Genomic DNA, 120,200 nt, shown 5'->3' on the forward strand with positions numbered 1-120,200 from the left:
AGGAGAATTGCTTGAACCTGGGAGGCAGTGGTTGCAGTGAGCTAAGATGGTGCCACTACATTCCAGCCTGGGTGATAGAGTAAGACTCCATCACACACACAAAAAAGAAAAGAATAGAAAAGTCATTGTTCTTCATCCCCCAATGCAATAATGGATTCAGTAAGGATGACTGCAAGATCCCTGGATGAGAATCTATGGGGCAATAAGATAGTTACGTGATCTCAAACTACCACCCACAGATTGCTTATTAATTACAAAAGTGGAAATGCATCTTCACAATGGAGGGACCTAGTGAACGTCAGCTAAACCAAGTGGTCAAATTTTGGGACCACTGACATGAGCCTCCCAGTCAGATGCAATGGGAAATGTATAACATCTTTGTAGATCTCTTGATAAAAATGCTTACCCTGACACTAATCATGAAGAAACAACCAGACAAACCCAGGATGTGAAATATGCTATGAGACAACTGGATTCTTCAAGGAAAGGGCAGGGGGGATTGTTTGAGATCAGGAGTTGGCAAACTATGGCCAGCTCACCATCTGCTATAATCAAGTTTGATTGGAAACCCATCATTCATTTCATCCCTGGTGGTTTTCACACTATAACAGCAGAGTTGAATTGTTGCAAAACAGACCATATGACACTCAAAGCATAATATTTACTAATTGGCCCTCAATATGGTTTAGCTGTTTCCCTACCCAAATCTCAAACTTGTAGCTCCTCTAATTCGAACGTGTTGTGGAAGGGACCTGGTGGGAGATGACTGAATCATGGGGGCAGGTCTTTCCCGTGCTGTTCTCATGATAGTGAATGGGTCTCATGAGATCTGATAGTTTTAAAAACGGGAGTTTCTCTGCACAAGCTCTTTTCTGCCTGCCGCTACCCATGTAAGATGTGACTTGCTCCTCCTTGCCTTCTGCCATGATTGTGAGGCTTCCCTAGCCACGTGGAACTGTAAGTCCAATTAAACCTCTTTCTTTTGTAAATTGCCCAGTCTCAGATATGTCTTTATCAGCAGCATGAAAACAGACTAATACAGCCCTTTAAGAAAAAGTCTATGGAACTCTGTTTTAGGTTAAAACTACTAAAGAGATATAACTGAATACAGTGTGTGGCCTTGGTTGATCACAGAGCAACAAAATAACCATATTAAAAGTCATCTTTGGGGCAATTGGATTTCATATTAAATATCATTCAAGTTAATTTTCTTGGTTGTGATAATGGTATGGTCATGCAAGCCGTTGTCCTTATAAGATGTCTATTTAAGTTTTTATGACAATATTTGCAATGTGTTTTAAAATGTCTCCTTCACCCCACCCCTTGCCAAAAAAAAAAAAAAAAAAGTGTGTTTGCCATGTGAAGGGCAGGGAGAGGGCAAGGGAGAGAAAGCAAATACAGCAAAATGTCTACAGTGAAACCAGGTGAAAAGTATATGAGCATTCACTGTATTATGTTTTCAGCTTTTCTATGATTCCCAAGACATTTCTAAAATAAAAATTTGAGAGGAGAAGTAACCAGTGTTAGTAAGGGTATATACGTTAACAATGGATGTGTAAGTTGCTTTTACAATTCGCTTAAAGGACAATTGGCAGATTTTCTCAAGAGTTTTGAAATACTGCCTATAGTCTGATAATATTCAAATCCTAAGAGTTTATTCAAAGGAAATAATAAGGCCGGGTGTGGTGACTCACACCTGTAATCCCAGCACTTTGGGAGGCTGAGGCAGGCAGATCACAAGGCCAAGAGATCGAGACTATCCTGGCCAACATGGTAAAACCCCATCTCCACTAAAAATACAAAAATTAGCTGGGCATGGTGGCATGCACCTGTAGTCCCAGCTACTCGGGAGGCTGAGGCACGAGAATCACTTGAACCCAGGAGGCGGAGGTTGCAGTGAACCAAGATTGTACCACTGCACTCCAGCCTGGCAACAGAGAAAGACTCTGTCTTAAAAAAAAAAAAAAAAAAAAAAAAAAGGAAATAATAATATATTAATGGACATGCAAAGTCTTTTCTACATAAGGATGTTCATTGTGACATTTATTTATAGAAACCAGAAACTGGAAGCAACTATCCAGCAGTAAGGAACTCAGGAATATAAACTACCCTGTACAACACAAAACTCCATGGTAACCTAAATATGTCATGGAGAATATTTAATGGCATGAAAAAATGCTCCTGATGGAGTCTTAAGTAAAAGGTAAGTATATGTACAGTATAAACATATACAGGAGTGGAGAAACACTGGGAAGGTAGACAGCAAAACGTTAATATTGCAAGCCCTGGGCAGTGGGATTATGGGTGACGTAATTTTTAAATGTTTATCTCTATTTTATCTACAGTGAAGGTGTATTGCTTTTGTCATCAGGAAAACATGTACATTAACTTTTTTTTCCAAGGCCAGTGTTACTACTGTGTGTATAATCCTGTAGAGTTTCTGTTGAATGCACTATTGAGCGAGAGGTGGCTCCAGTAGGCTGAATACTGAGCTCAGAATGCCCTCGTGATGGTCCCAGTGACTAGGGAGGGCAGTGGGGAGACACTGACCTGGCTCTGTGGTGGGAGGACCACTTCATCATAGGGCCCCACGATGGAGCTGGCAAACTTGCTGAAGATGATGGGCTCCTTGGGCACGGGCACGTTCTGTTCTTTGCAGTGGTCCACATAATTCATGCCCACACACACCACCTTATCTGGCCGTGTGACTGGAGCCAGGAAGGTTACCTCCGACCGTGGTAGGACTGGCAACTGGGCAGCCAAGGCTCTGTAGAGACCAGCGCAGGTGAGAGGGTCTGGCTGGGAACAGGTCGGCAATCCCGGGCAGGCTGGGCAGATGCTGCAGCAGCTACAGGTTTTGCTTTTTGAAATCTATTTCCTAGCTCTATCAACCATCAGAGTCAGTGTGAAAATCAGGCCCAGCTATTGTCCTTTGCTATCAGAGCAGGGCTTTTATATATCCAGTGTTGATTTCCTCTCCCCCTTAGGTAACGCATGTCCATGTAAAAGATACAAACTGGAACACATGGAAAGGTCTCCCTTTCCCCTTCTGGTTACCCCGTTCCCCTGGCTCTTCGCAGCTACTCTATGGATATTCTTCTCCCACCCTTTTGTATGCAAATGATAGCACACTAGTTACACCTTTTAAAAAGACAATTGATTTCGGAGATCTCTCCTTAGCAATATGTAACAATACATAGAGAGTGTCCTCTTTATTTCTTGTGGCTGCATATTACTGCTCTATAGAGATATACCCAAGTCCCTAATGAGGGGCATGGAGGTTTCCAATCTTTGCAGAATATGGCAATATGGGAACATACTGTTAATACTGTGAGCTGTGAAACATTTGTATTTTTTTCCCATTTTAATAGATGAAAATGACATCTTAAAGTATTTTTAATTTATTGTTCATCAGCTCCTTAGACCAGATTCTATAGGGGTCCAGGCTTCAGGGACACTCTCACCTAATCTAGTCCAAACCCAGGAAGCAACAGTCTTATAGAAAACCTCCTTGCAGTCCTCTCACCCTGCAGGAGCTGGGAGTCTATATCACTCCCCCACCTGCATAAGATGCCTTTTAGGACCCCCGGGCCCAGACCCGTCAGTCAGTCCAGAATTTCATTCCCAGAGGAGGCAGTGTGATGAAGTATAGAGTCCTGGTTCCAGCACCAAATGTATGGCCTTGAAATTGTTAATCACCTCCCCTAGGTCTCAGTTTTCTCCTCTGAAAACTGAAGATGTTATTATATAAGATTTCTAAGGATCTTTTAAGAGAATGGGAGAAGAGGAAAGGTGGGGTTACTCTGCTCCCTTGCAAAAGAGCTACCTGCTGGTGCTGTTTCCCAGAGCGGGGAGGGTGCGGGGGGACCAGGGCAGCTGCGTCAGGGCGATGCTGCCCACTTACTTACCTTCTTGCCACTGAGAGGGTGGCCTCTCCCTGCTCTAGGAACTGTGTCATCATCTTCGGGAGTGTGGGGTCAAAGGCATTGAGGTTGATAACCCCTCCACCATTCCCTGTCTCCAGGCCCAAGTGAGGCCCCAGCAGGTGAGGTGCCTGGAACTGCACTAGTCTCATGTCTCTGGAGGGTTGAAAGGGCCACTTCTGAGCCTGCAGCAGAGCTGTGAGCAACCTTCTTCTACAAGACACCAGCATCAGAGCCTGCAGAGAAAAACGCAGGATCCAGGAGACAGAGGATCCCAGAGCCATCATCAGGATCCCTGAAATTCCTAGGGCTACAGCCCAAGGCCCTTTGCCCCATCAACCGTTCCCTGCGTACCACATGGGAAGTGGTCCAGGCTTGTATTTTACCCTGCTATACTTCATAAGGTGAAACTTTTCTAGAGGAGCAACTACTACATGCTACGCAGTAAGTCCCAGGGATTCCAGGGTTCCTTCAACCAGTGCTTTCTGAAAGTTCCCACTGTGCTTGGCTCTGCTGTAGGTATTGGGGAAACAATGTAGGTCAAACTCAGCCCTGCCATTCTCCCTGCACAGGTCACAGATGTTAACAAGTGACGTAAGATTCAGCTATCAGGACTAGTGCTGTGAAGATGGTTAGGGGCCCTACCCTTGTCTAGTTTCTTGAGGAAGTGATGTGAGCTGAGCTGGGCTAAATGAGCAGGACCAGGAATTAGCTGGGTGGCAGCCCAGCATGGGCAAGTGACGCTGGTGAAACTGGCTTCACAGCGGCCATAAGCAATTTTTTAAATGCTATTTTGTTCCTGTTAACCTCCTATTTAAAATGGTTTCCACTGCTCACATGATCAAGCTAGAACCTCTACCAGGCTGTCCCTGTCTTCTAGGAGCAGCGCCCCCACCTGCCTCTCCAGATAATAATAATTTCATTTCTCCTGATAGAGAACAAGTTGCCTGAGGGAAGAGGCTGCAGACAAACAGCAAGGTCTGGGCCTGACAGCCATCACTTGGTCATCTCCTCCCTGGATCCAGGGCACATGTCTGTCTCTTTCACTGCCCAGCACTGTGCCTGGTGCACAGAAGGCTCTCAGTGATTTTCTGCTGAATGAACAAATAAGTGACAGAAGCAGGGGCTTGACATTTCACTACTTGGGAAAGCTTAGTGCTTGTTAACTTCAGAAGACATGGCTGTGCCTTTCCTCCTCAAATCACCTAGAAAGTATCCACAAGGGCCAGGCGCAGTGGCTCACACCTGAAATCCCTAGCACTTTGGGGGGTCGAGGTGGGTGGATCACTTGAGGTCAGGAGTTCAAGACCAGCCTGGCCAACATGGTGAAACCCTGTCTCACATAAAAATGCAAAAAAAATTAGCCAGGACTAGTGGCGGGTGCCTGTAATCCCAGCTACTAGGGAAGCTGAGACACGAGAATCACTTGAACACAGGAGGTGGAGGTTGCAGTGAGCCAAGAACATGCCACGGCACTCCAGCCCAGGCAACAGAAAAAAAAAAAAAAAAAAAGAAATTATCTACAGAGCTCAGGTCCTGTTTTGAGTCCAAGCCTCCACTTAAAGACAAACACTATTCTTTTGTTTTGTTCTTAATCCAAGTCTGGCCTCTATTCCTTACCACATGGTGCCTTCCCTGAATGGTTCCTTGCTCTTACGGCAAAGGCTGTTTGTATTGTACAGCCTTCTATGCTTAAAAATGTGGAGGCAGCTGATCCCCAGACTCTTGGTCCTCACCTGGAGATTCAATCTGCCTTGTTCAGTGAAAGACTCATTAGACTTAGGTCACCACTGTTGTGGCCCGCCAGTTTGACTAGAAAACCGAGGGTTTTGACTTCTCTGCCCTGCTATCTTACACAAGCACCAACTGTGCCACTGTCAAAAGGCTGTTCGAGCCAAAGTGCACACACTCAGACACTCCACATGCTAACATAACAGTAACTGCTGCCACTGAATGCCAACTATTAAGTGCTCTACCGACAATGTCTGATTTAATTCTTTTTTTTTTTTTTTTTTTTTTTTTTGAGATGGAGTCTTGCTCTGTTACCCAGGCTGGAGTGCAGTGGCGCGATTTGGCTCACTGCAAGCTCTGCCTCTCGGGTTCACGCCATTCTCCTGCCTCAGCCTCCCCAGCAGCTGGGACCACAGGCGCACGCCGCCATGCCCGGCTAATTTTTGTATTTTAGTAGAGACGGTGTTTCACTGTGTTAGCCAGGATGGTCTCAATCTCCTGACCTTGTTATCCGCCCGCCTCCGCCTCCCAAAGTGTTGGTATTACAAGCGTGAGCCACCGCGCCCGGCCTGATTTAATTGTTGACACTTGTGGAAGGTAGGTACTGTTAGTCCCATTTTACAGATGAAACAGTTAAGGCTTAAAGCAGTTAAGGGATTTGCCCAAGGTTACACAGTCCTAGAGCTAGGAGGGGAAGGAGCTGGGATGTGAATCCAAGTCCAGGTAACATTGAAGTCCTTGGTTCAGAAGCTTGTAATGCAAGCAAGAAAATCTAGCTTCAGCCCCATCTTCCTACCAAGGACATTTTAACCCAGAATGTTGTGGTAAGAAGTGGGGAACCTTCCATAGGAAATCCTCTAAAGGCCCTAAAGATTATAGTGAGAAGTAGGGACCTCCCACAGGAGATCCTCCAGAGGCCGTAACTGCTAACAGCCATGCGTGGGGAAACTAAAGGCGCCCTCTGGCTGTTGCCTCAGGGAGGAGGCTGGTTACCAGCTCTCCAAGAGAACCCCAGGCCCCACTGACTGTTCCCTTCCCACATGACACACATGCAGGTTCATTCCAACCTTACAGCAATCCCCTCAGGTAGAGCGCCCTCACCTTACAGAAGACACTGAGACTCAAAGGGATGACGTCAGGTGCCCAAGGTACTAGTCAGAAAGTGGCCCTGGGGCTTCTGCAACAACCACTGTCACACAGCCCGAGCTCAATCCAGCTCTGCAAGAGTCCATAATCAAAGGGGCGGCGACATGAGGTGGAAACAGTAGCCTGAAACGTGGGTGTGCACGTCGGATCCCATCCCACCGTCCACTCGCCTGGAAACCCCCAGTTTCCCCATATGCCCAGCTTCGTCCCCTGCAATTAGTGAGGGCTTAGATGGGTCTGCCCCATCCGTGTGGTCGGAAACGGCCGGGGACCTTGTTCTAGTTCTGCCCTCCGCGGGAGACCTGCGCCAGGGACACCCTTCTGGCCTAACCCAGCCAGGCTTGGTCTACCTGCAGCGGCGGCGGCGGCGGCAGCCGGTCCTCCTGCGCTGAGTTAGGGCTGGCGGGGCGGGAGGTCAAGGGCAGCGGGCGCCTGAGCACTGGCACCAGTGACCGGAGCCAGCCGGGGAAATGCAGCAGCGGCGAACCCACGGCCGCTCGGTGAGCACTCCAGCGAGAAGCGGGCGCGTCCGGTGACGTCACAGGCAACCGCCCCTAGCAGGCCACCAATCCCAGAGGGGCGGGCCCATCGCGGGGCGGGCGGCTCCGGCGACTCTTCAGGCTCAGGGCTCAGCCAGGCGCCGGCCGCGTTCTCTGGAGACGCTCGCTCTCGGAGGGACCCTGCAATTGCCCGAGCCCGAGAGTGGGCGCTGCCTGAAAGTTTGTCCCTGGGCGCTTCGCTGGCCTCATCCGGTCTCGGCCCTGTTCTGGGCCTGGCGCCGTTCCCATTGCTGGGGAAAGTGGTGGAGGAGACCAAGGCAGCGTGCGGGGTGGCAGAGAATGATTTGTGGCTTCTGATTCTGACATATGTCGTTGAGGAGGGGAGGGATGACTGCCCCTGTTTTACTTATGGAGAACCTGGGGCCAGAGCTGTTTTTCTAGGGTGGCACAGGCGGTGAGTAGTGGAGCTGGCATTCCTGACCCCAAAGCGCAGCGTTTCCCAGCCACTCTCAGCAGCCAGGCCTTCACCTGCACTGCTGGGCGCAGGTGGGGAAGTGGGGAAACGGGGCTCCATCCCCTGCAGAGGGCAGGTTTGCAGGGAGCGGCGGCTGAACTCCACAGACAGCTACTGCTCAGCTCTTCAGCTACCGGCTTTGAAGAGTGTGAGGGTCTCTGGGCAAGAAGCCCCCACATTACCCAAGGACCAGATCATCAAGAGCTTTACTTGTCCCACGAAGGAGTCTGGACCTTGTTTACGTGCACAGGAGACCGCTGGAAGGTCCTCACTGGCGTGCCGTGGCCAGACTTCTATTTGAGAAGTTTCTGTCTGGCCACCCGTCTAAGGAAAGGTGTCTGAGTGGGTGGTGCGGGTGAGAACAATGGTGGTGCGGTACGTGGCGGAGAAGATGAGTGTCCATAGATGTTCAGGAGGAAGAACTGACAGCTCTGGATGACAGGAGGTGGAAGTGAGAAGGAGGGAGGTACCAGGCCAACTCCTGGGTCTCTAGCTCGGTAGGTGCAGGGCCGTTCATGGAGACAGGGCTTCTGGAGGAGCAGCGGGTCTGGGGAGAGGATGGTGAACTCCGATTTGCATGGGACATCCAAAGGGCATTGAACGGTGGGCAGTTGGAGACATGGGTCCGGAGCTTGGGACTTCAGCCTAGCTTGCAGAAGGTTACCACAGATACAGAAATGGAACCTATGGGGGTGGCTGTGATCAGGGGGGTGCGCTGAGGAGAACCTGGCACAAGCGTTTCACTAAGCCATAGCTCCCAAAGACATTCTGAAAAGCTAAGTTACAGCCTGGAAGAAACTGTCTGCAAAGGCTATATTTGATAAAAAGACTTGTATCCAGAATATAGAAAGAATGCTTAAAAGTCAATAGATAAAATCAAATAATTCAATTTTTTAAATGGACAAAATAGTTGAACAGACACTTCACCAAATAAGATATACAAATAGAAAACTGGGACATGAAGGCCGGGCGCAGTAGCTCACGCCTGCAATCCCAGCATTTTGGGAGGCCGAGGCAGGCGGATCACAAGGTCAGGAGATCGAGACCATCCTGGCTAACACGGTGAAACCCTATCTCTACTAAAAATACAAAAAATTAGCCGAGCGTGGTGGTGGGCACCTGTAGTCCTAGCTACTCGGGAGGCTGAGGCAGGAGGATGGCAGGAACCCAGGAGGTGGAGCTTGCAGTGAGCCGAGATCGTGCCACTGCACTCCAGCCTGGGCAACAGAGCAAGACTCTGTCTCAAAAAAAAAAAAAGAAAAGAAAAAATTAGGACATGAAAAGATGCTCAACATCATTAATCATTAAGGATATGCAAATTACAAGCACAATGTGACACCATCTCACACCTACTAGAATGGACAAAGAAGACTGATTATACCAAGTATTGGCAAGAATGTGGAGGACCTGGGATTCTTGTACACTGCTGATGGGATTATAAAATAGTACCACCATGATCGAAAACCATTTGGCAGTGTATGAAGAGAATTAAACATACACCTACCATATGATCTAGCCATTTCAATCCTGACTATTGACAGTATTGAATTTTACCTTAGCCCTTTGCTTCTAGAAATAGTGAAGGTTAAGGAATCCCTCCACTCTTTTGTTCCAGAAAACACCCTACTGGAAAGAACCAGTGACTTTCCATATAACCTGGATAAGACTCCCAGATGCTCCCTTGTTTATCTGTGACCAGGCCAGACACAGACCCTCTAAATTCCCATTCTTGGCCTCATAAATGATTAGCTGGACTGCTTGTCCCCACGGATCAATAAGAACAAAAGCCTGTAACCAAACCTTGGTTCAGATTCTCTCCTTTTCCAGGCCCTTGAGCTTTGGCCCACCCGCAGCTTGTGCCAACCCACAGCCCTCCTGAGGGTCCCTCCTGAGAACAGGCTGTCTTCAGGGTAAGACCTGCTCGATCGTGACACTCTTGCTCAGCCCACTTTCCTATGACAGTTCTTTCTAGCCACGTTTATGCCTCCCTATACAAGATCAGCCCCTTGCCTAACCTCTGAGACACTTGCAGATCATATGGGAAGCCTGCGAGTGGCCACACTGCAACGTTTCCCCATTGCAATGGTCACCCTCACACCCCCACAACAATCCTTTAGAATAAATTATCTCCTTATATAATCCAGATTTTTTTTTGTTTTATAGTAATTACCTGAGAAATAAAAAAAAATATGCTTATGCAATGACTTATACAGAAATGTTCACAGCAGCCTTTTTACAAAATCCCCAAACTGGAAACAACTCAATTTTTCATTAACAGGTGAATGTGTAAACACTCTGTGTTTAGCCACACTAGGGAATACTACCCAGCAATGAAAAGGGACAAATTGTTGATGCAACATGGATATGTATCAATATAATTATTCAGAGTGAAAAAGATAGATTAAAAATGAGTACATATGGAATTATTTAGAGTATCCCAGGGGGGTACTTTCCAAGACCCCTAGAGGATGCCTGAAACTGCAGATAGTACCAAACCCTACATCTGCCACGTCTTTTACTATACATACATGCCAGTGATCAAATTTAATCCAGATGAAGTTAATCTGGTGCTACACCATTGCTGTCAATCAGAATATGTTTCTGTTCACGTCTTCCACCCACAAATCTAATGCCTTTTCCATCCTAACTAAGCATTTCTCACATACTGTAGCCATAACTTTTGCAGATTGAGGTGTGACAGCAAAACTGGCACAAATTTCTTTTTCCTTCTTCACAATTTCATAGATAGAAGATTCGTTCTTTCTGTAGATCTTAGCAACCTCATTATGTGATTTTTGTTTTATTTCCTTAAGTCAGGAGCGTTCCCATAAAGGAAGGCTTCTCTTTGGCATATCGGAACTGCCGGCACCACTCCCCTTTTGCTCTGGGGCCATTATGAAGTCAGATGATGGTGCCTTGCACAGAAGCACTGCGGTACCACGACAGTGGATCTAATCATGGAGTCAGCTCGTTGGTGACTAAGGGGCAAGGAGGGCAGATGTCATGGAAAAGCTGAACAGAGGAATGATTCCTGTCCCAGGTAGGATGGAGCAGGACAGTGCAGGATTTCATCACACGACACAGAGCAGCACATAATTTAAAACTTATGAATTGCTTATTGCTGCAATTCTCCAGTTAATATTTTTGGGCCATGGATGACCTTGAGTAACTGAAATTTCAGAAAGCAAAACCATGGATAAGAAGGGACTACAGGCTGGGCGCGGTGGCTTACACCTGTAATCCCAGCACTTTGGGAGGCCGAGGCGGGCAGATCACGAGGTCAAGAGATGGAGACCATCCTGGCTAACATGGTGAAACCCCGTCTCTACTAAATATACAAAAAGTTAGTCGAGCGTGGTGGCAAGCACCTGTGGTCCCAGCTACTCGGGAGGCTGAGGCAGGAGAATGGTATGAACCCAGGAGGCGGAGCTTGCAGTGGGCCGAGATTGCGCCACTGCACTCCAGCCTGGGCAACAGAGCGAGACTCCATCTCAAAAAAAAAAAAAAAAAAAAGGGACTACAGTACACTAGAAATGCAAATAAATGTGTAGTGACAGGAAACAGGCCAGTGGTTGTTTGGGTGTAGACACCTCCTTGGAGAAACTGCTTGTGCCTAGGACAAGAGATGGTGGAGAGCTGGACAAATCCAGGGTGGTAAAACAGAGATCATAAGACTGATGGAATGGAGTCTTTGTGGCTTATAAATTATTAAATTAGAAATAAGACTAAGGCCATGCCAGGCAAAAGTCACATACCCCTACACTAAAATAATAAATGTTCTAACTCACCAACTGCCAGATGCTAACTGATGCCCTCAGACTCCAGACTCCATTCCACAAAGCATAACTACAGGTTTGATTGAACAAGAGACTGACTTCAGTAATTTTCTCCTGATAAGACACCACTGATGGTGGGCTGGTTCTGGCCAGTTTATAGAGGCTGCGCACTGAGTACCTTTGTGTTCTTTTTTTTTAAGGCAGGTCTGGCTCTGTTGCCCAGGCTGGAGTACAGTGGCATGATGCTGGCTTACTGCTACCTCTGCCTCCTGGGCTCAAGCCATCCTCCCACCTCAGCCTCCCAAGTAGCTGGGACCACAGGCACACACCACTGCACCTGGCTAATGTTCTTTTACCTTTTGACTTACAGAGCCTAATTTTAGGCATTTAATGTTATGTTTCCACCCCAAAGTGAACATGGGTTGTATGCAACACACAGGATTATTCAGTTGCATGTGTTAGGATCCCCTCATAAACATTCATAAGGCTCTCATATAACTTACTGAATATGTATGTATAGTTCCTGTCTTTGGGCATACACCTCCGCCTCTCCGCTTTTTCCTCTGAAGTGCCTGCTTTTGGTTTCTGCTAAAGGCCACGTTTCCCCACCTGTGGGATGTCCAGCCTGCAGGTGGCAACCCTTTCTAAGAGATAAAGCTCTCCTGGCTAAATTTCTACATTTTGTGACTTTTTCCATTGAAAATGTGGCTGAATAATCAGAGGGAAAATAAAAGCTTTTGACCCCTGCTTTCTCCCTGGCCACCCTTATGATGTGGGTTGGTTTTGCCATGAATTCTTTGTCACTGCCTCAGTGCACGCCCAGCCCCACAGGCGGTTTGCTCCTCTCTCTGCCTCTCCCTCACTCTGGTTGGTAACTCGCAAGTTTAACAGAGAAAACAGAAGCCCTCACTTGGGGGGAATGCCCTCCATTTCCTACTCCCATGCCCTCAGACCCTCCACACCTGCACCTGACATGTGCTAGCCCCAGTGATGAGGAGCGTCCCCCTTCCCAGGCCTCAAGTCCTGTGCAGGAGCCCCTGTACCTTGGTTGCCTTACACTGAGAATTACCCCGTATTCCTCTTGAGCAGGGCTCTGCCTCTTCAGCACATCCTTCCCCCATGCTCAGATCTCTCTATCTTAAACAAAACCAAGCAAAACTCTTCTTTGGCCCCACTTCCCTCCAGCTGCCCCTCCCACATCGCTCACCAACCTTCCTTGGAAAGTCTCCCACAGGAGGTTAATTCCCATAAGAATCTTCACTTTGATTTCCTTGTCTCCCATTCATTCCTCATTCATTCTGATCTGACCTTTGTCCCCATCCTTCCACTGAAACAAGTCTTACTTAAGTCCCCAGTGATTTCCATGGTGCTAAGACCAAAAGACACTTTTTTTGTTGTTGTTGTTGTTGGATGGAATCTCGCTCTGTCATCCAGGCTGGAGTGCAGTGGCGCGATCTCAGCTCACTGCAACCTCCACCTCCGGGTTCAAGCGATTCTCCTGCCTCAGCCTCCTAAGTAGCTGGGATTACAGGGGCACCTGCCACCATGCCCGGCTCAAAAGACACTTTCTATCATTACCTCTAAGTATTCTTGGCCTCTCTGGGCCATTTCCCTGTGCTTTAAATACTGCCTTCCCGTGGCTTCCCAGCAAAGGTGACTGGTTGGCCTCCAGTATTCTTTCTTTCCCTCTTCCTCAGCAGTAAAACCCCATTTATTTACTAGATACATGGCTGCCTAGAATAGAGAGATTCATTTCTCAGTCATGCTTTGAGGCCACATGAGACCATGAGAGTTAGTCTGGTTGGCAAGATCTAAATAGAAAAGTTTGGGAGTTAAAGGAATTATTTAAAAAGAATCATCAGGCCCTTACTCTTCACCCTTCTTTCTTTCTGCTGGCTGAAATGTGAATGTGATGGCTGCAGCATGAAGGGCCATCTCTGGCCTTGTGGTGACAGGTTACCAGAGCTAGGAGCTGGATCCCTGAGGATTGTTGAGCTGCCAAACCAATGCCAAACAATGCTCTGTTGGCCTTTTATGCAAGAGAGAAAAAATATCTATGGTTTTAAAAGCTACCATTATTCTGGATCCCTGTTACTTGTAGCCAAACATAGTCTCCATTGATAGGTCTTCCGTCATATCACATTGTCTTGAATTTTCCTCCTCTATCTCTGTTATTTTTCAGACTCACTCTCCTCCATCCAAGCTATAAATGTTGCTGCCTCTCAAAGCACGGTACTTATGTCTCTTCTCACTCAGTAGGATCCCTCAGGCCACATTTTCACAACATCAACCACAGGCTTGATGGTTTAGTTGCCACCTATAGAAAGAAGACTCACATGTGTACATCTCCATAAACTCAACGGATTATTGGACACTTTCATTTCGATGTCTCAAAGGCACCACAAGCTCAACATGAACTCATGATTTTTCCACATCAAACGTGGTCCTCTTCTGTATCTCAGAGGATGTCATGGCATCCTCTGACCATCCACCTGGGCAGCCCCCAAGCCAGAATTCAGTCTTTGCCCTTTCCCCACGTCCTTCCCATTTGCATCTTCACATCCTGGCAGCTTTACCTCCTCACGTAGTCTGAACCAATAGACTTCCCACTATCCAGGCCAAGATGCTATTTGACCCTGCTGGCTGCACTCCCACTATGGCCTGTGTGATGATTTAAAAACATGTCCTCAAATTATTTGACATGTCTTCCATGTCCTTTGCCTTTATTGTGGGCAGAACCTAGCAATTCACTTCTGACAAGTAGAGTATGGGGGAAGGACCCTGCATTCCTTCCACAGCTAGCCTATCAGCCTGCTTGGCTGCTGCAAAAAGTACCGTAGCCTGGGGGGCTTAAACAGCAGCAATTTGTCACCTCAGTTCTGGAGGCCAGGAGTCTGAGATCATAGTGTCGGTGGGCTGGGTTCTTCTGAGGCCTCTCTCCTTGGTTTTCAGGTGGCTGTCTCCTGGCTGCCTCTGCACATGGTTGTCCCTCTGTGCACACATGGCACTTGTGTCTCTTTATGTGTCCTAATTTCCTCTCCTTATAAGGATGCCAGTCAGGTTGGATTAGTGCCCACCCTAGAGCCCTCATTTTAATTGCATTACCTCTTTAAAGGCCCTATCACCAAATCCAGTCACATTCTGAGGTACTGGGATTAGGACTTCAACATGTGGATGAGGAGGGGGCACAATGCAGTCCATCACAACTAGGTTCTAATCAGTGACCCAGCTGCCTCCTGGCTCTCAGGACAGTGCATCAGTCTAGGTCTGATCAGAAGAGAGAAATCACACAGGGATTGGAACAGACTGAGTTTAATAAAAGGAAGTAGCAACTATGACAAGTGATTGGAGCCATGAGAGATAGGCTGGTAAGAAGTAAAGAGAACTCTAAGGACTAAGGAAGGACTAGATATAAGGAGCAGCCAAGTTGGGCATGGTGTTTTATGCCTGTAATACCAGCCCTTTGCAGGCCAAGGCAGGAGGATCTCGTGGGCCCAGGAGTTTGAAACCAGCCAGGGCGACATAGTGAGACCCTGTCTCTACAATAAAAAATAAAAAAATTAGCCAGCCATGGCGGTGTGCATCTGTGGTCCCAGCTACTCAGAAGGCTGAGCTGGGAGGATTACTTGAGGCAGGAAGGTTGAAGCTGCAGTGAGCCATGATCACGCCATTGCACTCCTGCCTGGGGGACAGAGGGAGACCCTGTCTCAAAAAAAAAAAAGCAGCCAAACTCCTAGGATACAAGGAAGCACCCAAGGAAGAAGCTCCCACCCCACAGACCATGAGAGCCAGATCTTTCTGGAGACGGCAGAGAGGATGCTGTAGTTTTACACTGGTGAAACTCGCTGGAATCTTGTGTCTATTGTAGCAACCATATTCCCCTTGGAACCAAATTTTCCCCTTGGTCATCAGGACCCATCGCTGCAGCCACTGGATCAACCCTCTTGTTTTGCCTGTTGATTCAGTGGCATAAGGAACCCAACATGACCAGGAAGCAGTCTTAACTTCTCTGTCTCCTGCGGGAGGCACTCTCCCTTTGAGTACCAATATCTCCAAGCCAGCAGAGCTCAAAGTGGCCAGGACAAGAAACAAAACTGCTGTAAGTGAGTTATTAGATATACTCGTGAGAGAAGCACTCCCGCTTCTTATAGTCCATAGACGATGCTGGGCAGGGAAGTTGAAACCCTCTAGAATATGTGTCCTGTCGGGGAAAACCTCTGCCTCTTCCACGATGGAGGAAGTCCAGTGTAATCAACCTGACTTCACAACCAGGTGGCTGGCCAGTTTCCATGGGGAATGATGCCATAGCAGGGACTTGACATTGGTCTCTGTTGTTGGCTGACTGAGTCTGAGCAGTGGCGTCAGCCAGCTCCACCTTGAGAAGGGGAAATCCACGTCGTTGAGACCACGCATAGACCCCATTCCTGCCACCATACTTTCCGCCATCTCTTACTCCAGACAGCCAAATATATGGCTCAAAGTTCTATCTACTGGGAGGACTTCCTTCACCACTGCCCTTCAGAGTCATCCCTGAGTGGGGCTGCTATGTGCAGCTTGTCACTTTTGGGTGGCATAAGCCAATTGTGCAGATCCATTCATAAGTCTTGCTTGAGTTTCTTCTTCCTCAGTAAACTGATCCTAAAGAACATGCAGAAAGCCATAGGCAGGGCTGGAGGGAGAGGAAGCAATGCAACTGGACTTGCTGTCAAAAGAACCTGAGCCACCTGCTCCTGCAGCTTAGCTATCCCCTCCCCACTGCCTGAGCTCCAGCTCTTATCTGCCACTACCACTTGATGGCACGTCCAGCTTATGACTAGGTGGGTCAGACAATACAGATTGTTTTAGGACGCTCAGGCCATGTGGGTCGCCTGACAGCCCATGGTTAGGTTTTCAGTCTTTACCAAAACCCAACAGCAAAGCAAGAGGCTGTTTTTCAAAAGGAGAGTGGTTGTCTCCAGGAGACGGTTTAGACTGGCTCCACAATCCTAGCAGTCCAGCTGTGATGGTTCTATTAGTGCCTTCCAGAGGCTCCACAGCTCATGCCTATTGGCCATGAACACTCCAACTACCAACTGACTTCTGCCTCAGCCGCTGTCTAATTGCAATCGGCATGAGAGACCGTGCCAAGAATCACCTAGCGGGCCCAGTCAAGCCCAGGCCTTGTGACGTGATAAAGCTCAGTGGCTGTGTGGCAATAGCTAAACAGAATAGCCTCCTCTCTGGTTTCTCTGCATCCACTCAGGTCCTCTCCAATCTGGTGTCCATGTTTCAGTCAGAGTGGCCTTTTAAAACACCAATTTAATACTCCTCAGTAGCTCCATGCTGCTCTTGGGCTGAGGCCAACACCTTCGGGGTGGCTCTGCCCTGTGGGCCTCTCCCATTTCCCCAGCATTTGCACCTGGGATCTGGCCACAGCCCCTGGCAGTGCTGTCTCCCTTCCACCCCTCACCCCTTTCCCCAGCCCCTTCCTCATCCTGCAGGCTGGGCTCAAAGGCTGCTCCCTTGTGGAGCCCCCAGGTCATGGCGCCTGGCCGAAAGCTCTCATCAAACCATGGGCCTCATCTTCCTGATCATGACATCGGGTGTAAATTTATACTTTTCATAGGATTTAATTTATTAATGTCTTGTCTCTGAAAAAGTATATGCTCCACCAGGGAAGGCTTTGCAGGTATTCTGCTATTTTATCCCATTCCCTGGCACAGTGCTGGGTGCACAACTTATTTTTTGTTGGTTTTTGTTTCAATGAATGAAGCAATGGGCAGACGGGGGATCGGGTGGGATAGATGGGAGAGATGGTTGTCCCTGCCAACCAGTGTCTTGTCAATTTTTCCACATCTGCAGGGGCAGTGGGAACGAGGCCCTGGAGTGGGCAGGGAATGGGGTGGGGGCGCGGTGGGGGAGAAAGGAGGAGACCAGTGATTCCTCCCCTCTGGGGCCCATTTGCTCTGCCCAGAACACACTTCTACCTACTTGAGAAGTTTTCTGCTGGGAAAGTTTGTCAACAAAGCAAGAAACTTGCAGATTTCTAAATCCTGGTTGGCTGTCAGGAAATAACGGATGCCTGGCTCCTTGGGGCCTTATTTTTAGTTTCTGGATGTTTTACTGTATTTGGTGATTTTTCAAAACTGGGAAAAATGCTACCTGGCTTCACGTGCTGTGTTCCTGGGTTGGGACACAGCCAGGAGAGCTCAGGAGAGGAAAGTACATGGAGGAGGGGCTGGGCTGGGGTGGGTGCCCAGGCTGAGGCCCTCCAGTCCAGGCAGCCTGCCGGCAGAGCTATCTCTAAGAGCCTTCGACCCTGGTGTAACCCCACAGCTGGCCTCACGACCCCAGAGGCTCAGGGCCCTGTGCCTGGCCCCTCCCTGGGAGCCCTGCCAGGGCCTCCTGAGCAGTGTGCCAGGGCCTCCCTCCCTGTGACCTTCACTTCAGCAGCACTGGCTGAGTCTTGCCTCCCCACTGGCTCGCATAAGTGAATAGTCCAGCGATTGGAAGGAGGTGGCTTCAGGTGCAGTTGCAGGGCTGATGCCCTCCCAGGTTTTGTTTCCTCTCTCGGTCAGGACTTCCCCTGCTGGCTTTCTTCCATGGCTCCTCACAGTGACAAAATGGCAGCAACAGTTCCAAGACTCACACCTTTGCAACTTCAGAGATGGGGGAGGAGGGAGCATCTTTCCCAACCTTCCCAGCAAAGGTCTCCCTGGGCCTTAATGACAATAATCAGGTCATGCGCCCACCCCTCCACCAATCACTATGACCCGAGGGGGGCAATGCACCCAGTGGCTTAGGCCTGGCCTTCCTCTTTTCCCTTGGAGGTGAGGGCTGACTCCAAGGCTTCATGGATGGAGAGTGGGGGAGGGGTCCCCCAGTGAGACTGGGGGCTACTGGCAGTAGAAGAGGGAGGAGGCTGGGGAGGCAGAAGACTGGTGCTCGGTCAGGAGACCTTCCCCCTTGCCCTCATGGTGCCCAAGGCCACAAGCAAGAGAGAAGTTCCTGGGGGCCTTTTATCTCAGGCAGAGGGATGGGGTAGACATAGATCCTTTATCGGCGGAGGGTTTGATTATGTTCAAAGCTGGTCAAGAGCTGAACAGAGGGAGCTCTGTGCATGGGTCAAAGAGCAGGAGCAAAGGCAGGTACGGCTGGGCCTGGTGAGCTCCAGAGAAGCCGGGTTTCCTGCTTGAGGAACAGAGAGAACAGAAAGGTGTGCAGGGCTGGCAGGGAGCCCAGTGCTAAGACTGATGGCCCTCGGTGGCCGGGCAGCAGTTGAGTGGGTGCAGGCAGGGGAGGCGATGGTGGTCCACTGAGTGCTGCCACCACCACTTAAAGATGGCTGCGCTCTGGCACTGTGCAGGAGGAGCCTGACTCCCTTCCAGGGCCACACAGGGCCTTCCTGACAGGTCCCCGCCCAGTACACAGCCCCTTCGCCAGGACCTCTCAGCTCTGGCCAAAGGCGAACAAGACCCGTATGTTCCCCTTCTATCTAGATCCGTGAGATATTTGAGTGGCGGGGGTGTGGGCAGGGTGGGGAGAGTTTCTTCCTGGTACCATCTTGGCCTCACTCAGGCATGAGGTTACTCCTGGCCATGCTGGCTCTGTCACCGGCCCTCAGGTCCGCTTCCCTGTGAAGCAGGGCCCCACCTCTCCCCCACCCCCAACTGTCTTTCCCAATCTCTGACGCCTGTGAAGCTCACCTTGCAGGGAGCTCTGCACATTCCCTTGACAATCAGGTGGCTGGGACAAAGTCCCACACATGGGCCACAGCTGGCCCACACATGACCAGTGATTTCCTCTCCAGGAATGGCCGGCCTTTGGTAGGCCCCTAACCCAAGGGGCTGGGGCCCAGGTGAGAGGACCAGAGGGCTGGGGGAGGGCCCAGTACCTGCTTTGGGCTGGCAGCAGTGCCTCTGGACTTGGGGGCTTGTCTGGGACACAGAAGGTTGATGAGGGCAATGAACAGATCAAAGAACCACCTTTGGAGAAGGGCAGAACTGGGTCAGAGAGGTCCTCCACAGTAGGTGTCAAAGCCTTACTCACTCTAGACAACTCTGCCTGGAATGTGTCCGCCAGGGAAGCCAGGGCAGGTGATGGGGATCAAAGGCTCCACAGTGATCTGACACATGGCAGACATGTCCCACACCAAGGAAGGTTCTGCTCACTCCTGTTCTGTTCACAGTTCTAGGGGATGTATGAGCCCTCCATCGCATCCCCACAAGTGCAGTCTCCAGCCTGTGCCCCGAGGTCACTTCCCGCATCGCCCCATCATCATCAGGGCCTCTTCTCACTGCCTTCTGCTGTCCCCACAAGACTTGAATTTCCTGACAGCAGGAACTGCGGCCTCTTCCCTGTGGACTCAAGATGCAGCTGTGCCCGCTGTGTGGAAGGTGTTTAATAAATGGAGAATGGCACTTACCTTGCCTAGACCTGGGAACACAGCGCTTGGAAAGCATGGGGAGTGAAGGTTAAAGCCCTGCCCAAAGCAGAGACGCAATGATTAGGGCTCAGGGAGAGCAAAGCACTTTGCAGCCTCGGGAGCCTGGGAGGTGGCTGTGAACTTGAAGGACAGTGTTGGTGCTCCTGAGGGTTCGGGGCCACGGGGCGCAGGTTAGAGACCGCAGAGTCCCTAGAGAATGCAGAAACGTCTCTACCTCCCTGGGGCAGGCTGTGGTCCTGTCAAAGTCCAGGTCTGTGGGCCTCAGTTAACTGCAAAGGTCTCCTTCCGTGGGCTCCTGGAAGGCCGCTGTCTCCCGCCTTCCGGACCCGACAGGGGCCTGTGAAGGATGTGAGTGGGGTTCCCAAGCTGTCTTCGGTCCAGTCCGGAAAGCCTAGCGGGTCACGTGCAGGCTTCTTAGGAGCGCCCCGGGGAATTAGGCCGGGAACACGCATCGTGCCTGTCCCCAGCACCCAACTTGGTGCACTCGGTGCGCTCGTTACTTGATACATTCAGTTTTGGGGGCAAACCATGTGGAGAGTGAGGCAGAAATAGGAACGTGTCTTTGCGGCTGTGAAGGAAATGACAAGCTCCTTCCAAGGAGCTTCCTCGGGCCGAAGGACTGAAGGAGCTGGAGGCCGCGGTGGGCCCCAGTCGCCCCCTGGCGGTCAGTGGGGGACACAGCACTCGAACGCCTCGCTCCGGTCTCCTGCGAAATCTCTCCTGCAGCCGGAGAAGCCTGGGACCTTCTAAACCCCAGTGGCCAATTCTCTGGAAAGCTGTGCTACAGGGCACAACGGGGAGGGTGTGGGCACGCTGGCCACCGTCTCTGGACCCGCCTTTCCCACCCTACGCTGTCGAGAGGGCCCTTGTTGGGGTGAAAGAGACAGGCCAGGCCCACGGGTGCCAGCGCCGGCTCTGGGCCCTCTTCCCTCCCTGTTTCCGCGCAGTGAGAGTGGCCTGCTGTGGCCCGATGGCCCGGACTACCCCTCCTCAGCCTGCTGGTCCTCACACCGGCCTTGGGGTTACCAGGAAAACTGGCGACCAGCACGGATTTGTTTCCAAGACCTGGAAACTCCTGAAATGTCTGTCCGCTCTCTGATGGCTTATGGGTGTGAGTCACCATTTCGTAAAAAGGGACAGATGCAGGCACACGTCAGTGGCTAGGAAGGAGGGACGCCCGTGTTTATTAAGAGACGAGTAGATGTGCATGCGGAATCATCACACCAGCCCTAGTAGAGGAGTTTTGTGTTATCGTTGCTTATTTTACAGATAAGGGAAACCGAGGCTCAGCAAGGTAAACTGACATGCTCAAGACAACACAGAAAGTTCCAGAATGGAAGCATTGCCCTGCGCCCTAGATGCTACAAGGCTATAGAGACGTGGCATGTGTCAAGCAGTCACCTGGGATGTGCACTGGGGACACAGCTCTTCTCTGTCCTCAGGGCAGGGTGAAGGGAGCAAGAGGACTCCCCTGCCTTTGCCCCTTTCCCACCCAGACTTCTGCACTGATGTCTGGGTGGGAGCTGCACAGTGCTGGCTCCCAGAGCGGATTGGACCAGCCCCGACCCTGTCCCAGGGGCAGCCAATCCATGGGCCATTGAGAGGCTTGGCAGGGGAAAGCCACACCCAGCAGAAAGGGCCATCTTCAGTCCAGTCAACTCCTCTGGGGGCGGTGGGAGTGCGCCCTAACGGAGAGAAGACGCTGCACATGACAGAGAATGGAGGCAGAGGGCAGCCGCGTTTCGCAGAAGCAGTGCTGGGGCAGGGAATGATCTGCTCCCAAAAGCCAGGCCATGAGATGGTCCAACCCATTGCTGGAGCTGGATGTGGTATCTGAACATCCTGTGCTCATCTAAGCCTGATTCTGTAATGCAGACTCTCTCCTTGTGCTTGTTTTACAGATGAGAAAACCAAGGCACAGAGAGATTGTGTGACTTGCCCAAGGTCACACAGCTGGTGAACGGTGAACTGGGGTTTGTGTTGTGGCAGATGGGTGACTATGTCACAAGGGTGTGTGGGGAGCTTCTGTCTGTCCTGTGTGCTTGAGGCTGATGCAAGAAGCATGAAGGGCCTAGAGAGCAGTAAATATTGAGGGAATCTAAAGAAATGCAATGTTACTTGCAAAAATAGTAAAAAAAAAAAAAAAAAAAGTATAATTTCCAAAAGTAGCTAATGCAATATTTCTAGCGCCATTGCTCTCCCAGACTTTATCACTTCCTCATCAAGAGATGGAGACTAGTTCTCCTACGCTCAAAACTCAGTAGGACTTCATGTGATGACTAGAACGTGGAAGAAGTGATGCAGCTTGACTTCTGAGGGTAGGTCATCAAAGGTAATACGGCTGGTGCCTGGTTCTCTCTTAGGACACTTGCCCTTGGGAACCTAGCTGCCACATTGTAGGGAAGCCCAGGCCACATGGAGAGCCCATATATGTTTCCTGCCAACAGCCCCAACTGATGTTCAGGCTTACTGCCAGCAGCACCAGCTATCATGCATGTGAGTGAGTGAGCCTCACTTCTGCCATGTTCTATTCATCAAGACAGTCACATGAAGTCCTACTGAGTTTTGAGGACAGGAAAACTAGTCTCCATCTCTTGATGAGGAAGCAATAAGGTCTGGGAGAGCAGTGAGGCTAGAAATATTGCATTAGCTATTTTTGGAAATTATGCTGATTTTTTTTTTTTTTACTATTTTTGTAAGTAACATTGCATTTCTTTAGATTCCCTCAATATTTACTGCTCTCTACACCCTTCATGCTTCTTGCACCTTGGACCTTTTAGCTGGGAGATCGCCTTGCTTCCACATGAAGTAAAGCCCTTTTCTCTATTATCTATTGGTGGCAAAGTCTCTTAAGTTATTTATTTATTTATTTTTTGAGACTATTTATTTTTTGAGTCTATTCCACCCCAGGCTGGAGTGCAGTGGCACCATCTCGGCTCACTGCAACCTCCGCCTCCCAGGTTCAAGCAATTGTCCTGCTTCAGCCTCCCTAGTAGCTGGGATTACAGGCACTCGCCACCATGCCCAGCTAATTTTTTGTATTTTTAGTAGAGATGGGGTTTCACCATGTTGGCCAGGCTGGTCTTGAACTCCCGTCCTCAGGTGATCCACCCACCTCGGCCTCCCAAAGTGCTGGGATTACAGGTGTGAGCCACCATGCCACATTGAAAATGTTTTATTTGCCTGGTGTAAAATTCCAGGTTGGTAGTTTTCTCTCGGCAAACTGGACATGCCATTCCCGTCATTCCGCATCACTGTCACTGAGGAGAGCTGGCAGGCAGTCTGTCTCTGGCTGTCTTTGCCGTCTCTGTCTTTGGTGTTCTGCAATTCACCGTAACATGTTTAGGTGAGTTCCCTTTTATCTCACTTGCTTAGGACGTGTTTGGATTTCTTCAATCTGAACTGGTGAGCTGGGGAACCCTCCTCCTCCCTCCCCCCAGGCTCTCATTCTTGTCCCTTCCCCGGCATTGTCCTCACAGGGCTTATACTTTTGAAAATAAACACCAGGAGATGTGTTCAGGCAAATATTGCTTTCTTCTGCCCCATGACCCTCACTTTTCAGCCAAGGGGACATCCAGAATGACTTCCTGGAACTGGGAAAGAAAAATTATCTGGGGGTGAAATACACATGGTGCCTCAAGAAGTCCTCCTGCCCTGTGGGGTCTGTGTGGAGGCTCCAGGGCTGGCGCTTCCCATGAAGGCCCTGAAGGCCCACTGTGTGCATCTTAGCCTCAGTGAGGTCACACTGCGAGCCTGAGAATTTGAGTGGCATTCTCTGCCCCCAGAGCTAGCTGTCAAACATTTCCCAGCACAGCACCGGGCAGGATCCACGGCTAATGGCAGCAGGGGTGGGAAATGCTGAGCTGAAGTTCAGAGCCAGGATAAAGCCAACAGGAATCCCTCTCCTTTGTCAAGTTTATTTTATTAAAATATACAGGACTGAATATTAGTGGATGCTGAGAACAGGAACCACCCTCCCAGGCCGTGGCCAAGGGAGACGCTTCTGCCATGCAGACATGCGGCCAGTCTGTGTCCCAGCGTGGGAGGCAGACCCCTCCTGGCTGGGCTGTGCAGCCAGTCTGGCCCCCAGGCCAAGGCCGGCAGGGGTGTGGTGGTGATGCTCTCCTGAGGCCTTGGCCTTAGAAGCAGAGTGACACCAGCTGGGAGGTCTGGGCAGGGGGTGAGGGGAGGGAGGAGATCCCTGAGCCAGGGAAAGCTGATGCCCTTCTGGAGGCAGAGGCCCCCAGTCAGCCTGGAGCCTGGAGCCGGGTGTCCATGCAGCTCCGTGGGGGAGGCCAGGCTGTGCGTGAATGCCGAAGGGCCCCCACGGCCTCCGCCATACCGCCTTTCCTCTGAGGGCCCTGCTCACCCTGGGGCTAGCCTCCTGGGGCACTCGGGGACTCCCCGGGCCAGCCCTGAGTGGAGCTGGGCTGGCTGTGATGGAATGTATCATGTGGGAATGTTCCTGGAGGAGCCATGCGGCCTGACACCGGGTTCCTTCTGGGTGAGGCCCTGAGCAGGCGGGAGCAGCATCTCTCTCCTCCTGGGGGTTTCTGCTGACCACCCAGCCACAGCCCCCTCAGCCCTCACCATTCATCCCCAGATGGAGGGGACAGCCAAGCAGAGTCCCCAGGGTTTGTGCTTTTGAATGTTGGTCAGCCGGGCTGGGCTTTGGGGCCCCACTGATCGCAGGCACAGAGCAGACCCCCAAGGCCTCTTCCCCAGGGCCACCGTATTGGGGCTACTGGGCCCAAGCCTCAGACAGCAGGAGGGCCTGGCCTCTGAGAAGCAGTGTGCTGGGCTCCCACCGGGGCTGCGCCTGAGCTGCTAAGGAATGCTTGTGCTTTTTGTGCAAGGCAGAGGGACGGCGACACTGCTTCAGGAGGGGGCTCAGCCAAGTTGCTAGGCCATGGGAGGAGCACTGCAGGAAGAGGAGGGACACGCCCCTTCCCAGGCCCCTCTGAGCTCTGCCCCGGGCTCCCTGGCTTCCAGTCCCTGAACCACGTGCCTCCTCCCGGGACCTAAGAGGACTTTGGAGGGAACAGTCTGTGCTGGAGGGTGTGTACAGCCCTACCCACCGCATTCCCACTGAACCAGGACTGGGGCAAGGAGAGGCTTATCCCACCCTGTGGAGCTGGCAGAGAGTGCCCTCAGATTCTCCACCACAACCCAATCCCCAAGCTTGAAATCCCCTGCCTTCCTGCCATGGAGGGAGAATGGGGCCCAGTGGCCCCTCACCACCCATGCTTGCCCCAGAGTGGGTGGCCTGGTACCCAGCTCTTTCAGGTCAGTGGAGTGGCAGGGGGTCCTCGGACCCCCAGGGAAGCATTTCCAGAAAGCTGCAGGCTCGGCCTCCATCACCCCCTCTCCCCCTGCCCCCCAGCTGGTCCCTCTGGGGTCCCAAGGTGAGGGGCTTTCTAGAAGCGTAGGTAGTGGGCAGACAGTGGCTGTGGGGAGGAGACCAGGGGAGCCCGGAGCCGACCCACTGTGTGGCAAGAAAGCGGAATGGAGAACGGGAGGGGGGGTTAACACCAGAGATTGGACCTTCCCCTGCAGGGGCACTCGAGCCCCTTCTTGGTGACATCCAGCGGCTGGTGGCCTGCAGACCTGCTCTGTCAGCCACTCACCCAGAGGCAGCTTCGCCTCACTGGCCTGGGAGGGGCTGACTGGGGCTCCTGGATTCCTCAGCCCCTCCCTGACCTCTGTCCCTTCTGCCAGCCCAGATGAATGGCTGTGTGTGTGTGTGTGTGTGTGTGTGTGTGTGTGTAGCAATCTGTTCACTTTTTGCAAATCTAGTTTTTAAAAGTTTCTTGGAGGCTACTCCTGGCAGGATGGAGGTTTCTTGGGGGTGGAGGCGGCCATGGCCATGCACTCCTTCGGACGTATCCTAGATGACATTCTCAAACAGCTGCATGGAGCTCATGATGTTCTCGTCCTGCGTGGAGAGAGGAAGGGAGGCCGGTCAGGTGCTGGGTGGGCTCCAGATCTGACCCCCTTGAGCAGATTCCCGCCAGGAACTTGGAGCCTGTGGCGACTGCCTGTCTGTCTGTCTTATCGGGTGCAGGGGAGCTGGGGGACAGGGAGGTGAAGTAGCTGGTCCGAGGTCCCCGGCTGGTGAGGCACAGCCTGTCTTCAACCCCACTCCTGACTGCAAGCCCATCTGGGATGAGCTGATGAAGGGGATCCTGGCTGGCCTCCAGCGGAGGTGGGGGCTAACCAGGACTGCTCTGGGAGTGGGGCAGTAGAGGCGCTGGAGGCCCAGCATCCTGCCCCCCTGAGGTGCTCTCTGGAAGGGCCAGCAGCAACACTGCGGAGGCTCTGGTGCCTCCCCACAGTGACCCTCTCCCTCTGGCTGGCCCCATGTCTGCCCCTAACTTGAGGTTCTCCAGGGGCGGGGCTGAGGGAGGGTGTAGGGGTAGTGGGAGGATGCTGTGGGCTGCAGGGGTGGGTGGGGAGGAGGAGACTCAGACAACAGGGCAAGTGGAGCTTGGGGCTGTCCAGGAGGTGGCAAGGGGCCAAGGATAGCTGCCATGTCCTGGGCTGGCAGGGGTGGGACTGGGGTGAGGGAACGAGCGGATGCTGCCAACCACCCACCTCCGTGCAGAGCCTGCAGAGAACTGTGGCCCGGCCTCCCGTGCCGCCTACCTTCTGACAGGTCTCCAGGAACTCTTCAATGGTCACCACCCCATCCTGGTTCCGGTCCATTTTCTGCAACCCAAGCCATGCCCAAGGTGAGTCTGTGCCCCAGCAGAGACAGCCCTGACCCTGGCCTGAGGATGCAGAAGTCACCGGTGGGTGGATGGGCGGGTGGGCTCCCTCCACTCCGACTTGTCCCCTGTGACTACTCTGGATCCAGGCCACATAATCCACCCTTCATAGCCACCTCCCAACCAACTGCTGAGGCTCCAAGCATCTCCCCACTGCTCCCCTAGGCCACTTCCCTGAGACTTCCTGGGCTTGGGTTTCCCAGAATTTGTTCCCATGCTCACCTGAGGCAGCCAGGGCAGAGGGAGCAACTGAGTCACAGGATGGCCCATGTCTAGTGGCCCCAGCAAGCAGGAGGCAAAGCCTGCAGCCCCTGCAGCCCCCATGCATACAGGTGAAGGCCCCCAACCCGCTCCTCTCCCAGAGCATCTTCCTGGAGGAGCCACACAGCTCTCAGGAGGCATGGAGCTCCGGCCCAGGGTCAGCTGCCTCAGGATCCCCAGCCCTGGCCCCCACATGAGGTCCACAGGGCAGAGCAGTGGTGTAGTTCACTACTCAGGGGTTCTGACAACCAGCCAGATTGGAGGGGCAAGTTTAACCTCCTCATGGGGAGTGGGGAGGCTCAGAGGGGCAAGCCACTTGCCCGAGGTGGCCCCAAAAGCGAGAGCCCCTTCCTCTGCCGGGCTCCCCTCTCTAGGCAGGGCTGGCGCTCACTCACCTGGAAGAACCTCTCCACGTGCTCCGCCGGTGCGTCCTCCCGCAGGATGGGGTAGGTGTGGCGGCCCATCATGTCATAGATGGACTTCATGATGGCCAGCATCTCCTGGAGGGGGAGGCTGGCATGAGCCTGCTGCAAGGCTGGGGTGGCTGTGAGGGCCCAAAGGGAGCAGGCGGCATCCAAGGGTGCAGGGCACCTCCAAGGCAGTGAGTGCGAGGGGCCGGACGAGCTGGAGAGAGGAGCCTGTCCACTTCCAGGGCACCCAGAGCGAGCTTCTGACTCTAGGGGAAGCTCATCTCCCAGAGAAGTGGGAGATGGATTGCTATGTGCTTATCTCCAAAATGTGACGCTGTAGAAGAAAAAGTGCTTGGACCAAACAAAACCTGTCTGTGGGCCCATGTGGGAGGGCTCCCCTCTCCACCCATGCCTTAAGGGACCGCACTGCCCCCTTCACTTGATGGGGGCCAAGGCCAAGACCTCTGGCTTCTCCACTTAAGTCTCCCCAAGGCCTTTTGTGTAAGACAGTATGACTGAGAACACTTGCTGAGCTGGACCGAGATGTGTGCTACAGGGTACCTGAGCCCACACTCCATACCTGGGTGTCCAGGACCGAGCCCAGGAGAGGAGAGCCCGCTGGCTGCTGTCCCCAGGGCCAGTCTCTGGATGGAGAGCGGGAGAAGACAGGTGGGCAGCAGGAGCAGGGAGAGGAAGAGCGGCGGGGGATGGCGCAGCAGGTGAGGAGGAGGGGACAATCCCTATCCCCAGCCCCCCACTACCTCTTTGGTGATATAGCCATCCTTGTTAATGTCGTAGAGATTAAAGGCCCACTTGAGCTTCTCGTGGACTGTGCCCCGCAGTAGGATGGAGAGGCCAACCACAAAGTCCTATGGGGAAAAGAGAGTGTGGGGCGTGACAATCCAATCAATGCCCAGGTTCTAGTTCCAGTTGCTGTGTGGCTTCCACTGAAATTCACGCCTCCAATAGGCACAGAGCCTCCCTAAGAGACTGACGGCATCCATTCAGGTCAGCACAGGGTGAGTGTGTGCCCGTGTGTGAGCGCCTGCACGGGTGTGCACCTGTGTGTGTGAACTTGTGCGAGGGTGTGCACCTGTGTGAGGGTGTGCATCTGTATGTGTGAACCTGTGTGAGTGTGTGTACCTGTGTGAGTGTGTGAACCAGTGAGTGTGTGTACCTGTGTGAGTGTGTGTACCTGTGTGAGTGTGTGAACCAGTGTGTGTACCTGTGTGAGTGTGTGTACCTGTGTGAGTGTGTGAACCTGTGTGAGTGCACGCACATGTGTCTGCATGTGTGGCAGGAGTGGCATGGTAGCTGATACTGATGCCAGATAAAGATATTCAAATATATATGGTGTCCTAGACCCATTTAATGCAGTGCTGCCGCTGGAGACGCCTGGGGGTGCTCTTTTAATAAAGGAGGTGCTCTATGTTTAGTCTGCCAAGCAAACGTGCTTGAAAACTTCCAGATTAAAAAGCTAGAGGAATGATGCTCAGCTTTTTGTTTGTTGTTTTTAGAGACAGAGTCTCAGACTGTCACCAGGCTGGAATGCTGTGGCGCCATCACGGCTCACTGCAGTCTCAAACTCCCAGGCTCAAGCGATCCTCCACCTCAGCCTCCTGAGTAGCTGGGACCACTCGGAGTAATCCATGCCTGGCTAGTTTATTTTATACTTATAGAGATGGGGTCTCGCTATGCTGTCCAGGCTGGTCTCCAACTCCTGGCCACAAGTAATTCTCCTACCTTGGCCTTCAAAAATGCTGAGATTACAGGTATAATCCCAGGGCCACCTTGCCCAACCCTGGTGCTCAACTCTTCAGTCACGTGTGTGGCCATCGCCTTTGGCATGGGACACTTTATTACTAATATGACAGAATATGGCTGTTTAAATGGTTTCCATGTGACAACTTCAACTGTTTTGTTACAGCAGTTGGTAGAAAGCAGGTTTTCCCCCTACCTCTTGGAAAGTTTAAAGGTGAAACCGTCCCTGCGCCCTGGGGTCCTCCCAGGCTACTCTGAAAGAAAGGGGTGAGAAAAGGGCTGTACCAGCGAAGTGGGATGGAGGACGGTCAGAGTGCAACGGACAGGGCCACGCACCAAGGCCCTGAGGCCCCTCAAGTGTTAGATTTTTGGGATTGGAGGAAGTCTGTACCATGAGAGAGAGAGAGAGAGACAGAGAGAAAGAGAGAGAGAGAGACAGAGGAAAGCGATCTGGAAGAAGAAAAATTATCCCAGGAGAAAAAAATTTGACAACTATTAGGTTCAGAGATTAGAAATCTTCCATCACTAAAATAAGAATAGGATGTCACAAAAAAGGGGTAAATGGAAAAAAGAAAGAGCTCTCGGAAATTAAAAATAAGAAAGCAAAATGACAGACTTAAAAAGAAAGGTTGGGAGAGCAAATGGAATCTTCCATGAAGTGGAATGAGAAGGCAAACAGCTGGAATATAGGGGAGAAAAGAGGATAATGAGAGGTGCACTCCAGAGGGGCCAATGCTGGGACACAGGCAGTTTGGGAAGAACGGGAGAAAACGGAGGAAAGTGGGTAGGAGCAATCAGGAAAGACGATTTCCCAGAATGGAAGCAGAGATTTCCGGTGTCCACCAAGGCTTGGCACAATGCATGAAAACAGCCTGCAGTTTAGCTGCACGCATAGATCATGGTGAAATTTCAGCAAATTGGGTGCAAACAGAGGATCCTATAAACTTTCAGAGAGGAAAGCAACGCCAAACAGAAAAAGCAAAATCGGGTCCCATCACAGGTCAGTGTCAGCAGGGGCACCTGCTCTGCAGCAGCGCCTGAGGCAGGAGGCCCAGGGAACAATGCCACCCCCAATTTTGAAGGAGAAAAATTGTCTCCTTCACCCCTGGGGGTGCTGGTCCCTATGACGGATTAAGCAAGAGTAAGAACAGAATAAAGACACTCCCAGGTGCTCAAAGGCTCCAAAGTTACAGCTCACGTCCTCTTTTATAGGAATCGGCTGGGCGGTGAGCCCCTGAACACACAGAGAGTAAAGCAAGAGAAAGAAAGATCAGGATCCAGAACCAGAAGGCCCAGCCCAGCAGAGAGGGGAGGAAGCCCCAGAGGGCACCAGGCCCCAGTGAGGATGGAGCCATGGGAGGCTGGGTTGGGGGCCTCCTCTGGCAGATGCCAGGCAACAGGTTCAGATGACTGGAGAAGGGCCTGGGCTTGAATGAATAATGAGGCCACAGAACACCAGACAAACCAATCATCAGGACCAGTGTTAACCGTAGGCAAAGGAAAGGAAAAGATCATTGCAATGGACAACAAGCCTCAGCGAGGGGTCCAGTTCACAAATCAGAGTAAACCAAGGCCTTATCCAACCTGAAGCCTAGAGTCTGTTGGAAAGCTGGACTCACTGCAGTCCCCAACTCCTGGGCTCAAGCGATCCTCTCTCCCCAGCCTCCTGGGGGATGGGTGGGGGGCTGGGGGGACGGGAAAGTTGTGTGTCTGAGGGAGTCCCAAATTCTCACTCGTGGCAGGGGGTGGAAAAGTGGAAGCAAGCTGCTGGGGGACATGGAAACAAGCACAGGCGACTGGCTACAGCAGACAAGGTGGTGGTCACCTGCTGGTTTTCCAACGTGCACCCTGCGAATGTGTTGGACTCCAGTCATGTGTGTGTATAACTGAAGACAATGACTCTATATCTATATCTATATCTATATCTATATCTATATCTATATCTATATCATCTATATCTATATCTATATATAGAGAGAGATTGAGTCCCACTCTGTCACCCAGGCTGGAGTACAGTGGTGCAATCTCGGCTCACTGCAACCTCTGACTCCTGGGTTCAAGCGATTCTCTTGCCTCAGCCTCCCGAGCAGCTGGGATTACAGGCACCTGCCACCATGCCAGCTAATTTCTTTTGTATTTTTAGCAGAGACGGGGTTTCGCTATGTTGGCCAGGCTTGTCTCAAACTCCTGACCTCAGGTGATCCGCCCGCCTTGGCCTCTCAAAGTGCTGGGATTGCAGGTGTGAGCCACCGAGCCCGGCCAACGAAAATATTTTAAAGAAGAAACACCCAGGTGTGGTGGCTCACACCTGCAATTCCAGCACTTTGGGAGGCTGAGACAGGAGAATTGCTTGAGGCCAGGATTTCAAGACTAGCTTGGGCAACATAGTGAGACCTTGCGTCTACAACAATTAAAATAAAAAAATTAGCCGGGCATGGTGGCATGTGCCTGCAGTCCCAGCTACTGGGTGGGAGGATCACTTGAGGCCAGGAGGTCGAGGCTGCAATGAGCTATGGTGGTGCCACTGCACTCCAGCCTGTTTAAAAATAAAACAAAAAAATTAAAAATTAAAAAACAAAGGAGAAACACTGTTATATTTCTACTATGTCCAAGTTTAGGAAATAATAATCACTGAAGCTTGGGCATGGTTTACACAGTAGTGAAGATTCTAAGTTATCCCTGAAGCCCTGGGTCAGACAGGCCTTCCTAGTGGGCAGCAAGGGCGTGGAGCACACCGTTCTCCTGTGGACCCCACCGTTCTCCTGTGGACCCCGGGCAGGCACCGCTGTCCTTCACCTTGTCTTCAGCTGACATAGGCCCCTCAGGTGGTCTGTCTGCTGTGGAGAAGCCCTGATATTCAGCTGCTAGCAGCAGGCTCTGCGGCTGAACAGGTGTAGGAACCCTGTCACATCCACAGCCTCTGCTCTACGGCTGTCCCCATGGCAGGGGCTAGGCAGGGTGAGGGCTCCGGCGATACAGCACACTTCCAGATAAAGGTGCACGAGAGTGCATAGGAGGGTCGCCTGGCAGAGCCCAGAGCAGGTGCTTAGCGAGGGGTAGGAGTCGCATGTGGTTCCTGGGCTTGCAGGCCTGCCCTCACACGGCCCTGGATGCTGCTTGGCCACTGGCACATGGAGCAGTTTACTGTCGGGGGAGGTTAACAGAGAAGCGGCCGCACCTCCAGATGCCCGCCTGGCTGCCACTTCCAAGCTGGGCCTGACTTGATCCTGGGCACTGAAGAGGCCCCAACAGTCTACGGAATCGTTTTGGAAGCTTTGCACGTCCTGGCAAGCCAGATGAGTTGCACGAGAAAGGCCCTGGTGGCCAGAGCATTCAGCAAATCTGTGTGTGGCGCTGCTCACCTGGGGCTCCCTGCTGCTGGCAAATCCCAGAAGGTCCTTGGGGATGGGAGCAGGAGCCACTCCGAGGTGGGGTGTGCGGAGGCATCGCCTGCTCGGCTCTGTTGAGGTCTGTGTGTTTTCCGAGTTGGTCTTTTTGGTTATTCTTTTTGGTGAGCGGAGGGAGGGTATTATCTTTTACCATATCAGTAAACTGTAACTAATATGCATCTTGTCTCTAAGAATATACAGAAAAGGACAGGATCACTGCAGACAGTGTCACGCAGGCTTGCCTTGCATTACAGGCACACGTAGGAGGCTCTGAGGCCTGGCAGTGAGGACGGCCCAGTGTTCTCCAGACTAGATTTGGTGCCTCTGTCCCTGGCAGGATCCTTTGTGACCACTGGGATCCCAGCCTGTGGGGCTCCCAGGATGGAGCCATGGGGGCTTGCGCCCTCCTCCTTCCCAGAGCAGAACACTTTGAAATCGAGAAGTTCCTCAAGGTAAATGTACCTGCGTAAAGCCAGAGGACTTCGTTTCATGTGCAGAGAAGCTGCAGAAGGCCCGGGAAGAAGCCAGGGATGAGTGATCTTCTGAGAAGGTGCCCAGCAGAGGCGCCACAGCACAGCCACTGACAGACCCAGCCCAGAGGGCTGCCGCCTGCTTCCTTAAAGGGCCACAAGGCTGTCCCTCAGGACAGTGAGGGTGATGGCCACAGGAGGTGAGGGGCGACTGTGACCCTCCTGAGCGCTGCCATGCGCAGGGGCTCTGCTGAGCCTCTCAGTCATCTCATTCCTGAACAAGAAAAACCACTCACACCCCGCCTGTCCCTTACACCGTTTCCTAAAGACACTTTACTGCCTGAAGTCTCAGGTGCCTCTTAAAGGGCACCCCAGGAGGGAGGGGCAGGGAAGGGACCTTGAGTCCTCCTGAGGCTCCTCTGTGCTAACCGGGTGTTTTCTGTGTGCTGTGGGGTTGGTATTTCAAATCTGAAAACAAGATTTGAAAACACAGTCTGCTTCTATGTGCAGAGCCCTCAGAGTGTGGCTCAGAGTGGAGGGGTCCTGTGGTCACAGGGCAGGCAGGGAGTGTCCGTGTGCCTGGCGGGCTTGCAGCATAAAAATAACCCGCGCAGCTTATTGACAAGTTATTATTACCCCATGTGGCCGGGGCCTTCCGGCCCCATGTGCTTCTCTGTGCTTTCCTGTTAGCTGCCCTTAGCCTGGAAGCCAAGCTGTCGGGGTATCGATCAAGCCAGCTCTCAGCAAGGTTTTCCTCCCCAAAGCGGTTTCAGCTTTTCGCCTGCAGCTATTTTTAGAGGCTTGGGCTCCGCAGATGGGGCCTCTCTCCAATGGTCCTGTGTGGCAGGGCTGGGGAGGAGCCCAGGCCAGGCCCTCACAGGGAAGCTGTCTGGGTGGGGGACAGGCTTCTCCTTCCGCCAGTGGGTAACACCAGGCTTCACTCTCAGTGCCCAGCTGGGATGAGCCCTGGAGGCTGCTCCGGCTGCGATGTTTTCTAGACATTTCTGGCCTATTTCCTGGGTAACGCGTAAATTCTGAAAATGGAGGTCTCGCATCCCACCATCAGCAAACCGGGCCTCTGAGTTAAGCCCTGATCCCTTTGAAAATGCAAATTCCCGCTGGGTCACTACCACCCGTGGGTGCCTCGGGGGCTCCCTTGACTGGGCAGAGGTGGATGCAAACTCTCAAATGGAAGAAAAGGCTGAGAACGTGGTGCCAGCCCAGCAAAGTCAAACACCCCAGAGCTCACTGGCCCAGGGCCAGCCACATCCACTCGTTCCCAGGGTGACTCACAAGATCCTTCCCACCCAGGACCATGGCTCTCTCGACAGCCCTGAGAGTGACGCCAGGGCAAGGATTCACCCCTGCAGCCACAGGGGCAGGACATGTGGGAGGAAGCCGCGAGGACCTACCTCAAAGTGGATGGCCCCGTTCCCGTCGGCATCAAAGGCGTTGAAGAGGAAGTGTGCATAGGTGGTGGCATCTGGGGAGGGCAAGGAAGAGGCTGGGGTGTGTCGGGGCTGCCTGGTGACTCATCCCCCACCCCAGGCAACCCCAGCTGAGGGTGCTAACTGCGTCCTGGCTTGGAGTCCCTGTTTCCCACAGGACAGGGGCAGCACCAAGCCTCCAGGATGCAAAGGGCAGCAGGAGGGTCCCCTCCCTCCACACTGGGACATAGCAGGGCTGCCCTGCCTCGGACTCACCTCCCTGAGGGAAGAACTGCGCGTAAATGAGTTTGAAGGTGTCTTCGTCCACCAGGCCCGTGGGACACTCCTGCAGCAGGAAGGCACCCCCTCAGCCCTCGGCCACCCTCAGCTCCAAGCCCGACTCCGCATGGTGCCTGGCTGGCCTCTCTCCACCCCCTTGGGGGCTGCCTGCTGCCCGTGGCACTGCTGGGGCCCCCTGGCCTGGGTTGTGAAGAGCCTGGGCAGGGGTGGGGTGAGAGGGAGCAGGGGTGAATAGGAAGGGGGTGACTGCTCCCCCATACCCTCCTTCCTCCTCTGTACCAGCAGCAAAGACACGGAGGGAGGAGCGTGGCGGCCTCAGCGATGCCCATTCCGGAGCCTGCCCCCGCCACACAGCTTTCCCATAACACATAAGCCCGTTAAAGGCCCCTGGGATATTTACTGTGGCATGGAGAAGTTTCCAGGTCTGCCTGGGCCAGGGTCTCCAAGGCCTCTCCCGGGGGAATGGGGAACACTCACATTCTTAAAGCCCCTGTAGAGAGACTGCAGCTCCTTCTTGGTGAACTTGGTCTGGGCCTGCAGCTGGTCTAGCCCCTCCGGCTGGTGGCGCACCGTGGACAGCTCCAGCTCACTGTCGCTGCTATCTGGAGTGGGACACAGACCACAGAGGGTAAGGCCTGTAGCCTTGCTCCTCCATCTTGCTCCGGTGTGGCCAGGGCATGGGCCAAAATAGCGGGTGGAGGAACTCTCCTTGCATGACTACCACGGACAGCCACACAGGCTGTGCACTGCACAAACAGAGGGGGTGTGGCTGAGTGGCCCACGCAAGAGCTGTGCCTCTGCTTTCCTGCCCTCCACAGGGCAGGCCTCCCCATCGCAGCCCCTGCAGTGTGCCCCCGTCAGCTGCACGGTGGAACAAGGTGGGAGCTGCTCTTGTCCTAAAGAGGCACTGAACAAGGGGATACAGGAGGGGGAAAGACAGCAAGACAGGCATGAGGGACCCTTGAACTTCAAGATCCAATTCCCAGACCACTTATTCCACGTGGCCCTCCCTGACTTTCCCCAACCCTTGGCCCTCGAGGCCTAAGGCGATGCTGTTCAGCTACAGTTGGCAGAGGGGCGTTATTCACATCTGGTTAGGAGGCTAAACCTCCAGGGCTGTGGGGGCAGGGATCAGACCTGTCCTTTAAAAACAATACACAACTTGGCTGGGCGCGGTGGCTCACGCCTGTAATCCCAGCACTTTGGGAGGCCGAGGCGGGTGGATCACGAGGTCAGGAGATCGAGACCATCCTGGCTAACACAGTGAAACCCCGTCTCTACTAAAAATACAAAAAATTAGCCAGGCATGGTGGCGGGCGCCTGTAGTCCCAGCTACTCGGGAGGCTGAGGCAGGAGAATGGCATGAACCGGGGAGGCGGAGCTTGCAGTGAGCCGAGATCGCGCCACTGCACTCCAGCCTGGGTGACAGAGCAAGACTGCATCTCAAAAAAAAAAAAAAAACAAAAAGAAAAAAACCACCACAAACTTGTTAACTAACCATGGCTACATTTGGGCGGGAGGTGCGATTTCAGGTGATTTTTACTTTTTTATTTATGATTTTAAAAAACATTTTCCTAATTTCTTTTGGTGTGACAGGCATCACTTTTACAATGCAAAATAAAGCCAGGGCTGAAACAGCACTGAGTGCCCACACCTTGCTGAGCAGCATCCTCGCATAATTACAGAGCGCCACCTTCCCACAGACCCAGGACGCACGGGCCCCGCTGCACCGCTGCCCTGTCTCCCCTGGGCCACACAGAATGGTGGTGATCCATAATCACCCGCATGGCTGGTGCTGGCTGCTGCCTCTCCCACTGCACAGCGAGCTCTTCAGGGGCAGCTGTCCTGCACAGCTCATCCTGTGCCCGTGGTGCCTGGCACTGGTCCTGTGCTGAGCTTGCTCCATACCCAGGCCTCTCCCGAGAGCATGGCGGGAAAGACAGCCTGCACCGCCCACTCTCACTAACCACAAGAGCACCCTGAAAGCTGCTCAGCAATCGGGCTGTTTCTTTGGTCCACACATGCTCCCAATCTCCAAGATAACTATGTCATACCATCCTTCCCCTTAAGTTTCCAGTATCTCCTCTCCCATACTTACCCTCAGGTTGCTTCCCACTTCACTGAGAAGATACAAGCCATGGAGGAAAATTTCCCAAGCCCTCACCCCACACCTACCCACCTGCCTGCACCTGCCCCAGACGTCTGCACCCCTGCCTGCTCTGTGCCTGAACTGTGCCCACTCCCAGGGAAGGCAAACCTGCCACTTGTGCAGTGGGTCCCGGCCCCTCTTGCCTACTCAGGCAAGTGGTGCCAGCAAGTCTCCCACTCTTTCCTCATCACCTTTTCCTCTCTTCTGGATCATTCCCATCACCACGTAGACATACTGTAGAATCTCGAATCCTTAGTCATATTAAGTATAGGCAAACCCTGTAAACCAGCATCCCACGCCAGACAAGCATCCCACATAGACTCCTCCCCTGCCCAGGGGCCTGCACAAGGATGCTCACAGCAACAGCATTTTTGGCGGGAGAGTTGGAGGCAACTCAGGGGTTTATGGCAGGCAGGATGGGTAGGTGAAATATGGAGGCTGCACAGTGGGGAGAACTGTGCCGTGGAGCAGATGTACACACAGCAGCATGGATGGATGGATGGACGGTAAGAATCCTTTGATTAAAAGGCAGACTTTTCAGACTGGAAAAGCAAGATCCAATTATATCCTGTTTACAGGAGGGATACTCCTAATACAAAGATAGATTAAGGCCGGGTGCTGTGACTCACACCTGTAACCCCAACACTTTGGGAGGCTGAGGTGGGTGAATCACCTGAGGTCAGGCATTCAAGACCAGCCTGGCCAACATGGTGAAACCCCATCTCTACTAAAAATACAAAAATGAGCCGGGTGTGGTGGCAGGCACCTGTAATCCCAGCTACTCGGGAGGCTGAGGCAGGAGAATTGCTTCAACCCAGGAGGCGAAGGTTGCAGTGAGCCAAGATCACGCCATTACACTCCAGCCTGGGTGACAGAGTGAGACTCCATCTCAAAAAAAAAAAAAAAAAAAAGAAAGAAAAAAAAAGATTTAAAATAAAAGAACGGAAAAACATTAAGAAAGCTGGGGATGTTTTATAATGATGCAAGGATTAATTCATCAAGAAGCAGAATAATCTAAAATAGACATCACCTAGTAACAGAGCTTTAAAATACCTAAAACAAAAAATTCAGAACTAAAGAGAGAAACAAATAAGTCACAATCATAATTGGAAGATTTTAGCATCTTTTCCAGTAAATGGTATGACAAGTGATGACATAAAAGGTTTGAAAAACACCATCAACCAATTTGACCTAATTAATATTTATAGAACACTGTATAATTGTAGATACACATTCTTTTCAAGAGCATATCCTGTGGTTACCAATATATATCAGATGCTGCAACACAGACTCTTACCACAATGGTATTAAGTTAAAATTCAGGACAAGATATTTAGAAAATCTCAAGTATTTGGAAATAAACAATACATTTCTAATTAGCTCATAGGTCAGAGAATAAACTGCAAGGTGATCACATTTTGAGATATTTTGCGTTGAATGATTAAAAAAACAGAGCATATCAAAATTTGCATGCAGGTAAAGCTGGGCTGGCAGGGAAATTTATTGCTTTCAATTCCTTTATTAGAAAAGAAGATAGGTGTAAAAGCAATGACATAAGCTTCTAGATCTAAGAGTCAGAATCTAAAAAATGCAGAGCAAATTAAATTCAAAGTAAATAGAAGAAAGAACATAATAAAAACAAGAGTAGAAATCAATGACAGGCTGGGTGCAGTGGCTCATGCCTGTAATCCCAGCACTTTGGGAGGCTGAGGCAGGTGGATCACTTGAGGTCAGGAGTTCAAGACCAGCCTGGCCAACATGGCGAAACCCTGTCTCTACTAAAAATACAAAAAAAAAAAAAAGTTAGCCAGATGTGGTGGTCCACGCCTGTAATCTCAGCTACTCAGGAGGCTGGGGCATGAGAATCGCTTGAGCCCAGGAGGTTGGAGATTGCAGTGAGCTGAGATCGCACCACTGCACTCCAGCTTGTTGACAGAGCAAAACTTCATCTCAAAAAAAAAAAAAAAATCAATGACAAATATAAGCATAGCTGCAAATCTTACAATAAAGTCATTAAGAAACTCAAGTGATAGACTGGAAAAACATATCTCCAGTATATGTACCTGACAAAGGACTCATTTCCAGAGTACATAATAAACTTCTACAAATCAACATAAGACTAATAACTCGATTTTTTAAACAGGCAAAAGACAAGGACATGTCACAAAAAAAGATATACAACTGGCCAATAAGCAGAGGAAAAGGTACTTGAAAGGACATATGAGAATTCATGCAGTGATGGGAAAACTGGAGTACTGGCTCAGCCAGAGTGGAGATACCTCCCTAAGCAACTCAGGTGTTGGCTGAAACCCCAGAAAAGCTATGCTTTAGGACTGTGAACCACGTCCTTGAGTAAGCGCATGCTCTAGACCCAATGACAAAGTCAAAACAAACCTACTCTGACAAAGCCTAAAATAAAGTCTGTGAAGATCATGTGAGTTGGCCAATAATTTAACTACATGCCACACTAAAATTTGTTAGCATTTATATTAAAACAATATAACCCATTGCCTACACTATCCCTTTCACAATGTCCAACATACAATAAAAAATAAAAAGACATGAGAAGAAGCAAGAAAATGTGACCATAATAAAGAGATGAAGGATAAGCAGAATTATTAGACTTTTATTGTTAGAATTATTAGAAAAGAACTTTAAAACAACTATTATCAACACTTTGAAAGAAATAAAGAAAAGAAAGCATAATAGATGAGAATCTTAGTAGAAAAATTAAAAACTATAATAAAAGAACAAAATGGAACTTCTACGCTTGAACAAAACAATACCTAAAATTAAAAGTTCACTTGATGGACTGAGTGCAGTGGTTCACACCTGTAATCCCAGCACTTTCAGATGCTGAGGCAGGTGGATTGATTGAGCCCAGGAGTTCGAGACCAGCCTGGGCAACAGAGCGAGACCCTGTCTCTACAAAAAAATTACCCAGGCATGGTTGTGTGCACCTGTAGTCCCAGCTGCTTGGGAAGCTAAGGTGGGAGGAGCACTTGAGCCTGGGAGATTGACGCTGCAGTGAGCCATGGTCATACCACTGCACTTCAGCCTGGGCAGCAGGGCAAGACCCCATCTCAAAAAAAATAAATTGAAAAAATTTAAAAAAAAAAGAGAGAAAAGACAAGCTACCAATATCAGGAAGGAAACAAGGGAAATAAGTACTAACTCTCCAGACATTAAAAGGATAAAAAGGAGATATTATGAACAAGTCTTCACACACAAATTCAACAACTTTTATAAAATGGACCAATTCCTGCAAAATTACAGACTACCCAAATTCATCCCAGGTGAAAAAGATAACCTGAATAGTCCCAACCAATATTCTTCATGAACACAGGTGTGAAATTTCTCAACAAAATATTAGCAAATTGAATCCTTTGATGAATAAAAAGAATAATACACCACACCAAGAGGGGTTTTCCAGGAACATGAGGCTGATTCAATATTTAAAAATAAATCAAGGTAATCCACCATATTAATAGTCTAAAAAAGAAAAAAGCACATAATCATATCAATTGATGCAGAAAAAGCATTTGACAAAATTCAACATCCATTCATTAAAAATAACTGGGAATGAAAGAGAAACTTCCCCACATTATTAAAGAGCATCTACACAAAATCTATAGTTAACGTCATTCTTAATGGTAAAAAACAGAATGTTTTCCCCCCAAGAAAAAAGGTCAATATACAAAAATCAATCACATTTCTATAGATAAGTAATGAACAATTAGAAATCAAAATTTAGGCAAAGGTGTCTCCTGAATTTCAGTGGCAGTAAGATCCAAGAGCCTTGCTCTGGTCTCTCTTATCTGTTTTGGAGCTAAACAGGGAGAGGGAAGGATGGTGGGGGCTTTTTGTGCTACCTGGAAGCTGAGGGACAGTCAGAACTCTGATGACTACATGAAGGGTCATCAAAGGTGCAGGCTTTGCCACTGGGCAGGTGGAAATGTGACCAAACCAACAGTGTTTATCAGTCAGGAAGGAGACAAAGTGGCGATCAGGACTCAAAGCATATTCAATCACACAGAGAAACCACTGCTGATGACAGACACTGTACACTGTTAGAGTACGTCTGTTGTTAGTCTGGATGGAGACAAACGTGTTCACGTACAGAAATGGGATGGCAAAGACACAAATTTTGTAAGAGAAATTAAGGATGGCAAAATGGTTATGACTCCCACTTATTTATTAATTTTTTTATTTCCATAGGTTTTTAGGGAACAGGTGGTGTTTGGTTACATGAGTAAGTCCTTTAGTGGTGATTTGTGAGATTGTGGTTCACCCATCACCCCGGCTGCATATGCTGAACCCAATTTACAGCCTTTTATCCCTCACCCCCTCCCACCCTTTCCCCAGAGTCCCCAAAGTCCATTGTGTCATTCTTATGCTGTTGGATCCTCACTTTTGGTGACATAGTTGCTGTTTGCTACTATGAGAAGGCATAGAAAACTACCTGGCTGGGAACTGGAGAAGATCTTCAGTTTTTCTGTTTACTCAAGTCTTAGGGTTATTCTGCTATTACAGTACAGCTGATCACTAATTAGAAGGTTATCCTTAGCATGGAGGTAGAAAATGGTGACTTAAAAACTTGTTACTCCAAGCAGCTAGCCTAGTTTGTCCTGCAACTTTATCATGTTTTATAATTTGTATTAAAATGTTAAGTCACAGGCCGGGCGTGGTGGCTCATGCCTGTAATCCCAGCACTTTGGGAGGCCAAGGCGGGTGGATCACCTGAGGTCAGGAGTTCGAGACCAGCCTGGCCAACATGGCAAAACCCTGTCTCTACTAAAAATACAAAAATTAGCCGGGTGTGGTGGCAGGTGCCTGTAATCCCAGCTACTTGGGAGGCTGAGGTAGGAGAATCGCTTGAACCTGGGAGGCGGAGGTTGCAGTGAGCCGAGATCGTGCCATTGCACCCCAGCCTGGGCAACAAGAGTAAGACTCCATCTCAAAAAAAAAAAAAAAAAAAAAGTTAGGTCACTTTTTTATATAAAGAAGTGAATGGATTTTGTAATTTCCTTTGGAATGCAAATTAGAATGAAAATCTTACACACAAACACAAAAACAAAACTTAAAAAACAATACCATTTACAATTGCTCATCTCACAAATGAAATACTTAGGTATATACCTTGCAAAACATCTATATAATCCATATGCCAAAAACTACAAAATGCTGATGAAAGAAATCACGGAGGATTCAAATGACATAACTATGAAGAAACATAACTATGTTCATGGATTGAAAGACTCAGTGCTATAAAGATGCCAGTTATCTCCAAAATGATCTACAGATTTCATACAATTCCTACCAAAATCCCAGCAAGAGTTTTTTTGTACATACAGACAACATACTCTAAAATTTATCTAGAAAGACAGAGGAACTAGAATAGCTAAAATAATTTTGTGAAAAGAAGAATAAAGACATTGTTTTTTTATTTTTATGTTATTTTACTATTTTTTTTTAAGACAGAGTTTGGCTCTGCCCCCCAGGCTGGAGTGCAGTGGCATGATCTCAGCTCACTGCAACCTCTGCCTACCGAGTTCAAGTGATTCTCATGCCTCAGTCTCCCAAGTAACTGGGACTACAGGCATGCACCACCACACCTGGCTAGTTTTTGTATTTTTAGTAGAGACAGGATTTCACTATGTGGGCCAGGCTGGTCTCGAACTCCTGGCCTCAGGAGTTCCTGAGTGATCCGGCCACCTCAGCCTCCAAAAGTGCTGGGATTACAAAGATATTGCTAAACAAAAAGGTAAGCACAGACTGGGAGAAAATATTATCTTTGCAAACTGCATATCTGACAAAGGATATACAGAATATATAAAGAAGCCTCAAAACTCTGCAGTAAGAAATCAAAGAACTCAAATTAGTAAATGTCAAAAAATCTAATCAAACACTTCACTATAGAGGATACAAGGCTGGTAAATAAGCACAAGAAAGAGGATTAGCATCATTTTCCATTAAGGAAATACAAATTGAAACCTCAATGAAATACTGCTATATACCTATGAGAATTGCTTACATAACAAATACTGACAATGTCGGGCGTTTGCGGTGGGGGATGCAGAGCGACGGGAAGCACTATATGTTGCTGGCAGGAGAGAGAAGTGGTACTGCCACGTTGGAAATCATCTTGGCACTTTCTTATAAAGAGGCTCTTCCCATAAGACCCAGCAATCCCATTTCTGGTTATTTACCCAAATGAAATGAAAGCTACTATATTCAACTTTAGGCAAATGTTTAGAGCAATTTTATTCAAAATTGCCCCAAACTGTATATAACCCAAATGCCCTCCAACCGGTGAGTGGATAAGCTGTGGTACATCACACAAGGAAAGAGACTCAGCAACAATACGGAACAAACTCCTGACACACGCAAAACATGAATGAATCGCACATGCAATGACGTGAAAGAGTCCAGACTCCAGAGGCGATCATGTCTGATAACATTCATGGGATAGTCTGGAAAAGATAAAATGACAGAAAATTACAGGGAAAGAGAACAGATCAGTGGCTGCCTGGGGGCTGACTACCAAAGAGGCAGCATAAGGCAATTTTTTGTGGTGACGTCATTGTTCTATATTGCCAGGTGCCCGGTGTGGTGGTGCGCGCCTGTAGTCCTACCACTCAGGAGGCTGAGGGGGGAGGACTGCTTGAGCCCTGGAGTCCAAGGCTGCCGTGAGCTAGGATCACACTACTGCACTCCAGCCTGGGCGACAGAGACCCCACCTCCAAAAAGTAAGTAAATAAAAATAAAAATTAAATTAAGTTGTTCTAAATCTTGATTGTGGTAATGGTTACATGACTATGCATGTATCGAGATTCATAGAACTAGACAGCCAAAAAGGTAAATTTTACATTAATTTAAATTAGAAAAAATTAGAATACTTAGCTATGGGGAGGAGGGAAATGGGGGAGTAAAAGAGGAAAAACAAATGAGAGGCTATAAATGGGTCAAGGCTGATGATACCCCATGAACTACAGAGTAGGATTAACTTAATCCTCTTTCCCGAGGGCCAGGAAACAAAATAAAACAGAAACTCCAAACCTGCTGCTATTTCTTCCATTAAAAACAAGAAAACTCCTTGACCGTATTTACCCCTAAGCCTTTTTCTCACCTCCTGTAACTCCCTGCCTTCACTTCCTCTCCTCCTGTTCTCCCTCGAACTTACTCCACTCCAAGAAAGCTGCTCTTACAAGGATCGTGGATGATCTCCATGTGGTCAATATTGTAATTTCGATTAAAAAATGACATAAGGGGCCAGGTGCGGTGGCTCATGCTTGTAATCCCAGCATTTTGGGAGGCCGAGGCGGGTGGATGACCTGAGGCCAGGAGTTCAAGACCAGCCTGGCCAACATGGCGAAACCCTGTCTCTACTAAAAGTACAAAAATTATCTGGGCACAGTGGTGCACGCCTGTAATCCCAGCTACTTGGGAAGCTGAGGCAGGAGAATTGCTTGAACCCTGGAGGTGGAGGTTGCAGTGAGCTGAGATCATGTCACCGTAATCCAGCTTGGGCAAGAGAGAGAGACTCCGTCTCAAAAAAAAAAAAAAAAAAAAAAGACATAAGGGCAAGGTGTTAATCCATTCTTGCATTGCTAGAAAGGAATACCTGAGACTAGGTAAATTTTTTTTTTGAGACAGGGTCTCACTCTCTTGTCCAGGCTGGAGTGCAGTGGTGCAATCACAGCTCACTGCAGCCTTCCAGGCTCAGGTGTTCCTCCCACCTCAGCCTCCCAAGTAGCTGAGACTACAGGAACACACCACTATAGCCAGCTAATTTTTTGTATTTATAATAGAGACAGGGTTTTGTCATGTTGCCAAGGCTGGTCTCAAACTCCTGGGCTCAAGTGATCCTCAAGACTGCATTATTTATAAAGAAAAGAGGTTTATTTCACTTGTGGTTCTGCAGGATGTACACAAAGCACAGTGCTGGCATCTGCTTCTGTTGAGGGCCTCAGGAAGCTTCCAATCATGGTGGAGGGTGAAGAGGGAGCAAGCAGGTCACGTGGCAATAGTGGAAGCAAGAGACACAAGGGAGGAGGTGCCAGGCTCTTTAATGTATTATGTAAATTGTATAAAAGTCAGATTTCACATGAACTCAGAGAGAACTCACTCATTACCATGAGCATGGTGCTAGGCCATTCAGGAGGGATCTGCGCCCGTGATCCAATACTTCCCACTAGTCCCCACCTCCAACATTGGGGATTCATTTCAACATGAGATGTGGGGGGGACAAACATCCAAACCATATCAGAAAATGCAAGAGTGAGAGTGAACAATGTATGCCTAATGCCACTTTTGAACACAGATGCAAAACCCTAAACCAAATGTTAGCTAAACGAAGCCAATGGCATTTTTTTAAGTACATCATGATCAAGAAGATTTTATCTGGAAGAACACAAAGAGGAAAAATCACATGAAAATCTTAATGCAGAAAGGGCATTTGATAAGCTTTCATGTCTATTTATAATTAAAATAAACGACAACCAAAAAAAACTCTCAGCAAACCAAGAGTCAAAGGGAAGTTCTTTAACGTGATTTGCTTATATTTGCAAATCACATCTTTACAAAAAAAACTACAGAAAATATTGGATTTAATGGCAAAAGCTTAGACACATTCTCTTTAATATTTGGGACAAGTTTGGCCACAGTCCCCACTAATCAAGGTCCTGCCAATGCTCTTAGGAAATTTAGAAAAGAAATAAATAGTGTATGAATTGGGAAGTAAAGGATAAAATTAACAGTATTTAGATGATATGGTCCCTAGAGGGACTAAAACAATCAACAGACAGGAGAGTTCAGTAAGGTTGCCAGATACAAGATTAATCAATACAAAAATCAATGGCAGTTCTCTACACCAGTAATAACCATCTAGAAAATATAATTAAAAATACCAAAATAAACGCTCACAATAGCAATAAAACTAAAGAGTATCTCTAAGTAGTAATAAAAACTCAAAGGACCTCTACATGGAAAGATATTCTGAATACATGAGGCATTCCATCTTATGGCCACATATTAATGTCATTTCTCCCCAAAGTAATCTGTAAGTAAATTCAATGCAATTCCAATAAAAAATCCAGTTGGATTTTTTTTGGAAAGCTTGATAAACATACGCTGAAATGTATATGGAGAAATAAACAATTCATAAAAACCTAAAAAGAAAGAATAACAAGGGAGGAGTTTCTCTCAGACACTAGTACATGTTGTATAGTCATTGTAATAAAAATTGTATGGTTGGTACAAGAACAGACAAACGTACCAACAAACAGACCAGAGAGCTAAAAAAAGAGACTGAGGTGTAGGAGGGATTTCATGAAAGCTACGGGAAAAAAGGTCAGAGTGTTTAGTAGATGGTGTTAGGAAAACTGGATCACCATATAAAGAAAACAAATCTAGATTCCTTCCATATCCCACATGCAAATGTAGGTTCCAGGTGCATTAGAGACCCCAGTGTGAACGGTAAATGATAGAGCTATAATAAAATGTAAAAGAGCCTCCTGTTAACCTAAGATTGTGGACAGATTTCTTAAAACCCCAAAAGCTCAAACCACAAGGAAAAAAAAGGATGAATCTGATTACATCAAAATTAAAGATTTCTGTTCAACAAAGGTCAGAGTGAGACACTCAATGGAATAAAGAAGATAGCGTAGAGTGTTCACAAATGATGAAAGAGGAATTTCTAGAGCAGGTATCAGCAGAAAGGGAAACCAGAAAGATGGATACAAACCCAAAAGATGGCTCAATTTCAGCAATAAACAGGAACATGTAAATTAGCATGAGAATGCAGTACCTCCTAGATTGCTAAGAAATAATCATAATGAAAAAATAAGTTTTTTGGCAAATATGTAGATCAATGGTAATTCTGAAACACTCTAGTGCAGGGGTCCTCAACTCCCTGGGCAGAGGACCAGTACTAGTCAGTGGTCTGTTAGGAATTGGGCTGCACAGCAGGAGGTGGGCGGCAGGTGAGCAAGTGAAGCTTCATCTGTATCTACAGCTGGTCCCCACTGCTCGCATTCCTGCCTGAGCTTCACCTCCTGTCAGATGAGCAGCGGCATTAAATTCTCATAGGAGCGCAAACCCTACTGTGAACTGTGCATGCAAGAGGTCTAGGTTGCACACGCCCCTTATGAGAATTTAACTAATGCCTGATGCCCATTAACATCCCCTCCCCCAGCATCATCCGTGGAAAAACTGTCTTCCACAAAACCAGTCCCTGTTGCCTAAAAGGCTGGGGACCACAGCTCTAGTGAATGTGGGAACTGGTACAAACACTGTGGAAATCTATTTGCAATTTTCATAGTAATTATGTATTATATAAATTGTATAAAATTAACACTTTGTATAAAATCAACACTGGGCCTAGGGCCCAGGAATCATCTCCTAGTATACATGCTAAATCCAAGTGCCCAGGAGACATGTACAAGAATAGCCATTGGCACACTCTTTACAATAATGGCTTGAATCAACCAAACGTCCACTCACAACAGAGCAGACAAATATACTGTGGTCTAGGCCAGGCTAGGTGGCTCACACCTGTAATACCAGCACTTTGGGAGGCCGAAGCAGGAGGATTGCTTGAGCCCAGGAGTTTGAGACCAGCCTGAGCAACATGGCAAAACCCTATCTCTATTAAAAATACAAAAATTAGCTGGGTGTGGTGGTATGTGTCTGTGGTCCCAGCTACTCAGGTGGCTGAGGTGGGAGGATTGCTTGAGCTGTGGAGGCAAAAGGCGGCAGTGAGCCAATGGTCACACGACTGCACTCCAGCCTGGGTGACACAGTGAGACACTGTCTCAAAAAATAAATAAATAAAAATGAAAAAATAAAAAATATATATTATGGTGTATGCACCTGATGAAATATTACACAGCAGTGAAAAAATGAGTGAACTATATTAACACACAGCAAGTTACATATTGCTGAATGAAAAACCAGTCCTAGGAAACCAGTAGAAGTCCATTTTTCATAAAATTCAAAGCCAAGAACAACTGAATCCTATATATGTAGGTAAGATAAGAGATAAAATCATAAGAACAAAAATCAAGGAAAGACACACACAGATCTGGCTATGGGAACCTACGCGGGGGTTCACTGGTGTTCAGTATGTTATTCTTTATAAGTCACATATCAAATATATGTTTATTAGCAGTTAATTGAATTGGTTACAATTTCATTTTCCCAGAGCAAGAGAAAATGAGAGCGCGCGGGGTGAAGTGGATGCGTGAACAGACACCTCTGGTCTGGATTAAACCCTGGATGCTTGGACCAAAAAAAAAGCAGACAGCAATCCCAGGAGAAAGGGTCAGAGAATGTGAAAAGGCAACTGACAGAGGGGGAAGCTGGGAAGGCCAGCAGGCACACACAGAGGTATTCAAAATCATTAGTATGGAAAATGCACGAGAACAATGAGAAAAAAATGTTACTCATTTAACTTTCCAAACCTGAAAGTTACTTGAAGTTTAGCCTTGGTCAAGCATGTGGGCAGCTTCTCCCCTGAGTTCTGGGCTCACCTGCGTCCTTGCCATCTGCATTGGATGTCGGGGAGGTTTCTAAGGGAACATGTCCCAAGTGAGCTCCTGAGCTTCCCCCTAAACCTGCTCCACCCACAGCCTTCCCCCTCAGTTGATGCAACTCTATCCTGCCAGAGCTCCGCAGGGGCACACATTCAACCCATGTGCAAATCCTGCCAGCTCTACTTTCCACATAGGTTCTGCCTCTGATCCCTACTCTCACCTCCCCTCCCTCCACCCAGGCCCAAGGCTTCTACCCTGGACCCTGTTAGTCTATTCTTCAAATAGTGCCAGAGGAAGCTGTTGTAAACATATCTCATACGCCTCTGCTCAACAACCTCCCTCAAGCTCTCAGTATAAAATTCAAAGTCCTTAGCTGGCTGATAAGTGTCCCCAGTCCCCCAGCTCTGACCTCATCTCCCATGTCTCTCTCTTCACTGCCTCCACCTTAACCATGTGGGTGCCCCTCAAACCTACCAGGCACGCTCTCCCTGTAGGGCCCCCCATTGCTGGCTTCTGCTCAAATGTCACCTCCTCCTCAGAGGGACACTTCTATTTCTCTCTATCCTCATCTGTTTCTCTCTTCATTTGGCTATCGCTCCCTGGCATATGCAGATTTCTGTTTACTATTGCTATGGATTGATCTGTGTCCCCTCAAATTCATCATTGAAGTCTTAACCCCCAGTGTGACTGTGACTGCATTTGGAGATAGGGTCCTTAGGAGGTAACCAAGGTTACGTGGGGTCACAAGGTTGGGCCCTTATCCCATAAGATTGGTAGCCTTATATGAAGAGTAAGAGGGGTCAGGTGTGGTCGCTCATGCCTGTAATCCCAGCACTTTGGCAGGCCGAGGTGGGTGGATCACCTGAGGTCGGGAGTTCGAGACCAGCCTGACCAACATGGAGAAACCCCGTCTCTACTAAAAATACAAAATTAGCCGGGCATGGTGGTGCATGCCTGTAATCCCAGCTACTCGGGAGGCTGAGGCAGGAGAATCGCTTGAACCCAGGAGGCGGAGCTTGTAGTGAGCTGAGATCACACCACTGCGCTCCAGCCTGGGCGACAGAGCAAGACTCCATCTCAAAAAAAAAAAAAAAAAAGAAAAAAAAAAGAGTAAGAGAGACAGTTATGTCTGCCTCCACGTGCATGGAGCAAAAGGCCACATGAAGACAGAGCAAGAAGGCAGCCGTCAGCACACCATGAAGAGAGCCCTCACCAGAAACTGACCTGCTGGCACCCTCTTCTCAGACTTTCTTTCCAGAGCTGGGAGAAAATACATTTCTGTTGTTTAAGTCCTTCGTCTGTATTATTTTGTTATGGCAGCTGGAGAAGACTAAGACACCTGGTATACTGTTGGGTCTCTCCCTCTACAGGGTGACCGCAGCAGGGATTCAGGTCTCCTTGCTGCCGTACCCAGCCCTGGAACAGTGCCTGTGCATGGGAGGTGCTCTGGAACACACGCTGGGTAGGATCCTCCCAGCTATGTTTCCTTGGGTGAGTTTACGGAGTACTGGCGTGGGCTTTAATTTTAATGTCTCTAGGCAGAGCCTGCCTCCTGCAGATTGTCCCAGGCCCCAGCATTCCCTGATGTTTACACCTGTTGGGCACAGAGTGGGCAGGAGAATCAGAGAAAAAGAGATAATATTCCAAGACTCAGGTCCAGTGACAGCAGGTGAACTGGGGCATGGAGTCTAAGGTGAGCTGAGGCACATGTGGGCACGAGAGCCATCGAAGGGCCCAAAGCAGAGAAAGGGTTGTCTGACTTCCACTCCAGAATGGTCACTCTGGCCACAGGGTGTCACAGTGACGTGAAGAGAATAGAGTGAAGGGAACTGGTGGGAGGTGTCAGGAATGAAGAAGCCAGAGTTTCTAGCTGCTGACTTGACCAGGGTGGGGCAGGCAGAGTCCAGAATGACCCTGCGTTTCTAACCTGGGAAACAGGGTGACTGCTGGTGTCATCCACCAAGACATGGAAGTTAAAATTACCCGGAAATGGAAGATAAGGCAAGAAGATGGCTGCATGGCTTTTCAACGTAACATTAGAGCACTGTCTATAGGAAACCTGGGCTTTTTACTATTGATCAGGGCTCCAGCTCTGTGTGTTTAGATGGTAACTTGTAGAAGACTGCTCAGGGCAAAATTATAATGCCAACGAACTCAGCCATTTCCCTTTCTACCTCTCCCCCAGCGTGGCTCTCCTCCTCCTTCTCCAGGGGCTAGTCCTGGGCCACCTCCTCCCCATCAAAGTCTCCATTTGCTGTGGTTTGAATGTTTGTCCCCTCCAAAACTCATGTTGAAATTTAGTCACCACTGAGACAGTATTAAGAGGTGGAACCTGTAAGAAGTGTTTAGGCCATGAGGGCCCCACCCTCACGAATGGACTAACACCATTATCACAGTAGCGGCTTTGCCCCCTATTTCTCTCTCTCTCTCTCTCTCTCTCTCTCTCTCTCTGTGTCTGTTCTTCACCATGGAATGATGACTCAGTAAGAAGGCCATCCCCAGATGCCGAGCCCTCAGCCTTGGACTTCCCAGCCTCCAGAACTGTGAGCCAATACATATCTGTTCATTATAAATTACCCTGTTTGTGGTATTCTGCACAAAACAGCCTAAGACAGAAAACTGGTACTGAGAGTGGGTGTTGTTATAACAAATACTTAAAAATGTGAAAGTGGCTTTGGAACTGGGTAGTGAGTAGAGGCTGGAAGAGTCTGGATGAGCAGACTAGAAAAAAGCCTGTCACCATGAACAGAACATTAAGGGCTCAGAAGACGAGAAGAGCTGTAGGAAAAGTCTGAAACTTCCTGGAGATTAAAGTGGCTGTCATCAGAATGTTGGCAGAAATATGGATGGTGATGAGGTCTCAGAGGGAATTGAGGAATAAGGTATTGGAAACTGGCGGAAAGCCCATCCTTATAGTGACAAAGAACTTGGCTGAATTGTGTCCACACCCAGTGGCTTTATGTTTATGGAAGGCATAATTTTTTTTTTTTTTTTTGAGATGGAGTCTCACACTGTCGACCAGGCTGGAGTATGGAAGGCAGAATTTAAGAGTGATGAACCGGGATACTCAGCAGAAGAAATTTCTAAGCAAAATATTGAAGGTGCTGTGTGGTTTCTTTTAATATCATGTAGTAAAATGAAAGAAGAAAGAAATGACTTAAAGACAGAACTTATCATGAAGGCATTTCAGGATATTCCAGGCTGCCCCTCTCATCACAGGCCCAGAGCTCTAGGAAGGGAGAATGGTTTTAGGGGATGGGCCAAGGGCCCCCTCCAAGGACCTGCTGCCCTGGACTGCCTTTGGGACTCTGCTCCTAACATTCCACCACAGTGCTCCTAGGCTGCCCCAGCTGTGGCTCAAGTGGGCCTGGGTGTGGCTCAGGCCATGGCTCCAGAGGGCAAGCAGTAAGCCTTGGCAGCATCCATGTGGTACTAATTCTGCAGGCACAGAGTTCAAGAGCAGTGGAGGCGTGGCTGCCTCTGCCTGGATTTCAAAGGCTGGATCAGCCTGAGGGTCCAGGCAGAGACCTGCTGCAGAGGGAGAGCCACTCCAGAGAGTCCTTGCTAGGACAATGCCCTGTGGAGCCACAGGGGCTGGGCTGCCTTTGAGACTGCAGAGCTACCAACCTGACCGGTTAGCAACATCAACCTGGGAGAGCTGCTGTGGCTGTCGAGCCCACCAAAGCCATGGGGGTGGGGCTGCCCAGGGCCCCAGTGTGTCCAGGAGGTGGGATGTGGAGTCAAGGAACATTATTCCCGAGTCTCAAGATTTAATGTTGCTCTTCATGGTTGGTTTTGGACGTACTTGGGACCAGTTACCCCCTTTTTTCTTGCTGGTTTCTCCCTGAATGGAAATGTCTATCCCACAACTGTCTCACCATTGTATTCTGGAAGCATGTAACTTGTTTAATTTCACAGGCTCACAGCTGGAGAGGAATTTGCCTCAGGATGAATCATGCCTTGAGTCTCACCCATATCTGATTTAGATGAGACTCTGGGCTTGTGAGTTGCTGCTAGAATGAGCTAAGACCTTTGGGGGCTATCGGGATGGAATGAATATATTTTGTATGTGAGAAGGACATGAATTTTGCGGGGGTGGGCTGGGCAGAATGCTACAGTTTGAATGTTTGTCCCCTCCAAAACTCATGTTGAAATTTAGTTGTCACTTCAACAGTATTAAGAGATGGGACCTTTTTTAAAAAAAAAAAAATTTGTTTGGTTTTTGAGAGGGGGGTCTGACTGTGTTGCCCAGGCAGGTCTCCAACTCCTAAGCTCAAGTGATCCTCCTACCTCAGCCTTCCACGTAGCTAGGACTACAGGTGCACACCATCATGCTTGGCAAGAGGTGGGACCTTTAAGAAATGTTTAGTTTACGAGGGCTCTGCCCTCATGAATGAACTAATGCCCTTACTGCAGAAGTGGGTTTGTTACCATGAGAGTAGGTTTGCCCCTCTTACTCTCTCTTGCTCCCTGTGCCCTTCAGCCATGTGATGACTTCCACCATGTTATGACACAGCAAGAAGGCCCTTGCCAGATGCCAGCCCCTCGATCTTATACTTCCCAGCTTCCAGAACTGTAAACCAATACATTTCTGTACAATTACCCACTCTGTGGTATTCTGTTATAGCAGCAGAAAACAGGCTAATACACCGTTGATAGCCAGAGGGGCTGCAATCAAGTTTGAATTCCTCTATCCAACAAGCATTTTGCCAAAGGAGTAAAAGCATGAGGGCTTTTTGATGTTTAAAAGTTGTACAGCAGCCTGACAGACTACAAGCCAGGCTTTCTTCCCAGTGTGTAAAAGTCTCAGTTCAGGTCCTGTCCTATACCCCATGTAGTCCTCTCTGTGCAAAAGCTCAGCAAAGTGGCTCCAAATCTTTAATTCACTAAGCTGAAATGCATCAGGTACTGGGCAAGAGGCAATTTTGGCCACCCCATGGGTGAAGCCTGTGAAACCTCTCTGAGCTGCACCAGTACCTCTGCAAAGCCCCTCACAGGCCTCCTGCAGCTTGCCACATAGGAGAGAAGCAGAAGCAATGGAAGATTCTCTAAAAACCTCTCGAGCCTATGTCCTCTGCCAGCTGTCACCCATCCTGTTCCCCTTTGTGACAAAACTCCGAAGAGGCGCCATGCTCCCCAGCTCCTATCCCTCCTGAACACACTCCATTCAGATGCTCCCCCCACCAGTACTCCCCAAAGTACTGGTCAAGGTCCCCTTGGTGCACTGCAGCACATTCATGTCCCTATGTGATACTGTGCCCAGCCTGTGCCTGACACACACAGAAGACAGGGGTGGACACAGCTGGCTCAGACAACAGCCAGCCAGTTCCAGCTCCAGCCACAGCAAGGTGAGGCCAGCAAGGCAGGGCACCAGGCTGGGGTGTGACTGGATCTGATATTTCCAAAAATACACATGTGGTCACCAAGGGGAACACTCATGGCCTTCCTGACATAGACACTGCATTTCAATACTAATTTAATTTAATGATGGGAAGCCCCAGAATTCCTGCAGTCCTGGGTCCACTGAGAGCCTTGGTGTGGCCCTGCACTCATGACTTCACATCATACCCTCCTTAGTGACTGTGCACTGGGCAGGAAGGCTGCCTAATCCCCATAAGGCCTGTGGGGACCAGGGAAGAAAGCAGTCCTAACCACCGCCCCAGGGGTCCGGCCTCTAGAGGACCGGAGCTCAGCTCCTCAGAGGCGCAGTTAGCCCTGGAATTGCTCATTGGTGCCTCTGGCTGACAGTCCATGAGGGCTTGGGGAAGAGGGAGGCAGGGCATCCAGCACACCATGAAATGGGGCTCCCTGCCCCTGTCCCGGGCCGGGGATCTCAGCCTTCACTTAGTCTCTGCTGCTCAGGTCACTCCTAAATCATAGGGTCCCACAGAAGGTCCAGGAACTGTCATGGGGTGAAGGGAGGCCTTTGGGGCAAGAATCCCTTTGAATCTGAGCTGAGCTGTCCCTTTTATCCATCAAGGGGCACTGGACTTGTAAGACTTATTGGAAAGTCTGTGGTGAGACTGCTGTGATGCTACCACCTGTGTCTAGGTATGTGACAGTAGAGCCGCTGACCTGGGGAGGGAGGGGCCTTGCCCAGGTTCCCAGCCTAGAGCAACATCAAGCATCCGGCTCCAGCCCACACTGTCTCCTGCAGAGGCCACCCACGCCAGCGAGCCCAGCCCAGCAGTCCCCAGGCCAGCAGCCTCTGGGCTCCTGACCCTACAGGGCACGGGATGAAGAAAGCCCAACACTACCAAATGTGGGCCACGTGCATCTTCCCTTCCCACTAACTCCTAGGACACAGGTAGTGATGTGTAGCTGTGGGGGAATGTTGCCTGGGTCATTTTGGACAAGAAGTAAGGCGAATGTACACTCCGAAAGTGCCTCCTCCTAGGCATCATGCTACCTGACTTCAAACTGTACTACAAGGCTACAGTAACCAAAACAGCATGGTACTGGTACCAAAACAGATATATAGACCAATGGAACAGAACAGAGGCCTCAGAAATAACACCACACATCTACAACCATCTGGTCTTTGACAAACCTGACAAAAACAAGAAATGGGGAAAGGATTCCCTATTTAATAAATGGTGCTGGGAAAACTGGCTAGCCGTATGTAGAAAGGTGAAACTGAATCTCTTCCTTACACCTTATACAAAAATTAATTCAAGATGGATTAGAGACTTAAATGTTAGACCGAAAACCATAAAAACCCTAGAAGAAAACCTAGGCAATACCATTCAGGACACAGGCATGGGCGAGGACTTCATGACTAAAACACCAAAAGCAATAGCAACAAAAGTCAAAATAGACAAATGGGATCGAAGTAAACTAAAGAGCTTCTGCATGACAAAATAAACTACCATCAGAGTGAACAGGCAACCTACAGAATGGGAGAAAATTTTTGCAATCTACCCATCTGACAAAGGGCTGATATCCAGAATCTACAAAGAACTTAAACAAATTTACAAGAAAAAAAAAAACAACCCCTTCAAAAAGTGGGCAAAGGATATGAACAGACACTTCTCAAAAGAAGACATTTATGCAGCCAACAGACACATGAAAAAATGCTCATCATCACTGGCCATCAGAGAAATGCAAATCAATACCACAATGAGATACCATCTCACACCAGTTAGAATGGCGATCATTAAAAAGTCAGGAAACAACAGGTGCTGGAGAGGATGTGGAGAAATAGGAACACCTTTACACTGTTGGTAGGAGTGTAAATCAGTTCAACCATTGTGGAAGACAGTGTGGCGATTCCTCAGGGATCTAGAACTAGAATTACCATTTGACCCAGCAATCCCATTACTGGGTATATACCCAAAGGATTATAAATCATGCTGCTATAAAGACACATGCACACGTATGTTTATTGCTGCACTATTCACAACAGCAAAGACTTGGAACCAACCCAAATGTCCATCAATGATAGACTGGATTAAGAAAATGTGGCACATATACACCATGGAATACTACTCAGCCATAAAAAGGACGAGTTCATGTCCTTTGCAGGGACATGGATGAAGCTGGAAACCATCGTTCTCAGCAAACTATCACAAGGACAGAAAACCAAACACTGCATGTTCTCACTCACAGGTGGGAACTGAACAATGAGATCACTTGGATACAGGGTGGGGAACATTACACATCAGGGCCTGTTGGAGGCTGGGAGGCTGGGGGAGGGATGGCATTAGGAGAAATACCTAATGTAAACGATGAGTTGATGAGTGCAGCAAACCAACATGACACATGTATACCTATTTATCAAACCCGCACGTTGTGCACATGTACCCTAGAGCTTAAAGTATAATAATAATAATAATTAAAAAAGAAAGAAAGCGCCTCCTCCATGCCTGACACTGCCTTACAAGCTCTGTGCACACTCACACATGCAGTCTCCCAACAGCTCAGGGCAGTGGGTCCTCTCACTGTGGACTTGGACCAGGGCAGCTGCCTCCACTTTGGGCTCCTGACACCTGTCCTGTAAGAGGCTGGGACACACACGACCATCTCCAGTGGTCCCCAAGGCCCTGCAGTTGTAGATGCATTCAGGGCAGGTGTGCCGGTGTTCAGAAAGGTCCTGGCTCAGCCGGTCCCCGGCCCTCAGTTTCCTCGTCGATGAAACGAGCCTGCTGATGAGGACAAGATTGGGATATGCATAAAGTGCCCCCAAAGACAGAGCACTCTCTAGAGGTTGGTTCCTATCACTGTCAACAGCATCCCAGATCTGGAAAGCCTGCTCAAGGAGCTGCACGAGACCTGAGGGACTGGCAGTTTACAAAGGGCAGCAGGCCCAGCCAGGGAACAGGGCACCCAGCACACCCACGGCATCACCACTGCTGGCCCCAGCAAAGGTGGGAGAGGGTGTTGGGGGGAAGGAGAGCAAGAGAATCAGCAGGAAGGATCACAATGGCCCCTTGGGCCTGCTCCAAGCCAAGAGGTAGCTGCAGACCCAACAGGCCCCAAGGTGACCTTTGTAAGACCAGGCCCCTGGTGGTCCCCTTGGCCCCGCAGTTAGAGACGCTTTCTGGGCAGGTGCGCAGAAGGAATGTGCAGAGTGTTTGGGTTCACCTCCCAGAAGGGAGGAGCAAGGGCAGTGGGCCAGACCCTGCACATCCTGGTTCTAGGCATTCTCCTCTTCCCCATCACACCTCACACCTCTGCTGTCCCCAGGCCCATAACCCAGTCTCCCTGCCTCCGCCCCAGCCAGAGGGACCCTCCCAGCAGAGGGCACCGTCCCAGAGCTACTGTAAAGGTAGGGCCAAGACTCCATGTTACCTGTGCTGCCTGGCATAAAACGCGTGTCCAATAAGTGCGTGCTATGGTGGCATATAACTTACATTTACTAAACAGCTGCTGCTTGCCAGGCAGTGTTGGGCATACTGTGAGGCCCTAAGTGTAGAGAGACACACCCCTGCTGCTCTGAGAGAGCCCACGGCAGGGCGGGACAGGAACACAGAAAATCTGAGGGCAGTGTTATCTAACACAACCTGAGGGGGCAGGGAGAGGGCAGGGTCCGGGAGAGTTCCCAGGGGAGACGGTACCTCTGCTCCCCAGCCCTCACTTATAGGTGAGGAAACCACTCAGAGAGAAGTGACTTGTCCACGTGAAGTGGCACTCCCAGCCCTCGGCCAGCACTCCTCCTAGAACAGCGTCCTCCACTTCTGTGCTACTGATACGGGGTCAGATACCTCTCTGTGCTGGGGCCGTCCTGTGCACTGCAAGATGGTGAGCAGCACCCCTGGCCTGTAACCCCCAGATTCCAGTAGCACCTCCCCAGCTGTGACAGGCAAAAATGTCTCTCGACGTTGCCAAATGTCCCTGCGGGGTAAAACTGCCCGCCCTTGGTTGAGAGCCGCATGGAAATCTGAGCCGAGCTAAGAGAAGCAGTGGCCAAAGCCGAGCCTCATGCCCGGCTTTGTGACCAGATGTGGTCACAAAGCTCTGGGTCGGGGCTGCATCAGCCTCGCAACAGCGCCCAGGCTCGCCCGCCTGCATCCACTTCTGTTTGCCCTCCCCTTCTGAATTTCTGAGATCCGAGTTCCTCTTTCAACTTTTCCGAAGTGTTTTTGGCTCAGCACCCCCTCTGGCTAAAGTGGATACTGGGAGGTATTATTATCCCCATTCTACAGATGAGGAAGGTGAAGCTCAAGGAGGTTAAACGTAGAGAAGTCACCTGGTAAGCAGGTGGCCAAACCAGGCTGGAACGGAGGGAAACCCAGTGTGCTAGACCAGGCAGGGCCTGTGGGTCAGGATGCCCGGCTCCAGCCCAATGCTGGCTGCCTCCCACCCTGGCCTCTGAATCCGATCTGATCCCAGAAGGCCCTTCAAGGGGGAGCTGAACTGGACCACAGGGCCGCATCCGGTGAGGGCCTGGTGTCAGCTGCTCTTCCTCTGGGATCAGTTCTGTGTGGAGTGCTGGGGGAGGCCCCCACTCAGGTTCTCTGCATGGAAAGCATCTCTTTCTCTTCCCAGGGCCTTGCCTCCTGTACAGTCTTGGCAACTCAGTCACTTTGTGCATAGGGCTCAATCCTCCCACTAGGAGACGAATCCAATCCTGCCCAGCTGGGAGGCCCTTACAGCCCCCACCCCAACAGACACTCTCAGTGTTTGCTCACTAACCCATACAGCTAATGGTGGGACTATAGGCATTGGGACAGAGTGCCAGGTTTAGGGGGCAGATGCCTGGGAACCCCCAAATCACTGAAGCAACAACCTGACAGGCTGCACACCCTCTTCAGCCATGGACCGGAGGCCTCCTGCAGGGCGACCAGGCTGTTATCAACTCCACAAGGAAAGCATCTGGCCTTCCTGTCTCCCTCCTGGACATGTCTGGTCGCCAGTTGTGATGACCAGGGGAGGTCTGGCATTGCCAGTGGGTCAGGGCCCTGGCTGGCCCCCTGGCCAGCCCCTAAGTGGCAACAGGATGTCCCTGAACTGGAAGGCAGGGGAGGGAGGGCTGGGGGGAAAGGCAAGGGAGGGAGGACGAGGGGAAAAGGTAGGGGAGGGAGGGCAGGGGAAGTTTACAGGCCACTGGCAAATGTGGGGACATGGCACTGTGAGACTCCTTCGAGAGCTAGGGAGGGACAGAGGGCTGGAGAGGGAGGGCTAGGGGGGAAGGCTGGTCGGGAAGCATGGAGATTCCAGGATGGGCTGCTAAGTCTGGTGCTGGGTCTTGTCCTCAGGAGACCTGGAGCCTGGATATTCAGGGTCCACAACCAGCTTGTCAGCAGCCTCTGACCCCGGGGCCACTCCCTCCCTCCCCTGGCTACTCCTCCTCCCCTGTCCTCCAGGACACAGCTCTCCAGTGTTCCTGACCCTGCTGTTTCTCCCTGACCTGCTAACAAATGCTGGAGGGCCCCAGGATTGGGCCCTTGAATCTGGTCCCCTTTCTGTCCTACCCACTTCTTGTTTGTTTTGAGAGAGTCTTGCTCTGTTGCCCAGGCTGGAGTGCAGTGGCGTGATCTTGGCAAACTGCATTCCGGGTTCAAGTGATTCTCTTGCCTCAGCCTCCCAAGTAGCTGAAATTACAGGCGCCCACCACTATGCCCAGCTAATTTTTGTATTTTTAGTACAGACGGTGTTTCACCATGTTGGCCAGGCTGGTCTTGAACTCCTGACCTCAAGTGATCTGCCCACCTTGGCCTCCCAAAGTGCTGGGATTTTAGGCCTGATCCACCGCACCTGGCCTGTCCTACCCACTTCTCTGGTGATTCCCCCAGTCTCACAGTGCTATATCCCTACATTTGCCAGTGGCCTGTAAACTTTCTCAGCCAGACTACTCCCATAAATTCCTGACATGTACATCCCAACACCTCCTTCATGGCTCCAGTTGGATCTTTTTTTATTTTTATTTTTTGTAGAGACAGGGTCTTGCTATGTTGATGAGGTTGGTCTGGAACTCCTGGCCTCCCGTGATCCTCCCACGTCAGCCTCTCAAAGTGCTGGGATTACAGGCATGAGCCAGGGCGGTCCCTGCAGACCTCTGAGCCACAGAGCTATACGATAGTAAATTTGTTTTGGTTTCAGGCATGACATCTGTGGGAATCTGTCACAGCAGTGATAGAAAATTAATACATCCCAAACTTACCAGGTCCAAATGGAGCTGCTGAGCTTCCCACAAACCTGCACCCCGCCCCAGGCTTCCCCATCTCAATAGATGGCCGCTGTACCTTCTAGGTGCTCAGGCCAATCTTCCAGACTCCTCCCTTCCTCTCATGCCCCACTGCAAACCAACAGCTCTCCCCGGGAAATGCATCTGGAACTGGTGACTTCCCCCAACCCCAATGCTGTCTCCCTCCTGGATGGCTGCAAATGCCTCTCGTAGGATCTGCTTCCCCTGGTGCCTTGCACCCCAAGTCTGCTCTCGACACAGCAGCCAGCGGGACCCTGCGGAAATGCAAAGCCACTTCACTCCTCTTCTCAGAACCTTCTGATGGCTCCGGGTTTCTCCCACAGTAAAAGCCAATGTCCTTGTGGAGGTCCATCCCTGGCCAGGGCAGTAGTCTTCAGGCTTGAGTATGTCCCCAGCACCCGGAGCTGGGGAAGAGAGAAGCTGCTGGGCCCAAGCCCAGACTTTCTGAGTCCGCAGGTTTGGGGTAGGGGCCTGAAGATGCATTTCTACCAAGCTCCTGGGCTGCTGCTGCTGCTGTTGACCCAGAGCACACGTTGAGAGCCCCTGTCCTCGAAGGCCTTGCGCCTGAACTCCCAACTCTGGCTTCAGAGTTCGCTCACCCCTGATGACACTGAACATTGCTCAGGAGAAGTGGCTGCAGTGACTCCCCCATGAAGTCACCCAGAGAAACGGACTGATGGGGGACCCAGGAAAGAGAGTCCCCCAAGAAACTCCTAAAAATCCCAGTGCCTGGGATCCACCCAGAGATTTAGAGTTCAATGCCCCAGGGTGGGCACGGTGGGTATTTTTTAAAGTTCCCAGGTGATTACGATGATAATGTACAGCTCAGTGAAGAGCCCACTGGTCCCCCCCTCCACTGCCACGGCTCCTCACTCACTCAGCTCCACCCACCTACCCTGATGACACCGAGCACAGCCCACCTCCAGCTTCTGTGCTCTCTGCAGCAGCCCCCACCCCTGCTGCTCCGGGCCCCCTGCTCGGTGCCCATCCAGGCAGTAGCTCTCACAGGACCTGGCCTCAGGCTCACCAGCAGGGGCTGGAGCAGAGAGGATAGGAGAAGGCTCCAGTTCTCCCTCTTGGTCAGCAGGTTCCCTCATGAATTTAACAAATCCTCCCCGAGCTGCTGCCTGGTGCCAGGCACTGTTATAGGCACAGGGTGCTAACATGACCAGGACAAAGTCCCTGCCCTCAGCTGGGGGAGACAGACCACGAACTAATGACCATGAACTAATGATAAAGAAGCTGAGATACCAGTATCTTAAAGGGAGTGACAAGGCTGTGGAGAAAAATCAAGTGTGTAAGGGAGTCTCTGCTCCTACAAGGAATGTGCTAGGAGCCCAGAGCCACAGAGGGACGAGGAGGACCTTTATGTCACCAGCACATCAGGAATGCTGCCCGCCGGGGCCCACCAATACCCTCCACCAGCAAGGCTCCACGGAGAGCCACAGGGGCGAGACTTCGAACACTTTGGGAACGCAGATCCCCTTGAGAACCGTATTTCAGCACTCCAGGAAGAAGCACCAAACACACAATCCTGCCCATAATTTCAGGAGCTTTATGGACCTTCTGGGCTGGGACCCCACTGTGTTAAACATGGAGTATCAGGCACCATAGCCCTTCAGATGCAGACCCCACCCCCAGCCCAGCCCCACAGGGTCCAGGTCCCAAAGCCAAGAAGAGATCCCCCTGATGGCCTTCGGGGCCGTCCCAGCAGCTCCAAGCTCTCACACTCTTGCCGAGGCGAGGCTCCTGGATGGCAGGCAGCTTCTTCATCTCTGATATCCTGTAGGTCACCAGGGAAGGAGGAATCCTAATTAAGCAGACAGGATGAGGACTGCCTTTCTGCCACCCAGAGTCTGTCACACTGAGGCTAGCCTGGCCTCTGGCCAGGCCCATGCCCTGCTGCCCATTGATTTGCCCTGGTGGTCAGGACAGCCATGCTACCACCCCGGGCTTAGCCCCCTTGTCCATGGATCAAGGGGCGAGCTTCCTGCTCCATTACTGCTCAGGAAAAGTGACTGAGGTGACTCTTCCATGAAGTCATCCAGGGAAAGGGACTGATGGGGGACCCAGGGCAGAGAGGAAGGCTTTTTGACTGCTGCATGTATTTCTAGAAGGCTGCATCCCCAGAACCCAGATCCATTAGTTCCTAACAATCCCCAGGGCACCATAACTCTGATCTATTACAGATGAGAACCACGGAGGCTCAGAGAGGACAAGAGACCACTCTGACTGCACACGCGCAGGCTTGGAGCGGAGCTAGGGCAACAGTCCCCTTCCGGCCTCCAGCGGCACTGAGGATAGCTCACATCCAGGCTGGTGGGACAGCCTGGGCTCCTCACAGCTCATCTGACAGTTCCTTAGACACTGCCTGGCCAATGGGAGCTTCCAGGCCCTCGGCTGGCTAACACCATTCCCCACCAACAGAGCATCTGGAACTCACGACGCCCTCCCACTGACGGGGGTGGGGGTGTCTGAGTGAGAGAATGGCTGCAACCATGAATCAGTGCTGTTATTGTGAGTATCACTCACATACTCATTGCTAGTATCCCTGATAAGCACAGCTCACAAAGCCTGCACATTTATTATCCATGCAATCCCCACTGACTGGTTCAAGCCTGCCACAGCCCTAGTGAGCAGGAATTCTTATCAGCCCCACTTTACAGATGGTGAACTGAGGCTTGGACTGTTTAAGGGATTTTTACAGCCAGTTTATGAAGGTGACAGGATCTCAGCACAGGCCTGGCTGACTCTGAGGCTCTGAGCTCCCCCAACTGGATCAAGACCTCAGAACTCCAGGGGTATGAGTGGGCACATACACCAGAAAACGGAGACTCATGGGAGCCTGAATGGGGTTTTTGGCAGGTGGAATAAACCATCTGTCGTCTTGTGCATATTGTCCACCTTGCAAAGAAACCTCCTCAGAAATCACAAAGGCAAACTTCACACTGCCCCCGACTGTGGGTGAACCCGCTGTTAGGAAGGTCTGAGGTACTAAGTGAAGTGAGGCTGGCTGTTGCTCCTGGCCACTGGAGGCCCCAAGGATCAGGGAAGAGCAATGGAGAGATCACGGCTTCCCTGGGCACCAGCCACCCCCCACGCCCACCCCAGCCTCCAGATGGGGAAAGAAAACGGGACAAGGGGACAGGGGATGGCAATCCCTGCAAGAGGCACGGTCTTCTGAGGCATAGCAGCACAGGACGCTCACCCCTCCACACTCTGCCCCAATCCCAGCACCTGTATTTTCCACGAAGTTCCCTGTCACAGATTCCCCCTGCCAGGGCCAGCATCCGGCCGAGCGAAGGCCCAGCCTGGGACACTTTCTTCCCCATCTCCAATCCAAAGCTCCTGGTGGCACCCCTCTGAACTACCTGGAGCAAGCCCTTTCTCTCTGGGCCTCATACACTCACCAAGAGAGAAGGTGTGGCAGAGCCCAGTGGCTTCTGAGGGGCATGTGGCTGTGGACTTTGGGGAAAGAGCCAGCCCTGGACACCAAAGGTAGAATGGAGGGAAGCCTTGCTTCCTGCCCCTTCCCGCCCTCAGCAGCCCTTCGCAGGAACTCGGGGCACATCCCCATGCCCGAGGGGCTGCTGGGCAGCTCCCAGGCAGGGGCAGCCTCGCTCTCTCTCATTCTCAGGCCTCTGGGTCTCAGTACTGAGAGCTGGAGCCCGGCAAGGTCAGCAGAGTGCTGGGGCAGGCAGGATGCTCACGTCCTCGGAGGGGGCAGCAGGGACGAGAACAGGACGAGATAGCCCCTTCTCCACGGCCCAGAGGTGCAGGGCCTTTTTGAACAGGGGAAAAGCTACATCCCTGGCTTCAGGGTCCCCTTCAGAACCAGGTGTACCATGGAAGGGCCCCAGGGGGCCGTCAGTGTCTGATCCAAGTGTGGGTCTGTCTCCTCAGTTAATATTTTATTGAGACAGAAATGTGGCGCCTGCGGGTTTGGTTACTGATCCCATGGGCTTGAACCTTGCTTGGGGAGGGGTAACTGGATGCCAGGTGCGGGGCGAAAGGGGAGGCCCCATCACACGGCAGAGGCCTCAAATCTCTCCCCACTGCCGGCTGCCAGGTGCCCTGGGCTGAGGGTCCTTCCTGTCATCTGCACCCTGCGCCACCTCCCGCTACAGGGCGACCCAAGCCGGTGTGCTCACCAAGAGCGCTCGGACTGCAGGCCTAGGACGGCAGGGGCTGTCCGCTCAAGGTGTCACCAGGCGCCTCGCTCACACCCAGCCCAAGCGCTGCGGCATCGTCCCCTCTGGGGCTTCCTGGAGCCCAGGCCCTCTACGTCTCCTTAGTCCCAGGCCCAACCCTCCGGAGCCGGGAGGGGGCGGCGGCCCAGGCCGCTCCTCGCCAGACCAGTGCATCCCGGCGTGCGGGTGCTGGTCCCTCCCTCCAGACCACTGGTCTCCCGCGGAGGCGGCGGAGGGGCGAGTGGCCACGCGTTACCTTCCATGGATATGGGCTCCAGGATGCCGAACTGCTTGAGGACGGCGATGAACAGCAGCACCACCACGGCCATGGCGCACAGCTCCATGCCCTGGATGCCCATGGCGAGCTGGACTGCCTGGGGCCCTGGGGCCCGGGCGCACCCCTCGCCCGCGCGCTGCCTCGGAGGCGCCAGGGCCCGTGCAGCCCGCACGGCCTCTCGGGGGCGGCGACGGCTCACATGCCCCCAGCAGGCGGGGCTGCGGGGTTGGCTGGGCCGGGGCCCCGCAGAGGGCGGCGGCGGCGAGCGGGTCAGGCCGGAGGCTGGACGCGGCGGCTGGACGCGGCGGCCGAGCCCGAGCGCAACTTTCCGAGTCAGCCGGCAAACTTCGAGGCGCGGCGGCGCGAAACGCAGCGCGGACGGCCAGCGCGGGCCAGCGGCGCCTCCATGCCCGGCGCGGGCGCCGCGCCTCTGTCGCCCCCTCTCCAGCCCCGCGGGCGCGGGGTCGCGGGGGCGCGGCGGCGGCGGCGGGGGTCCCGGGCACTCCCGGCCGCCCCAGCCTCCATCGCCGCTCTCCGCGCGCTCATTGGCCTAGGCGCGGCGGCCACTCCGGGAGGCGTCCCTGCGGCCCCCCCGCGCCAGCCCGGGAAAGGCGGAGGGAGCCGGCCCCGCCCCGCCCGGCACGGGCCAGCCCGGGACGGAGTCTGGCGCGTCGCCACCGCTGCTCCGCCAGCCCCCGGAGGCCGCGCGGTCGGCGGTTTCTCCCACGCGCAGGATGGGGGCCGAGGGGCTGGCGAGGGGCCGGGAGCCCGAGAGGAGGGGGCGGTGGCTGCGCTCTCCCGGGGAGGCGCTGAGCCGGGCCCGCCCCGCCCCACTGGCCCGCGCGGAGTCGGCAGCGGGGGATCCGGGAAGCCCCACTCCCGGGCGCATTTCACGCAACCCGGGTCCTCCGCCAGAGATTAAACTGGGCCCGGGCTGGCCCCCTTTGAAAATGCAGAAGTTGGTCTCCAAAGTTCTCCCGTTCCGGAAACCCGCGTGCGCTCGGGGCTTTAGGGGAAGTGTGGGCTTTGGCCCTGGCGTCTGCGGAACGGAGCTTAGTCGCTGACTTTGCTGCGTGACCTTGGTGGAGTCACGGACTCGCAGCGGACGCCGCCGCCTGCTCCGCAGAGAGGGGGAGACGCCCGCCTTCGGGCGGCGGGGAAGAGCTAAGCGGATGCGGAGTGCCACGCATGGGCAGGGCAAGGGCATGCTTATTCGTTTGTGGGTGGCTTTCTTCCTGCCGGGGGCTGGTAAAGGAGGGGAAGCCGCTAAAAGAAAGGAGAAAATAGGAGAGGACCAGGCGTGGCCGGGCGGAGCCCGGGGCCCTCGGAGCCGCGAGGCCGGAGACCTGAGCCGGGAGCCTGGCCCTCTACTGCCCTCCAGCGGGCGCGGCGCACTGCGGGCATCCCCGCCGGACGGACTCAGCGCGGGCAGCGCGGCTACGGCCCGCAGCACCTCATCCTTCCCGCTGTGTTAGCCAAGGGAGAAATCCAGCTCCGCCCCACGCCTATAAGCGCGAGTCCTGTTTGGACTCACGGCCTGAGCAATTGCAGCTTCCATCTAGGGAGCCTCTGCCACTCACTCGGCCATTCATTCAGCCGATGTTGAGCATAACACAGTGCTTGGTCCCAGGCACAGAGCTCGCTGCCTGGGTGGGGTGGGAGCCGCAGCGCGTGGCCGCGAGGGCCCCCTGGAGCGTGCCTGTGTGTGCCAAGCCTTTGAGCTTACGTGTGATTCTTAAAGGGCTCCCCCAGTGGGCATTCCTCTTCCTCCATTTTACGGGGGAGGAAACCTAGGCTAGAGGGCTAATTGCGTGAGGGGCACAGGGACAGCCAGGCCTGCGGAGTCCGGAGCGGGGACTTTCCCGTGACACCAGCCTGTTTCTGGTGGGAACTGAGCGGGAGAGGGGCTGCGCAGTGCAGCCTCACTGTATCACATGCCTAGTTAAATGTCTGAGCCGTTGGCGATAGTTTTAAAGAACTATAAATGCATAGCTTTTAATTCTAGTTAATTGGGATGTGGTGATTCTCCACTGACCAAAGGCAAAAGTTCTAAGCATAGAGGCTAACAATCCCCAGAGAAAACAGCTCTGTTGGAGCAGAGCTTTTAAGGTTAAAGAGCCTCCTGCAATGTAATTTACACACTTAAGTGCTGAGCAAGATCCAGCCTGTGCCCAGGTAGTGCCGGCTCAGCCTCCATTAGTGACCTGTGAAAGCCTAGTGGTACATAACCCCTCTAAGCCTCAGTTTCCTCATCCATAAAATGGGAACAATAATCCAGCCTCTCCAGGGGCTTGAAAGGATGGAATGAGATGCAGGCTGGCACGTGGCGGGGGCTCCAATGGCCCCTGCAATGCACCCTCAGAGCTGCATGTGCCCAGCTTCACAGGGTGACACGTGTCAGATGAGATAGAGAACTGAGCGTGCAAATGAGGCAATCTTGGGGGTCCTGAGGCTGGCCTCCAAGCCTCTTGTCTGCCTCTGTTTCCCTGGGTGCTCCTGAGCATCTTCCCAGTTCCCAGTGAGAGCTCCGATGACTGCCCATAAACCCTGAGCTATAAACAAGACATTGATCCTCTGGCTGTGCCATGTAAAATATTAACAACGCCTAAGTGGATACCAGGCCTGAGAGCAGAGTGTCCACGCGGCATTAGCCGCCTGGGCTACGGGCCTAATGGATGGGGAGCTGACTCCCAGGCTCACTCACCAGCGTGGGCCCACTGAGGCTGGGCTGAGGGTCTTATCACACTACCCTTCCCTGGGACTTGGAGAAGGAAGCCAGCGGGGGAGCCCTGAGGCCCCGTGTACCCCCTCCCCCGCCACCCATGAAGTGCCTTCCCAGGTGACTGTCTGCCCTGGCGTGCATTTCCTCCATCCGCAGCACACCCCAAGTGCCTCCATGTGGCAGTATGCTGCGTGTGGGTGGCACTTATTGCTTTGAGGGAAGCACAGGCTGAAGGTGAGGGACACGCAAAAAAACCTCTTCAGGGCGGGGAGTTAGGGAAGGACTGCCCCAGAGGCGGGGACAAGTTGAGGGGCAATGTGGAGGGAGCAGTTCACTGGACCTTGGGGTGATTGGAGAAGGCTGGGGCCCTGAGCCCTCCCCTGAAGTCCTCAGGATGACTAGGAGACAGGGATGTCCTGCATCTTGCTCTAGTTTAGGAAGTTTTCAGAGGAAATTGCTTTGGGGTTGGGGTGGGGGGTCACTCCAAACCTGGACATGCACCCCACACCTGAGGCCACAACCATGGCTGGAATATTGAAGCTGCCACTCCAGTTCTGTCTCCAAGAAGCCAACCCAGATTCTAGCAGCCCTGCCTTAACTGCCTTTGCCTATGAACTAGCACACACCCGCCTGGGCCACACTCTTCCTCCCTGCATTTTGGCTCTCTGCCCCGGCATCTTCCGTCTTGTTACCACAGCTGCACTGGCGGTTCCCAGGGCCTGGGACTCTGTCAGTTTGACCGACATTCCCTGGATGTCCCATGCTAACTGTTCCTGACCACCTAGCTGCCCAGGGATTTCATGAGGTCTCCTGACTCATAAGGGCGGGTCTGGGCTGGATGCATGCTGTCTGAGGGACCCATTCCGTGAAAACAGCTCAGCACACTGGTTCAGTCCCAACTCTCCGGAGTGGGGCTGGGGGAGGCCTGCCTTATTCTAGTTTAGTTCTTGTGCTTTCTACTGGGCAAAGCAGGCATTATTCAATTTATTTATTTTTCCCATATTTCATAGAAACCAGACAAGAATGCCCAGGAGTGGAATTTCACACTCTCAAGGCTCCTCAAACTCAGTACCTCCAAAGCTGACCTCTTCATTCTCTCCCAACCTGCCACTCCCCAAGTCTCCCCATCTCAGCTGTTCAGCCAAAACCCCGGCTCTTACCTTGGAATATCTGCCTGTCCCCACCCCTGTCCAGCCTGTCACCACACTCTCGCCCTTTGCCTCCTCGTCCATCTTTGCCCCACCGCCACCAGCCCAGCCGCAGCATCGTTCTCCCTCCTGGACTCCCGACATGGGTCCCCAGTGCCTCTCCCCACCTCCACTGTGGTTCTCCTCCTACCTCTTCTCGGTTCAGCAACCAGCATGATCATCTCAAGACAAAAATCAGACCGTGCCCCTTCCCAACTGGAAACCACCAGGGGCCCCCTGGTTCAGCACTGGCCGTGTTTGCCTGTGTGGCTGGTGACCGCACCCCAATTTCCTGTCCCAGCCTCAGTGTGGTGACTTTGGAGGTTGGCTCAATCAGGGTCAATTTCTCTTTTCCACTCCATACCACCCCTCTGCTGCCAAAGTGATTGGCTCAGGGATGGCCACCAGACGGGAGCCAGGATAGTGAGAGCCCTCCATGAGACTGGCCCGGGGAAAAGCAGGCGATTATAGTAGCTAAGTGGCCAGGCTGCCACCATGTGGGAACAGCGGGCCTGAGAACGGAGTCACCTCAGGAGAAAACACAGCGAAAAATGAAGACAAAGAGATCAAGTCCAGTTGGCAATGCTGCGTGCCCCATGACACATCTAAGCCTGTATCTTTCAGACATATGAACCAATCAATCCGCCAACTGTGGCTTAAGCCAAAGTGAGTTGAGTTGCTGTCCCCTGCAGCCAACAGGGTCCTAACTAATGTATTCTCCACTACTCACGGAACAAAGACCACAGTCCTAAGAAGGCCCCTAATCCAAGCAGCTAAAGCACTTACTATGTACCAGGTGTTTCAACATCATTCATCTCTTCATTCCTCACAGTTCTGTTAAGGTAGGAACTGGAAAGGAGGAAGAGTTGAAGCATAGAGTGGTTAATGCTTTGCTTAAGGGCACACAGCTGATAAACCAGAGTCAGGATTTGAACCCAAGCAATCCAGCTCCAAAGCCTGTGATTTCAATTCAACCTTGCCCCCCATGGCTGGGCCCGTCCTCTCCCTTGCTCATGTGGCTCTGGTCACACTCGCAGCTACCAGAATGAGCCCAGCACTCTCTCATCTCAGGGTCTTCGCACACTTCTGTGAACTGTGGACACTTTTCCTCCTCCCTGTCTTTGCCCAGTTTATGCCTCATCATCCTTGGGGTCTGCACTCTAATGTCACTTCCGCAGAGTCACCTTCCTAGATCTCCTCCGTCATCAGTCTCCACCCCACCCCCGTCCTTTTCCCTCCTTGCAGTTACTGCAATGGGAACGTAGATATTTGCTTATGTGTTTATTTGTTTCTTCTCTCCCACTAGACTGCAAGCTTCCCGAAGGGATGGCTATTGCCTGCTTTGTATAAATATTTATTATAATTGATAGGGTTCACATGACACCTTTTCCCAATTGTTTCAGCACAGGGTGCCCTGGTGTCACTAGCAAGAGCACAGGCCTGGGAGTCCAGGAGAACCAGGGCTGAGTTCCTGGTCCCAACCCTAGCCTGTTCATGGACTTGGCCACAGCACATTGCCTTTTTGAGCCTTCCTTTCCTCCGTGTAAAATGGAGTCACTTGGTGATATTTACCTGCCTGTTGCGCAGTGGGCTATGGATATGAAAGTGTCTCAAGACGCTCAAGAGAGACCTTGTTTCTGGAGAGCCTGTTTCCTCAGAGCCAGGACAACCTACAAAATGACACCAAGGAAGCCCAGCTATCTTGACCTTAGAGTATTGCCCAAGCCCTCTGTATTAGTCCATTCTCACATTGCTATAAAGAAATCCCTGAGACTGGGTAATTTATAAAGAAAAGAGGTATATTCATCTCATGGTTCCACAGGCTGACCAGGACGCGTGGTGCTGGTATCCTCAATCACGGTGGAAGGTGAAGGCGGAGCAGGCATGCCTCACATGGCAGGAGCAGGAGCAAGAAAGAGAGTGAGCGGGGAGGTGCCACACACTTTTAAACACCCAGGTCTCACAAGAACTCACTCTCTATCGTGAGAACAGCTCCAAGTGGATGGTGCTAAATCATCAATGAGAAACAACGCCATGATCCAGTCACCTCCCATGGGGCCCCACCTCCAACATTAGGGATTACAATTCAACTTGAGATTTGGGTGGAGACACAGACCCAAACCATATCACCCTTGAATCGGACCCCCAGGGGCTGCACAGAACCCTTTCCCACAGCCTCTGCTCTGGCCCAACTTCACATGAAATCTGGGAGGCTTATGGCTACAGGTAACAGAAAACCCATTCCTTGGCTTAAATCATAAGGAAATGTACTATGTCACACATGGGAAGTCCAGCCAGAGGGTGGCTTCCAGGGGCAGCCAGTTTAGATGCAGTGGTATCAGCAAGAACCTGGGCTCTTACATCTAACTACACTACCAGCTTTAGAGCATCTACCTTAACCACAGCCTGTTCCCATCATGATCACAAAACAGATGCCTAATTCCAGATATCACATTCTGACATGATACTGTCCAAGGGGAGAAGAAACCATCTCTTCTGGCATCTCTTACTGTGAGAAAGACTTTCCCATAAACTTCTCATGAAAAATCCCCTCATGTTTCATTGGCTACGATTGTGTCACACGCCATGCCGAAATCAATTGCTGGCAACAGAAAAGAGGCCACCACTGTGGCAGAGACTGCCAGCTTGCCACCAAAACCCATTCTCCTCTCTTCTACAGTAACAAAGTCTTAGCTACACGTGTGACCATCTAGCAGGGACTGCATTTCCCAGGCCTCCTTGTAATTAGTGTGGATGTGCGTTGTTGCCAAAGGAAGCTATGAATGCTGCTTTGGGGATGGAGGTTTTGTTGTTGTTGTTGTTGTTTGTTTGTTTGTTTTTGAGATGGAGTTTTACTCTTTTTGCCCAAGCTGGAGTGCAATGGCACCATCTCAGCTCACTGCAACCTCTGCCTCCCAGGTTCAAGTGATTCTCCTGCCGCACCTCCTGAGCAGCTGGGATTACAGGTATGCACCACCACGCCTGGCTAATTTTGTATTTTTAGTAGAGACGGGGTTTCGCCATGTTGGCCAGGCTGGTCTCAAACTCCTGACCTCAGGTGATCCACCTGCCTCGGCATCCCAGAGTGCTGGGATTACAGGCATGAGCCACCGTGCCCGGCCTGGGACGGAGGTCTTAAGATGGTAAGTGACTCTCCTACTTGTTCTCTCTTCTCTTTTCCCACTGGCTGGAACTCACACATGTTGGTGACCAGCCTCAGCCATGCCGATCTTAGGGGTTAGGGGAGAACACAGCCACAGGGTGGAAAGGGCCTGGGTGCCTGAATGGTTGCATGGAACAGAACCTCCCACCAATCTAGAACTCTCACCTAGGGGGAAAGGGAGAAAGAAATACACTTTTTTTATGCCTTAAGGAAAGAGATGAGATCAACTAAGAGCTATCGATTTGGAAATAGAGGTGGAAAGAGAGATGGAGAGACCAGGTATTGAAGGCTTATTCACAGCGTTGGAAAAGCCAATTGCTTTTGGACCAAACAGAAGAGATAAGACTGATGTTACTGGGTTTTGGGGGTCTCATTATTACAGCACCTGGTCTGACCTAATTATTATCATTATTTTCAATCTTTTTCTTTTTTTGACAGGGTCTTACTCTGCCACCCACGCTGGAGTGCATTGGCACAATCTCAGCTCACTGTGACCTCCGCCTCCTGAGTTCAAGTGATTCTCCCACCTCAGCCTCCCAAGTAGCTGGGATTACAGGCATGCGCCACCATGCCCGGCTAATTTATCTGTGTTTTTTTGGTAGAGACAGGGTTTCACCATGTTGGCCAGGCTGGTCTCGATCTCCTGATCTCAAGTGATCTGCCCGCCTCAGCCTCCCAGAGTGCTGAGATTACAGGTTTGAGCCACCATGCCTGGCCTGACCTAATTACCACAAACATGATGATCAGATCAGTCAGGCCTGGCTCCCCTTGTGGCTGAAGGAGGAGGGGGGACACCTGAAATTGGGGCCAAAAGCAGAGCTTTTAGAAGAGGAAGAAGAGAGGGATAGATTGGGGCAGATAATCAGCAGTGTCTGCACTAACTCCCAGCTCCTTATGGTATTTAGGCACAGGGCCCAGAGCCTCATCCTACACCTGCTGAGTCAGGATAGCAAGTAAAGAGCATCAACTTCCTCCAAGGCAGGTCTTTACGAAGGCTCCAGGCTGTGTCCCATCGGCCTGTACAGATGGGTCTCTCTTTGGATGGGGCTTAGACAAGTCAATGCTGCAAGCGCTTATGAAGCCTTTTCTCTGGGGATGGGCCTTCGAGGGGTCATTAGAAAAGTTCCTCAAACTCAAGAATACCTGCTGCCATTTGCTGAACAAGTACCTGTTAGGTGCTTTACACCAATGTCCTGATTTCCTCCTCACATCAACTTCACGGATAAAGGAATTGACATCATTTACCCCTGTGGCAGAGACTTCTGATTGCTGATTTCATGTCACCTCTCTCCTTCTTCCCCTCGAGTAGACTCCTTATCTTGTTGGAATTGCTTCTCTGCCTTTTGGCTAAGATCAAATCTAATTTCATTGGGGGCGACAGTGTTCTTTGCCACAGAATTACATTTCCCGGGGTCTTTGTGGCTAGATGGCCATGTGATATAGTTTGGGTCAATGGGACATAAATAGAAACCATTGGGTAGGGCTTTTAGGAAACCATCTTTATGGAAGTGGGAAGGACTCAGCTAGCATACTCTTGTTGCCATTTCTCCCTCTTCATTTCTGGGATGGGCTTATGATGACTGTCCCTGGAACCATGAAAGAAGGACACAGGTTCCTGGGCTCTGATGGCTGGAGCCGCCAAGCTAAACCTCTGGATTTCTCATTGCTTGAGAAAGCTAAACTCGTCTCATTTAAGTCACCATAATTAGGTGTTCTGTTTCACAAAGCTAACGTCAACCTCGAATGGATTCTAAGGTGGAGAAACTGAGCCTAAGAGATGTGCCCAAGTGTGCACGGCTGGTGAGAGGCAGAGCTGGGGTTTGAACTCAGCCTGAAGGCAGCGCCACAGTGACATGCTGCCCCATGGCCCCTGCCTCCCCACCCACCTCCTGCCCTGGCTGTGCCGATGCCTCGGGGCCTCTGCCTTGCCTGGTGTCTGCCTGCTCCTCGTGGGCCATCGGTCTTGGGCCTGTGTCTCCTCCCACAGGCCTAATCCCTGACTGAGAAGCACTCACTGTTTGTTCTCCTGCTTCCCCCACCACCTCCAGTTTCCCACACTGTAGCCCCGTGGTTGGGCCTGGGCTTTCTTGGCCCCAGTCCTCATCAGCACCCCCAGCCTAGCTGCCCGTCTTTCTACTCTGGCCCTGCTTTTCAGAGAAGTCTAGAAGCAGAAAAACCCATCACGAGGACAGCGGAGAGCTTGGGTGAAAGATGAGGGTGGCCTGGACTCAGGTAGTGGCAGAAGGACTGGAGAGGTGGGGACATCATCAAGGGGAAGTAATAAAGCCAACAGGCCTTGGGCAAGTAACTTAGCCTCAACATCACTCGATTTCTGCAACTATAAAATGGGAATGATAGTAGTGCATATGTCTCAGAGTGAGTGGGAAGGTGACATCAATTAGATGTATGAAGCACTTTAGAATAAAGCCTTGGTCCATTTGAGGTACTCAATAAGGGCTGTAGCATCAGCTGTTATGATAGAGAAAGGATTCATTTTATATCCCAATGACACGCTCAGAGACCTAGCAGGAACATAGATGAGTTTGAATAAATTTGTATTTTTAACCATACAGACATCATTCCCTCCCCCGCCCCCTCAAATCCAGGAAAGGAAGGTTCCACGCATGATAGAGTAAGTGGCATCAGACTAATCTGACCACTGAAAACAACCCTAGGACCTGGATAGAGTATGTAGAGCAACTCTAGGAGGGCACTGGACAGCAACAAACAGAGGGCAATGATCCTCGAGAAAAGAGAATTGCACCGAATGGGCCCCACAGTTCACTTCATCTTTATACTTGAGTATATTCTCCAAAATGCCGTGCATACAAGATCTCCTTGCACTGGTGGTCACGCTGGATAAAGGAAATAGAGCTCAGAGTTCAAGGCTGCTAACGCAGCTAACATTTGAGGTGATGGGGGTCCGGAAAGGAGGGAGCCACAGAGAAAAAGTAGCCCCCAAAATCTGCATGAAAAGATCCTTTGGGGCCTTGGCTAATTGCTAGGCTCTGCATTAGTAGGGAGAGACTCTGGAGTGCTTGCAGGGAACAGCTGCCACGATGTTGAGAGCAGAGCAAAGATCCCAGGGGTCAGACAGCACTGAGGAAATACGGAGGTTCAGGCCCACCCACGCACTGGTGAACACCCTGGGCTTTCTGTTGAGACCTCAGAAAAGCCATTTGTTAGAATTAAGATCATGCCTTAAGAGAAGAGCTATACTCTATGAATAAGGAAAAAAGCTGAAACAGACCCGCCCTAACAAAGGCTAAAAGCAAACTTTGACAGGAATGGTATGATTTGCCAGGAATTTAAATGCCCGCCAAAACAAAACTCAATGCTCTTTATAGGGAGGTAAGTAAATCCAGGGCCTGTATAACGTATCACTCACAATTTCCAGCATGCAATAAAAAATTGTTAGACATGAGAAGAGGGAGAAAGTGGCTGATTATGAAGTCAATAGAAATAAAATCCAGAGATGACTAAGATGTTTAAGTTAGCAGATAAGGACATGGTTCAAAATAACTATGATAAATATGTTTTTAAAAATAGAAAAAAGAAATGGATAAAATAAGTGAAAAGCGTAGTTTAAAATTTAACAGAGAATTTGGATCTTGTATCATTGAAGGCTTGATCAGAGACGTGGAACCACTATGATTGATATGGAATCTGGGCTTTGTTATAAGAATGAGACCTTGTATAGTTGTGGAAGCTGGAGAAGAAGTCTTATTGAGGGCTGTTGCCTCTGCATATGCCTGAAGTTGCTGTAGGTCAGCAGGACCAGAAAATGGGAAGAGAGACTGGACATGAAGTAAGATACAGTGAGAATAAACTGGAACTCAAAAGGACAAACTAGAATCCACATCTGTCTCTCACTGCCCCTAAACCTGACAACATGGGTGACCTGCAAAAGAAGTTCACACTGTCTGTGACAGAGCTACAGTGTTCAACAAAAAATTACAAGACATGGCAAGAGACAAGGAAGTGCAAATACAGCAGATGATAATAAAGGAGGAACAGCGGAACAAAAAGGCATGTGACAAATAGAAAACAAGTAGCAAAATGGCAGTGTAAATCCAATCATATCAATCATTACCTTAAACGTGAATGGCCTAAAAATGAATGGAAGAAAAAAGCAGAAAAGAATTTAATGAGGATGTGTGGGTCAAAGTAAAAAAGTCTAACTAGACTTCCAGAAGAAAAGGAGAGAGAGAAAAGCATGGAATTAGAATTAGAAGAAATACTTAGAACTTGAATAAGTTATGATAATAATTTTTAAAAATTTAAAGAAATAACAATAGAATTTGAAGAAATTTTCCAAAACTGATGAAAGATATCAAATCACGGGTTTAACAAGCTCAATGAACCCCAGGCAGGATAAATACAAAGAAAACCACAGGTAGGTACATCTGCTATGGTATGGAGATTCTGACATGTGCATGGTCAAACTGCTGAAAATTAGAGGTAAAGAGAAAACCTTAAAAGCATCCAGAAGAAAAACAGACACATTGTACTCAGAGAAATAACAACACAAAAATGATGGTAGACTTCACAACAAAAACCACAGAAGCCAGAACACAATGGAAGAACATTTTTCAAATGTTATTGCTCAAAGAACAATAACTGGCCATCCTAGAATTCTATACCCAGCAAAAATGTCTTTTAAAAAATGAAAGGTAAATTAAGGCATTCCAAGTTAAGCAAAAATTGAGAGAATATATCATTAGTAGATACATTCCACAAGAAGTACTGAACAGGTAAAATTTCCCATGTGGGAGCCACATTCTGGGAATAGATCTTTTCCCATCACAGGAGCTGTGGGATCTCTTAGCATCTCAGGCCAGAATCAGGATCAGTGATCTGAAAGGAAAGGAATTTCATGTTCCTTAATTAAGTAGTTCTGGTTCCCATGGTTCTCATGGTCAGGAAAGACTTGGAAGGTAGGAGAAGACCAAGCTACTTGGCCAAGTGGGGACTTGACACATGCCCAAGTGTTACTGTGATAGCAGGCCCCTCACCGCATAGCTCCGGGAATATTCTCCTTTGAGAGCTCAGTGACCTGTTTGATTCCCCCTTGGTCAGGGGAACGAATCTCTCTTCATGCCCCCATCCCCTTACAAGGCATATCCAAATCCCCATCTGTTCTCCCAGAAGTCTGCAAGTATCTAGTAACATTGAACAGGCAATGGAAGGGGAACGTCTGAGGCCAGCTTGTCCTGTGAGCCCCTCACCCTGCTTCCTGGTCCCCAGTGATGAAAGGTTCCCATTTCCTCTCTCATGTGGAGGGTTTCTCATCCCATCCTGGGTCTTTTCATGCCCCTACCCAGATGCAGTCCAGGGGAGCTGACCAGTCCCAGCATGGCAGGACTGGGTAAGGCCAGCTGTAGCTCTTCTCTTCATACGCTTAGAGTTTGTACAAGGCCCACCATGTGGGCTTGCGAGTTTCTCTGAGTAAATTTCTGGGTTTTGGCTGAACTTGGCTTTCCCACCTCTCTGTGCTGGCAAGAGGAGAGGGTAGTGATGAGTAGGGAGATCCAAGGGTGTGTGACCTCAGCTGCCTGGCTTCGCACCTCCTTGAGCCTCATTTTCCCTCATCCCCAAAGTGGAGAAGCATTCCTTAACCCCTGCCCACCCTGCATATTGTCATGAGAACCAGGTGCACACATGCCCATGCCAGTGTGCTGTAAACAGGGGCCTGCGGGACATGCTAACTAGTGCGGCGCTATTCTAATGCCCCCCACCCCCCGCCCAATCTAGGCTGGCACCCTCTGCACAGAGTGTACACAGGGAGCTCCGCCGGCCAACTCAGAGCCTGCGTTCCCCTGGCACTCGCCCCACTCGCACGGGTCATCAATCCTCATGTTTTATGATGCTGATGCAAAGTGCTCTCAAGTCACATCCTCGCTGGTGATCTGTGAAGATCTCTGAACATAAGCATTTCTTTGTTTGAACTTGAGCTGAGGGCCCAAGGGTGTCTTGGGGAATTTCCATCTGGGACGCTTGATGCCAGGATCTCAGCTTCTGCGGTGTCTTCTGACAGCTCAGAGAGGTGTGTGTCTTGCAGATGGCCTGTGTCAGCTGAATGCAGATGAATGACTTGGGAATCGAAACCTTGAGGTCTGAGTCAGAAAGCAGCAGGGGAGCAGCCAGGGTGCTGGGCAGGAGTGAGACGCCCCCTATCCAAGTCCCACCTTTGCCTCAAGGAAGCTGGGAGGACTCAGCCACCCATCATGCCCTTAGCGCTCAGTGAGGGAATTAGGTAATAATAATGGATAGCAGCAGTGTCATTCATTGCTGTTTACCATGTGCCAGGCACTGTCCTAGGCACTCACTGACATAGTATCATTGAATCCTCACCATGCTCCTACGAGCTGTCACAATTGCAACTAACAGAGGCTACAGGACTTGCCCATACCGTCTCTAGAAGCATCAGGACTCTACCCTGAGCACGTGCTCTGAGGAGTCTCTGGAAACACCCAAGCATTCCCTTCTTCGAGGCTAGGTTGGCTGAGGGCGGGCCCTGGTGAGGCCACCATAGGGGAGAAGTCAGGGTCCAGGGCAGTCTGTTTCCCGCAGTAGTAGTGGGAGAATGGCTTTTGATTCTTTTCTCAATCCAGAGGGATGTAAGATTTCAGAGTTAGAAGAGGCCTAAGTTCATGCATTTACTCGTTTGACAAATACTTCCCAAGTCGACTCTGTGCCTGCCAGATGTGGCATTACATGCTGCAGCTGCGGCCCTGGCCTCAAGGAGCTTACACTCTAGAGGTGCAGGCAGACAGTCAAACAGTTATAAGGGCATGGCCAAGCCTGTGGCCGGGGATTTATCCTCAGAGCAAGGGAGCATTCGTTTGGTTTTTGTTTTCTCTATAACAGCCACTCTAGCTGCAGCGTGACTGCATGCAGCGTAGGGGAGCTACAGTGATTTTACCCCAACTCCCATTTCACAGATGAGACAAGTGAGGCCCAGCCAGAGGCTGTCACAGAACTCACGTGAGACAGGGCATTTCACATTCACATAACCTTACATTTTATTAAGCATCTTCACATTTGTCTTCTCCCTTTGTCCCTAAGTCTGGAAGACCCCCAAGGATGTAATTGTGATTCCCATTTAACAGATGAGAAAATTGAGGCCCAGAGGGAAAAAGGTCTTCCCAAACACAGAGACAAAAAGAGGCAGGGAAGGCTTGAGAACCCAGGTCTGAGATTCCAAAGCCAGGGCTCTTCACCACCCCCACATTGTCTTGAAAATATAAAGAGTATAGTAAAGGCTCTGAGAAGTTCTGTAGTGAAAGAATTTGTGTAGCCTCATCTAACTAGTACTCCCCAAATGTGTCTGCCCACAAAATACCTTTCCACATGACACATATTAATATCCCATGGCCCACACTTGAAGATGAAATGAAATAACGCTTACATTTGTTCTCTTTAATATTAAGGAACACCTCCTCCTCTCCATCCCCTCACCTGTTTTCTGGGACTTCTTTTAGATGAAAGATGAGCATGCTGAACTCTCCTCCATGACTTGTAAGTTCTTTTTGATATTTTCAAAATAAGGGATGGCGTTCCGCCATGTTGGCCAGGCTGATCTTGAACTCCTGACCTCAGGTTATCCACCCACCTCGGCCTCCCAAAGTGCTGGTATTATAGGCGTGAGCCACCGAGGCTGACCAGCCTTATATAAACCTTAAAACAGTTGACTCAGAATAAAATCAGATCATCAATATGTTCCCCTGTTGGTACGCATCTGCCCCGGAGCGCCAGGGCCATTTGTGTGTCACATGCGTGTTCTCGCTTGGCTCTATGCAGTCCGGTTGAGGGCTCAGGAGGACCGGCCTTTTGCCTATGCTCCTGGGCCCCTGGATTCCTCGGCCTGTGCCTCCTCTCTCTCTCTGAATGCTGAGATGCTGTATTAAGGCTAACTTGAGTGAACTTGCTCAGTCAAAGGGACTTGTTAGCCTTAAACCAAACCATGGGAAGAGAACGGGGTGGGGATGACCAGAAAAGTCCACTCACACCGTGTCCTTCACCTCTCACATGCAGATGCTGCATGTCAGCATCCCTTCTTAAGTGGCTTCTTCCATGTGGCTTCATGGTTGGCTATAAGAAGTTGCCCAGGCCTGCATGTCACAGCCTCTGCATCCCAGTCACGGGGCCTCCCACTGTCAAAATATCTGGGAAGGGATCTCCTTGGCCCAGCCTGGGTCAGGCACCTGCCCTGGTCAGCGGGTATTCCTGTTGTGACTGGCCAGCTGGATCTGGTAAGAAGCTGGGAGCCCTCGTGGCTACCGATGGCAGAACAGGATATGGAGCACTCTTTGGAATGTGGATAGGTGTCTTTCTGAACAGAAGAAACAATAGCAGCCTTCTGCAAATGTCCAAGCCAAGCTCTGGGGATGGGCGCAGGCAGTGGGGGCAAGGAGGCCTTTAGACATCAGCGTGCACACCTAGCTCAGTCATGGGCCTCTTCTGCTCAGTCTTTTGGCTTCAAATCCATCTATGTGCTGATGACCCCCAAATGTATCCCTCCAGTTCCAACCCTTGCAGATCCCACCTGCCTCCTTGAAGCCTCTGCTAGGATCTCTTTAGATGTCTCAGACTTGAAATGCTACTGCCAAACTCCCTCCTCCCCTCACACCAGGCCAGCTTCTGTTTTTCCCACCACAGTGAATAACAGCTTGGTTCTTCCAGCAGCTCAGGACAAAAGCCTTGGCCTAACTCCTCTCGTTCGCACGCAACTGACACCCAGGACATCTGCAAATTCTTTCAGTCCCATCTTCAGAGTGCCTCCAAATGCACCGCTGCTCCCTCCCTCCTACACTGCCACCCTGGACAGCCACAAAGCCCTGCCGCCCCCTCACCTACCCCTCGGGCTCCGCCTCCACCCTTCGACAGCAGGAGGGGCCTCTCCCGCCAGCTTGCCTCACCCCTGAGCTCTGGCCCTTGCTGCCCTTCTGCCCGCCTGGACAGCTTCCCTTTCGCTCTCCCTCATCCCTTGGATCTGCATTTGAACGCCATGTGCCCTGCAGGCCCTGCCCTAGGCACCCCTCCCTTCTTCCCAGTCCTAGGTAATTTCTGCAGCCCTATTCCCTTCCAATATATCGTTTATTCATCAATCTTATTTTATAGCCTATAAGCTCTAGGGGGTTTTGTTCTGTCTGGTTCCCTGCCATGTCCCCAGAGCCTGGGACATTGCCTGCCAGACAGGGAGCCCCACGGCTTCACAATGGGGTGTTCTCAGACCAGAGAGCAGAAGAGGGATCAGTGCCAGCCCAGTGACCTGGGATTGGGAGCCACAGCCCCGGAGCCCTGGCTGAAAGGGCCCTCTGCATCGGTGGCCACTGGCTCCAGGCCAGCTGCACTTCTAGTGACTGTGTGCCTGTCCTCTCGGGCCCCTTGTGGTGTTTGTCTGGCTGTAAGAGTTTTACACTGGGCAGCTGCCCTGGGGGGCACGGATGGGTGAGTCTCCCTTAGCACCGATCAGTGACCCGGACGGGGCCTCGAGGGAGAGGGGAGTGAAGTTGGTGGTGGAGCTCTTGGTAGTGCCTGGTCACCCTGCCCCGAGGGCAGGGCTGGGACACAACACAGTCCCCGAGACTCCACCCCATACGGGATGGCCCTCAGAGGCCGCTGGGGAGCAGCCCCAGCCAGAAGACATGGTGCCCGGGAGATGCTATACATATTGATTTGGCTTCACCTCCACCCCCAGCCTTTGGCAGGGGAGGTCTGGGCTGAGGCCTGTCCAGGGACCCATTCAGGATCAGCCTCCCCTGTCACCTCGAGATGCCGCAGATCCCTGCCCCTCCCTGCCCAGTAGCACTTCAGGGCGCCCTGGGGAGCCCCGGCCAGACCTTCCTGCTCCTGCCTCTTCTCGCCCCAGACCTGCAACTCAATTACTCCCAGCTCACTTCTGCTGCGGCAGCCGGCAGTGGCTGCGGTCGGAGGTGAGGGACATCCTGAGCCCCTCCTAGAAGTGGTCAGAGGCAGGGCAGGGAGGCCAGGATCTGCAGCAGAAAGGGGGAGAGGGGCCCCCGGCAGGGGGGACGAGAGGGGGACCAGAGCGGGGGCGAAGGCCCTGAGTTGGCATTTTCAGGTTTGCGTTTGGAGACAAATAGGAGCTGAATTATTAAAGATGCGCAGGGAAGAGCTGTTTTTAAGAAAGCATGAGTAAGCAGGGGCATCTCACAGCAGCGCCTAGGATCGAAGGCGATCAATGGCCGTAATGGCTGTAAATATTTACTCGGCTTAATTGGGAATGTGCGCGCCAGCCACGAATCTGACGCAGGGGTCCGTGCCCAGCAGACCCCCGTCAGGCCGGCTTCAGCCTGCTTCCAGGTCCCCCCGCTCCCGGCAGCCAGGCCAGCACTGTGTGAGACCAGCGGTGATGGAGCCCCAGCGGTGCAGGTGCCCTGAGGGCACAGGGTCTGTAGTCAGATACAGGGGGGCCCTACCAGCTTGAACACACTGCACAGGCTGCTTAACCCCCCTGTAGGATGGGCTAGTGATGCCCACGTCAGGGCATGTGCGCAAGCCCAGTGCACTGTCCAGGGTGGCCAGTGCCCAGCGAATGCCAGTCCTGTTGGCCTGGGGCCTGGTGGTCCAGAGGTGGAGGGCAGGTATCAAGGGAGATGCCTGGGCCTCTGCTCTTACCCCAGGCCTTTGGCTTAGTTGAAGTACAGGATCAGCTTACTCTAGAAAGTGGGATGTTCTCCACAGGAGTGCTATGGGATAAGAAGGTTGTAGGGCCACTCTGAGGCTCAGCTCAGCGCTGGGAGCAACAGCACTAACTAGGCGCTTACTGTGCACGGAGTACTCCTGGGCTAATCGCCGTGTTCTAGTTAATCCTCGAAGTAACCCGAAGAGGCAACTTCTTCTCTCATCATAGCCCATGTTAAAGATGAGGAGGTGGAGGCCAAGAGAGGCACGGCGACTTGCCCAAGGTCTCTGCAGTCCAAGCCCTCCCACCCTTCCTCGGAACCGCTAGGCTACACTGAGACCCATCCATTCTCTGCCTTCCCCTCCTCTGCAGCTCCCCTCTTCCTTCCATGGGTCACTGAGAGGTGTCCCTGGCCCCGGCCAGCAGCCCACATTCCTGAGGGCATAGCTAAGGCCCAGCAAAGGCCAGAGCTTGGAGGCAGCTAGAACTGAAAGACATCTGACCTGTGTTTCTTCCTCCAAGGTGTGTGCTGGGGCACACTCTTCCCCACCCCAACAGTCTGGTACTGGGGAGCAATGCCTGCTCAGGCCAGGCTCCCTGGCGGTCAGTTAGCAGATCTGACTGTAGACCGAGAATGCTGCCCCAAGAATAGCACCAGAGCCCTTCCCCAGCACACAGGCACGGCAGTCACAGACGACCTGAAGGTGGTGAGCACACTCACACACACAGGAGTGTGCACACACATGCATGTGCCACACACATGGGTACACACACCTACGCAGGCACACAGCGGCGTCCAGCCCGCCCTCCCCAGATTCACCACTTCCTTTGTGAGATCAGTGCTTGGAAACAGCTCAGCTGCCCACTGCCCGCCCCACCGCTCTCCTCCAGGCGCTCAGACAGAGCCCACAGCCTCTCTGAGTGGGCCTCACATTTCCCAAGCATGACACTGCGGCTCAGTGTGTGGAGCAGCAGCAGCACTGCTCTGGGAGTTAGACCTAAATGACCTCAGACAGCTCACATTCTTTCTCCAGTCTTCAGTTTCCTCATTGGTGCCATGAGAGCTCAGCAGGTCTACGATGAAGGCCAGAGGGGCCGGGGGAGGGGGAGAGTGTGCCATCATGTTTGGCCAATTTTCCCAGTCCCCGGGAAGCTGGTGGGGGCCGGGGGTGGTGCAGGCTTGCGTGTGTGAGATCCTCATGGTGAAGTCCCCATGGGGTGAGGCCGAGATAAACTGCACATGGGCCCTTGCCTCTGCTCTCTTCCCCTGACAGGGTGTGGGGGCCACGGAGCCCCAGGTCTGTCCAGTACAGGCTGGCAGCAGGTCTGCAAATCTCCCCAGCTCATGTCTGCCCTGACAACCCAACCACAGCAGATTCTACGGCAAGTTTAGCATGGAAGTTTGGGGTGAGTGTCTGGGGTGAGATTGGAAGGGGACCTGCAAGGTGGGAGGCAGAGGGGAAGGCTTCCCTGGCTCCTTCTTCCCTCCCAGCTGGGCTGAGTCCTGCTGCGTGTAGCCTCTAGGGTGCCTCATGCTGTGTGTTGGACGGACGGATGTACTAACGGATGGACGGACAAACCATTCCCTCTCTCAGCCTCGAGCTCTTCCCCTGGAAGATGGGGGCGATGGTGACGCCCCCTGCAGGATTAGCATGAGGACTAGCTGAGGGCACAGATGTGGGCACCAGCACCTGCCCAAGACAGAGAAGGTGTCCTGCCACTCCAGGTCCCTCCTCACAGTGGACATCCCCTTGCTCTGGCCCCAGGAGGTGCTCAGAAGCCACATCAACTGTGGCTATAAATGAAAACAACAGCCACTGCTTCCAGGTGCATGTGTGTGTGACAGAGTGTGAGTGTGCATGGTGAGTGTGCATGTGTGGGTGTGTACGTGTGTGCATGTGTGAGTGTAAGTGTATGTGAGAGTGTGTGTATGTGTGCGTGTGTGTGTGAATGTGTGTGAGAGTGCACATCCAGAGTTCTTGAAAAGCAGGTAGGGTGGCCTCAGAGCCACTGAGCTGGGATCCCTAAGTGCAAGGGGACGATGAGGTCCAGGGGATGGGAACTGGGGGCAAGTGATGGCACTCACTACAGACAAGGTGGGCATGGTTAGTGTAAGGCACCGTCATCAGGACTTGCAGAGACCTTGGGAGTCGGCCGGTTGACCTAGGGTTCCTAGAATGGAGCTAGGCGGTGACCTACTCAAGCCTTCCTTGTTCCGTAGACGTGGCACAGTCTAGGTCTAGTGAACAGTCAGCCTTCAGTCCTCCAGCAAGAGAGTGACTTGTCCCGAGCAATCTCACTGGGCAGCCGGCATGCGCTGAGCACTGTGGTGATAAGAGGGTGCAAGACTTCTGAGGAGGCGACCCGTAAACCGAGGCCTGCTGGGAAGAGCAGCCATGAGGTGCGGGTGCTTGGGGGCAGCAAGGGCCCCACGCATGAGTGTCCTGCCCAGGAAGGGCAGGGCGAGGGGAGTTCCAGGCGGAGGCCTACTGGTGCCGAGGGGCTCAGCCATGTGGGCAGAGCCAGGTCCCACAGGGCCCTGTAGGCCGAGGTGCATTTGGAATTTATTCGAGGACCAACGGAAAGCAGGGTTTTGGGAGGAGAGTGGCAGACTCCAATTTATGTTTCTGAAGCTGCCCCTGGGCCAGGTGGCCGGAGGAGGCCTGCCCTCTGGGGAGACCGGGGAACAAGGAACGGAGTCAAGAGCAACCCCCGCCATGGGCGTTCCCACCGCCATTCACAAGCACAGCTGCGGTGCAGCAGGGGGTGTCCTGCAGGGCTCCCCATTTGAGAACAGGGCCGGCAGGCTGGGCCAGGTACACAGGCCCTGTAGGCCATGTTGGGCGCTAAGAATTTGGGAGCTGTTGCCCTCCCAGAGCCCAGCCTCATGCTGTTCTTGGCCCTCCCGAGTGCAGTGTGTGAATGTGTGTGTGCATGTGTGCGTATGTGTATGTGTGTGTGCATGTGAGAGTGTGTACTGGGGTGAGTGCGTTTATGTGTGCACGTGTATGTGTTTACACATGTGTATGTATGTGTATGTGTATAGGAGTGTGTGAGTGTATGTGCGAGTGCATGTGTGTATGTGTGTGAGTGTATGTGTGTATGTGCATGAGTGTGTACATGAGCGTGTATGTATGAATGACTGTATATGTGTATACGTGTGTATATGAGTGTATGAGTGTCTGTGTATAAGTGTGTGTATGAGTGTGTATGTGTGTATATGAGTGTGTTAGTATGAGTGTGTATGAGTCTGAGTGAATGTGTATGAGTGTGTATGAGTGAATGTGTATGTGTGTATGAGTGTGTATGAGTATGTGTATGAGTGTGCTAGTATGAGTGTGAGCGAATGTGTGTGTATATGTGTGTATGAGTGAATGCGTATGTGTGTCTATGTGTGTGTGTGTAGCAGTGTATGTGTGCCTATGTGTGTATATGAGTGTGTATGAGTATGTATGTGTGTATGTGTGTATGAGTGAATGTGTATGTGTGTGTGAGTGTGTGTCTGAGTTGTGTATGTGTATGAGTGTGTATGTGTGTGAGTGTATGTGTATGAGTGTATGATTGTGTGTGTATGAGTGTGTGTATGTGTATGAGTGTGTATCTATTTGTGTGTATGCGTGTGTGTGTATGAGAGTGTGTGTGTATGTGTGTATGAGTGTGTGAGTGCGTGTGTGCGTGCATGTGCCGTGACCTGCCCCCTGACCTGGGCATCTTGCCTCACTCCAGGAAACCTGTCTGTTTTGGGGGTAGGGGACAATGGCTGCCTTGGCCCCCTGAACCTCCTGCCTGGCCGGGACTCTCCTCACATGATACCCAGCTTTCAGCCAGACCCCAAGCTGCTGGGACGTGCCCTGACTGTCCTCTTGTGTTCTTTCTTAGGCTCAGAGGCGGGCACAGGTGTCTGCACGCCCACTCCTGCTGGGCTGAGCTGCGGCCAGCACTCCCTGCCACAGCCTCTCTGCTGCTCAGGTGAGCTCCTGCACCGTCTCCGCCAGGCCCCACTCCTGTCCCAGGATTCCGGTCACTGCCCAGGCCCAGGCCCAAGCCCTTCTCTCTCTGAGAGGGCCAGCTCTCAGCCACCCGAGTGGGGGTCCAGGCCTGTGGACCCCACCAGCGTGGCTGCACCTTGCTCCGAAGTCTGTCAGGGGCCCAGCCAGGACACTTCCCTCCCCACACTGTCCCTGTCCTCTGCCTGTGGCTCAGCCATCAAGGGACTGGAGCCCCCTTTCCCAGCCCAGCCTCAGCCAGCCAGGGGTTTGTCACCGTGGTCCTGGGCTTTTTGCATTTCTTCCCAAATTGGAAGAGGTCATAAAACTGTCTTTTGTTTTGTTTTGTTTTTGAGACGGAGTCTCGCTCTGTCACCCAGGCTGGAGTGCAGTGGCGCCATCTCCGCTCATTGCAACCTCCGCCTCCGGGGTTCAAGCCATTCTTCTGCCTCAGCCTCCTGAGTAGCTGGGACTACAGGCGCCCGCCACCACGCCCGGCTAACTTTTGTGTTTTTAGTAGAGACGGGGTTTCACCACATTGGCCAGGCTGGTCTCGAACTCCTGAACCTTGTGATTCGCCCATCTTGGCCTTCCAAAGTGCTGGGATTACAGGCGTGAGCCACCATGCCCGGCCAACACTGTAATTTTTTTATTTTGCAAAGCAAGGGCATGAAAAAAATGTTTTTAAAAAAGCTCACGTTATTTTATTTATTTATTTATTTATTTATTTATTTATTTATTTATTTATTTTGAGACGGAGTCTCACTCTGTCGCCCAAGCTGGAGTGCAGTGGCGCAATCTCGCTCACTGCAAGCTCTCCCTCCCGGGCCCACGCCATTCTCCTGCCTCAGCCTCCCGAGTAGCTGTGACCACAGGCGCCCGCCACCACGCCCAGCTAATGTTTTTGGTGTTTTTTAGTGGAGACGGGGTTTCACCGTGTTAGCCAGGATGGTCTTGATCTCCTGACCTCGTGATCCGCCTGCCTCGGCCTCCCAAAGTGCTGGGATTACAGGCGTGAGCTACCGCGCCCGGCCATCACGTTATTAAGAAAAGCTTGTCAGCATTATTTCAAACAAGAATGAAAACCTGAATCTGTGTCAGGGAATCCGTTTAGTTCACTGACCAAGTCAGCCCATCGCCCATCTCTCCTCATTCCCCGCAGAGGCCCCACCAGCCCACGAAGGGGAGGTGGGGAGCCCCGGTCTACCTGCGTGGGTGGGGATTCCAAGACAGTGACCGCGGGCTCCCTCTGCCTCACCGTGCCGTCAGGTGCAGGCCCCGAGTGCGGACAAGGCCCCTGCAGTCAGGGGCCCTGCACGTGGCCCTGGCGGCCCTCCCCTCCCCTGCCCGCAGGAGCTGGCCCCTCATCCATACAGGAGGACAGGTCTTCCTAGACAAAACCACCGCCCTCCCGAGGCCTCTGGGGTGACATGAGAGGAGGCCACTGCCACCCCAAGGCCTGCGGGGCCCTAGGGACCGGGGCAGGGGCTGCTGGGGAGAGGTTCCCAGCCTGTCCTTGGCTTAGCTCAGGGCATCGGGAGCCAGGACACATCCTGGAAAGCAGGTGGCATCCCGGGGATGCCAGATCCTGGTGTCTTTAAGCCCCAAAGTTGTGACGGGGTGGGAACAGAAAACGCGGTGGAGCCAGTGAATTGAAGGAGTGAAAAAGTCCGGGGAGGTGGACGCGTTGGCACCTGCTGCCCCCTGGTGGAAGAGGAGGGAACGCCTGCAGAGAGCGCTCCTGCGCCGGCAGGGAGGGGCCCTTTCCTGGAGGGGTGGCCAGGCCTGCAGGCTCCAGCCTGGGAGATTCTGCCACGGAGCCCAGAGCGCCCACTGCCCTCTCTGCCACCGCAGTTCTGCCTTTTCCTTGAGTAGCCCTAAGCACACAAAGACATTTCCTCCCATCCCAGAGCATCTGAAAGCTGCTCCTGTCTCCTCTCCCCACCTTCCCAAAAAACTCTCAACCTCCTGCACCCCAGAGGGCAGGGATGTGGGCCCTGCATGCACAGCATACTGGGGAGGGGCCTGGCGCCAGGAAGGTGGCCATGGGGCCAAACGGCCTGTGCCTGGGCAGGTGGTTCTGCACCTTTCTGGAGGCTGCCCTGCCCACCTCGCCAGTCAGCACGTCCTTCCGCTGACCCTCCCATAGTGTTCCTGTCCACCCGCCTCCTACATGTTCTATTTGGCCATTAGGAGGCGGGCAATGGGGGAGGCTGGGTGGGTAGAGGCCAGAGCGGGGGCCAGGATCACAGCAGCCCATTCTTCCTGGAGAGTCCCAAATTCCTGGGTAAAGAAGAGCATCGACCTGCTCGCGTGGCTCTTAATGAACTCTGCCTCATTGGCAAGGCCCTGGGGAAGTGTTTGAGAAGTGCTCTGAGCAGAGGGGCACAGGGTCTCGCAGTACTCAGAAGCGCCAGGGAGAGCTGCCAAGGGCTGGGGCTGGGTGGTGTTTTGAAGGCAGGCCCCGTCCCGCAAGTGGGAGCCACAAGCACACCCTAGGCTCCCTGGCCCCTGCGCTGGGATAAGCAGGGTGGGGAGAAATCACAGGATAGACATCTGGTCCTAGACCTTGAAAATCCTTCTCTCCAGCCTTCACTTCACAGACAAGGAAACCGAGGCCTCAACTCAGGGCCTTGAAACCAGTCCCACTATCACCAGCCCTGCCCTTGAGGCCAGGGGCAGCACTGCCTTGGCCCTTTATGGACACTGATAAAATCCTTAAAACCACTCTCCATTGTGCCCATTTGATGGATGAGGAGATTGAGATGCATAGAGACCCAGCAATTTGTCCAGGGTTACAGCAAGGTGGGGAGGGCAGCAGGCTGTCCCACGGGGACAGGGCTTTTCACGTGCCTCTGACAACAACCTCCACAGTGACCTCATTCTTTTTTAGTTTTTTCTTTGAGGCAGGATCTCACTCTGTTACCCAGGCTGGAGTGCAGTGGCACAAACACAGCTCACTGCAGCTTTGACCTCCCGGGTTCAAGCAATCTGCCCATGTTCCCTGCAAGTAGCTAGGACCACAGGTGTGTGTCACCATGTCCGGCTAATTTTTGTATTTTTTGTAGAGATTGGATCTCACTGTGTGCCCAAGCTGGTCTCAAACTCCTGGGCTCAAGCAATCTGCCCACCTCGGCCCCCCAAAGTGCTGGGATTACAGGCATGAGCCACCAGGCCCTGCCAACGTCATTATTCTTATGGGCATTTTGCAGATGAGGAAACCGAGGCTGAGAGGTTAGAAGCAATTTGCTTCACACAGAACTATGAGTGGCAGAGATGAGATGCTTAAGAGTAGTGGAAATGTGGCCTGAGGAGCATTGAGTGGCCTTTGTGGTCCCGCCAGGCACTGTCTAGCATGGCGGTCGGGGGATCTGACTCTCGGAGGGGCAGAACTAAGCTGCACAATTAATTAGGGCTGCGATGTCTTCCAGGCCTGTAACACGGTTGCAGATGCCATGGTTTCCTCTTCCCTTTGGCAGAGAAGATAACCCTGCAGGCAGTGGCCTCACTCACCTGGGTCTTTCTCAGTTTCACGTCCCTTCTGTTTAACTGAGCAGTACTGTCTCTGTGTGCCTTTTGTTCCCACCCTCTCTAAAGAGCCCTGTGTTTCTCTTTTAAATCAGCTCTGTCGTTCTGTTAGTTCCCTCATTAGGGAGTTCAACAGAACCTTGACACGCACTCAGTGTCTATTTGCAGAATGGCATTTTTAGTGCGTCAGAATGACGCTTTGTCAATTCAAGCCAGATGTGCCCAATTTTGTGTGTAACCTCTGGTCTCTGCTGCCTCCGTCGGGTGCCCCAGCCCCAGCCCTGACCCCCCTTCTTCCACTGCACCCCAGACTTGTCTCTGGGGCTCCATCCGGGGCACCTGCCCTGTGATAGGGTGAGTGACCCAGAGCACAGGGCTGGCGCTCTCTTGACATGAACTCCATGCTTATATCTGGTATATTAAATGTAAGTTTTCCTGTTGAGTTTGAGAGAAGTCCAAACAGCCAGGAACAGCATGAGAGATACAGGACCAGCTCTGCAGGCCACACTAAGGTGCTGCGAAACCGGCTCTGTGACCCACCCCTTCACCCGCAGAGAGTGACGTAGGGAAGGCTGGGGGGGCCAGGGAGGAAAGACTTCCCTAGGCTTGGGGGGCTGGGGAGGAGAGGGCCTAGGGAAGGCTCGGGGGGCAGGGCCGGGGACAGAGGCTTGGGGTGTGGGGAGGAGAGGCTGGGGGTCGGGGAGGAGAGGCTGGGGGTCAGGGAGGAGAGGGCCTAGGAAAGGCTGGGGGTGCCAGGGAGGAGCGGCTGGGGAGGGGTGGGGAGGAGAGGGCCTAGGGAAGGCTGGGTGGAGTGCTGGGCATTTTCCCTTCTTCTTCCACCCTGGGGAGCTTCAGTCCCCTCCTCCCTCCAATTCAGGGACTTCTGAGAAGCCCGTGGTGATCTGAATGTGTCCCCTGGAGTCTGGGGGATGCAGGGCCAGTTGGGTCTGACCTACCCCTGGAGGAGGTTGGGTGGTGACTGTGGCTACACTGGCCGGTGGCCACCAGGGTGAGGACAGTGAACTGGACACCCACCCAGAGGCCATGATGGAGCCAGAGGGGATGCTCCCAGGCAATCCGTCTTCAAAGTCCCACCCTCCCCGCAAGAAAGACCACGGGAGAGGGGCAGGCTCAGCACCTGGGAGACAGGCCAAGGGGCAGCAGGGGCTGCTGAGGGGTGGCGGCCTTGGGCAGGCCTGGGAAGGGCATAGAGACCCAGGACCCGCCCACACCCCACCACACCCTGCCTCCTCCTCCCTGACCCCTCCAGGCTGCGGTAAGTGGCAGGAGGGAGTCCTGAAGCAAAGGAGGGGTGCCGGGCTGGAAAGGATTCCCTGAGGACTTGCTGACACCTGAAAGGTGACCACGGGATCTGCAGAAATTTTAATGCAAATGGCAGGGAAGAGCAGCCACACCGAGTGGACTGAGGGTCAGAGGCCACAGCGCCTCAGGCTCCCTCCATGTGGTTCCATACCTTGGCAGCAGGCAGTGGTGTTTTCAGCAGCACCCACCTCATTCTCAGCTGCGCCTCTGGGTCCACACCCAGCCAGCTCTAGCCTCCTCACCCCTGCTCCCAGAGAGCACCTCCCTGGCTTGCTGAGAATCCCAGAACTGGCATCGCCAGAGCTGGGAGGAGCTCAGAGGTCAACCAGCAAGCCCCAGCCCTTGGTGCCAGGAGAGGCACCTGGGGCCCCGGGCAGAGGCAAACCTGCCGCTCTTGTCCTCCCTCCCTTGTTCTGAGCTAGGGCTCAGTGGCCACCTTGGGAACAGCCCTCCTGACCTCCTAATCCGGTACGAGGCTTATGTCTCACTCTCCCTAAGGAAGGCAAGGAACATGGACTGAGTCAGACGGCACAGCGGAGGGAGCGAGAGGGAGCACCATGGGCCCAAGCGCCTGTGAGGCCAGAAAAAGGCATGACACAGGCGCCCGGAGCTCCAGGCAATATGGACTCTTGCTTATGGCAACACCATGGCAATAAACTGGCCCTCTGGGCCACCCAGTGGAGGAGGCATTGTCACTGTAGCCTCCCCCACCGGGGAAGATGAGGAGCCAGGCCAAAGGTGGGCAAGAGGGATGCTCAGGGTCACTAGCCAGGAGGAGCGAGGAGGAGCACCCAGCTTGGAGGGTCATGCCTAGCAGCTCAATGACCGCGGGTACATTCCTCTCCCCCTGGGCCTGGCCCACCAGTGTCTCACCTCACAGAGAAGCGGCCCTGGGTCCACTGTCTTCAAAGTTCTCTCCTTCCCCAAAAAAACTTCCTGAGGAAGGGAAGGCTTGGGAGCCTGAGGCACCGCTAAGGGACAGCACATGTAGCCACAGCATTCCCCTGTCTTTTGAAAAACTGAAAGGCCCAGGAACCCTGGGCTCTCTGAGTCCCCACTCAGAGCCACCGAACTTGCCACCTGGGGCTAGACTGAGCCCCCGGCTCCACCAGCCTCCGCACAGCAGGGTCCGCCTTCCTCCTGCAGACTCTGTGCTGCTCTACCGCTCTCCAAGCCCCTGTTATTCTACTGGTTTGGGGATGCGTGAGTGTATGCTCAGTCTTACGTTTGCACGCTTCTCAAAATGTCATGCATGAATTCAACAGGTATTTTGTGTGCCAGGCTCTGTGCGAGGCACTCAGGACAGGGAAGGGTCAAGATGGAGGGGACGAGCCCCTGGTCTCTGGAGAGGCTGTGGCAGTCCAGCCCGGCCGGCGGCTGCAGGTGACCTCTCAGCATGGGGCAGCATCTTCTGGCAGCATAGGCAGCTTGCGGCACCAGGTCCTGGGATGTACATGTCACATGTCTACACCAGCTCATCTTTGTTTTAGGGACTTCATTTTATCTCTCTTTGGAAATCACCTGACTTCTTTAGCGTACTTTCCTCCGCGTCCCCACAGCACTTGCTCAGCACTCCAAGCTGCTGATGGTCACTCCTTTCAGGGTCTGAAGCTCCTGATATCAACCCTTCCCCAGTGTCCCTCCCAGCAAATGCCAGGTCCCCCCATGCAGGATGCCACCCCGTGCCTGCTTCGTGGCCCCAGGGCCGAGCCTTGGTCTTGGTCCTGCTCAGCCCCGGGTGCAGGCAGAGGAGGGAGAGCTGAAGCCTGGAGTGGAACTGGCTGGCTGTGGATCACCCACCTCCTGGCTCCCCACAGGCCTGGGCCCACAAGCACAGACTCAGGGAGCCCCCTACATCCCTGCCAAGGCCTCCAGGTTGCTTAGGTTTCACAGGTTTTGGGAGGTGGCTGTCATTAACTGAGCACTTCCTATATAGAGGTCTTAATACACACTTGCCCGTTTTCGTGAATCCTTATCACAGACACCACTTCTGCCTTTGATGGAAGAGGAGAGGGTCTCCAGTGAGAGAGGGAGACGGGGAGGGCCTGGGCAGTGGAGTCGGTGTGCACAGGAGGAGGACTGGCCTGAGAGCCGCCCCACTCCCTCCCGGCCCAGGCTGGTCCTGAGTCTGCGTACCCCATGGAGAAGCCAGCAGCTCCCCATCTGCTCTCCCTCCCTGGGCCCATGAGTGGGGGATCCCAGGCTTGGCATTCACTGTCCCCAGGTCACAGTGGGGAGGGGCGGGCTGCAGAGACTGCAGTCCTTCCTGGTCCTGCTCCCAGGGCCACTGCCCGCCCCTGCCCCCTGTCACCCCTGCCCCAGATGAGGCAGGCCCAGTCCTCGGCCCGGCCCAAAGCGGTTCCTTCTGTAGCCCCATCCCAGCCCCACCAAAGCAGCCCTCACCTCAAGCCAGGTTCCCAGAGGTGAAGCGGAAGAAGACGCTGATGATGCCTCCCAGGTGCTTCCCACAGTCATGCTGGCGCTCCTGCAACCTCGGGCCAGGGCCGCACCCTGCCATCCTTGGGCCTGGCTCGATCCGCCCGGCTCCTGCCCTCAGCTCTGCCCTGCCTGCCACTGTGCAGGCGGTGCCCCCACAAGCCTGCTCCCTGACCTCGTCTGCCAACCTCTCCTCAGCCTGACACTCAACACCTTTCTTTTTCTAGGACTCCTCACTCCTGGTCTGTCTGTCTGTCTCTGTCTCTCAAAAGCAGCGTCTCTCCTCTTGGTCTCGGCTTGTCCCCAGTGTCTTGGGCTCTCTGGGCCTGTCCTTCTCTCCTCTGCTCTCTGTCCCTGCCTCTGGCTCTCCCAGCCTTTCCAGGGACCGCCTGCCCCTCAGCCCAGAGCCCCGGGGCAGCCAGAGCGCACTCAGTCCCCCTGCCTTTTGTCTGCCTCCTCAAGTAGCCCCTGCCCCTGCCACAGGGCCGGCCCCTTCACCTGGTGCCTGGCCTCAGCCTCCAGGCCCCTGGAGCTCACTGTTCCTGGAGGCAGAAGGGCCCCTGCGGCTTCCTGGGCTGGGAGGCCTGGGGATGGGGTGGGCATCACTCCTGAGCTCCCAGCACCAACTGAGGAGGTGACACTGGTGTGATTATCAGCTGAGGGTGTGATCTCACTGCAGAGGGGCCTCACCCAGGCCCCAGGGCTTCTCTGCAGCCAGGAAGGGAACAGCCTGCTCCCACACAGTCCCCTGCCTAGCAGGCTCGGGGCCAGGGCCTGGAGTAGAACGGGGGCATAGGTAGGGCCCTAGCCTTAGGCTGTCTCTTGACCTCTGACCTCTACCCACTGGCCTCATCCCTCAGCCCTGCTGTGCCTCTCTAAAATGCAGAAGGGGAAGTGGGAAGGGGTTCTTCTGCTGAGGAGGAGAAGGGAGAGCCAAATTCATGACTGGAGCTGACCAACCCCCTACCCTCCACATTTTTGAGCACCTAGCAATAAATAAAGGCGATAACAGCCAGGCAGCTTGCTAAGGTCTTTCTGGGTGCCAGTGAGTGCCTTCAGTCATCAAAACAACCCTGCAAGCTACATGTGGCTGAGAATGCCAGTTCTGTGTTCATTCTTCCTGAGTTTCACCAACAGGGTTCAGATGGTGTTGGAGATGGAAATGCGCCCAGCTGAAAACTCCACCATTCCCCTGCCTTCCTTGCAGTGAGGGCAGCTTATCTCTGGCCAGTGGAATGGAAGCATCCATCTTCCAGAGACTTCTGTGAGTGCTGCCTTCCTGACATGGGGACCACCACTCTCCCCTTCCACCTGGGTTCTCCTTCCTGTTGCCTGAAATGAGGCTGTGTGGGCTGCAAAGCAACCATCTTGCCACAGCGAGGGGGAGCGGTAGAACCAAAGACATTGACACTGATGTCCCCTAGCTGCCAAACTAGTGCCAGCCACTGCCTCACCCCATATTTCCCATATAGGAGCTGATGCACCTGTCTTGATCAAGCCACTGTTATTTGGGGTTTCTGTTATGTGCAAGTTCAGGCAAGCCAAGGGATCCCTTGCAGAGGGAAAGACAAGCTGCTGCGCTTCGCCCCCCTGCCAATAAAGGAAGGTGTGGTGCCCGGCGGGCCTCCTGTGCACCACAGTTAAATGTGCCGCTCAGAGGCTGTTCCGCAGGTACAGGCCAAGTACAAGCAGTGCTGCCCCTTGGGCCTAATGACCCAGAACATTCAATGACACACGATGAGTCTAAGGCAAGTTGGGATGCTCTGCGGGGCCATGGCAGGCCCCCAGAGGGGAAATCTGTGGTCTCTTGGGTTTTGAGCAATGCCAAAAATCTCTCCTGTTGGCATTCAGCTAACTGCCCACCGCTGAGCCTCTGTGGGGGTGGAGCACCTGATGGTGAGAGAGACAGAGACAGACGGACAGACCAGGTGGCCATGAGCCCCGAACCGCCCACCAGCAATCGAGTATCAACCTCTCGCCCAGCCCCACTGGTATCTGCATGTGCACACAGTGCTGTCGTCATGCCCAGGTGCTGTGGATGGGGCCCGAGGCAGGGCGGGTCTGGAGGGCGCAGGGAGGCTGTACCTGCGGGGGCTGCGACTCCCACAGTACGTGCTGCATTGCCGCTTTCCCCACAGCCCACCCGCCCTCCCCACGGTCTTGAAGCCGTTTGAGGAGGAAAAACATTTGCAGGTGACTTGTAGACAGAGCTCCAAGAAATGTTGGCCCCAACTCTAGGTAACACTGAGGCCCACCAAGGGGAAGGACGTGGAGAAGGGACATCTTCCTGGTACATGTGTTGCCCACATTGTCTGAAGAACAGAGGGCCCCGAGGCACAGGTTTACACTGATTCATGGATGGCTGTTAACCGTTAGTTCAGGGGTCAAGGAGGTGGAGGGGCAGGATCGGGGGAGTAAGGGCTGGGAGGCCTGGGGAGGAACCACCCAGAGTGTGGCACAGCAAGTGCTTCACAAGCGCCCTCCGAGGGGGCGCTGGGGCCGAGGAGGCGCTGGATGATCAGGTGGGCCAGTTGTCCCCTCTGTGCACCTCACAGCCTCTGTTCCTGGCTCCTCTGGCATTTGCTTGAGAACGAAACACCATAGGTTCAATAAAAGAACTTCTCCCTGGGCCGATCAGGCTGCAGCTGCAGTTCAGTGCCCAGCCAGCCACCAGGTGGCTGGTTAGCCACTCTGCATCCCTGCCATCACTCTGGGGTTCCCATTATCCTCATGGGAGTGATGGTCACTCTGGGTGTGACCTTCCCTCTGGCCTGCCCTGGTGATGCCAGCACCTCCCCCCATCACAGTGCCCCCACGCCATAGATCCTGAACAACAGACTCATTTCACCGCGGAATAGAGCAGTGTTGTCAAAGACCAGGGCTCACAGGCTCCCGTCGCCTTCCTGTGTCCACCCCCAGAGGCAGCCGGCCTCACAGAACAGTGATGAGACCCACCGAAGACTGGTTCTGGCACCATTTGCGGGTTCCAGGGCTGCCCTGTCGGGTGCCAGTGACACTGCTGGATGTGCTGCCTCTCCCCCCGCCAGAAGAACAAGCCCGGAGCCCGGGAAAACGCGCAAAGGCCCCTCCCTTATCCAGTGCCTGCTCATCGCACCTCTGCTGCTCCTCACCAATACTCCAGGCTCCTGATTAGAGGCTTTATATTCCCATGGGAGAATAGGTCCCCAGCAGGAGGCAGCAGGGGGTCTGCTAAACTGGAAGCTGGGACAGCCGCCTGGCCATGCTGGGCCCCTCACACCACTCTGACCAACTGGCATCAAGGGCCATCGGCCAGTGAATGACCCCTATTATCGAGGGGAGCAGGGAGGACTCTGTCTCAAATCCAGTGAATTCTCCAGGGAGCCTAGCAACCCTGCCAATTACAGTGATGAAAGTCAGTGGGGGCTTCTAGCAACCCCAATGAGGCAGGACCACCCAGGACTCAGATCCCTTAGGAATGGGGGTTTGGATCACTCCACCAAGGACTCAGTCAAGGCCCTTGTGGTGGATTAAAGATGGCCACAGATGTCATACTACAACCCCATGGAAAGGGGTTAATTTTCAGAAATACTTGAAAATTTGCACTAATCTGACATCTCACTTTGATGTCATGTATCTTGATGCCTCATGATGTCAATTGTATCCTGCATCTTCAAATACATGAAAATTCTGTTTATAGATCTTTACATATTAGAGACGAGTTAACTCACCTTTTGTTCCCATGCCTTTCTGCTACCGCTCTTTCCCAGGAGCACTAGTGGTGATGCCTTTATGATTTTATGTGGGGTTGCCATGGAACCCTGGGGAGGATGAGCATCTCCCTGGGACGCATGGGTGACTGAGGAGGATGTGAGTCTTGTCTCTGGGGGAAGGGCATGTGCATGCGTGTGTGTAAGTATGCATGTGTGAGTGTGTGTGCTCGTGTGTGTGCATGTGTGTGTGCTTGTGTGTGTGTGTATGTGTGTGTGCATGTATGAGGAATGGCTGCACCATGTCACACAGAAGCGTGCAGCAGCTGCTAGAGCGTTTCTGCCAGAGTGGTCCAGGATGCCAGGCATCTCCTGAGGCGGTAGGTTGGGCCCTGGCTTCATCCCATTCAGACCTCGTTCTCTGGTCCTCCAGAGTTTCTGTGAACTTCCTGAGGCCTGGAACCCGCCCTGTTTCAGTTGTCTGTAGCTGGGACCCCAGGTTATTTGTGGGTGACATTATTATTCCAGTTGAAGAAACCCAAGTCCCACAGCCCTTGTGGGCACCAAACTTGAGAAACAGGTCTGGCCAGTTGTGGCACTTGCCATGCCTCTGGAGAGGCGACCTGCAGGGAGGGGCTTTAGATGCAGGGGAGGCATGCAGGGCAGGCCAGAGTCCCAGCTTCCGGGTCATGGAAGAGGGTCCAAGGAGCTTCTAGGCTGAGGATGGGGCGCCTCTCCTGGGGAGGGTGGGGCCAGGCTGCCTGTGCTCTGTGTCTCCTGGGCTCCCCTCTTACAGGCCCCGCTGCTGGCCACCTCCTGACTCCAACCTGGGGTCTTCACACTCAGAAGTAGCCACCCAGGGCCCGGCCACAGATGCTCCAGCCTTTGCCCAGTGTCTCCAGGCCCCTGAGTCCTGTCCACTCCTTGCCGACGTTCTACCTCGCCCAAGCCTCCAGGACTCCCAGGCTGGGCCTTGGCTCTCACTCCCAGCTGTTCCTGACATGTGTCTCTGGCCCCACTTCTGCTGAATGGAAAAACCCCAGTACAAGGGCACAGTGTCTGGGCCGCCCCCCTCCCACAGGACCCCATGGCTCAGGACACCATGCTGGGCCTCGCAGAGCACACAGTGGGGCTGCACTGAATGGGCCCCATTGTTCTTTGCACCCAGAGCCTGCGCCGGCTCCCAAAGAGCGGGGATGCCTCATCTGCACACGGCGCAGCACTTCACACGTGCACAAAGCCCTCAGTGTGACCGCACCAGCCCGGCCTCCTTGCGGGACACACACGGGACGTGTTTGGACTGAAGAGAGGAGACCCGGGAGCTATGGCCAAGGGAGACAAAGGGCACATCGGGGTCCCAGCTCCTCTGTCCGTGAGGTCCCTGGGCTCCCTCGTCCCTCAGCTCCCACCAAAGACGCTCGTCAGGGTGGGCACCGTGGAGCTCTGGGCCCAAGCCTCCCCCACCCCAACCCCCGCTTTTTGTGCCATCTGCTGAGTCATGTGACCTCTCTGAGCTGCTGTGGACGCTTTGGTAAATCAGGGTGATGAGCTCCACACTGCCTCCCTTGCACAATCAAATAGGCCCTTGGATGTGTCGTTCACATCTGCTCCCAGTGCAGGCACAAGGTCCGGTAAACACGCCCATTCAGTGGAACAAGCCCATCTCTGGTGCCCTGGCCCTGCCCTGGCCCTATCTCCTGTGTACCTTTGACAAGTTGTTCAGCAAACGTGTCCTGACAGCTGGGTGTGGAAAGGCCCTGCCCTCTAGGAAGCTGCCCTGAGGTGGGATGGGGCATGCAGGGGTGGGCCGTGCAGGGGTGGCCCCCCCCTGCCCTGACTTGAACACGCCATGCCAGCCCCTCTGTCGCCTTTCTCCCCTTCCACCCCACTCAGCATAGCTGCTGCCGTCATGGGTGTGCAGAAAGCTTTGGCAAAGGAGGCATACCAGCCCCAGCCCGTCCTGAGCCACCTCTGCTTGCCAGAGAGAGACGGGAGGATGAGGCTGAGCATCTGCAGGTCCTGAGGGATGAAGGGAGGGTTCCACTGCAGCACCCCTTAAATACTTGCTGCCACCAAGAAAACCCTGGAAGACTGAAGTGGAGGAAATCTGAGTCTCGAGCAACCTGCAGCTGTGTCTGTCAGAGTGGACCTGAGCCCCCAGCACATGCGATGGCCACTGTGCTCTCACCCCCACCCTAAGGGAGAACAGATGAATTTTCATTCTGATGCAGAATGAACAGTGCCCTGAAGGTGGTCCTTCCCGATCGAGCTATGTGTATTTGCTTTTAGTGACCTCATCACGTTTCTGCCACCTGCAAAACCTGCCACCCCCGTCCCCGAGAAGCTAGGGGTGCATGTGACCTCACCCATACATTCACAAGTGCTAGCGCTTCCATGGGAAGGGGTTGGGGACAAGTCTCAGCCAAAGTTACAGCATCACAGATGGGTAGGGGCTCTGTGGGGAAGCAAAGGTGGTGGTGGCAAAAGGGAGGGGGCTGGAATCGTGCTGGGAGCACCCTGGAGTGGCATTTGTGGGTAAAGGACGGGGATCTGGTGCGTAGCAGCCAGTCCCTTTGTGCACAGGCATGGACCTCTGGCTGTGGCTGTCAGCCACTGTGCCTGTTGTTTGCCCAGACTCCTCAGTTGATCCCCTCCACTCATGACCCCCATGAAGCCTAGGAGGCTGGGACCCCGATCGTGCCCATTCTCCTGGCCAGGGGACCAAGGCTCCCTGGAAATCACACAGCTAGAGAAGGTCCAAGACAGCAAACAACATGCAGCTGTCAAGGGCAAGTCTGCATGCACCTTTTCCTTAAAGTCAGAGGCAGACTCTTATACGCACCATACTCACATATGTGATCTCACGAGTGTGCATGGTGTGTGTGTGCCTGCATGTGGTGTGTGTGTATGTGAGTATGCAAGTGTGTATGGTATGCCTACCTATGTGTGCATGGTGAGTGTGCAAGCTCGTGTGTGGTAGAGGCACCGGTGTGTGTGCATAGGTGTGAGTGTGAGGTGTCTGCATGTGTGTGTGAGATCGTAGGGGCCGCATGAGGCTGTCATTGCCTGTTCAGCCCTGTCATACTCGGCAAACACCAAATATCACCCATGGCAAGCCCAGGGCAGTGATTTCTGTCCGTTCTCTCGTTAACACACCAGAATGCAGCCCAAGGCAAAGAGCCAGCACCAATCCTTGGGGTGCACTGAACAGGACCAAGGAGGGGCTGAGGGTGGGGCCTCTTGATCACCAGGCACTGCACACATTATTTCCCATCTTCAAATGTGCCCTGTGGACAGGTTCCAGCCTGCCTTCTCACGGAGGGCTTAGAAAGGATCAATGAGTTGCCCCAGCTTACTCAGGGCATGAGCAGTGGGCAGGGTGGAGCCTGGTTTGTTGGACTCTGCAGCCTGGCTCTGTCTTCCTAGCCAACTGGAAAACCCCAGTGTGGTCCCAGCTCTCTGTACTCGTGCTCTGTGGGTCCCACTGGGAGCTCAGTGGCCTGTGTGAAGCAGGCACTCAATGAATGGGGAAGGGTGTGAATGAATGAAAACAGACCTCCAATAGAGACAGGGGCGATGTGGCCCAGGCTGGGGTCCCAGGCTGGCGTCCCAGGCTGGCCTTTGAGCCCTCAGAAAGGACAGTGCTCAGAACAGATCTCTCCACCCCCACCCTTGACCATAGCCCACACTGACCCCTACCTGAGCCCTGTGGGGCTGTGCTGGACAGGATCCACTTGACCAGGCAGCATCTCATCAAAGCCTGGCGGCTGAGCCTCGGCCTCTGCCACTTGACACCCTCCTTCTTGCTAAGTGGTGTGTGCCCGAGGTCCCCCAGGAGGCTGCCGTCCGACGCCTTTGTCACCTCCTGCAGTAGGAACAGGCAGAGCAGCCTTGAGCCCCTGCTCGGGGGGGGACCCCTGGATGGTCCCGAGCTGCCCTGATATCCTAGGTGAGGCCAGCCTGAACACAACAGAGGGCTCACCTTCCAGGGCTGCATGCCTAGTGCCCCTCGTCCTGGCCATTCCTGCCAGACCTGGGGAGGTTCCTTTCACTCTACACCCTGGCTATGGTGTAAGATGGGACCCCTGGAAGAGGAGAGGACAGGGGTGCAGAGAGGGGATGTCAGCAGTGATCCCAGACTTGCTCATTGGATTCCCCACCTTGGCACAGGCCGGGTTGTCAGAGCTGGATGGCCCCTTAGAAGTCACAATCCCAATCCCTCATCTGCCTGAAGACCAGAGAGGCAAGTGGATCTGTACAGGGTCACACAGCCAGGTCCCGCTCCCTCACTCCCCCAGCAGGGCCCCTGCTCTTTCTGAGTTTTCATGTTGAGGCAAGCTGAGAATGAATGAAAGGCTGGGTGGTGACCCCAGGAGGGCTGCACTGGTGGAACCCACCACTGAGGCTGGCAGAGATCTGAAGAAACGGCTCCAGCTATGGGCAAGAGAGTCTTGGGAGGAGTGAGCCATCAGTGGTCATTAAGAGGCGGTGGATCAGCCGGGCGTGGTGATTCACGCCTGTAATCCTAGCACTTTAGGAGGCCAAGGCAGGCAGATCACCTGAGGTCAGGAGTTCGAGACCAGCCTGGCCAACATAATGAAACCCTGTCTCTACTAAAAATACAAAAATTAGCCAGACGTGGTGGCGTGTGCCTGTAATCCCAGCTACTCAGGAGGTTGAGGCAGGAGAATTGCTTGAGCCCCGGAGACAGAGGTTACAGTGAGCCGAGATCATGCCACTGTACTCCAGCCAGGCCAACAGAGCTAGACTGTCCAAAAAAAAAATAGGCAGTGGGCCATGTGCCTGAGTCAGTGTGGATAGGAAAAGAACAGCCTGGGGTCATGGTGGAGGCCCCAGGGCAGCAAGATTTGCTCTCCTACAACGTATTTCAGGCCCCCCAATCCTGACATCCAAACTGCCCACCATGCTCAGTTCCCATGCTGGCAGCTGGCCCATGAGGCCCAGAGGAGGGAGGTGCACGGCAGGCTGCCACTGGCCACACCTCTGTGCACCTGCTGGGTCTAGTTTGCTGCCTTTGTGCTGTCCCCTCCTGCTCAGGGTGGCAGGGGGACAGGTGTGGCCTGGCCAATTGGACCACAGCCCACCAATGGTCCTCATGCCTATTCTGTCTGTGACGCACTGCCTGACCTCCAGCTGTGGCAGTGGCACCACCCCCACATGCGTATGCGTTCTGAGCGGTTGGGTTCCTTGGCCAGTAAAGAGGGCCACTCAGGGGGTGGGTTGGCAATGCCCTTCCCAGGTCACATGGTCTCGTGTGTGCTACCTTTGCAAGGTCCTGAAAAGTATTTGGTTGTTCAAAGTAAATAACAGATGGACGGGGCCGTCAAGCAGCTTCTACAGAGGCAGCCTTGCAAGACCGCCCCTGTGCTAGTTGGACTGTCAGGTGCGAGAGCCAGAGACTGACCCAGGCTGATTTGAACTGGGAGAATTGGCAGCAGGGAGCCTGGCCCAGTCACAGCCTGCAGGGAAGCACAGAGAGCCAGTCCTGGAAAGCAGACAAGATCAGAGAGCAGCGCCAGACACCAGCCCTGGCCATGCCCGTCCACACAGAGCCCAGTGACAGGGCTCTGCTGCTGCTGCAGAGGCTGGCCCCTCTCCCGAGGCATGGGCCTGGGACCCCCACTGGTCTCTGCACACTGCAGGCTCCAGCTGGGGGAGGATTCTCCAGGTGCTTCACTGGTGCATGGTCCCCTGAGGCCTATCCACATTTGGGATGGGCAGCCGGCCCACTAGTCAGTGTTTGGTGAAGTGGTCCCCTAGGCAGGGAGATGTCCAGTTCCCTTATCCTGGCTTTTGGGCCTTCCCCAGCTAGGTCCCAACTACCAGTCCTCCAGCTCACAGTCATCATCCACCCTTCCTCCGACACACCCTTGGCAACAACCCCTGCACATCCCTCCCCTTCTCCAAGGCTCACCAAGCAATGAGGGGGCTCAGTGGTGCCCAGAGCTGCAGCAAGTAGAGGCACTGACCATGCTGATGGAGCAGAAAGAGGGGGAGAGCTGGGGGTGGATGGGTGCCTGGGGTGCTGAGGGAAGCTCCCTACATGCACACACTATGCACACACACGTGTACACATGCTCACATGCACGCATGCACACACACATGCACACATACATATGCACACACGTACATGTGTTTGTATGCACACATGCACACACAAGCACAAGTGCATATGCACACACATACACACACTCATATGCACATGTGCACACACATACATATGCACACACATGTCCTGTCAGGCTGGGTCAGAAATGCACCTTCTTCATTATTCATGATCTTATTCAGGAGTCTTTATTTTGGTTAAGGAGGGGAGTAGGGAGAGAGGGGCAACAGGTGCTTCATTACATCACAAATTCTTTGCTGCAGGCTCTGCATGGGGAATGAGCAGAGGACATCAGAAGAAACTGAGGCAGCCTCGGAGCCCCTGGCAGGAGCTCTTCACTGGGACCCCCAGCCCCGTCTGCAGCCCATCTCAGAACAGCACTGGCTTGGCTGGCAAGGCTGCTTCTCAGGGCCCAGGGTTAGTCACAGGGATTCTGTCTTGAAGCCCCAGGCCCAGGTCGTGGGGGAGATCCCATGGGTGTCCTGGGTTCTAGCTCACAGGGCTCTGTCCTCCCGGGAAGGCTGGGTGAGCCCAAAGGGCAGGCTGAGCACCTCCCAAGTGGATGTCTATGCTGAGCTGAAAGTAATCTCGTCACGACAACCCCCTGCAATCGGTAACACGATCCCCATTTTGCAGTTGAGGAAACTAATTCCCTGAGAAGTTTTGGGACATTCCAGGGCCACACTATATGTATAGTCTTCTGATTCCAAAGTTTACATGGGCTTGACCAGCTTTGCTGCTGAGGCTGTTTCTCAGCCTGGGTCCCCAGGGCGGTCTCTGGAGCTGGATGTGTTCCGAAGCCCCTCAGGCACATCAGCAGCCTTCCAAAAGTAGCCATTAAGGAGTGCTGTGATGCCCTCCTGGGCTGGGGGCCCCAGTGTGTCTTTTCTCCCTGTGGAGAGAGTCTGGGTGGAGTGGTGGGGGGGACGGTTCTGGGCCAGGCTCCTCCATCTGGCTAAGGGGCCAGAATCCCACCTGTGAGCCCCATAAGGCAGGCCCATGATGGCCACCCCCCTTTGTGAGGCAGGCCCCAGACGGCCACCCACCTTTGTGAGGCAGGGGGTGGGTTCTCAGGAGAGAGGGGAGGGGAGGGCCAGGGAGAGGAGGGCAGGGAGACCCCAGCAGCGGAGCCTGGGAGGTGCTGGGACCCATCAGGCTGCGGCCTGGGCCCGTCAGGCTGTCGGAGGCCGGAGGAGGGAGAGTGACTGGGTCATCCTCATGAATATTTGACACTTGTCTGTCTGGAAGAGGGTCTGACTGAGCTGTCAGGGAATGTTAAATAGCAGCCCAGGCACCCTCCTGCTGGCTTGGGAGGCTCACAGCATGGAAGGGAGGGCGTCCTGAGAGGCGGCCCCACGGCCCCTCACCCCACAGTGCCTTGGTGCCGGGAGAGAAGCTGGGGCAGTGATGAGATGGAACATGAATTAGATGCCCCAACCCTGCCGGGAGCCCCAGTGCCCCCCTGCCAGGCCCTGACAGCCCCACCGTGCCCCTCCAAGTCTGCTCCCACACCACCGCCTTGGCACCTGCTGCTCCTGGCACTGGATGCTTTTGCCCCGGGCGTTCAAGGCCTCACTCAAGGCTCAGGTCCTGGGAGAGCCCCTGCCTGACTACCTAGGCCACACTCCCCCGTGCACCTCCATCTCAGCACTTCTTCACAGCACCCAGCCCTTGTGAACTGATCCTATTATTGTGTTTTCTGGTGCATTTTCTGTCTCTCCCCTTTAGCGCATCAACTCTGCGAGAGTGGAACCTGATCCTCATGTGATCTGCTTTTCCTCGTGACACAGCCTGACACCCAAGAGATCCTCACTCCCAAAACTCAACAGTAAAAGAGCAAACCATCAGGTTAGAAAGTGTGAAAGACATGCACAGACATTTCACCAGAGAGGACGCATGGATGGCAAAGGCGGCAGGAAGAGATGTCTGCTGTCATTAGCCATTCCGGCAACAGAGAAGGACCACTGTGAGACACCACTATGTGCCTGTCCGAACAGCTAGAACCAAAGATAATGACAACTGAATGCTGGTGAGGATGTGGAGAAACAGAATCAACCCTCCATTGTCGGTGGAAAGGGAAAATGCCTTAGGCACTCTGGAGAACAGTTTGGCAGCTTCCTATAAAAACTAGACATGCGCTACCACAGAGCCCAGCCACGGTACTCTTGGGCGTTTATCCTGGAGAAACAAAAAGTTATGTTCAAGTGAAAACCTGTACACAAATGTTCATGGCACCTTTAGTTGGAATGGCCCCAAACTGGAAGCATCCCAATGCCTTTCAATGGGTGAATGATTGAACAAACTGCAGTGCGTCCATATCACGGAATTCGGAACGAGTAAAACAAACAAACTGTTGGCACACACCACACCTGCGTGAACCTCCAGAGAATTACGCCGAATGAAAAAGCCAACCCAAAAGGTCACATTCTGTGTGATTCTATTTATATAACATTGTAAAATGACAAAGTTTTAGAAATGGAGAACAGATCAGAGGGCCAGGGTTTAAGGATGGGGGGAGGCAGGCAGGAGGGAGAGGGTTGTGGCTTTCGTAGGGCGGCAGGAGGGGCCTTGTGCGGATGGAGCTATTTTGCATCTTGATGGTGCTGTTGGGTGCCTGAACCTACACATATGATAAAAATTGTAGCAAAAAACACACACGGAAATGAGTGCGTGTGAACTGGGAAATCGGAGTAGGACTGGTGGGTTGCATCATTGCAGACACTCCAGTTGTGCTATTGTGTTGTAGTTTTGCAATATGCTGTAATTGGGGAAACCGGGTAAAGAGTACATGGGCCCTCTGTGTGAGCTCCTACAACTGCATGTGAATCTACAAAGAGCTCAATAATGATTTCCATCAAAAAATACTCTCATGCATCCAAAAAGAGGGTGTTAAAAACACAAGCATGCACAAGGCTCTGAATAAATATTCACGAATGATCAAAAGTCCCTTGTGCTCTTCACAATTCACCTGGGACTCTCTCCTCCCAGTCCTGCTCGATGCCGGCCTCATTTTAATGGGTGACAGAACTGTCATTGTCTACCAGCTTTAGAGGATGGCCAGGGTTGAGTGGCAGAGACCAGTGAAGCCAGAAGATCTGGGCCCTGGGTTCAGGCAGAGTCCCTGGCGGCATACTTGGCAGTGTGGGCATTTAGGGTTGTGTCCCAGAAATGGCCCTAGGCTGGCCCTGGGGACCTGCAGCCTTCTCAAAGGTCACAAGGTTCCCTGAAGGGTAGAGGCTGCTGGTGGGCCAGGCAGGCTATTCTCTGCCAGTCACCTGGTGGCCGAGATTTGTAGCTCCTGCCCAGCCAGGCAGGCCAGGACCAGGCCTCAACTTCCTTCTAAGTCCTCCTGGCCTGTGGGGAGCCAGGGAGGGATGGAAAAGGATGGTGTGGGTGATGCCCCTGCTGTATGCTGGTGCTGAGTTAAGTTTTTGGAGGGGTTATCTTATTTAATGGTCACACCAACTTTTTGAGGCTCCTTAGAACCTCAGAATTACTCCTTAGAGCCCCAAATCCTGTAATGGGTTCTAGCTCACCCCCTCTCATGCAGCTTGCCAGGATCCCTGGGGTATGTGTTCTCCTGTTATTCAACAGGGGTAAACCCAACCTGTTCTGAGTCAGCTGCGTCCTGGGGGCTTTGGCCTGTGGTCTCCAGCAGTAGGGAGCTGCACCTACAAGGTGCAGGAGATGACTTAGACTCGGGGCCAGCGCACTCTCCAGCTCCCCACTGCCATCCTCTTTACAAAGGGAGGGCATGGCCTCAGCTCAGAGCCTCAACAGGCCATAGACCATGGGTGGGAGTTTATCGCTGCTGCCTTATTTCATGGCAATGTGGTGGTTACCTTCTACTTCTGCTCCCGGCTTCCCACTTACAGTACTGATTTAAAGATTCCCTTTTAAATGAATTGACTAAAATTCAATGCATGAGTTAATTTAAAGAAAAATAATAAGAAACAATAGCACAGGTCACAACAGATTCAGCAAAATAGTAAAGGCAGGAAGTGTGTGTTTCTCTCTGTGGCTGAGGCTAGGGGCCTGCTCGACTCAGCCAGGCGACCCCCCAAGTCTGAGTGACGGCGGCCTCTTGCCACACAGGCTGCTGAGACTGACATGCAGCTGGTCCACACTGAGACGTGCTCTCGTGTAAACACACACTGGGTTCCAAACGTTTACTTACTAGACTATCAAATAGGTCATTAAAAATGCTTTATATCAATTGCAGGTTGAAATGATAATCATTTACACTAGGTTTAATAAAACATACAGTTAAAATAATTTAACTTTTTTTTTCTTTCTTTACTGTGCCTACTGGCACATTTTAAGCGACATCTGTGGCTTGCATCATGTCTCTATTGGACAGGACTGGTCCGGATGGTTCTCAGACCTGCCAGCCGGCTGGCTTGGGGCAGCATCCTCCTGGCAGGGCACAGCCGCCCCAGCTGCTCTCTGCCACTCAAGTCCAGCTGGAGTCGGAGCTGCCTCAGAAGGGTAGCATGGTGGAATGTGCAGGTCAGGTTGGGGGTTCGATGAGGCAGGCAGCCACCTGGGGGAGGCGAGGGGTGCCCAGGCCCAGGAAAGCGGGAGAAGGCTGAGCCAGGCGGAGGTCATGGCTGGGTGCTGGGGATATTATGGAGACAGGTACTTAGGACCTACTCTAGATGTGGCCAGTGAGGGAGGGGCGGCGACTCCCCAGTGCCTGAGAAAACTGTCACTGTGGGGATATAGGAGGCAGGGCTGTCCCCCATGCCTTCCTCTCCCCCTGAACACCGTCCAGTCTCTGCCGCAAACACCACACCTTCACCCCGAGAGTCTCCACACCACAGACAGAGGCTGAGCACTTGGAACAAACCTCCAGGACCTGGACCAGATATTTTGCCTCGTGGCTCCCTACCCTGTAGGTCCCCTGAGAGGCCAGGTGGCCCATGGAGCAGCGTCCCACTCCTTGCCCCATGCCCAGCATGGCACAGCTTCATCTTGTGGAGGCCCATCTGGCTGAGAAGATGGAGTCAGACTGTCAGGGGTGTGCCAAGGTGAAACCCTTGAGCTGCTAGTTCAGTCTCCATGGTTCTCATCAACTGTGCTCCAGAGAAACTCCCAGAGAGCCATCCAGAGCAGATGTGGCAGAGGTGACTGGGGGGCACATGACGGCCTGTGAGAAGTGGGGGTCCTGGAAAACCTGCGTTAAAGTATCCAGGCTCCGTTCCCCAGACGTGGCGTTCTAGGAGTACATGCATGGGCAAGATGCATCGCTGACTCCTCCCAGATGTCTACAAACTTAACGGATGCAAAACAGAAGTGAGTGGCTTCGTATGTGCCACCAGGACCCCTGGGTGTGTGCTCAGAGGGCACGGCTAGTTGGGGGCAGGGCAGGAGATCGAAGGCAGGTGGATGTGATTTCCAGCAGCCGAGGACAGTGGGAGGGGTCCGTGGCCAACCAGTTACATGAATCCCGCACCCTTGCTTCTCAGCTCGGTGACCCTGACAGAGAACCTGACAGCTCCAAGCCTCAGTTTCCTCATCTGCAAAATGGAGGTGACAATATGCCCTCACAGGGTTAAGGGGAAGGTGAGGTGACAAAGCCCCCAGTTGGGGAGGGTCAGTGTTCCTCACCCTTCCGATCCCAGGGAGGGTCTGGCTGTCCAAACCCACAGCCTAGCATGCCTGGCATGGAGGCCCAACGTGCCGCTCTCAGCTGCCACACACCAGAATCACGTGGGGAGGCTCCCACCATCTGCCTGCCCAGGGGCTGGATTGTTTGATGCAGAGAGGCCTGGGCCACTCTGTTCTTATAAAGCTCCTCAGTAGATCTGAAAATGCAGCTTGGAGAATTCGTTTAGAGTGTCTGTCCCTCCAGATAGAAAATTCTTGGCCTTGCCTGAAAGGCGAAGGGGGTCTCCCGATTCTCACCCCCTTCCTTTCTGGGAGGGCTTCCCTGAGGCCAGGGCCAGCAGGGGACATTCAGGCTGCTCAGATGTGGGGCTCCCCACCCCCGACCCTGTCCACGGCTGCTGCGGTGCAGACTGGCCCACCCAGCACTGCTTGCTGTCACTGGCTTTATTTCCATCACTCGGGACAGATGGCAGGAAGCAGTGGTGGGCGTTGTGTCGTGCAGGCCCCCGGTGTATGGAATGGGGAAGCTTTGGGGAGCCTGGATTCTCCACCCACCCCTGGGCACAGACAGACATAGGCGAGGCAGCTCGCCTTGTCGGGGGAGCCGAGGTTGTCACGAGTCCTTGAAGATGCATGCATGCACATATGCACATATGCACATACACACATGTACACATGCCTGTGAACACACCTATGAGCACGCACACACACACACGCACACACAGTCCGGGGCCCCAGCCCTCTCACAGAACCGGAGCAGGAGAGCTGGGCTGTCCTCCCCTGCTCTGATGGCTGCCACCTTGACAAGGACAAGCTCCCCATGCTGCCTGGCAGTGAGGGCGTCACGTTAACCCAGGGGGGAACTTGAGTTGCCCATGGCCAAATTGCCTCTTGGTGGCCTTCCCAGGCTCTCCTCAACAGCCAGACGGGACGGCATAGGTATTCCCTTCATGTGTGGAGGCCTCACTCTGTGCCAGGGGCCAGGCCAAGCTGGTTGGTGTAGGATCACATTATCTGCGGGTTCTGTGATATTCATACTTCCCCCATGAAAATGAGGAGACAGTGGCACAGAGGAGCTAAGTAACCTGTCAGGACACACAGCCGGTGCGTGACGGGGCCTGGACTGAGCCCAGGTCTGCTGGTGCAGGGTCAGGGCTCACAGCCAATAAGGCACAGCCATGATGCCTCTTGGCCATGCCTGTCTCCTGCCCGGGGTCCTTCAGTCCCACACGGTGAGGATCCGGGCTCTGTGCAAGACCCATGGGCATTTGTGTGCACATGTGGGGCACTGCTGGCAGTGGCCCTGACTTGAGTCAGCCAGGCCCGTGCTCTCCCAGCCGCGCACTGCTCATCACAAGGCCTGACAGATGCTGTGAGCATCTCTCAGACCCAGATGGGAAGACTGAGGTCCTGAGTCAGTGGGGTAGAGGTGGGGCTACAGTTTGGTTCTCTGGGGCATTGTCCAGAGTGCCCATCTTGAGAGAGGATCCCACAACAGAGCTGGGCACAGGGGCATGTGGCACCAGCAGCAGAGGACTGGGATGCAGGGGACTTGCCCGTTGCCTACCCTGGCATCTGCCCACTGTCCATGTGATGAAGGTTGGGGAAGGCCGGGGGCATTGGGCAGGCTGGGAGGTGAGGCCAGAAAAGACCAGCAGCTGCTTTTCCTGGCTGAGCCTGGCCCAGGCCTGACCAGACTGATGGAGAGGGCATGCTGGGCAGAGAGCTGAGGTGGCAGATAGGAGGGGGAGGCTGGGCCGACTCTAGTGTGGGACACACCACCCCCACGCTGCCCTCCCGTCTCAGCTCAGCTGCTCCCTCTCCAACTCTGCAGGTCCCCTTGCTTCTCTCCCTGCCACAGGGCTGCTCTGTGACCTTCTAGGTCATGGGCTGATCTCAGATGACAAATAAACCTGCTCAAGGGCAACACCAGTCAGCTGAGGCAGGGAGCCCTGGGCAGGGAGCAGCATGGGACTCGCCCCATGCTGTGCCCTCCCCCGACTCTCAGGCTCCTGCCTGCCCCAGGTCTGGGCACTAGGTCAGGAAGACGTGCTAACTTCTCTCCCCTCTTCTGTTTCAACTTTGAAACTGAGAGTGCCTTCCCTGCAGAAGCCACATTGGCTGCTCCTGGAAGTCACTGGGATGCCCAGGGGTGGGCTGGGGGGAGCAGGGGGGCTCTAAGCCCCCTCTGCTAAGTCAGCAAAGCAGTTCTCTGCTTCACACAGAAGGTCTTGGTAAGACAAGGTAACCTGAATTTAAAATGTTGGGGTCCTTTCCTTCCTAGCTCTGGATCCACAGTCCAAAAATGGGAGGCAACTAGCTCCAGGTCACGTGGCTAATGCAGGGGATGTGGCCAGGTGGAGTCTGGCTTGTGTGCACCCACTAGAGGGCTCAGAGGGCACCACAGACCACCGGCCCAAGGAACCAGGCCCATGGCTGGCATGGGCCCCTCCTCTGCCATCTGGTTAAAGGCATGCCCTTCTCCTGTTGCGTCTTCTTCCACAACCCCCAAGCCCTAGGGACCTGCTGCGCTCTGGAGTAAGACAGAGCAGGGTTCAAATCTCAGCCACAACTCGTTGTAGCCTGCAGTCTGGGGCAGGCCTCTGTTTCCCCATCTGTGAAGTGGGGATGATACCAACAGCTGCCTTGTGGGCTGCGTGAGGGTCCAGGGAGATAATGCGGAAGATAATGGCCTAGATGGGCATTGGCACCCTCAGGCTCCTGGCCCTCAGCCCTGCCCTTCTCCTGGGCTCTACCTGGAGGGCAGAGGCAGAGCCCCTTTCTTCCCAGCGCAGCCTGGGGTCTTTTGAAATGCGGGAGCAAATTAGGGCCCATCTCGCACAGTGCCCTGCAACAAGGCTGGAAGCCAGGCAGAAGGGGTTCCCCGTGCACGGGCTGGGCTGTGAAGATGCCACAGCCCTAACACTGCGAAAGCAGTGCCTGTCGCAGAAACTGCGGGTCTTTCGCTCCTTTCTCCTAAGAGCTCATGGGATCAAGCTCATGGAGTCCTGGAGCTGTTCCCCTTTTCTGAGCTTCAGTGTCTAGAATGGGAATGGCAGTGCCTCCCTGCCTCCATGCAGGAGTGAGGTGAGAATTCGTGAATGGCTGGGGAGTGTGGGGAGAAGGCTGGGGAGTCGGGCAGTCATGGGGCGTTACTGGGGGACAGCCACTGACCATGACCCTGAGGAGTCAGAACACCTCCCAGCCTGAGCTCTGACTACAGTCCCTGCTGCCACAAGAGAGGAAGGTTATTTTTCACAATCTCCCATTGATCTTGATGAGAAACCTAGTGGTGGCTTCTCCTAGGACCACTGTCTCTGCTGGGCCCAGCACCAGAAGGTGTGGGTCCCAATCCCCTCCCTGGCCAGGCCAGCCACAGGAAGGCCACTAGCAGACATAAGGACAGTGAGACCCACTGGGGCCCAGGAGCTGGTTGTGGGAGGGTGGAGGGCAGTGTGGGATCACAATGGCCAAGGGAGGAACCAGGGAGCCAGATGTAAGTGCAGGACTCAGGCCACCCACTCTGCCAGTCTGGCAGGGGCAGGAGTGGCCAAGCTCCCAGAGCGACCTTTGGCAGTTAAGGCCAGCAGAGGAAAGGCAAAAGAGGGGAGGACTGTCCTCTGCTGGTGGTCAGAGCTGGCTGTGTGCACATCTGTGTGCAGCCTGACTCTGGAAATTCCCATCTCTGTGGTCATGCAGGGTCGCTCAATGCATCTCTGCCTATGGGCATGGTTGCACTGTGCACCCCAATGCCGTAGTGTGGGAGCCTGGGACAAGGTGCTACGTTTCTCCACTCTGCCCTGCCTGCATGGTGGTTGCTGGGAAGACTTGAGGTGACAGGAGAGAAGGCACCTTTTCCATGTGTAGTGTTGCCATGCTCAAAGGGCTTCATGCCATCACCTCAGCTGATCCTCTTGGCACCCTGGAAGATGGAGCAGATAGCACAAGGGAGGCCTGGGGTTTGGGGGCAGTGTGGTCCAAGCCAGCCACTCGCCCATGCTTGGATGCTTGTCCTCACAGGTGAAAGAGGCAGGAAGCCATCTCTTCAGGGCAGAGACCCTGAGGTGTCAACCCCATATCCCTTCTTTCCTATACTCAAGACCCTGATTGTCTCTGGGTCCTTTTGCCCTTCTTTCTTTCTCCTTCCTGCTCATATGTCAGTATGAGCCCATGTGTGCTGGCTGGAGCTCCAGCAGCCATGTTGCACCTTAAGGTAACCTCAGGAGCGATACGGAGCAGGCCTGAAATGCTGCTGACCAGGCAGCCTCCAAGCCAGCCCTCCACTGCCCCTCTGGACTTCTGCATGAGAGAGAAACCCCGCTAACCTTGTTCCATCCACTGTTATTTGGGGTGTTCTGTTATGAGCAGCCAGACCTAGTCCTGAACTATCCTGAATGTGTGAGCAGCTCACAGGGCATCAGGCCAGACCTTTTGAGAGTCAGCTAGAGGCTGGAGGGCCAGCTGATTTCTCCTTCCTTCATTCCTCCTTTAATTCTTCACCCTTCTCTGCTCCCCACCACTGTTTCTCGAACTCTGTGCCAGGAATTTTCCTTGTGTTCTCTCTCTGACCTCCCCACAGCCCTACTGAGAGGGAATGTGTGGGAAGTGCTCTTGTTAGGGTTCCTAGCCCTTTCAGAGGAAGTGGGCACTCATTCGTTACTTGATTGTTTGATTGGAAGATGCGTCCATTGACCAACCTCCAAGCACAAGTGACTCCCTCTCAGGCTCACCCCTCCCCCAACCCTGAAGGCTGTGGGGCCTGGGCTCAGTGTCAGCCACGCTGGCACCTGGCCCAGGGACCTAACTGAGCAGGATGAGTCGTGGGCTGACCCCAAGCTCCTCCTCTGTCCAGCTTCTCTTCCGCAAACACTTAAAACCTCTCCCATCCAAAGGGAGCCCCAGGAGTTCAGCTTCCCAGCCAGGACACCCCAACACCAGCCAGGACACCCCAACACCAGCCAGGACACTCCAACACCAGCCAGGACACCCCAACACCAGCCAGGACACTCCAACACCAGCCAGGACACCCCAACGCCAGCCAGGACACCCCAACTCTCACTTTTCCCAAAGGAAAGTGGAACAAGAGGGTACAGGGGTCAAAGAAAAAGGCTTCCTGGTCCAGGGCAACCCCCAGAAGCCTCCATTCCTCCCCACCAACCCCCTCCAGAGCAAGACCCCATTCCCCCAGCACCTACCTTAGCCGGCTGCATGCTGGGCGCTGAAGGAAACTGTTGCCAGCCTCCCCACTTCACAGCCGAGGCAGACAAGACTGCCCAGGCCGGCTGGCAGCTGCCTCATGTTTGCTTGGACCCAGACGTAATTGTCAACGGCGGCTTCTCGCCCTCCCCCTGCCCACCCCTTCCTCTCTGCCGGCTTCTATCGCTCCACCCCTCTGCCTCCTCCCTCCCTCCCTTTCTCTCTCTCTCTCTCTCTCTTTCTCTTCTCTTTCTCTCTCTCTCTCCATGGACCCTAATCCTGGCCTCTCAGAGCTTGTCGAAACCTCTGTCTGGCTCTCCTGGCCTCTCCCCTACCCTGTCACCAGAGTCTCTCTGTGCCTCTCCTGCCATCTGCCTCTTTCTCTGCTCCTCGCCCTTTTTGGTCACCAAGGAAGAACGGGGGTAGAGGGTGCAGGGAGCTGGGGCTGGGGAGAGGGGAGTTCAGGGCAGGAGTTTCTGCCCCAGGAGAAGCAGTTGAACCCAGAGTGCCCAGGAGAGACTGTGGAAGTGGAAAAGGAAGGGATCATTCCTGGAGGCATTTTCCAGAACAAGCCAGGACGCCCCCACCACCCCAGTCCTGCCTGCCACTCTTCACAGACACAGGACGGTGCCACCCTTATGATGATTTCAGCCCAAGGGGCTCCCAGGACAGCAGGGAGCCACTGCACCCAGCATCTGAAGTGTCCTCTCTCAGGGTCCTGGCCTGAGGTACTGGTCTGCAAGGTGCTGGTCTGGGGCTCACAACCCAGAAACAGTGACAGCCACCAGGGCCACATCAGCAGGGTGACACTCAGGGGTCCTTCCACCTCTTTCATCTGTCCCTCATTAACTACCTCCCATTCACCCATCCTAGGGCCTTGAAGCGTGGGTGTCTTCCCAAAGCATGAGCTGCTCATGCTCTCCAGCTGTACTGGGTCCCCTCCCAGCTCCCAAGTCAGGAGGCATCCAGGGCGGCTGAGGACCTGACGGGATCTCCTGGGGTGTAAGGGTGAAGGACCGGGCCAAGGGCTCCCAGGCATCCCTGAGAGAGGGGGCTCTGTTCTGTCCCTCAGGCGGGCAGCTCCTGGGCATTTGCTTGGCCCCCAAGCAAACCACTCAGGAGCCAGGTGCCTGAAACCTTTGCCAAGTTTCCCTTTTTGGAGCCCAGAGGAGCCAGCCTGTGCCAGTAGTTCCCATGGAGACGAAGCCCTAGGATGCCTCCCTCCTTTGCAGCCTGCACAATTCTGCTTGCATGCCCTTTTCCTTTTTTTTTTTTTTTTTGAGCCAACCAATTACCTCCAACTTTCAGATCCTCAGGGGAAGAAAATAGCCTGGAGCTGTCGACCCACCGAGGCAAGGAGGACTGTCTCCAGAGGGGAGGTGGCAGCCCAGGTGTCTGGCCCTGTGCGGCTTCAGAACAGGCTGGACTTCACACTGGGGCAGGGGCTCAGCAGAGCCCGGAGGACTCCCCAGCTGCCCCCGCCCCACCCACACTGCACCCTAGGAAATGGGGGAGGGAGGCAAGGCCCTTCATGGCCGCCAGCTCAGGGCCGGCATCCTGGGAGCTCATCTGCTTTTTTTTTTTTTTTTATTCAGGGTCTCACTCTGTCACCCAGGCTGGAGTACAGTGGTATGATCACGGCTCACTGCAGCCTTGACCTCCCAGGCTCAACCAATCCTCCTATTTCAGCCTCCCAAGCAGCTGGGACTACAAGGCTAATTTTTGTATTTTTTCGTAGAGATGGGGTCTCACTATGTTGCCCAGACTGATCTCAAAGTCTTGGGCTCAAGTGATCCACCTGCCTCTGCCTCCCAAAGTGCTGGAGTTCCAGGCGTGAGCCACTGTGCCCAGCCCCATCCTCCTTTCACCGCCTGGGACAGTCCTGCCCTCCTGACTCTGAGCAAGCCTCGCCTCTGCAAGCAGGGATGCATTGAGCATTTTGAGTCCTCATAGGACTTTTCTCCTTGGGAGAAAAATGTCATTATCTCACTCTACAGATGATAATGGTGAGACCCAGAAAAGCTAAAAGACTTGCCCAAGTCACAGGCTAGGGAGTGGTAAAGCCAGGTTCCAAAGTCTGTTGCCTTCTTCCTAGAATGAGCACCACGGGTGCTGAGATCCCACGGGCGGCTCTATGCCCACAGCTTACACAGCAGCTTGGAAACTTGGTGACCGCACTGCCGTGATGGGCTGGTCTCCTGATGGCCTGGCCGGAGGAGTCAGGAGCAGAGGAGCCCACTCGTCACAGCAGCATCCCCAAGAGTTGCTCGCCCCTGCTTGGCACACTCGCTGACATCCCACACTCAGATGCGCTGTCCTCAGAGTTCACCAGCCATGACACCGCAGGCCTGGGACAACTGCCCTGCTCTGCTGGGCCCACCAGCTGCTCGGGCCTTGTGAACCTCCCACTGCAGCTAGCACCTAGGTGGACACCCCTCATACAGATGTGGGGCGTGTGTGACCCTGCCACCACACCCCCCTTCCTCAGTGGCCTGTCCAGGGCCCCAAGTGCTTCCAGCTGGGTCTCTCCCCTCGGCCTGTAGGGAACACAGGAATGAGAAGGGGAGGAGAAAGGGGGCTGGGACTCTCACGTGGGCCTCAGAGGCGGACCTGTTGTGGGCACACGGGCATCTGCAGACTTCCCAGAGACGGCCTTGGCAATTCCCAGTATTCTCTGTGGTGTATCAGACCCACAGAAGGTTAAGGAGGCTGTGGGAGGACCTGGTCTTGTCTGCTAGGAACGCTTCAGCCCTGTGTTTCCCACTGTGGTTTCCTCACATAGGGGCTGTGGGGAGAAACCGAGGCTGGGGGGAGTTTGGAAGTGGGAAAGGAAGGGATGATTTCAAGCCCGGATGAAGGTCAGGTTTCCTCTCGTCACAGTGTTTCAGGAGGCAGTCGTGGGCTGTTTCAGCTGACCAGGGAGGACCCTCATTCTTGTCCTCCCCAGGCGAGCGGCTCGTGGTGCTCCTGCCCATGCGCCTTGGGGGCCTCTCTGCCTTCCTCCATTGTTGCTCATGATCCCGCATTCCAGGCCCAAATTCAAGTCCCTCCTCCCCAGGCCTCCAAACCCAGCTCTGTGGAGCCCCAGCCGAGGGCTCTTTTCCTTAGGCCCTGTTTTTTGTTGGGCCCTGGCTGAGGGGTACAGGGAGAGAGAGAGAGAGAGAGAGAGAGAGAGAGAGAGAGAGAGAAGCCTGGCCAGCTGGGTGCATCTTGGTAAGAAAATACAAATGGTCCTCATCACTTTACACCACAAAACACAGGCTCAGCCTCCATCCAAGCCCATGTCATCGTCAACTCTCCTGCTCCCCACCCAGCTGAGGCCTGGGGGTGGTGGCTTGGGGCAGGCAGCGGGCATGGCAGCCTCCGGCTGAGCTGCGCTCTGGGTTTGCAGAGGTTGAGAGCTGTCCCTCTTTCTCTGTGGGCTCCTCCAAGGGTCCTCAGAGCCTGGCTCCATGGTCCCCCGACTAGAGTGTTTCACATGGGCCTCAGGGGACCCACAAACCCCCAATACCTAGTGGCAGCTCTGCCTCCTCTTGGCTGAGGTCGGTTCACTCTCTGGGCAGCCTCCTTCGACTAGTACCTAGGAGACTCCATGCTGTCTCTCACAGGAGGCCCTCACCTGGGCCGCCAGCCTTCTCCTTAGCTTCGCCTTCAATGCAGCCAGCCTGACTGCCCTCTAGACTTTGCAGCGGATAAGGCATTAGTCCAAGGGATTTATCAAACTGCAGGGGACATCGTGAAGCTCTCTGGCAGCTTTCTTTAAAGCCCCTTTCCTTGCAGCTTGAAGTGAAGAGAGGGCAGCCGAGCGCACCCCTTGGACTCGCCTCGCCTCCCTGAAACCTCCCTCCTCTAACCTCAGCGCCTGACTCCTTGGCTCCCACTCCACCCCTCAGTGTGGGTAGGGGCTCAGCCACCTCTTCCCTAAATTCTGTTTCACTCGTGGGCAGAAGCCAAGGGCTCAGATGGGGCCCCACCCTCTGCACACCCCCTCCATCCCTCCTCACCCAAGCTGCAGTTCTCGGTCAGCAGTTGTAAGACGGATGAGTGTGGACCACCCCAGGATGGGCACGCCTAGCATGTGCTAGGAAGGGCTGGGACCACAGAGAAGGAGCTTTATTCTGGCAGCATGTGCTGTGTGCACCAGGTTGGCCACTAGCCTCCTGGTTCAGCTCCTGGCACTCAGGCTAGAAGCGATGGATGGCTCTGGCTCAGGGAGAGGAGGGAAGGGGGAGGCTGTCCACATCCGCCCAGAGCAGGGCCTCAGGCTGATTCCAGAAGACTCAGATGTGGCCTGAGTGGCACTGTTCTCGGCTGATTCATTTGGATGAGCGCTACCCTTTCCACTCCGCCCACATCCAGTCTGTGTGCCTGAGCTTTCTCAACTGTCAGGCAGGTAAATAACAAGGACTGCCTCCCAGTTAATTCATGGAAAGTGCTTCCTGACTTATGCTAAGAACTCAGTAAATAAATGTTAACTCACATTGTTGGTCCCTTCAGGTAGTTGGGCAGGCTCTTGCCCCAGCCACTTGGCTCTCCCTTTGTACACCTCAAGCCAGCTGGAGCTGCCCTGAGCAGCCACCTGGAGCTGCCCTGAGCAGCCACCTGGGACCTCAGACACCTTGGCCCATTTGGCATTTCTTTGGCAGAATCTACCGTGAGGCCTTCTGCTGGGTGGCCAGGTTGAAGGGTCTGGAAGAACTCCTAGCACCCCCAATCTGTCATCCCTGCCACAGGGACAGCAAGGACACTTGGTTCAAGTCACCTTGGAGATAGGGCCTCGCTCCCACATGCCTACAGGGAATGGGAACTGGCATTGCCTCCAGGAAGAAACCTCCAGGGCCACCAGGACCAGGGGACCTGCTTCCAAAGCCTGGCTGGGCTTCAACTTCTGAGACCCTGAACCAGCCATGTAACTTCCTGGAGCTTCCTCTGCCCAACCAGATGATAATTTGCTCCCTCAGAGACAGTCATGGGCCAGAAGAGATAGACTGTGACCTCGAAGGGGCTTTGTTTCACATATAAAGTAGCATTAGCATTTTAGGATTCCAGCATTTTAAAAGTCAGAGAAATAGGTAATTTATTTTTCTCTGTGGCTATTTCTGTCTCTCTGCCAACTGCTGAGTGCCACCCCATCCTCAGGTAACCAGTATTACCGTGGTGCTCTCTAAACGAAACTCCTTTCAAAAGACAATGTTCAATTAGCTGGGCCACAGTTTCTGGACACTAAATTCAAAGAGTGGCAGCCTTTTCCCAATTTATAATGGGAACATCAAAGTCAATTTTTTAGGACTACTTCTAATAACTGTGGACTGGGTAATTTGGACCAAATTCCCAGTTCAGGACAACTTAAAAAGTGGCTCAAAATTTGTGTGTGGGGGGGCGGTGGGGGGGGGGGGGGGGGCATTTTGAACAGCTTTTAAAGTTATATATATATATTTATTTAATAAATATATGTACATATATATTTAATAAATATATGCACATATATATTTAATAAATATATGTACATATATATTTAATAAATATATGTACATATATATTTAATAAATATATGTACATATATATATATATTTAAGTCTAATTGAGAGTATTGGGAAGGAAACAAAGCAGTGAAGAATTACAAGGCCAAGATCTGGGAAAAGAAGGCAACTCAGAGACATATGCATGGCATCTGGGACTACGTTTTCTGTAGGGGGTCTGCTGATTGTAGAAGACACTGCAAAGCCCACCAACAGGAAGGCTACCTGGCAAATGTTGTATGCTTTGGTTTGGAGCCCCGGTGGGCTTTACCCTATGAATATGAATGAACCAGAAGTAGATCAGCCCTTAAAGTGACTCAAATCATCTCATTCCCTATAAGTAGATGAAAGAGATCTGGCTCACTGCATCCCCAGCCACCTGCCAGATGTAAACATAATCCTCACAGAGGAAGATAACTCCATCCTAGACCTGAAATTACTTGTACTCAAAACATTGCCAAGTATG

At 52.8% G+C, this 120,200-nt stretch overlaps 2 protein-coding genes, 1 long non-coding RNA gene and 1 pseudogene across 4 annotated transcripts in view; 2 read left to right on the top strand and 2 right to left on the bottom strand.

Moving 5' to 3' along the window:
* Positions 1 to 7,326, bottom strand: part of LOC116483237 (fumarylacetoacetate hydrolase domain-containing protein 2B) — an 11,344-nt gene extending 4,018 nt beyond the window's left edge. Inside the window, exons 1-3 of the mRNA XM_032177079.2 lie at positions 7,151 to 7,326; positions 3,909 to 4,159; positions 2,551 to 2,767 (exon numbers count right to left, since the gene is read on the bottom strand). Coding sequence (XP_032032970.1) covers positions 2,551 to 2,767; positions 3,909 to 4,153 — 462 coding nt within the window. The 5' untranslated portion in view covers positions 4,154 to 4,159; positions 7,151 to 7,326. The remainder of the gene's footprint in view (positions 1 to 2,550; positions 2,768 to 3,908; positions 4,160 to 7,150) is intronic.
* Positions 7,327 to 23,230: 15,904 nt separating this feature from the next.
* Positions 23,231 to 114,345, bottom strand: KCNIP3 (potassium voltage-gated channel interacting protein 3). Of its 2 annotated transcripts, XM_032177475.2 has the most exons (9): positions 114,215 to 114,345; positions 100,982 to 101,147; positions 35,278 to 35,402; positions 34,777 to 34,846; positions 34,486 to 34,556; positions 28,215 to 28,322; positions 27,439 to 27,543; positions 26,661 to 26,723; positions 23,231 to 25,950 (listed from the first exon to the last, which is right to left on the bottom strand). In XM_032177475.2, exons 1-9 carry the CDS (start codon positions 114,227 to 114,229, stop codon positions 25,903 to 25,905), a joined length of 771 nt encoding a protein of 256 aa, XP_032033366.1. In that variant the 5' UTR covers positions 114,230 to 114,345; the 3' UTR covers positions 23,231 to 25,902. The 2 variants fall into 2 exon arrangements, with proteins under 2 accessions (XP_032033366.1, XP_058284880.1); XM_058428897.1 differs by lacking the exons at positions 100,982 to 101,147; positions 114,215 to 114,345 and adding an exon at positions 64,577 to 64,679.
* LOC116483429 (fatty acid-binding protein, brain-like) lies at positions 40,799 to 41,403 on the top strand (annotated as a pseudogene).
* LOC131381358 (uncharacterized) lies at positions 104,524 to 105,832 on the top strand. The gene is made up of 2 exons (XR_009210041.1): positions 104,524 to 104,618; positions 105,138 to 105,832. It is a non-coding gene; the product is annotated as an uncharacterized LOC131381358 (long non-coding RNA).
* Positions 114,346 to 120,200: the final 5,855 nt, after the last annotated feature.

Source organism: Hylobates moloch, unplaced genomic scaffold, assembly GCF_009828535.3.
Source record: "Hylobates moloch isolate HMO894 unplaced genomic scaffold, HMol_V3 SCAFFOLD_15, whole genome shotgun sequence".
Lineage (NCBI taxonomy): Eukaryota > Metazoa > Chordata > Mammalia > Primates > Hylobatidae > Hylobates > Hylobates moloch.

Bases quoted from the DNA above. Each gene is read 5' to 3' on its own strand.
- KCNIP3 (XM_032177475.2), bottom strand. The intron at 34,847-35,277 runs GTGAGTGTTCCC...TTCCTGCTGCAG, and splicing joins TCTACAGGGGCTTTAAGAAT to GAGTGTCCCACGGGCCTGGT. The intron at 25,951-26,660 runs GTAGGCGGCACG...CTCTCCACGCAG, and splicing joins TCCTGGAGACCTGTCAGAAG to GACGAGAACATCATGAGCTC.